Below are 144,179 nucleotides of genomic sequence, written 5' to 3'. Positions count from 1 at the left end.
TGTCACCCCTGCGCATAGCCTTATCATAAGTGAAAGGATCTCCTGCATCTGTAACCAAGATTGTCATATTCTCCTTCATGCGCATGTCCATAAGCTGCTTCAGCCAATACATCTAACTTGCTAGACTTTTCTTGTCATAGAGGTTCTTAATTTTATCCCAAAGCTGCCAAGCACTCTGTGCTTCCTCAACCACATTGTAATGCATCTGTTCAGTGAGAGACAAGATGAGGGTGGACTTCCATAACTCATCAAGCTCATCCCATTCGTCATCAATCATAGTTTTAGGCTACTGGCTATGCATCCTTAGTGGCTTTATCTGTGATTTCTGCACCAATACCTGCCAAACTTGGCTCTTCCAATAGGCATAATTCATACCATCAAGCTTAGTGATGTTGAAGATAGTAATGTCAGTGGAAGAAGAACCCATAATGCAGTCCAAAATAGTGCAGATAGTTCAAAAGTGCTTGTTGTTTTCTGCTATAAACAACCAAAAATACCACCAAAACCAAGGCAAAATTACCACGAACTGATAGCTAATGATGTTGCCCATCAAGTACCATCAAAAGTACATAAAATCAGGATGATTCAACATGAAAATTCCACATTATTCCATACATAATTGCTTGCTATAATAAATTATAGCCAAGTACAACGAGAGCAAACTGTATGCAAAATCAATGCATCAAATCAACCACTGATTGTCAAAGCATAACCAGTATCAAATGGGCATAAATCAGTATATGACAGTCATACGGATATCGAGCAAACACCCAAGCATGTAAAACGAATCCGTCAGTAAGCCAGCACACCCTCTGTGTAATAGGGCAAAGTGTACACAACACTGGCAATACCTAACACAAAGAGATGTATGCTCAGGGAGTGCGAAGCCCAAATCGGCCCAAGTATATGTATGCAGACCCAGGCATATCAACCATGCAACATCCAAGTGAAGAAGATCCCAGTCTCAGAAGACTTAAAGCTCAATAGCATAAACCACCTGCTCAATGTCTGTCAAACATCCAACGATGCTCCCACTAGCACAAAAGCCGTATGGATTAAGCCAAGAAGCTCAAGAAGGGCATATGAGAACACCAATGAGACGAAAGATCCAAGACTAGACATTAATAAGACATCATGAGCATATAGGCTCTATAGCCTCCAATTAGAGCATCCATAGACATCAACTATATCCCAAATACAACTCTGGAAAGCCAAGAAATATCCCAAGTAAGTTCCCAAAATCCAGATGCAAGCCAAGATAAGGCACTAGTAGCAATCGGCTCCAAACAATGTAAGTAGTATGTAGTAGTGGCATAGGCCAAGCATGTCAAGACCGATCAGACATAGGTAACATGCATGCCATATGTACATCCAAGACAGACCATCAAATGCTTTCCAAAATCAAGCTCAAGCTCAAATGAAGATCCAGAACCAAAGACAAGCTCGATGTCGTACCCCGAAGGTCAATACTTCATTGCATATCCCAAATACATAGCCCGAAACCAATAGGCATAACCAAATTGGAGGTAAAATAACCTATCAACCAAGATAGCATAAATCCCAACCAACAACGAAGTGTCTGCATCCAAATCAAGGCTCAATAGCTCTCAAATAGCATATCCGGGCATAAACCATGATGACCATGCATCAATACATCCAACAGGACACCCAAATGTCAACAAAGAGCATTATTCATAAGCCGTCCCTGATAAAACCTTACTGCCCAAACAATGTACAACAGTAAATCCTTACATAAATCGAGCTATGGAAGCTCAAACCAAGTCCCAAAGTATCTCAAAACATTGGGTAAACATCCCCAAAGTATCTGGGTATCAAATACCAAGCCTCGGGAGCATCACATAAACTAAGAGCATGACATTTTCTTGTTGTAAATCAACTCAGATCTATTGCAAAAGATGATGTGATTAGAATTTGGCAGATCTGACATCGCCATCGCGTCCAAAGCGTGCCAAAACTCCAAGTAAGACTCTTACCTTGCCTAAATCGGGTTCTGGATGCTTGAGATATGAGAAAAAATGGGATTTTTAAGCCAGATTTTGAAACAAGCGCAAAAAAAAAACGTGAGCTGACTGTGGGGCCTGCTGGTTATGCTGAGGATAAGGGGGGAAATGGGGGCATACAAGGTTCCCAATGAAGCCAAGGAACACCTGCAAAGAGCCTATGAGGGCCAGGGAGAGGCGGGAGATGAAATCTTACCTCGAGGGGAAGAAGCCATGGCTGGCATCGAAGCTCCAAGCTCTAGGTCTTCAATCCGGGCTGAAGTAATGCCAGGCCAAGGTCCATGATCAAGTTCTAATCCAAAGCTCTGATACGAGTTAAAAGGTGAGAAGGATCGAAGCATGGGCCTTCCTTTATTCAAACTATCACTAAAAGAATAAAGAATAAAGTGATGGTGACGAGCGCCTGCCACCTACAGCGTGTAGTGGCGAGTACTATCAGTGTAGCAATACACAAGCAGCTAGACAGAGGCGCCTTTACTCCCAACAGATTGTGGGCTATTTGGAGTGCTAGTAAGTTGCTTGCTTTTCATTCACGGCCCACTTTCTATATGCAATCAAGGAGTCAAGTTGTTGTAGTGATAATACTATTGTAGCCGTGGTGGCTATTTACTCCCATGTAGGCTCAACAACCACCCTAAGACCAACCATGGGTAGCATAGGGAAAAGCTAGGACTTATGATCATATACTCAAGAAATCAATTCAACTACCCCTAATTAGTCTAACCCTAGTTAGTCACCCATGGGAAAGTCTTAAGTAAGCAAGCTTACTCTCTATCATGCAATCATGGGCTCCAATAGTCTCCTATGGACAAGTCTAAGTGAGTAAAATGACTCGGTATCATGCACTTGTGGGTCCAACATCAACCTTATCAATTCTTAATCTCCACTAAAGCTCTCAAGAATATCAATCATGAAGCTCAACCCAATCTCATTAAGTTACCAAAGAATCTACAATGCACAACATTGCTCACACAAGATTGAAGGATTAATTTTTTAAAAGATTTTTCTAAGTTCTTTGCTCAACACTAATCTACTTTGATCCATTCTAATAGACTCTAATATAGCTTCAATAATGGTTTCTCACCAATTTGGTCTCCTAGCTAGCCTTTGTATGTTTTGTTGAAATGAGCAAGGTGCAAGAGTGGAAGAAAGATTTCTCACCATTCCATCCATCACAAGTATACAATGCCTCTTGTTTTACCACATGGTAAGAATATAAGTGCCTTAAGTGAATTGATTCCACCCTTGGTCCCAAAAATAGAACCAAAATGTTAGGCTCTATGAGAGCTCAACAATGGGACATTGAACGAAGGCACCTATTGTCTAAAAATAGATGTATTTATGACTCAACTACCTCTCACCTAGTTTTCTCATACTCTTGATCTAAACCATTTAAGCTCTCTCTCTTTCTCAATTCTCATGAGTTAAGAAAGCTAAAGATTCAAGGTCTAGTAGACTCACATACTTATCTTCACAATATTGTAGTCCAAATGCATGGAACACTTGTCAATAGTCTCATGATTCATGTGTTGCACTTCAAGCCACCACCTCTATTCTTCACATATGTATTGTGTGGCTCTAATGCTGACTAAGAAGACAAAGAAGAGGATGGAGAAGAGATTCTCTTGATTGGTCCCTCACTCGCTCACTCTCCCTCTCCCTCACACAATACCCCTCACTCAACCTCTTACCCTTTGAGCTATGGAATAAAGAAGGGAAGAAGAGATGGAAGAAATTAATGAAGATACAATTTGCATCGGAGTGCACCTGGATCTCACTTAACATTTACAAAATAAAACTATCTTTCACATGTGGTGACTGATGGGTTGGAAAATTCTATGTGAGCACCTTATGAATGAATGGTGCCTAAAGTAATACGTTGAGATCTTTAAACTTTTATATGATACAAAAAAATATTTTTTGGCACCCTTGATCAATCCTTTTTGCCTTGATTTGAGCTTCCAAGTTTTCTTCAACATATGTTCTCTTATGAAGGCTAACAACTTTGTTTTTGTTCCATTGCATGGCATATTTTATGAAGTCATTCCCTTCTATACTCACTCGTTGAATTCATCCATGGCTCCTAAGTTTGAAGTTTTGGTTTGTTTTGGTGCCATTGCATAGTGTGCATGATAAACTCATGCCCTTTTGCAAAGATTTGTTATATCCAATCATAGTGCTATGGCATAGGGATTTAGGGTGTATAATAGATGGGTAGATTGATGCCTAGATACGATAATACCATGCATGGATCAAAGATCTTGAAATCACAAAATTACTCAATTTTGGATGGGTTTTCTTTTACTACAAGCATATTGCTCAGAAACAAGCTATTGCAAGAAAGGATCATGCAAATAAATTCTCAATGTCTTTATGTGTTTCTTTGATTATCAAAACAATTGAGATATTGTAGGAACAAGGTTCGAGCAATAGTAATGCAAGGCATGAACATAATCTTTGACAAATGAAGTTATAGCTTCTTGAGGTGTTTTGAATAAGTGCCTTACATATGATCCAAGGACAATTGTTCTTTGGTGCCAACTTTAACAAGGAGCTCCAATGCATGTCATGTCACTTTTGTGTTATGAACATCCATCTAACTAGAACACCTCATACTTATCTTTATAACATGATAGGTTTGTAGAGTTTGTAAGTGAATTGAAATTTCAAGGTCTTCCAAGTTCATTTGTTTCGGTAAATATTTCTAAGAATATTCCACCCATGCATGGATGAAATAATTTTGGGAATTTATTAACAATCTTAGTCGTGTCCCCCATGTTTGGAGCAAGTCTCTTTGTGTATAAAGTGTGATGAAGTATCTCTATTTAGATGTAGATTTTAAGTCTTCTACTTGTTGTCTTGAACTTTGTAAGCATTGTGAGATTCAATCTGTACATGTGATGGGTGTTTTTGGAGTTTGGTTGGGGAGAATTGGGCACTATGTTTTGATGTGATGGAGATAGTGTAACATGAGACCTTTGATTGGTGTAGATAGTCTTTCTTTATGCTTTGTAAAACGCTAACCAAATGTGAAATCTGTGAACAAAATTGTCTCAATATTTTATGCCTAAGGGAGGGAGGGGGAGGAAGATATGTGGGTCAAGTTTGAAATTTCAAGTTTTTTGAGATTTTGCTATGTTTCATGCCTATGGGAGTGCATGTAGTCGAGTAGATTTATGTCTATGAGAAGTCAAGTAGATTTATGTTTATGGGAGTGCAGCGCAGACGCACACGTCCATGCACACATGGATGTGTACACACATTTGGGTCAGATCAAGGTGCAATTTTTGTGCATTGATTTCATCCACAATTTGTGTGCTTTTGGACCAGTGCTAACAATCTGTGTGCTTTTGGACCAATGCTAAGGGATTATGTATTGCCTCACCATGTACATTTATTCAACATATATTAATATTGAATATGCAAATCCCCAATTAAATAAACATGAGAGAGAGAGAGAGGGAGAGAGAGATGGTTCAAATCAAGGGGCATTGTTTTTGCATTAGTTTCACCCACAATCTTTGTGTGCTTCAACCAAAGCCAATGCTAAGGCCCTATGTGCTATCTCACTAGGTATTATTTATTTAAATATTTTGTTTATTAATAATATGTATGCAATAATGACTAATGGCATTCTCCTTGATTGTTAGGTGAAAGAGATATGGAAACAAGATGTGCCGGGAGCCCATATATTGCAAAAGAGTTTACCAATAATGGGACAACATCACCTATGGTTTAGGCTCATTGTAGTGCTTTTGAAGACGTACATGAGAAAAAGAAATTTGTCTTAGATGTACTAATAATTGGCTTTATGTCAAAGAACAACATTGACCTCTTCATTTTGACTTCAAATATTAGTGCTTGATGATATCACTTTAATAGGATAAACCAACCTTTATCTATTTATATCTATATGTATGTATATTAATAGTTTCACATTACCTCACAAATGCACATAAGTGTGTAGGATTTTCTAGTAAGTGTAATTTAGTAGTACATGGGCCAATAAAAGTAGAAGGATGCCTATGCATGGAACATGTATGCATGATATCGCTCTTACTACATGAAGCATGACTTAGTGTTGTTGGTTTTTGTAAGACGGTGCAAAAGCATGGCCTAGGTCCAAAGAGCCTAGTGCATGTTTAAGGAATCAAATTTTGCTCATAAAGATGTGCTCAAATACTAATATAGAGGAAACCAATTCTAAAAGAAATGTAAGATTCCATGGTATGATAAAAGATGCATTATAAACATGTAAAATTGATACGTGTAAGCACAGATCTTAAATAAGGTTCGTTGAACATATCATAACATTCAGAATCACTCATAAAGCGAATATATAAGGAGTAGTGAACATGAGCCATGGATGATCTAAGATCAAAGAGAGAGAGAGAGAGAGAGAGAGAGAGATTGAAAAGGAAAGGCTCGAGTACTTTGAAGTTAAAATGTGTATGTGAAGTGATTACATGGTTTGGAAGGACATGTAAGATTCCAAGGAGAGGATGGCAAAAATGGGTATATGGCATTATTTGAGTAAGGTATGCATATCAAAAATTGCAAGAGCAAGTGAGCATGACGTGCTAGGAAGGCTTTATTTGTGTGCATGCACGGTTTCAAGGGGAGGTGACAACTCGTATGCTAGAGAAGATTGTCCAACATTATTGATGATGATGTAAACATATATGCCTCTCTCTCTCTCTCTCTCTCTCTCTCTCTCTCTCTCTCTCTCTCTCTCTCTCTCTCTCTCTCTCTCTCTCTCTCTCTCTCTCTCTCTCTCTCTCTCTCTCTCTCTCTCTCTCTCTCTCTCTCTCTCTCTCTCTCTCTCTCTCATGGTGGACCTCTAAAACCATCAAGCCTGCAATGGATTATGTCTACTTGGTACTTATATGTAAACAATGTAAACATATGTGTGATTCTAAATACACACACACACACACACACACACACTCTCTCTCTCTCTCTCTCTCTCTCTCTCTCTCTCTCTCTCTCTCTCTCTCTCTCTCTCTCTCTCTCTCTCTCTCTCTCTCATGGTGGACCTCTAAAACCATCAAGCCTGCAATGGATTATGTCTACTTGGTACTTATATGTAAACAATGTAAACATATGTGTGATTCTAAATACACACACACACACACACACACACACTCTCTCTCTCTCTCTCTCTCTCTCTCTCTCTCTCTCTCTCTCTCTCTCTCTCTCTCTCTCTCTCTCTCTCTCTCTCTCTCTCTCTCTCTCTCTCTCTCTCTCTCTCTCTCTCTCTCTCTCTCTCTCTCTCTCTCTCTCTCTCTCTCATGGTGGACCTCTTCAACTGTCAAGCCTTCAATGGATCATGTCCAATTGGTATAAGGAGTAAAAGATTGTTCCTAGATTTGCTTAAGTCCAGTCTCCAACTTAGTGACATCTAAGGGCCCCCCCATTACATTTTGAAGAAAAGAGAAAAATAAAACTTTTGCATACTTCCCTCTCTTATATGTACTAGCCCCATGTTACCAAAAAAAAAAAGGCATGTTGCTTATTGCAGCATGCATAATTATTGGCTTTTGCATAAAATCGACATTGTTCATAATTTAAAGAGTGCAAAAAAATTATTGATTGAGATCATTTTAGTCAAAATCAAGAAACTAGTTGTTTTGGGGGTTTTATAGATGTTGGAAAAAGAAATTTGTTTTAATACTTGATATATGTTACACTAATTCGTATTCATTTCAACACAATTTCACAAATTAAAAGTGTGTGTGTGTGTATACATATAGTATATTTATGTATGTATGTATGATCATACTTTTCATAAGTGTTATTAAAGTAGCACGCACACACACACACACACACACACACACACACACACACACACACACACACACACACACACACACACACACACACACACACACACACACACACACACACACACACACACACACACACACACACACACACACACACACACACACACACACACACACACACACACACACACACACACACACACACACACACACACACACACACACACACACACACACACATTTATCATGTTATAATAGTTTGACACTTTATTGGCCCCTTAACCTATAGTATTTGCATAGTAAACCACATAGCACACACTAAGGGGTAGCTTTGTTAGACTCATGGCTAAGCATGAATGTGGTTTGCCTTTTACCATGAACTTCTCTTCACCCTAGACTTAGTGGAAAACTCCAATGTTCAAGTGTGGAGAGGCTTCATAGTGAACCACCATTTGTTTGTGGTTGGAGTAAACAAGTTGTATGATAGTGAACAACTTTTTGTGGTAGGTATTTTTGCTAAACCATGAAGCACCCAACTCAATCTCTATGCAAACTGGAGACCCATCTTTTCACTAGAAAGCTAGAACCACACAGATGATGGACACTCTTCTTCTAAGAAAACTACAAACTTCCAATGTTAATGTTAAGGATGCCAAGCCTTGTAATGATATGTCAATCACTTATGATGGATTCCTCACATACTTCTTGATTTAAATGAAACCTCATGACTAGGGATAAAACAGAGAACACTATACATGTATCTCTAAGAGATGGAATTACACATGCAAACACTTTTTATTAAGGTATGATGCATAGGTATATTTGCTTCTTCCCCTTTGCTTTTACAACATTTTTGTGTACCTCATGTTGACTAATCCTAATAGGAAAATGTTAGAATCTCTTTGGGCCTCTACTTTTCACTTAGGAGATGGGGTTCTACACATCATTATTTGAGAATATTTTCATGTGCTTTGTGTAAATCTACCTTTTTCTTTCAAATTAAGAGGGCTACCAATGTAAGGGTATCCAATGAGCTGAAGCATGTCCTCTTCAAAACCTCTCAATGCAATCACACAACACATAGTGGGTGTGCTAACAAGACATTGATGTTACAATGAAGTGAGACTTGGACACTATAAATGATTTACATGCTCTAATTCTCATTGGCATATTGATAATCTAAACTAAACTCCTTTGACTAGAGCTTTGTGGTGGTTGTGAGAATGTTTGATTTAGCTTCATTAACATGTACTTGGAGTGAAGTTTGCTTTCAACCTTGTTAAATTTTCTCAAGCCTTTATATAAGAAGGACCCAATATCTTTACTTTTTGCAACTAAAAGCACAATAAATTAACTGGCACTAATGGGAAGCAAGGTCATATAAGTTCAAACATCAAAAGTGCTTGCCATTCAACACCATCAGGTTGGATGCTACTATTTCCCGTTAACTTTGTTTCCTAAGGGCTTGGTTGAGAGTGGCATAAATATTGCTAATCCTATATTGAAGGGTGGCATTATCTTATTTTTTTTGCAAAATTATAAGTGTACTCACAATAGTTTTCTTCCCTCCTCGATGTTTGAGAGAAGCTTTTTTATTATGAATCATCCCTAGGATTAAGAGAACCCATCTAATGAACCTTGCTTAGAGCATATTCCCACGTGCATTCCAAACAAGCTTAGTGGTACCTATTGTTTTTACTAGTTATGAATAATTAGTCTCCTTTATACTCAACATCTATATTCCACCAAGGTAAGGGAGTGTGGAACATCTTATGCTATCCTCACTTTGCTGCTTATACATAAACAAAAAGTATCAACATGTAAAATAAATTTCCATACATTTACTTGCAAGTCAATCATGTTGTTTCCTCATTGTTTCAAACCTAATGGCCGAATGGTTAGAACTTGAGGCCATAATTGCAAGGTTGTGTGACCAAGTCCTATTGGGTACATCACTTGGTTGGACACCTATGTTCACACATTGTGTTTGTGAAAGTCTAAGTTTTTTGCCCACTCAAATACTCAGTTGGTCCTCCTCCTTGGTAGGGCCACCAAAAGTAGGACAATCCAAGGTAATCAAGCTCCATTATTCTTGTAAGCTATCCTATTTGCACTTAGGATCAATGCCAATGTGGTTGTAGCATGCTTTCTTGGCTATTATTTGGAGGGGAGGCACCCCACTCTAGTGGCATTCGATTAGTGTATTAGCTCAAAAAGACATTCATTTTGTCAATTTAAACAATATGTAACACATCTGGGTTATTAATAAGGCACTTCAACCTCATTGGGCTTATAAGCATCGAGTTTGTCATTAATGGTGAATGCCCCAAGTGAAGAGTGGATTATGAAATGCAGTTCTTATATGGGGTGCTACTATTTAGCAAGGGTACACAATTTTAAGTGTCAAGTGTCACTTGTAATGGCCTCAAAATGTTTCCATCAAATGACATCTACTTCAAAAGACAAGCTCTTGAAGGTGAGGTTTGGGTTCATAATGGTGAGGTTGTGGGTTCAAGTCTTGATAGGTGCATCACTTAGTTGTGCTCACTTGTTGTGTTTGTGAAAGTTTGGGGCTACTACCCACTCGAACACTTGGTTGGTCCTCCTACTTAGTAGTGTCATTGAGGAGGAGGATCCTAGTGGGATCAAGCTTTCCTATTCATCAGGTTGTGAGCTATCCTATTTATGCATAAGAGCCATTCCATTGTGCTTATCTTAGGAAAAGGTGGGGCTTGGGTAAGAGAGGTTTATGTAATATAATTGAGAGGGAAAAAGTGCAAACTTTTTAACCTTGGAACCCTTCCCATGAGTACCCATGAAGGGGTCCCCAAAATATATGAAGATAGACCATGATTTCCTTCAAGAAAACTTTTGCTAAATAGCCAAATTGCGCCTAATGATCATGCAAACAATCAAATTTGTTTGCTTGTTGGTAGTCACATTAGGTGTGCTTTCCTAGATTGAAATAAATAATGGACCTTATCTCTTTGGGCACCTCTCCTACACACATTACCAACCAAAATTTGCCTCATTGAATGGTTGCCATTATCACCTTTCGAAAGCATGTAGTTGATAGTAGAGTACAAAGGCCTACATCGAGATGGGAGCAATTGATTTCTTTTATTTGGGGGGGGGGGGGGGGGGGGAGTGTGATGATCTAGCTAGTTATGAAAGGAAGAAGCAATGGTTGGGGATGGGAAAGATGGAGTGTCCAAGTCCATGCTACCCAAGGTTTGGCTAGACTAGCAAGAGCATCCACAAAGCCAATCTAACACAAACTTCTATGTTCCAATTCACTACATCCATTGAAGTTTTCTCTCATTGAGCCTTCCTATATTTATGATATGTTGCATGCCCCATGTGCACTTGTTGCTCCACAAGCAATGGCAAAGAGAGGCAAAGGTTGATTATGAAGGCATGGGAGAGACTCCTCTAGCTTTTATTGGGCTCTCTACTCTCTAACAAAGTCACATGCACAAACACACACATATAGTCTCTCTTAGTTCCAAGATTCCTTAGGCCTATCTCCCCCCCCCCTCTCTCTCTCTTTTTAAAAATGTTAGTTCTCCCGCTGTTCTTAGGTCTTCCTATTTCGAGGCGTCTCGCCAAAAGCCTAGCCCTTTGTTTTCTCCATCGATTTCTCTCTCTCTCTCTCTCTCTCTCTCTCCGTGTCTCGCGTCAACCACAAATCGCGACGAGAGAGAGAGAGAGAGAGGTTCTCTGCAACCCCCAAAGGCTGTGTGTTCTTTTTCTAAATCGAGTTCCTTGTCATGCTAGCTCCATTGAAGTAACCGGTGTCTGTCATGTCTTCCATAATCGTACATGGACACCAGTTTCTTGTCTTCCAATTGATGAGTTTTTTTATGCTTCTTGGGTCTGTCTCGTTCTAGTAGCTCTATCGGTCGAATCTCCTTATCATTTAAGTAACAGTTCCTCAAGTGGGTTTCCTGTCTGATTGATTGTACCGAGTCCGTTTCTGTATGCAAGTGAATGAATGAATCAGGTTTGCTATCATTGTGTGCAAGCTTTCAATCTCTTTCCCCTGATTATGACTGGTTTTGAATCTATTCGGTCGCATTAAGCATTTGCCTTCTCCCAATAGTACACAATTCAATTCAATGAATCACGTTGCCATTATTCTTTTACCCCCTAGTTATGTCTGGTTTTGAATCTCTTCAGTCTTATTAGGCATTTACCTTCTTCCAACAGCAGGTAGAGAAATGCTTTGCAGCCTTTAGTGCTTCTTACCCAAAGATTCCCCTGTCTCTAGGATTCTCTCCACAGATTGATTCATTGACCCCTTGAAGCAGAGGAGCATTAATTTCTAGCTCCCCTCATAAGCATTTTTTTCCCCACCATAACATATCTCTTGTTCCCACATCTCACACGCTGCTTCCGGCATGATTGTGCCCTGTGCTTACTTAGCTTGCCCCGCGGGATCAGACTTCTTCTTCCAGGTGCAGTGCCTCCAAACCCCCTGTTTTGATCTTTACGATACAAATCGCTGGTGGTGGTGCATCCGCCGCACAATTTTCTACCACAGATCTTCGTTCGTGCTCTAGGAGGGCTTGGCTGAGTTATCCTGATCAGCCATCTATTACTGAAAATGCCTGACCACAACTGTAGCAACAGCCACTGTCTCCATGGCCTCACCAGTAACAGGGGTGACGACTATGGCACCTTGGATTATGTTGAAGTCGACCCAACTGGACGCTATGGGCGGGTATGCTCTCAAAATTATGCTCTCAGTTAGTTTCTATCAACAACAGTATTTGTTTAGCTTATGTGTATGATGCGTGCTTCGGAATTAAAAATAACATTTTAATGGCTCTTATGTATGTCCTTTGACTAATTCAGTATAAGGAGGTGCTGGGAAAAGGAGCATTCAAGACTGTGTATCCTGAAGTTGAAACTTGCCCCTATAATCATACTGTGTTTGTTACTTGAATCCCTTGTAAGCCTTTGCAATGCTTGACCTTGACCTGATACATAGGTATAGGGCATTTGATCAAGAGGAAGGGATAGAAGTTGCTTGGAATCAGGTCCAAGTTCAGGATGTTGTACAGACTGAGGAGGATGTTGACCGGTTGTACTCCGAGGTTCATCTGCTCAAAACTTTGAAACACAAAAACATAATGAAATTTTATCATTCTTGGGTTGACAGAGATGCGAATACTATTAACTTTATAACTGAAGTGTTCACATCGGGGACATTGCGACAGTAAGTAGCTGCCTTTTTTAACTTGTTGAGGCTCTAGTTTGTTAAAAAGGGTGGAATAGCTGATGGTCATTGCTGGTTGGAATCTTAGATACCGCAAGAGACATAGGCATGTTAACATTAAAGCTGTGAAAAATTGGTCCCGGCAGATATTGAGAGGCCTGCTGTATTTGCATAGTCATGATCCCCCCATAATTCATCGTGATCTAAAATGTGACAACATTCTGATCAATGGAAATCAAGGCGAAGTGAAGATTGGAGACCTTGGCCTTGCAACAATTTTGCAGCATGCACATGCAGCTCATAGTGTAATTGGTATGTGAAACCTTGCATATTTTATGCATTCAAGCACCCTTATGTGTTCAGCCTCAAGACTTTTGAACTGCCATGCCTGGTTTCAGGTACACCTGAGTACATGGCTCCAGAGCTGTATGAAGAGGAGTACACAGAATTAGTTGACATCTACTCATTTGGAATGTGCATACTGGAAATGGTCACCTCAGAGTATCCATACAGTGAATGTTCTAATGCAGCTCAAATCTACAAGAAAGTTATTTCGGTAATAACTAATCGAATGTTACACATGTGCAAAGCAGAACTTGAATTTTCAAAACCGATTTGCAAGTCATGTCTATGTTTGTGACATCCTAAACATGCACTATTGTATTCAGTTGTGAGATTTTTAATGTGCTCCCTACCTGAGCATGCTTGTTTTTCCACAGGGGAAAAAGCCAGAAGCTCTGAAGAAGGTGCAGGACCCTGAAACATACCAGTTCATTGAGAAGTGCTTAGCAACAGTATCAAGGCGTCTCCCTGCAAGGGAACTTCTCATGGACCCATTTCTTCAGTGTGATGGTGTTCAGGACCAACTACAGCCTTTCACACACATAGGCAGGATGTTATGGAAGGCAAATGACTTGGAGGAACTTCATGGAAAGTCTGCAACAGTGCATATAAGCTACAAACTAAAAGAGACACTTCCAAGTTTCCTAGAGGAAAGTAATGATTATTTTCTTTCTGCTCCAGACGAGTTTGAATCAGGGGAAGCTGCTGATAACAACTCCTGCAAGCCTCTGGCTCCCATTCTTTCCAGAGAAGAGCGTGCTAGAAGTGTGGATTTCAGGGTGAATGGTAAATTGAAGGAAGATGATGCAGTGTATCTGAGGCTTCGGATTGCAGATCCAGAAGGTATTATTTTCTACAAACCACAGTGTCTTCTAAGATGATACAAGGCAAATTTGGCAGTTGAACCACCTGGAATCAATCTCTAAAAAACCAAGAAACAACGCCCCCCCCTCCTTCTCCCCTGGCCAAAAAAAAAAAAAAGCTCCCCTGGGCACCTACCCTGCTGCTGTCTCTTTTCCCTGGTCCCTTTCACACAGATTCTACATCACAGTAACTTTTTCTAGTTAATACTAGTCTCTGATGTTTATTGCATTTTGTGCAGGTCAAGTCCGCAATGTGCATTTTCCATTTGATGTGGAGAGTGATACTGCATTGTGTGTTGCAAGTGAGATGGTAGCAGAGCTTGATCTTACAGATCAAGATGTCACTAAGATTGCTGAGATGATTGATGCTGCAATACTTGCCTTGGTACCTGAATGGAAGCCGGGGGTGGCAATTGATGAAGCTTGTGATGGTGAAGGCCTTGTAGATCCAGTGATTGGCAATGCATTTGACGATGATCACTTAGGAATTATCAGTAACTTTGATCCACTCTCCAGTCTTGTGTCTGACAGTCCATTTGAGGAGATGTCCCGATCGTTGGCAGTGGAAAATGCCCCTCAAAGAGTGGATGGCACTATGTACGGCCGCTTTGAAGAAGTGACTTACCATTGCCATAGAACTGATTTCCTTACCGGTGTATCAGATGAGCAGTGTACAGTTTCCAGTGATACATCAGACACTGTTAGAGAGCAAGCTGTTTGGGACTCAACAGATGGTTCTAGCTCACCTGATTCACAGGTAATGAAAAGGACCCTTCCTAGGGAGGATGCAATTGTGCCTGTGTTCCAGGAATGCTCAAACAGTGAGAAAGATGATTCAGTCTTTAGTGATGTAGTGGACTCTGCAAGAAGGGATGAGCAATCTACTTACATATACAAGACTTGGGAGGGTGTGGTCTGGCAAGCTCCCTGTGTGGATACTACATCATCACCCATGAGGCCACATAATTCATGCAGACAGGACATAACAATGGAATGCAGTCAAGATGATATATTGTATGATGATATGCAAGATGAATTAGCAGCTGATGAGCTGGTAAGGTTAGCTCTTAAGCAGGAAGAAGAGCTCCGGGAGCTGCAGCGCAAGCACGAGGAAGCAGTTGCTGAGTTGAAAAATCGTTTTCAACAACAGAAGTCCCTGAAATTGAGTGCAGCTGCAAGTGTGGACTCTCATAATATGCAGTCAACATAGAACAGGCACTTGAAAAAGGTTCAGTGGGCTATGTCTAGGGTGCCTGGAAAATACAAACAGGGTTGCTGGACACATCTGCAAGGCAGTTAGACATTTTAGTAGACATTCTTACCTGACTGGTAGGCTGTAGCATTCTTCTACACCTGTACTGATGGGACATCACATGCCTCAAGAAGCACACCTGCCTGTTTCACCTTCCAAAGATAGCCTTGGCAGTCCTAAGCACCATATCATTGGCTCGTTGGGAATCAAGTTTTGGTCGTAGTTTTGCATGATCAGCATTGCTCTTCTTGAAAGAGGTTATTCAAATTTTGCCAATAGCTAGCTCAACTGCAACTTTGTAATAAGTATGCTGTCTTAATGATTTGATGCTATTCTGCTGTGTATAGATGTGCTGGTTGTAGCTGTCACCTGGTTGCAAATATGATCTTGGTCTTACATACTGTTATCTTGTCATGCAGCCATCAGAATAGGCTGCTTCCATGAAGGACTAGGACTGAAAACAGTCGGACATAACATTCTTTATCCAATGCAAATATAACTTCATGTAAGATGCAAGTCTAAGTGGTCAAAACAAAGTCCTCAAATTCTACGTTCTTTTTTGTTTGTGTGATAAGGAAAATGCTCCCCAAAACCCTGCATGCACACACACGTCATGGTGATGTGCCGTAGAACACACGTGAGAGATATAAAACCCAACACCTTCCTGGCCACTGGACAAAAGAATAAGGTTATGGGAGTTACATGACATGTACAAAAAACACATCTATGGCTGTTGCAATATATCACCTAGGCCACCTATTAGAGCCCTCCAAACAACTTTACCTTAGTAGAGAATCTTCAATTTCTATTGCTCAATCAATCTATCACACATCTCTCATCCTCCATTTTGTGATAGGCCTCATTATAAGAAAGTCGTTTGGATTCACATAAGCCCAATCCAACCTTGGAGATGAGTCCTCTAATATTTGCCAATGGAGAATGTTGCCTAGTTCCTTTAATACCCACATGCATGTGCATTTTTGAACAGTCTCATAGACATTTGCTTGTGTGTGTGTGTCTCTCTCTCTCTTTCTCTCTCATATGTTTTGGTATCGAGTAGACTGTTTTCTGCTTTGCCAATTGTGGCAAATGAGTGGAGGAATGCATCCATTCAAACACTTAATTATGAACAAAATGAGCAACTATTGGATTGCATAGCGTCATTCGAAGCTCAAACACCACATCCTCAATTTGAAGTAGAACCATATAGTCCACATTAGGGCAAGGCTGTTTCTAGCACCTAGCAAAATTGTCAATAGAACTAGAGGGGTTGGTAAAGGTGTTCATTTCAGATTTTGTGAGAAACCTTGTTCTAGAATGTGTCAATAAAATTAGAGGGCATTGAGAAAGGTATTGTACACTCAAATTTTGTGAGAACTTGTGCTCTAATAATCAAACATGCAACCTTATGATTAATCTCATCTCCAAGTCACCTCTTTTGACACAATTGTTTAATATTCATGTGGAGAGTTTTTGGATGGAGAAAGAAATGTGTGTTTGTGTATGTGTTAATGTCTCCAAAAGGCTAATGTGGCTTGTGAGACAAAATCATAGTACATTTGTGTCTAGTGTCATCTCATCATGAAAAGTGAGAAAAATACATCCTATTATTGTTTGATATCCAAAATCTAAAGATCTCAATGTCTAAAATTGTATGTACATAATATCTAGCTATAATAGCTTCTTTATATATAGAGGTTAGCACATGATTGGAGCTATGATGTAATTTAGGGTTGCTTGTTAATGTGGAGGGGTGAGTCTCTTATGTCTTGCAATGATGGCTTTGATTTGATTATGGTGTGGATTGCTCAGTTGTTGACTAGGTGGCCAAGGTTGTCGTGCTCGAGAAAGTGCATGGCCTTATCTAGTGTGACTTTGCGATGTGGGGTAGGTTGAGGTTGGTGGGATGAATTTGTCTGATGATCTAGTAGTGCTTGTGATGTCTAGTCTATTTGGTTTGGAAGAAATCTGCCACCACTCTCTGCCTAGGTCCCTTTGGGCAGAGTGGTCTCTTGTCTCATATTAGTGTTGTGTGGCACCTTCGAAGCTCTAAGAGAAAAAGCCCTAGACATCTTTGGTCCTCATATTCCATGACATGGTGGAGGGCTCCAAAGCCCTTACGGAAGAGGTAATGATATCTTTCTCGTATGTCATAGTACAGTGTACATCTACATATACAATGTTCCTTTGTCATTGGCCCTCTATCACAAAATTGGCATATCCTATCTTTCACTAGAATATCTATCCATCTAAATGTCTCTATCCTTAAATGATGGGAGGAGGTGTGTATTTGTCCAATAGTAGCTCACATACCATGGGAAAGGTGTGTCTCCAGATATTGTAGTTAGACAATAAATCCATCCGTTGTGAGATGTAGAAAGTGGCTTTGATGATTGAAATTAGCTTAGATCAACTAAGGGGGAGTGTAGGCTAGTGTAAGCTATCGTCAAAGGGTGGGACTCAATTGATGTCCAATCCATGTAAGCCCATCTAATTTGCCATCTGTGAATACCAACTTTCCTCCTCACCCATCTCTAGTAGCTGTTTGAAGTAGGCTAGTGCTAACCTAGGGTATTTGTGGCATGGGAACTCCCATATCTTGTGCAAGAAAGTTACTGCTCTTTTAGAGTACCTCCACAACCATAGGTGATGCACCTAGCTCTACTCTAGTGATAGGGCATGTGGTGGCGGGCTTACTTCTAATCATTGATATCATCATTGTCAATGGCTTCTCTTTGCAATCTCAGCCATCATAATGATCTCTCTCTTGGCCAATCTAGTCAACAAGTGAGCTCAATCGTCCATGATATGGGTTGCAACCCCAAAGCCCAATTCCATACAGGAGAGTAGGTGTGACTAGAGTGTTAAACAACCATAGTTTGGTGTGAGGTTCTTGAAATTGTATGTGGGCACATTAGCTCTCAAGGACCCCTAGGGTTACATAGCCTTGTGCCAATCGAGCCTCAGATGCCCCCCTAGTGAAAATCTTGAGTAAGAGAAAGTGATTGCTAAGCATACATATTCTCTCACATGCTCCACTACATCTCCCCCAAAGTTAAACTAACACATAGATTGGGTTAGCCATGTTGCGAAAGTCTTGAATATCATGACTTTGGTTTTCCCAATATTCACAGTGAGATCTCAATCTTTGTAAAAGGTGTATAATGCATCCAAGTGATGTTGCAAGCCCTTTAGTGAGTTGGAAATGAGTACAATAGCATTGGCATATGTTAGTATTGGTATTAACACTCCACCTAGGCTAGCTCCAGGTCCACCTCCCTTGCTAATGTAGTGAGACACCTCATCTATGTATAGTCCAAATAGTTTGGGCAAAAGTGGGCATCCTTGTTTTACTCCTATGGTGTTGTCAATCCTCTCAGACATCCCTCTAGGCGTGCACATATGGCCTATCACTCTCTTATATAATGCATAAATACCTGATTGTCTACCCTTTGGCACTCCAAACTCTTGCAATATCTGCATGAAATGTGCTTGAGGTATTGGGTCAAATGCTTTATGGAAATCCACAAAGCAACAATAAATCCTCTTTGTTTTGGGTCCAGCCCTCTGCAATGATTGCCCTGATGAGTATATGTCCAATGTGGTGCATCCACGTCTAAAACTAGCATGCACTTGTGCTCTCTTGCTATGCATCTCAATGTAGAGAGAGAGAGAGAGAGAGAGAGAGAGAGAGAGAGAGAGAGAGAGAGAGAGAGAGAGAGAGAGAGAGAGAGAGAGAGAGAGAGAGAGAGAGAGAGAGGGGGAGGGAGACGTCCTTCACCTTCCATTCTAGAGTTATGAAGTATTCCAAGTTTTTAGTAGTTCTTCCAATCATTTGTTTACTCTTTCTGTTGCCTATCCCTTTGAGGATGGTAGATTGTACTAGGAGTGATTTTAGTGTGTATATAATATACTCCCCAAATGTGTATTGTAAAAGTTACTTTGTTCTACAGTTAGAATAAAAAATCAAGTGTTAAGTTAAGTTAGCATGCTAAGATAAAAAGAAATCATGGTTTAAGAAGAAAATCTCAAGGATAAAATTAACTTGTAGAGCTTTAAAAATGTATAAATTGAGATATTAGTCAAAGAACTCAAGGATCATAAAACTCAAGAAATAGCCAAAATTATTCCAAAATATAAGAACACTTCAAATTCTAAGTAAGCCAAATTCTTATAAAACAAAATGATGACCTTGTTGGGGATAAAGGCACATGTGCCTATTCCACCCAATATTTACTTCACGTACACTGTACATGGCAGGTGCCTATCACTATCAATTTATTCTTTATTCTTTTAATGACTGTTGAATAAGGGAAGGTCAGGTCACACATTGTGACTCTTAGAGTTCTCACATCTTGTGTCCATCTCTCTTACTCTCTTGCTCCATCCTCCATAGCTCACATCTCTCTTGCTTTGATTTCTCCTACTTGGGCTTCTCCTTTCAACTTGTATCAGAGCTTGGACCAAGGAGCTTCCTCAACTTAACCTTAGCTCTCAGTTTCTTGAAAGCTTGAGCACTTCATCTATTATAGCCATGGCTTCAGCTTGACAAGGTATGCTTTGTGGTTCCATTGCTTCCCGATCTTCTCAAGCTTGTTCCAGGGATTGAAAAGGCACCATTGCACCTTGGTTGAGGCCTATTGTGGTTGGCTCAACTTCAACACATCTCTATCTGTGTTGGTGTAGCTTGCATGGCCCTAGATTGATAGGCCACTTCTACTGCCTCTTGTGGCCTCTTGCACTTGGAAGTCAACCTTGGCAATCATCTTGAGTACTCAAGCACTTAGATCTTGTGCATGGTCCTAGATTGATAGGCCACTTCTACTGTCTCTTGTGGCCTCTTGCACTTGGAAGTCAACCTTGGCAATCATCTTGAGTACTCAAGCACTTAGATCTTGTGGCTGGGCACCTATTGGAGTGGCAATAACTCTACCATCTACTATATATAGTAGTAGACCTATTGTAACACAGGCTTGTGAAGGGTTTTCATCAGAGGTTTGAAGCTTGTCTATGCTTCTCTTCATGCCGTTGGTGCCGGGATCATTGGTAAATGCTTGGGAAATGTCTTGAGATGCTTCATGGCTTGTATTGAGCTCATTTAGCTTAGATTTCAGAGGTTACTTCACTGTTGTAATAAATAGGGCAACAAGCATTTGTTTAGGAAAAGGTTATGCCTAATGCTCTTTGATGCTAAACATGTACACTACTTGGATGCATTGAGCTTGCATTGCTCATTTAGCATTTGGATTTGCTTTAGTGGGAGCTATTTTGAGCTACTTGCTACTCGTATTTGAGCTTTGAGTTTTATGCAATTGACCTTGATCTCTTGAGATAGTGGAACTTTGGTTTATGTGCAGGCTCTCTTGATACTCACTAGATGTGGTTACCCTCCTAGTGTACTGATTTTGATTACATGCCTTGGACACCAAAACTTATTTCTGTTAGCATGATGTTAGAGATCTTTTTGGCGATGTATTGAGCTACATTACCTTTTACTCAATTGGTTGTGCTTTTGGTGGTTCTCTTGTGTTATCCCCCTGAGACCTCTTACATGCATGGTGTCTATGTCTACTAAATGTATGGTTTACTAATACATTGAGGTTGTGATAGATCTTAGTATCGGTTGTATGCCTATTCACTGTTGGTTTATATTTATATATCTTGGTTGGTCCCAAATATTCCTAGCAGTGAGAGCTTGGCTTTCCTTGATCAATTGCCCACAATTGATTCTTGCCATACTGTTGCATTTATTGCAATAGTGCTATAATTACAGTTTTCAACATTTTTTATGAGAGTAGATACTTGGATTTGATAGTGTATTACTTGCAATTAGTGGATATCTATCTATTTTGCTTATGCTCATTATTTTGCCCTTACTTTGGCTGAGTTTCGGGATTGTTCTGTAGTAATTTACAGCATCGTATGCTCTTGAGTTTTGCATTGGTATCTTGTCATTGTGATTGGTTATTCAAATGATAGTGCCATTTTCAGTATTGAAAAGCTTGATGGCACTAGTTCCACCTATTGAGAGACGCAAATTAAAAGAATTAGGTTCAGCCTTTGAAAACCAAAGGTGTAAAGCCCGAAGGCATTGATCAAGATACTTGGGATGAGCAATGTTGTCACTATCTAAATAGGTTTATTTCAATGTTGTAGCACCTAATGATAATGTTTAGTAGTTATGGGAAAAGATATGTAATATTTATAACAAGCAAAGTTTTGCTTCACAAACGTATTGGTTGAAACAACTCATGGATCTTCACATGAGGGAAAGAACTAGTGTATCCATGTGTTTGAAAGAGTTTCATTTGATTTTCGCAAGGCATTAAGTTTAAGGATAATCTCCCTCCCTTGTTCTTGCTGTTACTAACACTTCCTAAGTCATGGAACACTTCCATATTGCTATGTGTACTAATATGCCTAAGGATGGTTTAAAACTCTAGGATGTTGAGGGGGCCTTACTCACAAAGGAAGTAGTAGAAAGAATGTGGATGCAACCTATACGCCTCATGCATTGGCTATTAGGGGTGACATGATGATAAGAGTGGAAATGATTGTTGTGGCAGAGACTCACATAGGTCTTAGTCTCGCGTGTAGTCTCATAGTAAGTGTTGTGGTTGTAAGGCCTCTCTTACATGTCATTATTGTGAAAAGCAGGGTCATATCTAGCTGCAGTGCCATAAGATGGACGATGATAAGTGCAAATAGAAAGGCATGTGTAAAGTGTAGAAAAAGTTTGATGATCGCAATCTTGTCCCTAGTAAGTCTAGTGTAAAGATAGAAGAGATAAATGATGAGTATATCTTGGCAGCTTCTTCTCTTGATGCTAGTTAGTTGATTAATGCTTCATTCTCTTTTTCTCAATGTTTCTTTAGGGGGGTCATCCCATGAAGTGTAGCCGTGGGAGTTCTATTCATAATATAGATAGTAATATAAAGAGCTTCAAACTAAAGATATTTTGCATATTCTTTTTAGCCACATCAATGCTTGTGCAACCTCTGCAATATGTTAATTTTTCCTTTATACAACCCTCTTTTGTTGTGGAGTATACCTACAATAAACTATCTCTTCATCTATGGATCTCAAGAAGTCATTGAACTCATTAGAGAGGTACTTTCCCCCTCCATCTGACCTCAAGTACTTAACTTTCAAGCTTATTTCTGTTTCAACACCAACCTTGAAAGTTTTGAAGTGCTAAAATATGTCACTCTTTTCCTTCATGAAATATACCCATATATTTCTTGAACAATCATCAATAAACGTGACAAAATATTTGATGCCACCAAGCAATATGTTCTGTGTAGGCCCCCAAACATTTCCTTTATACAACCCTCTTTTGTTGTGGAGTATACCTGCAATAAACTATCTCTTTATCTATGGATCTCAAGAAGTCATTGAACTCATTAGAGAGGTACTTTCCCCCTCCATCCGACTTCAAGTACTTAACTTTCAAGCTTATTTTTGTTTCAACACCAACCTTGAAAGTTTTGAAGTGCTAAAATATGTCACTCTTTTCCTTCATGAAATATACCCACATATTTCTTGAACAATCATCAATAAACGTGACAAAATATTTGATGCCACCAAGCAATATATTCTCTATAGGCCCCCAAACATTTGTATGCACAACATCAACTATAGTTATGCTCACATCTCTATTATACAAAAAAGGTTTTCTTGCTTGCTTACTAAATTGACATGCTTCACACACTTTATGAAAATCTGCAACTCTAAAAACATGCAACCCTATAACTAACCCTTTGGATTGCATTAATTGTAGCCTTTGTACATTTGCATGGTCAATATATTTGTGGCATATTTCAATATCTACAACCACTCCTTTTCCTTTAGCATACATAGTAGCATTCATAGCAAGAATTCCAGCATCTAAAGTGAACATGTGGCCAACTCTACTTTCTTTTGTGACCAAATTACACTTATCATTAAAATCTTCCACAAACTAGCTTGCTTGATTTGAGGGCATGTTACCTTGCATAGGGATTGGTTTCACTCCTATCGCAGCATGACAAGTTTTATTAGACTAGGAAATAACTTGGGTATTGGATATCATTGGCACTAGGGATATACAGTTGTAGTTTGCTGCACGTAGCACTTTTGTTTAACATGATGTATATATATTGGATAATTGGATAATGCAAGCTATTATGTATCTTTTAGTGATTTTGTGTGGAAGATTGTACGTAAGATTTTTTACTTTACTCAAGGTGCCAAGGTTGGCAATATCTATCCCTTGCTTATATTTGGGTCTACAAACCATATTTTGGCAGTGGTCTACATACCACGTGTATCTTTATATCTTTATATGGAATAAAAATGCTTACTCGTTTGTAGTATCTTTTGCCTCTTGATTACAAGTGTTTTGATTCTTGTGACCATTATCTTTATGGCAAGAAGACATGCAATTCTAATAAGAAGTTTGGCATTACGCACATGGGTGAGCCTTTGGCTCTTGTTCTAATATATGTGGTCCCATGCCCTAGCAGTCTCACTAGAAGGTGGCACAAAGTATTTTGTGACTTTCAATAATAATTTATAAGGTTTAGGCATATTCTATTAAGCAAAAATTGAAAGTTTATCTACCTTTCAACATTGGCTTACTCTTGTTGAGAACCAATTTGGGTATAGGTTGAAATGCCTAAGATTAACGATGAGGGTGAATATCTATCTAAGGCATTCAAGCAGTTTTGTGATGAGAGGGGTATTAAGCATCATTGATTGCCCTTATAGCCCACCCCAGAATTGTGTTGCAAAGTGCACGAATATGACAATTCAAGAGAGAGTCTTTAGCTAGGAAAACCTACCATAGCATTTTTGGGCTAAGATAGTTTACTACTATCATACACTTAATAAACACATCCAGATGCACTACTATTGGTTGTCAAATTGCATAGGAGGTATGGTGTAGAAAACCTCCACCATATGCTCATATCCATGTCTTTGTATGCAAGGATTTTTGCCATGTTCCCAAGGACAAATGCAATAAGCTAGATCCTAAGTCAATGAAATGCATATTTCTTGGTTATGGGGATGTAGGTGAGATGTGCTATTGCCTATGGTATCTACAGGCTTGAAAGGTCATCCAACCACAACCATGATGTTATCTATCATGAGGAGAATATGTATAAGTAGCCTAAGCAAGTAGTTGAGCTTCGTAGGGTGATCTTTCAGGAGGAGCCCCCTATTGCTGTATAGCTAGCTAGACAGCCTGTAGTTGTTGATGCTCCAGTGGCCCATGATCATGATGTTAGATAGGATTTATGGGACCCACAACCTATTTTGTGATGGTCTACTAGAGATAGATGTCAATCGGATTGGTTTGCACTCTTCGTGGACTATGTTATGGCAACATATTTTGGTGAGTCTCTTACTTGTAAGGAGGCTATGTGCAGAGGCGATAGTCACTCTTGGGAGAGGGCCATCCAGTTAGAGTTTGATTCATAGCATAAAAACCATACATGGAATTTGGTTCCTTTTCCTAGTGGGCAATATGCATTGCCATGCAAGTGGGTGTACAAGTTGAAGAGTACTCTTGGATGACCCAAGCCAGCGTATAAGGCCAAATTGGTTGCTTAGGATTTTAAGCAGGAACATTGTGTTGACTTCGATGAAGTCTTCTCTCCTATAGTCAAGATGACTTTCTTACAATTGGTTTTGGCCTTGGTTATGTAGTTAGATCTAAACCTTTGTATAGATGGATGTGAAAATGACTTTTCTGCATGGGGACTTGCATGAGGATATGTATATGCACTAGCCTAAGGGCTTTATGGAAAAGGGTAGTGAAGGGGAACTGTACGCTCTACCCCCAGACCTACGGACCACTTATTGCTCAAGTGTTTCGAACCGAGTGGACATGGCTACCTCTCACATAGCCGACGCGCAATGCCTACCTTACGGGTGTAGTGAGCTTACCTTGATGCTCGATCGAGTACCCTCCTCTTTCTTGCACACTAGTAGCTCCACGATCCTTGAGGCAAGCTCAAGCAACCTCAATCCCTCTCCCATGAGCTTCATCCTCCATAGACATGCGCGAGACAAGAGAAGAGAATAGAGGAGGGGAAGGTGAAGAGAGAAGATGGAGAGCTTCTTCTCTAAGATCCCTCACTCTCACATAATCACTCCCTCACTCCCTCACACTCTCTCAATCCCTCTCTCAAGCACAAGCAAGAAGGCAAGAAACAAGAGAAGAAGAAGAAGAAGCTTTGGCCACACACAAGAATGAGCTTCTCATTCACTTTTCAACTTTATATACAAAACCCTAAATCCCTTTTGGGCGGTCATCCCCTTTTCCTCTTTTTTACATGGCCGGCCATAGCCTAGGCCCTTTTTCCCATTGTCCTTCTATCTTCCTAGATTCCTTTCCACCGCCCGTCTACATTTACAAATTGCATGGGTGAGAGCCCGGTGCTCTTTTACAAGATTTCAGGGTGCGCCTTTTTATTTTAAAATGTGTCTTTCCCCTTTTGCATTTGCCTTGGACTTTTAAGGTTGCCCTTGTGCTTTTGGCATTTTCTTCTATTCTTTCTTCAATCGGGCTACCTTTTTTCCGCCTTTGTGTCTTTTTTTTATTTCCTTTTGCTTTCTTCGTGTTGGGGTTAACATTACCCCCTCCTAGACGAGTGCCAGTCCCATGGCACTCACCGTCGTAGGTAGCAGGCTGTAACATGCACCGAAGACGTGGGTGACAAGGACGTAGTGGCTAGTTAGGTTGGCTGCGAGGTGGAACAGGTAGGTGGGTGACACTGCTTCCAATGTGGTTGGGTGAATGATAGGTGATGGGGTTTAAGGACGATGACCAGGAAAGATTCTGGCGTGCTTTAGGCTTCATGAAGATACTCGGTATCTTTCACATTGTTGTGGCGCCCCTTATGTAGCCGGTCGTCTTTTGAGTATCAGAAACGCTTGAAGCAATAAGCAATCCCTTAGGAGGGTGATATTGGAGGGATTTATTCTGGAGAAACCCCCCGAACGTTGTTTGCCTTGAAAATCCGTTGCTTTGATTGAAGATCCTTGTCATTGAGTTGAAAATCTTCAGTTTTGAGTTGAAGGTCTTCAGGCTTGTGGAATCAATAAGCGATCCGTAGATCTTGAGGCATTGGGCATGGATCATTGGACAATGAGGTTCCAAGATCTATGCCAATGGTAGTTCTACCTTGACTTGGTTCAATCATGGTAGCCATCAGCAGGCAGATGGCTAGCAACATGAAATCTGTTGAGCCATTTAAACCTTAGCAGCGAAGCTCCTGAAGTTGCAGTAATGGAGTCATGTCCGACTCATGGAAAAATTCCTTGTCATTGGAAGATGTAGTGGATGATCTTCTTCAGCCAAGCAGCCAGTTCTTGAAACACGAATATAACCTGCAAGAAAAGTTGTGCACTTCCTAGGGGGTGTGTCTGTCTCACTGTGTAGTGCATGGTGCCCGTGCCAATGGAACTGGGAGATGGGTCTAACCTTGGGCAAGCCCTTGGTAATGTCCCACACTTGAGGACCCAGTTCGTGCGTCGTTGGAGGTGCGGTGCGAAACTTAGGGTGACAAGTCTGAAAGTCCTACCCTTGATGTGCCCTAAGTGTGAAGTGGGGCTAGGGAGAACCCTAGATGCAATGAGTGTGATGCACAATAACAATGAAGGGAGACTGCAAGCACATGTGAAGTGTTCTCCTTGTTAACTTGCTTAGTAGTAGATTCATCTTTCAGCTTTGCTATTTTTTGCCCTTGTCTTTCTCTCTAGTCACCTTGTCTTTGTTCCCTTGTGGCTTTTTCTCTTTTTGCTTTTTTTTTTTTTTTTTTGAGAATGAGAGAGGGAGTACAATTGTCAAGGCATATCACACCCATTTAATCACGAGGCGGTCGCAGGCATTGAGATAAGAATGTGCGACTTTGTAGGTATTCTTTAATATCGGCCTTAGCTCTCAGAGGAGTGGTTGACAAGAAAGGGTGATTACACCTTGTGAAACGGGTGTCACTCATATTTTCTAAGAGCTCTAGACAGAAAGAAGGAAGGAGAGTAGCCTGCATCATTAACCTAGTCATAGCTCTACTATCTATTCCTAGGTTGATATCAAAGAAGAGTGGGGGAAGATGGGCTTCCTCTGCTGTGGGTTTTTGGAGTAGCAGGAATTTGATAAGTCGAAGGTAATTACAAGTGGTCAAAAATGTTGGATCTGGGCAGGAAGAGAAGTTTACAAGGAAACGATTTATAGAAGGAAGTATATCTTCTAACCTAAACACTAAGCATTCCTCAGGGCTCCTAGCATTTACATTATATATTTTTGGGAAGTCGTAATCCCCATGCAAGTCTCTATCATAGTCCACTCCATGCCTACAGGGGTAGGGCATGTGGATAGGATCATTGCGCTCTTCGGGGAGTGAACTGCAAAAGGCGGTCCATGCATCAAAATTTGTGTCCCAAATCCTCCTTCGCCATTTCGGTTGTGCCTCGTAGCCTTGGACGGTTTTGGGAACCAGATTGACCTTATCTTCCCAGTAATCCTGTGGCTCTTGTCGCCACCTAGTCATTATCATGCTCCTCTCTTCTATCCACCTGTTTGCAAGTTCATTAGCCAGATCCTTGATCTTGGCTAAGACTCCTAGAGGCAGAGCCCGGTCCAAAGAGCGTGGGAAAGCAAATGAAAGCTCAAACGGCTATTTATGGAACTCTCGCTGACGCCAGATGACCAACTCCTGGGGCCAGTCTACAGGATGTGCATCACCTCTCAGTGGCATGGGCTCTTCAGGAAGTTGTCTTGGAATTGTGCGTGCTCGGCGTTGGGCCTCCTCAACTAATTCTTGTCTTCTCCTCCTTGCTGCAACTATACGCTCAGGCAGAAGGGCATCTGTAGGTTCTTCCTGTGGGGGATTGGGTTGAGGCAGACTCGGCATTCTTTGTTGCTCTTCTTCATCACCTTGCTCGAAATCCTGACCCTCTTCGACATGTCGCTCCACCACAGATGGGATGACTGGTAGTGGTGGTGGTGGCTGTTCATGCTCCTCAAAACCTAGCTCCTTGAGCTCAGTAGTGGAAAGGCCCGTACAGCGTAAGTAGCGGAATTGTTGCTCGTTAGTGATCCCTGTACTCGTTGGGAGCTCTCGCTCTTGAAGACCATATCTTAGAGCTCGGGTGGTTAGCTCCAACTTTCTTTTCGCCTTTTCCACTGGATCATCGCCATCAGCTTGTGTGACACGGAGTACCATGTTGAGGAAGGCCTGCCGCTGTGTTTTAGTAGTTATTTCGATAGCTTCAACCCTGGCTTCTGCAAGTATTCTTTCGCATTCTACCACCACTGCCAAGCGTTCGGTCAAGTCCCTCACCCTATCAAAATTATTCCTTTCCCAATCAATAGCTCTTTCCTCCATCCTTTTTCTCTCTTCCTCCAGTTGGCTCGCCAGGGTGGTTACTACCTGTTGCTGCTCATTTGTTAAAAACCACAACTGGTTCCTTTCTCTTAACTTCTGAGCCAGCTGCTCTTCAGTAATCCCTTTGGCTTGATCTACAATGCTGAGCCTTTGGTGCACCTCGGCCAGTACTTCTAATTTTTCCTGCACCAGCTACTCTTGGCTTTGGATCTCAGCAAGGAATAGCCTTTTTTGATTGAAAGCCATGGCCATGAGGGCCTCTACATCTTCCTGGGAGGTCTCCAGCGCATCTTGTAATCTTTGCACTTCATCTTGTAGCCATTTTGCTTCTGCTGCTGAGACTCCTGGCCCTTCACTCTTCAGAAACTCGATTTCGCTTATTAATCTGTTTTGTTCTTCTAGCTCTTGCCACAAACGGAGCTCCATGGTATGTTCTTGTGGTATACTGGCTTCGCCTTCCTGAACCTCCTGTCTTAGCATTTCCACTCGAGCGACCTTTTGCTGTAGATCATTGTATTGCTGCACTAGTAGCTTTAGACTCCTTTGCTCTGCCACCAGGTTCTGCTCTTCGTCTTCCAGCCTTTGTCTAAGGCAGCTTTCATTCTCCTGGGCTTCCTTTGTTTTTGCTACTAGCTGGTCCTGCAGGGCCTTTATTTCTCTTCGTCGATCGGCTCCCTGCCTTGAAACTTCTAGCCTAAGAACAGCTGACGTTTCTTTTTCTTTTTCTAGCTCCATCAAGGCCACTTTCTTCTCTTCCTTCGCCTTGTCTAGTTGTGCTAGTAGCTCAGCCACATATGTGTCATAGTCAGTGTCGGGAGGCATGGGAGTATGGGGTGTGGTGGTTGATGCCTCCAGCCTTTGTCTTTTAGGGTCTTGTTGTGACTCTGCATTTGCGGCAGTGGGCCTTTTCAATCTAGTTTCTGGCACAATCTCAGCCACTTTGCTCACTAGCATTTGCACCATGTTCATTAGCTATGTCATGTCGACGAGAGGTGTGGGTTGTGTGGTGGTTGCAGTCGTGGTTTCAGTCGTTGCAGGCACAAAAGAGGAAGGAAGTGGATGTTGTAGGGACTTGCCCTTGCCTACAGCCACTGGAGTTGCTTCCACACTTGAACTAGCTTCGGCTTTATGGTGACGAGGGCTCACAGGTTCGAGCTCTCCACCCCCGTGGGTCTCTTCCACAGATCTTCGTGTAGCCTCTGCCAACTCGGCCAGCTCCTTCAGTCTCTGCTCTTCAGCTTCTTCTTCCGCCCTTCTTTTCATGTCCTCTTCTGCCTTCTTTGATTCTTCTCTTATCTTTGCAAGCTCTTCCTCCTCTTTCCTCCTTCTTTCTTCCTCAGCCCTCCTAGACTCTCTTTGAGCCCTCTTGATTTCAGCTCGTTCTTCTTTGCTTAATTCCTCTTTCCTTTCCTTCTGTCTCCTGTCCCTTTCTTTTGTCCTTCTGGTTTGCTTGCTTGTGTAGGCGGCACCTCCTGTTCTCCCTTGTCACTTATCGTTCTTTCACTTGATTCGTCTCCTTCGTGGTGAGGTGGGCTTTGATGCGGTGGGCTTTGATGTGCAGCTTGCTCTTCCCTGACTCCAACATCCTTCATTGCTTCATCTATGATGGCTATCAAAACACCACCATATCTAATTGTGGCTGCCTTTGAGGCAGGTTTCTTCCTTGTGGAGCGTGCGGTTGAGGCAGGGGATTCTCCTCCTGCTGGTTCTTCCGCTGGAGTGAGAAGGGTAGCTGAGCTTTGAATGGTTTTCTGCATGAACCCATTCCAGTCTACCTCCTCGGGGACTCCTGCTGTGATGCTTTCTAACAGCGGGACCCCGATCCTGTTCATCAATGAGTTGTACCTTTGGCCCGAGAAGAGCGTGTGGATCATCTTCTCTTGTATCTTCACTGCTGGATCCGGGATGTCAGCCAAGCTGATTCCATCCACGGTGTGCACCTCTTCTTTCTTTACCCCCAGCATGGCGTAAACATCCCTTCTCGGCTGCCTCTCTTTCTTGGGTACGAGCCCCAAGGCCTTCTCTATGATTGCCGCATTGAGGGGCACTTCAACTCTTCTTTCCTGCTCCCTTGTTCTCACTGTGACAGTGCCACAGTTCCTGCCCTTGTCAAAGTTCCTCAGAAATTCAACACACATGCCGTAATCCACAGCCTGCCCCACCTTTTCCACATACTTGTGGAGGTGGCATCTGTCCACCAATTCTTTGACTACAGGTTCCTCCAAGATGGCCTCATCCAGGTTCAGCGTGTGCTTGAAGGTGAATTGACTGAATCCTCGTGTCTTGACGTTGATGCCTTGGTCATCTCTTCTTCAAAAAATGGGAGTTTTCCCCCTTTGTCTTGTCCTACCATGGTGGTTACCTGTCAACACACCATGCCAACATTAATGCTTAAAAATCGGCTTATTTCTAACGAAACTCAATTCTGAGAGAAAAATGTATGTGCCAAAAATTGGTATACTTGCTTAGAGGCTTGAATTTTAGAGACAGGCTCACAGCAGCAATTGCTATTGTTTTCCCTTTGCAGTATCTTCCATTGAGACTTAATTAATCATAACATTTTGCTGCTAGATAGCATGACTCTCATTAAGCTCTGCTCTTGCTCACATTGCTCTCCCCCGTCTTGGATCTTTCAAGGAATCCTTCCTAGGATTAGCACAAGAAGTATGAGGCAAATGTTGTTTTTCGTGGATTGACTTACTTAGCCAATAACCAATCTTAGAAGCTTGGATTGTATTCAAGTTGGGCATGACAATTAAGAGCAGATGGTTGGATGGAGACTTGGGAGATATAGGTCAAGACATCGTGAAAGAGATCTCCAGTATTAAGGCAGCTTGCAACATGTAATTCCTCTTCCGAAAGGAATTGGTCAATGTAAGGGTGAGCGAGTACATGGTCGTCTAAATGCTGGTTGCGGGTGATGGCCAAAACCCTAAATGAGATAGGTGCCACATAAGTAGGGTCATATTCGATGGTTTTAATTGCCCTGCATTGCTCAGCATTGGTCATTATCCGGCAACCTTTTTTCTCCCATTGGATTCTCAGAGCAAACCACTGCTGCAAGAACATGGAAGGTGAGCTTGCCATCTGTGTGAGCTCTTGCAACTCGTGCTCAGGAACAGAACGAGGAGGCTTACGATATGAAGTGATTAGTCTTCTGAGGGCAGCTTGCTCCTTTGAGATTTCGTCGTTTGCTATCAGTTCAGCAGCAATTTTGGGGAACTTACAGGTCATAAGTTCGTATTCTTCCCAAGTGCATGGTAATGCACAAACATCCGAAGCAAGATTTTTGTCAAGAAGACCTAGGTCTAGCCTCTCATAACTTCTAGCGAATGTAGTGAAAGTTTTGTCCAACATCTTGATGCAGGTTACTAAGTCATCCCCAAAAGTCGCGGCGAGGTCTTTAGAAAAGGAAAGGAAAGGTCGTACCGCGTAGGAAGGTTTAAGACCTGCTAGTGGGAATGGTGCAAATGGACTGGATAGTGGTGACTCCATCATTGGTGTCACAGGTGTGGTTTTGCACTCTGAAGCACTTTGAGGTGTTGTAGGAAGCTCTGGGGGCATTGGAGTTGTGCTGGGTTCTGAGTGAGCAGTCATGGGGGTATTTAAGTTCTCTGGATTAGGTAAGTGTAAGGCTCGTGGCATTTGCTTTGGTCGATAGATGAGCTGGGGCTTACTAGCCACAGTGGGCAATGGTTTGCTGACTATGCCCTGGGTACCATGTGTGCAAGCCTCCCTTACTGGGGTGAGATTTCTTGTAGATGAGTTTTTAAACTTGCCATTTTTAGGCACCCAAATCCAGGGGTTGCCCTCGTAGTATCCTTGTGCTCGCAAGAGATCTTTGGGGATCCATCGCGGCGTGGTTGTCTGTCTACGTCGATAGCATCTAGACTACCTCTTAGGTCGTGATGTGGCTGATTATTTTGGCGTTTAGAATCACGTTTGGGTGGTCTACTCGGATGTGGTCTTTGCCGTTTTGGCACCCATATAAGCTTGGACTCCTTGGCCTTGTGAGCACTCTTGGTGGGTTTGGGCCTAGGGTCGAGAGCCTGGCATGAGGCCTTAGTTTTCTTCTGTTTAGACTTGGGCTAAAATGTGGTCGTAGGGGTTTCTACCGGTGGCTTCGTAATGGTGGAGGAGTCAGGACAACCCTTGCTGAAAGTCGTCACTATACGCACATTGCCTATAGCAAGATGAATACGGTTTAGGTTGTAATCCACATTACAGCTCGTTTGCTTCTTGAAAATACGACCTAATAGTGACATATTATTGGCTCCTTTAGTGTCAGGCAACACATGAAAGAAAGCTGGTAAACTTTCAGACTCGATAGAAACGACTACCTTGCACTTCCCTAGGAGTGAATAAGCATTATCCCCATACGGGGTGAGTTTGACATTAGTGGGCTGTAGTTTCGGTTGACCAATGTGTATCCAATGGTCATGCGTCAAGATGTTATAGTCGGCACCTTCATCAATCAAGGCATCGAAAGAATACGTCGCTCCTGCTGTGACTGTGATTCGTAGATACGCCAGTGCCAGTGCTTCTTCGTCCTGATTTGTAAAGTCGGTTATAGTAGCCATGCAGACGTTCATTGGGGGTTCTAGCATGGGTGGCTCATGTAATGGATGGGAAGGAGGATAGTGCTTCTGTATGCGGCTGTCATTAAAAAATCCTATTCCTTCGCCTTCAAGTGTCTCTAACTCAACATTCCCTGTTCTACCAATCATGCGTACTCTGAAAGGCCCTAGCGCCCGAAACTTCATCTTCTGTTTATGTCCTTTTACAAAGTATAGCAGAACAAGGTCCCCTTGTTCAAAGTCTCGCTGTTTGACATGCTTGTCAAACCACATCTTTCGTTGAGCCTTCTCACAAATCAGAGAGTGAGTGGCGAGGAGTCGGCGGGTCTCCATTAGGCGCTCTAACTCCACTAAGCGATTGGTCCAAGCCTCTCTTCCCTCCCAACGCTCCTGGACTGCTATCCTTAAGCTAGGGATGAAGAATTCTAAGGGTAAAATGGCTTCAGTTCCGTACGTCAGCCTAAAAGGCGTCTGTCCGACCGCCGTTTTATAAGCTGTGCGATAGGCCCACAAGGCCGCCATTAGCTTGTTGTCCCAATCACTTCTTGAAGTAGACACTACCTTTGTAAGCACGTTGACTAAGATTTTATTCGTGGATTCGGCTTGGCCATTAGCCTGAGGGTAATAGGGAGAGGACTTCCGATGAATTATTAGGAAGGTAGAGAGCAGGTGGAAAATCACCTCATTAATGAAGTGCGTGCCTTGGTCACTTACAAGTTCGATTGGATAGCCAAACCGTGAAATGACCTGCTCCCACAAGAACTTTGCAGTGGTTCTAGCATCATTCTTCCTCGTGGCTCATGCCTCTGCCCACTTCATTAGATAATCAGTTGCCACTATGATGTAGCGAGCTTGGGAATATTGTGACGCAGGACTGATAGGTCCAATAAAATTGATGCCCCATTTTTCAAAGGGTTGTCGGGCTATGACAGGAGTCAGCTCCATCTTGTCTTTCCACAGAGGCACTTTGGTCCTTTGGCACTCATCGCAGTGTTTCACGAATTTCGCTACATCGCGGAAAAGGGTAGGCCACCATAGTTGGGATTGTAGCATCTTTGGGGCTGTTGTGTCCCCGCTAAAGTGTCCTCCAACGATTCCGCCATGTGCTTCTTTCAATGCATCATGCATCTCGTGCTCACATACGCATCTGCGCAATAAACCGTCTTGTCCTAACCTGTAGAGTTGGCTAGCTATCAGTTGGTATGGTTGAATTTTCAGGATAAGTCTTCTCAGCCTGGCCTTCTCAATGGGTCTCTCAAGTAGTCTGCTCTCTAGCACTTGCATTATGTCATCGGCCCAATACGGCGTCAGATCAGCTTTAAACAATTCTCTTTCGCTAGACAGGTTAAAGAGATGAGCATCCGGTAAATCATCAGGTATGCCTTGTCCAACAGCTTCTCCTGTGGGTATGCGGGACATGTGGTCAGCCATGTAATGTTGCTTTCCTTTGTGTACAACCACAGAGAAGTCAAACTCCAGTAGAAGGAGTAACCATCTAGCTATGCGTCCCGTAGCGCAAGGCTTGTTCGCAAGATATAGCAAGGCTTGATGGTCAACAAAGAAAACAAAGGGAGTGGCCAACAGGCAATGCCTAAATTTCTTTACCGCAAATACCATGCCCAACCCCTCCCTTTCTGTCGTGGAATAGTTCATCTCGGTCTCTGTGAGCTGCCTCCTGGCAAAACTCATCGGGTAATCTAAGTTATGTTCACCAGGCTGGCATAGCACGGCTCCAATAGCGAACTTAGAGGCGTCTATGTGTACATGAAACGTTATGTTCCAGTCTGGGGCTCGTAAGATTGGTGCAGTAGTAAGAGCCTTTTTCAACTCCTCATATGCGCGTTGGCATTCCTCAGTCCACTCGAACACTATCAACAGCTTGTACAATGGTCTAGCAATTAGTGTGTAATTTAGTACAAAGCGTCGATAATATCCAGTGTATCCTAAGAAGCACTGAACTCCCTTGTAGTTATCGGGTGGCGGTAAGTCAACAATGACTCTGACTTTAGAAAAGTCAGTGGCAATGCCGTTCCTTGACACTACGTGCCCTAAGATGCATTCGTGTTTCACCTAGAACTGGCACTTTAAGGGGTTCAACGAGAGGTGGTACAACCTACACCTTTCAAAGACAGCTCTCAATTTCTCTAAGTGTTCGGCCCAACTAGAGTGTACGCATAAGTCGTCTACAAACACTTCCAATTCGCGCCTAAGCATGTCCTTAAAGATAGTGCACATTAGGCATTGAAAAGTCGCAGGTGCATTCATCAGCCCAAAAGGCATGACAATGTAGGCGAATACACCCCATTCCGCGGCAAAGGCAGTCTTGTGCCTGTCGTCGGGGTGCACTTGCACTTGATTACAGCCCGAGAAACCATCCAGAAAACTGTAGGCTTCTTTACCTGCTACCCTCTGAAGCATGTGCTCGGTGTATGGTAAAGGATAGTTATCCCTCTTTGTAGCGGCATTCACTTTCTTGTAGTTCACGCACACTCGGATTTTTCCATTTTTCTTCATGACAATCACGATAGGTGATACCCAGTCCGTGTGCTCGATCTCATATATGAATCCTGCCCTCATGAGTTTATCAATCTCCTCTTTTACTGCATGGGCGTGTTTGGGATTCATGGGGTAAGATCGTTGTTTCGTTGGCACTGCATCAGGGACCATTGGGATATTATGAGTGACAACCCTAGGGTCGACTCCCTTAAGTTCATCCAATGTCCAAGCAAATACGTCAATGTACTCTTGCAAGAGTGCAACAAGTTTGGTCCCCTCATCCTCCGTCAAGTCATCTGCAATGAATACAGGCCTTGGCTTTTCACCTTTCCCAGTTAAGTTAACTTCCTTGACTTTGGCGGGTCCCTCGATTGGTTCACTAGTTTGGCCTTGTCTTTTCGCACCTAGCAGAATCACCACTCTATCACCCTTTTTAAATTTTGTAAACCGTTTGGGTAGATCCTATGGTTTCTTTTGCCTTTCTGCTTCTGAGTCCTTTGCTTGCTTCCTGGCTTCCTCCTTTAGCCTCCTGCGCCTTAGGTGGACTGGCAAGTCTCCCTTGGTGCGTTTGACTTTAGAAGGTTGTGGTATCTCGGGATCACTCTCAGTACTGACTTCTGGCTCTGAGTTAAACTCGCATCCCTCACTTGAGGAAGGTGTTTCCCCAGGGGGTCGTAGTTCAGTAGGTGCATCCGTCTTGAGCACTGGGATTACCCATGGTCGTGCCACTCCGGCTCGCTCGTAATCCACGGCTCCCATGTGTTCTAGCCAGGATCTGTCACACTCCATTCGCATGACTCCTTTTTCATTCTGACTGGTCCTTCCTCTCCTAGGCCTCGAGTCTGCCCTGATTTGTTCTATCGCTTTTCCTTCCGTGTCGTACTCTATTGTATCTATCTCTTCTTTACTCTCCTCTCCCGTAGAGCGACAGTCCTCATACTCCTCGTCATCAGAGTCCTGTCCTTCTGACTGCTCATCATCACCTAAGCTTTCCTCTCCCGTCTCCTTGTCATCAGTAACTAAAGCCCAGTTATATAACAAATTCAGGTCGTGGACCTTGGTCCATTTCCATTCTGGCTTAGCTAATAGATCACGTAGAGGTTTTAAGTTAGCAGCCAAGTTGCCTTCCAGTTCATTGGTTAGATACTCTACGATTTCCTGAAGCTCTAGTTTGTTATTGGGGATATGGAACGAGGCTGGTTTGCCTGGTTGAGTGAGCTTCCTGCCATCATGCAGAGTGGCACAATTGGCTCCTCAATTGGCATGGTTGTGGCATTAGCAGCCTACCGATATAGTTCTTCCTTATTCGAGAATGGTAGGTCAATGGTTGCCAAAATGTGCATCCAATCCCTCTCATCCTCAGGGCAAGGAATATATTTAGTGAGTGATCCATAAGGTGGTCGTTTGAGTATCGCCTTTGAGCATAGCTGAGATGGCATCTAGGCCAACAGGGGTCATCTTCCAAGTGTCCATCTCTACCCTTACTGCACTAGTTTTGTTCCCTAGGAAAATCAAACCATTGCCCCAGTCCTCAATGACACGCGCATTCCTCGGCCTAATAGTATGTTGTAATCCACTCCCTTCATGACAATGAAGTTTACGGAAAACTGCACATCGGCAATCTTTACTGGCCAATTCTTTAAGACCCCGAATGGTCTTACCTTCATTCCATTTGCTAACATGACGTTAAACCTAGCAGTCTCTACAAGAGGTTTTTCCCATGCCTTTAAGACTGCATGGCTTAGTATACTAACATCTGCGCCTGTGTCTACAATTCCTTTTCGCATCATATCTCCTAAGGCTAGGACGGGTAAAACTGCATGCATTTTAGTGCCTTCCCAAAAAGCATTGATGTGCAAAGACTTAGGAATTGAGTGTAGAGTTAGACTTGGAATCTGTGTAACCGCATCATGATCTTGCGGATCAGCACCCGCAAGTCCTGTGTGTCCCTCCATCAAGTCTTTTAACTCCTGCCATAAGGAATGATTCTGCCTAAGTAGGTCTTCCAAGCTTAGAGTTACTGGAGTAGATAACAAGGTTGTGAGGAGGCTACTGGGCTCTTGTCTTCCCCTGAGGCTAGCATTTCTAGGCCCTGCGTTCTGTCTGTCCTGGCAAGTTTCCCCTTGGCCTTGCTGCTGAGTTGCCCCCAGTGGTGCATGTATGCTCGTAGCTTATGGTTTTGAAGGTGAGACTGGTGTGCTCACACTGGAGAAATCGTCAATAGGATCTTCTAATATGGGTTCAGCATCCTTGAGGTGCTTTTGGGCGTCCTTGACCCACTCCTTGACCTTAACTATAGCCTCGAGCTGCTGTTTGGGATGGGGATATTCCCCTACCTTGGCGCTCCCTGCTCGGCTATCTTAGGAGCTAAGGTCTCTGCCTCTGCGTCTATGACCCTCTTTCCCGTTACTAAACGTAGTCTCTTCCTAGGTTTTAAGAGTTATCTTTGCATCCGTTCTCTTTTCCCGTCTCCTCCGGCTTTGCTTTCCTATTGAGGTTGCGTTAAGGTTACTTGGACCTGGCAAAGAGATGCCTGCTTGTTTTGTTTGAGCTCGCATCATAACATGTAGTGGGATGGGTGTATCCTCACCATCAAATGTTTCCACTCCAAAAAGCCCAAAGGCACCGATGGCATGTTGGCAGAGCTGGTTGATGGCTTCCGCCTAGGACAGTCAGGAAATAGATGTGTGATTCCACACTCTGTGCATCGAAGATCCGCTTTGTCCTTGCTAGCTTGTTCTTGTTCTGGGCAGCGTGATGAAATGTGGCCTGGGTGGCCGCAAGTCCAGCATGTGACTGGATCTTGGCTTGGCCCTCCAAAGCCTCTGCCTCTTCCTCTTCCTAAAGCCATCACCGGCACCGGTCGATAGTCCATCAGGACTGGGTTGCCCTCCTGGTCATAGGATATGTACGGGTTGACATATGCTTCTTCCTCATTAGGCTCCTCCACAAAGTGAACAGGAGCATCGCTAGATGGGTGGGTTACAAAAGGCCTTGGTGGTCTAGGTATACCAGTTGGATTCATCTCCAGCCTAGGTACGGTAGGTCTTGAGTCAATCGGTGCTGGGAGAGCTAACTGGGCTCCCCTCCCAAAGAAATTGGGTGGCCTATTACCTAAGTATGGAGGGTTGTACTGCTGCGCGTATGGGAATCTCCTCGGCATTCTGCAATGCACTGCATCATGCCCGAATCTACCGCAATTTGAGCACGGCCGAGATCTAGGATCTTGGCACTCAACTGGGAGGTGATTGCCTCCGCAGTATATACATTGTACATGCGATCTCACAGGCTTCCTTACCAGCTCTTGCAACTGTGCAATCTCCATTCTCATTTCTGCCATCCCCTGGTCATGGTCTACACTCTTTCCCTTATCCTGCACACTAGCAATTGCTTTTTCCCTCGAAGTAGTTGATCTCTCAGGGTCCCTCTGGCTTGCACTCTCCCAGTTGGTAGTCCTATGCTTGATATGTTTGCTAACAATAGCCATATAACGAGAGAAAATGTGTTGTTACTCATGCCATGTCAATGGCTTTTCCAAGAGCTTCATATGATCTTAAGTCAAATTTCCAATGTCAATGATGTAAGTGCATGTTAGAGATGTTAGCATGTTGTCTAGCTCTACAAGGCACTCCATTTTTGGTTCACTAGTTTGTGGTGCTATGTCCTATGCCATCTCAATGAGATATTTATTGATGTGCCTAGGCTTTAAGTGCAATGGAGCTTTTGATCAAGAAAAGGATGACTTATGAGGCGTTAGGCTCATTGCGCTCTTGATCACAAAGTTATATCCCCTTATATTGTCAAAGCATTATGGATTATTTTTTGGCTAAAATAACAAGTTTAATCATAGCCAAAGGTTGTGACTATTGATGCTCCACTCTAATTTGGAAGGAGTAATGATTGACCACGAGCATAGTTTATATCCTCTTGTAGTATCAAAACATTAGAGGCTTGTTCTTTAGTTAGAATTATAGGTGCTATCATAGCCAAAGGCTATGATAGTTGGGGTTCCACCTCTAGTATGGAAGTAGTAATGGCTGACTCAATGAACTCGCTACTTTTGGTAGTCAAGGATGACTACTTCTTGGGATCCTTAGACTAATGGGTAGTAGTGCAAGTCTTGACTTATTAGGTGTAGCCTTGTTAGCACTCTTAGAGAGGGATTATTGATTTGTGGAGGTGCCCTTGGCTATCCCTTGTGGATCTATTTCCTTAGATTAGGCAGCTACACTAGGTTATTGTTACTAGATTTCTCAATTTTTCTTTGGTGAGGAAGATCTAGGAGACATTAGTTGGTGAACTAGCAACTACCTTGGACAATTGCCTATCTTTCTTGGATGGCACCACTTCCCCCTTCCTAGCTTGTGTAGCATAATGTGGATGTTTCTTTGACTTCTCCTTTGAATTTGATGGCTCTTGAAGCATTATTAGTCTCTCTTTGGAATTAATAACTACATTAAGCAATTGCACCTTATTCGTAGTGAGTTAAGGTTCTTTTGTTGGTAGGCAAGGTTTGGCCTTTAAGTTTCTATCTTAGCTAGTTTTCTCTCTTCAAATTTGGTATTTGATCTTGACCTATGTTTATTGGTAATTTTCTCATTTTTATTGTTTTGGGAAAGAATTGGAATGTGATCATTAGAAGTGATTATGCATGTGGTTTTGGCAACTAGATCCATCAATTTCTGCTTGTGTTCTGATTAGTTTATTTAGAACTTTTAGGGTATTTCTTCCTAGGTTTTTGCTTGTTTTGACTTAGAGGCAAGCTTCTTACCCTTTCTTTGAGAATTGGAAGGAGTGACTTTGCTAAAAATAGTGATCATCTTGATGCCACATAGTAGGGTCAAGTGTATCCCATGTGCTTCGTAGTCCACTTCACATTTGGTCAAGTGTGTCTAATTTGCTCCATAGTCCACTTTGCTTGTGGTTGCATGCCTAAAAGCTTTTTCAAGCATGACTTTCTCTCCCAAATCTTCGTGATTGATTTGGATGGAAAAACCAATGTGTATACTTTTAGTTTCTATAGTCATGAGAATTTCGCATTTGCTTAGGAGCAAATATGGATATCTCGATTGTCCAATCTTTGCCATGCACTGTAGATTAAGTTCTTAAAGTTTGCTTCTTCATTGATGAGAGCTTCAACTATCTACTCTCTTTTTGCAATCAATTTGATCCAAGATAGGCTAGTGAGATTAGATTTCCTCTTTGGAGTCACTATTTGTGGCTTTGAATCTTTTGATGTTAGATCTATAGACTTAGATAGAGCACTATTGGACACATTATGTTTTAGAGAATCTTGATACATGTGAGTGAAATTGCACTCCACACATTGAGGGTTGACCATGGTGAGAATGTTGGCACTCATCTAGTCTACTAGACTTGGCCTTGGACCTTGTTCTACTAGTTCTATCATCTTATTAGCTAATTGGATGGGAACAAGTTCCAATGCCTTTATGCTTAGACCCTTGTGGCACTCAACTTTTTCTTATAGACTCAAGCAATTCATCCTCTTGATTACTTGAGAAGCTAAAGTTGGCTAGTGCCACCTTGCTATCATTCAAGTGTATTTAGTACATATCCTTCGCAGCTAGTGCCACCTTGCTAGGATATGAATTATCCAAGAGCATAAAGTGTTTCTTGTTTTTCATTTTGATGGTGGCAAGCTCGCCTTTGTAGTTGACTAGACAATGCCATATGCTTTTGAGGTCAACCTTTAAGGTCACTTGCCAATTCTCTAGTTTTTTTTGCAGCATTTCCTCCATAATTTTTTTTTTCTTCCATGAATCTATATTTGGCTACAATCAAATCTAAGCTCAACGCTCCTCTTCCATTCTCCCATATATTTAACCATCTCACTGTTCCTTCCTCCACTAGTTTTGCAAAGGGTCTCAATTTGTTTGTGAGGGGGGTGATTTGTCTTCATATGTGAAGGGACAAGATCACATTCATCATAATAAACTCACATCACCTTTTCTATCTTCGTCTTCTCTGTTTTAGCTCCTTGATCATGCTTTTGTAGTTTTCTACTAGTTTCTTTATTATCTCATGACCCTTGATCTTTAGCTTAGCTCATATAGAAGCAACCATTTTATCTTTCCAATTCAACCATGATCACTTACCTCTTCGTAACACCACCTGATTGAGGATAGCTTTGCAAATAGTTTCCCATGGTTCACCGTAGTCTAGCCTCGGTAGGATTTTGAAAACAAGTCCTTTGGCCTCTTTAGAGGAAATAGTGAATGAAGAAGGTGAGAAGTCTAAAATGAAGTGCTCACTACAATGTTGCAAGGAGTAACACTATTGGCAATAAGGAGGAACATCAGCTACATGTTGAAACAAATCCTTAGTGGGTTGTTGGTATTTTAGTTGGTTGCATTCATGAGAACATGTAAGAAAGGGCTGAAGGGATCATCAAGTAAGTCATAGTTGATGCAAACAAAATTTTTGCTATTATCATGCACTTCAATGACATGGTTATATTGGTGGTTTTTACAAGGAAGCCACCAAAACCCATGGAAATTGCCACTTGGTTAAATGCTACTTAAAGGAGAAGGATTTGTGGACTAGATATACTATGGAAGCCAGTGGAGCTTAGTAGAGATGTCATTAAAAAGGAATGTCTTGTATGGGTCAAAATACTTAATCTACTAGCTTATCCACGGTGGAATCTATTGCCAAACATTGCCAAAGGCTTAGGCAAGGTGCTATATATTGTGAAAATATCAAAGAGGCAAGCATGGAATGTGTGCACAAGAGGGAGAAAAGAGCTCCAAGTACAAGAACAAAATCTTGTTTACTAAGTTGCTTACAAGTACAACTTGTGTACACTCTCTCACTCTTTGGTAGTGACCCATAGGCTATTTATATAGCCTCTTCCTGGCTAGGGTTAGGGCTTCCCTTGTCCTTCCGGCTATTCAAGCCCACCTGCCCTCATATACCCTTGCTTACGGTGGGTTATGCCTATCTTCTAACACCCCCCCTCAATGCTAGGGTGGCATTGGATTACAAAGCATATAAGATACCCCCCCCCCCAAAACAAATGGGATGCCTTTATAGATCAGGCTACAAGAGTGTTTATAGGTAGATGGTTTAGAGACTCAAAAAATTTGATCATCAGATGGATTGGAGACATAGTTGGCCACCAATTCTTTGGGTACTTTAGGAATGTTGGGGCATTTACTAGTGAGATGCTCTGTCTTCTTGCATTTGTTACATTTCATTTTTTTGGGATACTTCTTCCAACAGTTGTTTACAATATGCCCTTTTTTCTTACAAATAGTGAGAACTGTATGTACCAAAACTTGATCATGGGAAGTTGAAGATGCCTGACTGGTGCTGCCTTCTTTGTGGTTCCTCTTTTCTTCATCCAAATAGGATTGGATGGTACTTGCCAATGTAGGATTTGGAATGTTGGTAAGAGTGGTTACAAGGGTAGGAAACACCTTTTTCACAGCTTTTAGGAGAATAGCAATAGCATCCTCTTCATGGATTGGAGCTTGTACTGAGGCAAGCTATGCCATGAGACCCTTCATGTGAGAAATGAATTTTCCCAAGTCTTCTCCTAATTTATATTCCAAGCTAAAGAATTCAATTTTAAGGAAAATTTTAGTATTTTTACTAGTGGCTCCATAGAGCTTTTCAAGCTCATCCCATTTTTCTTTAGCAATATTTAGTTGATCAACGTGATGAATCAAGGACTCATCTAAGTGTAACGTGATGATTGCTTGGGCATGTTGGTCATCATCTACATCAACCAGATTTGCAAAGTTTACAGCTCTAGTGCCTTGAATGAGAGGCCAATACCCTCTCTCCATCATCTTGTACTTGATAAGTACTTGCCATGGGTGGAAATCTTTGCCATCAAATTTACGAATTTGAGGGCGGACATTAGCATATGTTGTGGCCATTGGGAAGGTCTTACCACTTGCTAAGACAAGGGAAGTGTCTAGTCTCTTACAAACTGCCAATGAATGCAGAAGCAAATCAAGGACACCATTACAAACAATTAATATTCAAAATCGCAATGAAGAGAAAGGCTGAAAATCATACATAGGTAGTACTTCAAAATATGACTTTGGTGGTCCTTTCTTATGTGCAATCTTCTTCCGAGGTTTAATGGTCTTTTTAGGCTTCAACGATGTGAACCTAGACTGGACTTCTGGCTCCTCCTTGTGGTATGGTTTAGTAGATAAACCTTGTGTTGGACAAGGATGGCGGTCTATGATTTCAACGCTTGTTGCTGATGACTCCAAGGAGAATACAATGTCACTCATCTCTTCGATTTCATTAACCAACATATTTGAAAGAAACCACATATGATATGCAGCAAGTAACACTAGTTTAGGATAGGATGGTCTTTGTGTTTATAGTTGTACACATAGCCTTACAAAGTGAAGTAGAGCACTTAATGGTTTTAATTTTCTGATGAAAAACTCAGATTGAGTAAATACCAGCAACAAAATGATTGAGCAATGTGCTTTAGTGCTTACAAGCACTCATCTCTAGTTTATGCTACTAGAGATGGTAGATGTCAGTCTTGATGAGCTTGGTTATGCCCTACCAAGTGAAAGAACATCTGAAATGGAGTTCCCATATTAGTAACTAACTCTAGAAGAGATAACTCAGTGATTAAAATCACTGTTAGTGACAGCAAAAGATGAAAAAAAACAAGAAGGTCAAGCTTTCAAGCTTGTGGCTATGGTTGCCATGAAACCCACAGTTAGGGTTTGACTCTGTGGGAGTAGTAGAAGAAGAGTTTTAAGAAACCCTCTTGGATGGAGATAGCCCACTGGGGGGGACTATCAAAGCCCCATGGTCGTCGCCATCATTGTGCCGCCATACGAACTGCTAGACTGTTCAGAATTGCACCAATCTGAGAAAACCCGCAATGTCGTGCTCTTGTTGCCCAATATCAAGCTCTGACTTGCCACACAGCTGTGCCCTGAGGTGGAGAGAAGGTTTCTAGAAGATAGAAGGAGCTGAAATGCCCCTCCTATGCATGCATCAAGTCCACCAAGGTTAGGGGGTCCAGAACAAGCTATGGAGGTGAAGAAGATAGAACAAACATGAGAAGATATTGGCAAATAGTCAGAGGGGAAGAAGCAAAAGCAATATGAAAAAAAAAGAAATTGCAAGTCCCTAAGAGTATGGTAGAGAAACCTCTACAAACTAGGAATTTCTTGAATACTCTCTCAATTCCTAAGGGGAGTTGAGGCAAAGCAAATGCCTTTGCTAACTACCTATGGAGTACCTAGATTGAGAGTATCCAAGGATCAATGCCAAAGTACAAGTCGCTATGAAGTAAAGCAAGCTTACAAGGGTCACTCATGAATATATGTGTGTATCTTGTGCATTCAAATCAAGATATTTTTAAGATACCAATTTTTATACATTTTTAATTGAAGGGTTCCATGTAAAGGGGTTATTTACAAATTGAATGGAAAAGGGTTGTGTTCACTATATATATATATATATATATATATATATATGTGTGTGTGTGTGTGTGTATAGTGAACCCCCTAAGAAAGCAAGTTCAAAATTATAGGACCAAGGTACCCAAATTGGTTTGTAGAACAAATAGGGGAAGAAGGAACAAGCCGTCATCAAAATGCAAGAGAAACAATGGTTTAAAGAACATGCAATGGATGTGAAGGGAGATAAAGGATTTGAGAGACATAAGACTAAAAATAATAACATTGCTAGTTGAGATGAGAGATAATCTAAAGGTTGCAACTTTCAATGCCAAAGGGCTCAATGGTGAGGTGAAAGGAGGATCCCTATGGAAATGGAGTAAGAAGGGAAACTTTGAAGAAATTTTGATTCAAAAACATAAAGTTTCAATGTGCCAAGGGAAGAGATTCTATAGGGGTTGCATGACCCTTGGTAGAGAAGTAAAGTCTCAAACTAGTAGTGTGTAAGATTACAAGGGATGTGGCTAAAGAGCAGGGAAAGGAAGGACCAGTGAAATGGGTTGAAGAAACTCTCAGCTCTCTATTAGATAAGGCAAAATGCACGAGACTGATACAAAGTGAGATAGAGCTAATGAACACAACACAAAGGATCATAGAGGAAGCATTATTGACAGAAATCAATAAAGTTAAGCTACTTTATCACAAGAGGCTAATTGGGGATCCACAATGCGTCTCAAAAGCTTTTGTGAGGAATAATAAAAGGACACTAAAAGAAAGTATGATTGTTGTGCCAAATGACAATTGCACATGGATGGAAGAATAAAAGGAAGTTTTGAAGGCATTCAAAGGTCTCTTCCATAAGTAGTACCCAAAAAAAGGTAAGGAATGTGCTAAGGCAATTGGAACCATACTAGAAATAGTGCATAAAGTCATCAGAAATAGTGCAACTAGGGGGCTAGAAAGAGAATTCACTACAAAAGAAATTAGAAAGGCCATGGAATTTCTATGAAGGAATAAATTCATCAAGATATGATGGAATCACAATAGAGATGGTTCTCAATTTCTGGACTTGCCTTAAATGGACTCAATTAATTAACAAGTACTAGCACGAGGGTCAACTCCCCAATGCTTGGTAATCTCTTGGAGGAAAGTACTAGAGAAGGTGAGGAAAGAGGATGGAAAAATGGAGTGGTGTAAAGGAGAGAACATCTATCTGTCCTAGGAATTAAGACCTCTCATTGTTGAGATGTTGGGAAGAAAGGCACATAAACTAGTAAAAAAGGGGATGTACCAAATGTAGGATTGGATAAATGTTGATGGGAAAATTGTAGTGCTTGATGTGGCCAAAGAGAGGTGAACATCACAAAAGTTTTTATGATGACATGGAAATACATTGTTGCAAGGATACAACACAAGGAAAAAAGGAATCAGTCTCTTGATACTATTGGGCAAATGTATAGCCAATATGATGTACACCAAGGTTATAAAAAAGGAGTTGTAAATGGTAACACTAATCACAATAACAATTAATAGGATTTGGGGAATCACAATTATAGAAGAATAACTAAAAAAAAGACTTGCAAATAATTGGATGGGTCATAGTGGGAACATTTGTAACAATGATTGTGGGAAGCAAGAGGAACATTGAATGGGAAATGCACATGTGGGGAACTAGAAACTTTGCAACATCTATTTTGGAATAGGTGTTTAGTAGAGGGAGTTTGGCTTCCAAATCTAGGCTATAGTAAAGAAGATGAAAGGATGATGCAAATACGTCTTTGGTGACTGTGGGGCCAGAAGTAGAGCCAAAAGGATGATGCACATGTGTGTCTTTGGTGAGTCCAAGGCCAGACGTAGAGCCAAAAGAAAGATGATGCAAATGTTTAGAGTATTTAATTTGTTGGAAATATGGGAGTCAGCTAGGAACAGAAAGTGAGTTGGGCCAAGATTAACAATAAAGTATGTAGGTATAACAAAAAGTGAGTTGGGCCAAGATTAGGAGTAAAGTATGTAGGTATATACAAGTCGCTATTATTTTAGGCAAAATAAGAGAGGGAGAAAAGGCTAGGCTAGAGCAACTTATAAAAAGACCTTGATTTTGTTGTAAAAATGATGTTTTTATCTAATAAAATTATATCTATTTATGTTGAAATGAAAAAGTGATAAGGTTAATAGAGATCATATGGAGGCAATAAAGTTGGGGTGGCAAAGAAGATGCATCCAAAAGTTGAACTTTCCTTACAAAATTAATGGTGGTTGTGAGGGCAAAAATTATATTTCAAGTGAATCTTTTGAACATAACAATAAATTGAGCAATACATGTCAAAAATATCTTTCCAATTACAAGTGGAAAATGAATTGAAAAATAATCCACAAAAGGAAAAACTTGTTAGTGGAACATTTTATACCCACCAAATTTCAATGTGCATATTGTGTTCTTTTCTAAGCTTGTGCTATGTACATACAAAAAGCACTTTCACAACCTCAAAAGGACATATGTGTACCTCTTCATATATATGAATTTTCCATAGGGGCTTAAGTTGTGATAGGTCGAGTGAATCATAACTTTTTTCTCATTTTGCTATATGCCTCAGTTAGGAAAGATTCCAACAATTAGAATTAGATATTTTTCCAGAAAACAACAAAAGTACCAACCTAGGGCTATTGGTAAGGAGGAGAGGAAGATATGTGGGATAGTGTGGCTTTTGAGTGAAGCTATTACGTAAGGTGATATTTCCACCATCATGAAGCTCATGGAGTAAGAGGCATATTGACATGGATCCAAAAGGCTAGATGATCTAGGTGTAGTATATCATCACCATCAAATGTTGCGATCATCATGTAGAATATATGATAGTATTGATGTGTAGAATCACATGTATTTCTCCTTCTCAATAGGGTCTTTCTCTCAAGCTTGTACAACTCCTACTATTGTTAATTTTAGGGTTTATACTCATCTTTTACTCTCCTTCTTTTTCAAAACCTTTAATAATGCAATTATAAGCTTCATCTTGCTCTTGATTACTACATGTGGCCTTGCTTTGCTATCTTGTCATCCCTCCAACAACTAGTACCAAAGCCATCATTCCACCCCCCTCTACGCTTCTCCTATATAAGTGCACATTTTGCAATATAAAAAATCACATTTTGGTTACATTTTGAGTGTTGTAAATTAATTTTTGCATTTTTGACAACGTTTAGAAAATGATCAATCATTCCCACAATAGGTCTCCATCAAAGCAAGTCCATGGATAGTGGGATAGTGCCCACACCTTGAACATGCATTGATAAGTTGTCACCAATGGTTATGTTGCCCCCCTCTATAATGAACATCTTGGATCCATTCTTGATGATAAGTCATATGAGAAGATATATTGCCGTCCACGAGCTAAAGCTTGTTTGATGAATAAGCTAAAAGTAGTGTCATCCACCTTATAAATATGGACAAAGTCAAATTCCATTGTTGTTATCAATGTAGCTTAACAGCCTTATAAATATGGACAAAGACAAATTCCATTGTTGCAATCAATGTAGCCTTAAAAGCCTTTGCACTAGCCTTTGCTCTAGGCCAAAGATTGGAGTGTTTCTTCCAATACTTTTCCTCTAGATGAGTAGTCTTCATACAACATGGACACTTGGGATGGCCCTTGGACTTGAAGTCCTTCACCTCATCCTACTATTTCTTCTATTTCTTGCCTTTCTTTTGCTTCTCATTTCCACCCCGTGATGATGTTCCAACAACAAAAGTTGGTACTGTTCTTTTTATGGCACATCTCTTGCTAACACCTCATTGCCATTGGTATAGTTGTTTTCATAACCTAAAAAACTTTTTTCCCAAGTAAGAATGAAAAAAGAAATTCATCCTTCTAGCCCAAAACTAGATTAACAAGTGCACTGCATGCATAGGTAGGCAAAATTGGATTCTGGATGAGCCTATGCCACTTGGAAAAAGTAATAAGAATAGAAGTAGATTGAGAAATCAAAACTTAGTAGCCCATGCCATTATGATGTGTTTTATTGCTTATTTACGTGACTACAATACATTACCATTCTATGATTAAATATAATTATACATGTCAATTTCTGTGGCTTGAAAAAACCACAAGATGTTGCCAACCATATCTAAGCAAACTGAAACATAATCACTTTTAAACTATGCTTACATGTATAATACTTACGAGTTTTTGGAGCCAATCAGATTTGGTTAAAAACTTGATGTATAGCTTGAGATATTGTTTTGATGAAGAGCACCTTACAAAACATAAAATGGAAAACTAGAAATTTGGTGGTTTTTATGTTTCACTTTAAAAAAAAAATTGGTTTGAGACTCAACTTATAAACTTTGTAAAAAGAAAAGTAGTAACCAAAAAGAACACATAAACATGTTGTACAAGTAGCATGCTGAAGAGATGGCACACATCTCTTCGTTGGTTTACAATTATGGGAGAAGGTGCTATTCCCTTGTCTTTCGAGAAGATGCGGACTTTTGTTTGCTTTTCTTTACTTTTCTTTACTATTGATGCTGAGAAGAAGGAAAAAGGTAGATTCTAACCTTTTGAAAGATTGTATGTGTGGAGATTTTAGTAGCCGTTGTTAAACTAGAGCATGCAATGATTAGACAGAACCAAATGAGCATGCTACATCAACTCCAAGTAAAACAATTATTAGTTTTATGATGGAAGATAATAACAATCAATTGTGCATTCTTTAATAATAACTAGCGTTTTGCACGCACTTTGCGTGCACAGAACGCTAGGCTGCTTCGCGGCAGCTTCGCTGCCTCGAAGCGGCAAGCATTCATAGCACGGCAACTTCGCTCAACAATCCATTTCTCATCTTTCTCTCTCCTCTTTTTCTTCTCCCTCTCTCTCCCCCCAAATTCCCTATGTCTAATTCTCTCTCTCTCTCTCTCTCTCTCTCTTTCTTTGCCTTCTATTTTAGTTTTTTTTTTCCCTCTCCTGGTTCTCTCTCTCTCCTTTTTTTCTCTTCCCGCTTTTCTTCTCTCTCTCTCTCTCTCTCTCTCCTTTCATTCTCCCCCCTCTCTCCTCTCTTTTCCTTCTCTCTCCCTCTCCTCTTTTTTCCTTTTTTTTGTTCTTCTTCTTTCTTTTTTATTCTCTCTTTTTTAAATTTTATCTTTTCTCTCTCTATAATTCTCTCTATATGTTCTGTCTCTCTCTTCGTCTTCTTCTTTCACTTTCTTCCCCCCTTTAGTCTCTCTTAAAGTATGTAAATTTTATCTTTTCCTTATATATACTTCTCTCTTTATGTTTATATTCTCTCTCTTCTCCTCTCTCTCTCTCTCCGTCCCCTTTTCTTCTTCTTCCATTTCTCCTAATTTTCCTTTTTTTCTTCTCTCCCTCTCTCTCTTTTAAATTCTCTTTTTCTTTTCTTCTTCTCTCTTTTAAATTTTATATTCTCTCTCTCTCTCTTCCCCCCTCTCTCCTTCTCTCTCCCTTCCTCTCTCTAAAAAAATATTTAAATTTTAAAAAGACTTTTCTCTTTTTTCTTTTTTCCCATCTCTCTTTCTCTTTTCCTCTCTCTTATTATTATTATTATTATTCTCTCTCTCTCTCTCCCCCTCTCCTCTCCTTTCCTTCTCTCTCCTCTTTTTTCTTTTCTTTTTCTTTTAAATTTTATCTTTCCTCTCTATAATTCTCTCTGTGTTCAAATTCTCTCTCTTCTTCTTCTTATTTTCTCTCTCTCATTTTCTTCTTTTTGTCTCTGTTCCCCCTCTCTCCTCTTTTTTCCTTTTTTATTTTCCTCTCTCTCTCTTAAATTTTATATTCTCTCTCTCTATAATTCTCTTTCTCTCTGTTCCCTCCCTCTCCTCTTCTTTCTTTTTTGCTCTTTGTATAAAAATATACAAAGAGCAAAAAAGAAAGAAGAGGAGAGGGAGGGAACTATACAAAGAGCAAAAAAGAAAGAAGAGGAGAGGGAGGGAACATGGGAACAGAGAACAAAGAGCAAAAAAGAAAGAAGAGGAGAGGGAGGGAACATAGAGAAAGAGAATTAGAGAGAGAGAGAGAGAGAGAGAGAACCTAGGCCCTACGCATAAGAGAGAGGGGGGAGGGGGAGAAGAAAAATGTTTAATTAAAAAAAGACTATTCTCTTTCCTCTTTCTCCCCCTTCTCTCTCCGTCTTTTTCTTTTTATCCTTCTTCTTCTTCTTCTTCTTCTCTTTCTCTCTTTTATTCTATCTCCTTCTCAAAGTGTGTGAAAAACTATATTTGAAAAATTTTAAATTAAAAAAGCTTTTAAAATGTTTACTTAAAAAAGTTTAATCTAACTGAGAGAGAGAGAGAGAGAGAGGGAGAGAGAGAATTTTGATTTAAAAAGAAGTTTGATTTAATTAAAGGAGAGAGAGAGAGAGAGAGAGAGAGAGAGAGAACCTAGGCCCTACACATGAGAGAGAGGGGGGGAGTGGTGCGCAGATCGGACGCAGGTAGCTCACGTAGTGAATTCCCAAAGGTCCCCAAGAACAAAGCACTCTACTTTTTAGCACAAAAACCAATGTAAAAACAAGCACGACATGAGACAAGAGACAAATTGGGTTGAATCTCCCCCATGCCTTGTGTGAGCGCTTCACAAAGCATGTATTTAATATATATTTCCAATCTTTTTGCTCAAAAATAGCCCAATTACAAAAATATGACAAGCTTTTAGCTTTTGAGTTTGCTTTCTACCAAAAATAGGAAAATAAAGCTAATGGACGGTGCCCAAAGAGTCTGGCACGCCCAATCTCAATGTCCAAATAAAAATAACATATCCAGGCGCATAAGCGCATACAAAATAATAATAAATAGTCGATGTCTCTATAGACATAATCAAAATATAGGCGTGGCGCCTATCAAAATATAGTCGAAAGGTCGAAAACCCGCTAGACTCCAATGCTTTCCTCCGCCACTGCTGCTATCTCTACACATCAACTGAAGCATTCACAATCGTTAGTAAAATAACACAATTAAACCGACAAAAGTGAATACCTAGCAGTCTTCAGCTACATAAATAAATCAACTGGTTAGAAATAAATCCTAACCTTAATTTATTACGAGTGCGCACTCTAAACTCATAAACGTTTATTAATTTAATATGCATTTTGCGGAATCACCCGCTATGGAATCACCCATGTACACACTAAATTAATGAAACGCCCGAAAAGGATAGGCGTCCCCATCAACTTCTCGCACAAAGAATCCTCTTTGTGTATGAGCCCCGGTCATCTAAGTTTACGGAATCCACCGTAAAACCTCACGGAATCCACCGTGGAATATGCCTCCTGGCATCATACCCCCGGGGTGGGATAGCAATTGACCTCAATTGCTATTAGCTCAATGTGGAGCTAACAGAGTGGGGAAAGCATTTAGGTCTCTAGCGTGCATCCATTGTGCTTCTTCTACAGGATGATTCTTAAATTTCACGAGATATCTAGAGTACCTTCGGCCAGTTCTAGTGGTCATGTAATCAGTGTCTATAATGGCTTCTGGTTCAAGGATTTCAGTCTCTTCTTCTAATAAAGGTGGGTTTTCATAGACAGGGTGGATAGGTAATTGTCCTCTAAATGGTCTCAATAAACTAATATGAAAGGTATTATGAATTTTCCAATGAGATGGCAATTCTAACTTGAATGCATTGTCATTAATCTTATGAATGATTCTAAATGGTCCGTAAAATCTAGGGGCTAATTTGACAACTGGATGTCTATCTACACTTTGCAGTCTACGCTTTTCTATTCTAAGCCAAACATAATCATCAACTTTGAAATTCATGGCTTGTCTTTTCTTGTTGGCTTGTTTGGTATATGATTGTTGGGCTTTAGCAATCATATCCTTTACCTCATCAAAAATAGTGTTATGCATAACAGCAATATCATCGGCACTTTGTATTCTATTAGACAAAGATGCAACAGGTGTAGATAATCTATGTCCATAAATAACTTCAAAATGTGCTTTCTTTGTAGATGTGTGAGGTGTATTATTATATGCAAATTGTAATAAATGTAAATGAGTATCCCATGTCTGAGGTTTAGAGATAGTGTATGCACGTAAAAGATCTAAAATAGTGCTATTTGTGGCTTCTGTTTGTCCATTTGTTTCTGGATAAAATGCAGATGAGAAATCAATCTTTGTGCCTAGATTTGCAAACAGTGTAATCCAGAAATTATTACAAAATCTAGAATCTCTATCTGAAATAATCACTTTCGGCAATCCATGGTTAGTAAAAACAGTTTTCAAAAATAATTGTGCTGCTTGTGATGCTGTTAAAGTTTTCTTACATGCAATGAAATATGCTTGCTTACTAAATCTATCTACAATTGTCCAAATCATGTCATGGTTAGATTTAGTATTTGGTAAGCCAGTAATGAAATCCATAGATATATGTTCCCAAGGTTTAGATGGAATGGATAAAGGCATTAATAACCCATACTGTTTACCATGATGTCTCTTTATTCTTTGACAAATCAGACATTCAGAAACAAAATTAGACACATCTGCATCCATATGCGGCCAATAAAAATCTTCAGTTAACATGCGTAATGTAGAAATGATACCTCTATGACCTTGATATGGGGGACAATGAATTTCATTTAAAACAAAAGATCGGAATGGAATAGTAACACACAGTCTCTTTTCAAAGAACATGAATCCATCATTATATGACAATGAATCAACAGGAATGAAATTATTTTGAACTAATTTTTGCCAATCAGAATGAAAAGTAATATCCTGGTGATATGTGTCTTTCATAGCAATCAAAGAATCAAAAGATATGATAGAAATGTTATGAATTGCAGGTCTTCTACTTAATGCATCGGCAACTACATTTTCTTTTCCAGGTTGGTATTGAATGATAGGATGGAAACTTTGAATGAATGAAGCCCATTTGATATGACGGTCAGAAATTTGGGGTTGGCTAAGTAGATGTCTAATGCTTTGCTGGTCGGTCTTTATCATGAATTCTGAACCCATTAAATAATGCTTCCATTGTTTCAATGCTTGAACAACTGCTAAGAGTTCCTTGTCATAAGTGGAATATTTAAGCTCAGAGGGTTTCAGCTTAGAACTAGAATATGCTATTGGATGGTTATCTTGCATTAACACGGCTCCTATTCCTGATCCGCTAGCATCAGTCACAACTAAAAAGAATGGTCTGTTAAAGTCAGGCAATTGTAGGACAGGGGCATTGGTCAATGCACATTTAAGTAAATCAAAGGATTTCTGCTGGTTTTCAGTCCATTGATAAACAATGCCTTTCTTAAGAAGTTTGGTCAGTGGTAAAGCAAGTAATGAGAAATTACGTACAAACTTCCTATAGAAACTAGCAAGACCAAGGAATGAGCGTAATTCATGTACATTTTTAGGAATAGGCCAATGCAATATTGCGTCAATTTTCTAAGGATCAACTTTTATTCCTTCTTCTGATACAATATGACCTAGATATTCTATTTCTGTCTTAAAGAATTCACTCTTGTCAGGATTTGCAAACAATTGATTTTCTTTCAGTAATTGAAAAACTATTGATAAATGCTCGTAATGCTCTTTTTCACTTTGACTGAACACTAAAATATCATCAAAGAAAACAATCACACAATACTGATATTTTAGAAAAATACGGTTCATCATTCTACTGAAAGTAGCAGGTGCATTAGTTAATCCGAATGGCATAACTAAGAATTCGTAATGGCCAAACTGTGTCCTGAATGCAGTCTTAAATATGTCAGATCTATCTAACCTCACCTGATGATATCCAGATTTAAGGTCAATTTTACTAAATATAGAAGATCCTTGCAGTTTGTCCATAAGGTCATCAACTCTAGGTATAGGATACCTATTCTTTACAGTGATCTTGTTTAATGCTCGGTAGTCAATACACATCCGATAAGTATTATTCTTTTTCTTGACTAAGAGCACAGGTGCACCGAATGGAGAACTGCTAGGTCGAATTAAACCTCTATTTAGTAATTCTTCTACTTGACTCTGGATTTCTTTTTGCTCTATTTGATTGTGCCTATATGGGGCTTTGCAAGGTGGTTGTGTGCCAGGTATTAGGTCAATCTTATGGTCTTCTGGTCGTGATGGAGGTAAACCTGGTGGTAGGTCTTCTGCAAAACAGTCCTTAAAATATCCAAGAAATTCCTTATGCCTAGGGTGCATATGAGTTTCTTTTGCGTGCAATTCATTCACCCAAATGAGATATGATTTAGTATTCTTGCGTAGTGCACGTTTTGCTTGAGTATGCGAAAGCAGTGGAAACATATGAGATGCATGCATACCAAATAATGTAATAGATTTTCCTTGAAAATTTATATTCATTGTGTGTGTGGAATAATCTATATTGGGATTATGTTGGTGTCTCCATGGCATTCCTAGAATAATGTCGCTAGATTGTAATGGGACAACTAAGAAGTTTCTTCTTTCAATATATGGACCAATTTGAATTTCTAAATCTTGAACTTCTTGTGTGCCATTGTACCTAGTACCTAAAAATGCAGCTTTTATGCGATAGTGCGTAGGTACAGTATGCAATTTCAATTCCTTTACCAATTTTGCTGAAATAAAGTCATGCGTACTACCGTCATCATGCAATATAATTCTTTCTTTTCCATGCACCATACATTTCATAGACAACAATGAATGTAAAGTAGGCATACCTGGTAAAGTGTCAGAAGTAGTAGTAGGATCATCTTCTTCTTCAGTGAAATCCGGCATATCCTCATGCTCGTCTTCGTCCATAGCTCCAAGGTAGTTGATATGTGCTGATGGCTTCTTTGAATGACAATTTGCTGCGAGATGGCCTGGCTGGTGACACTTGTAGCATACGATAGGCTTGGCTTTGGTCACATTATTTGCAATGGCTGGGAGTCTGGGTATATTTGGATTTGCTTGTTGGATAGGCTTAGGATTTGGATTGACAGTGGATGGTAATGCAGGTGGTTTAGGCCAATTCTTGCGGAAAGATGGTGATGAAAAACGACCTGGATTAAACCTTCTGAAATTTGAATTGAATTGTTTAGATCCATAATTACCGTTTGCTTGGAATGGCTGTGGTCGTCGATCTCTTCCACGTAACTTATCTTCAGTGTCGTGAGCTAAGGAGATGGCGTCTTCAAGGGTAGCAGGCTTGAACATATTCACCTCAGCGTAGTAATGTCCAAGAAGTCCAGACATGTACTTCCGCTTATGTGTCGTCTCTGGTACGTCTTCAAGCATGCGTAGCTGTAGGAGTGCATTCCAAAAACGCTCTGTATACTGTGGAATAGGCTCACGGTCGCGTTGTTGAAGTAAATCCCATTGCTTGATAGCCTTCTCATGAAATTGCGGTGGAAGGAAATTTTGCATGAACTTCTTCTTGAAATCTTCCCATGTAGCAGGACATTCTATACTCTTGCGGACTACAGTCCACCAAAGTGATGCTCTATCTATCAGATGATTAGTAACACACTTGATTTTATCTTTCTCAGGATAAGTTTCCTCATGGAAATAGTCATCAAACTGGCTAATGAATGATAAAACAGTCTTTCCTTCTCTTATGCCATTGAAAGTGCGAAACTTGAAACTTCGTTTACTTATCTTGGATTCCTTGCGAATGGTTTGTGCTTCAAGAGTGGCATCGATGGTACGGCGAATCAGATCTTCAGCTTGAGGTTCTTCTTTATCAGTGGACGCTCCTTGTAGCTTTGTCAATTGCGCTTGCAAGGCTTGCCTAGCTCTTCGCTCTTCTTCCAATTGCAGCATGATAAGATCCAGCTTTTGTTCCATGGTAGGCTCGGGTAGGTCGTCTTCAGCCATAGGATCATCCATATGTGGGGTAGTCATCCTGTAAAACTCAACAAACCTTTCTCACTCAAAATCAGTTAGCGGGATGAGCATAGCTCAAATTTGGGGTTACAAGGCTATGTATTTTGGGTATTTTCTTCTTCAATTTTCAGAAATTCTGAAATATTTCTGTCTCCGTTTGCTGAAAGTACTTCAACGAACTTGTAGATAGGTAAAACAGCTTGCTGCGAACAACTTTCCAGTTCTGAGTTTTTGCAAACGAACAAGTCTTCTATGAGTTTTAAGCACTAGTCAGTTCTGATTTAGTCTGACTTGCAGAGTTGGAGACTTAACAGACTTGCAGGGTTGTTGACTTGCTGGACTTAGCCGATTTGCAGAACTTGCAGGACTTGATTAGTGTTGACTTGCGAAACTTGACTTCTGAAGTGCGTGACCGAGAGTTTGCAGACTTGTCAGATCTGTGTGTCTTGTACAACTTGATGAGAGCTTAAGGATTTAAGCTTAATAGTTTAAGCTATGGAGGGGGGGATTAATTGAAGAAAAAAAAACGGCGCAGTTGATTAGGACGTGGGTAGACGTTTCAGGCCGTCGCGGAATTTTCGGGCCCCCTCATACACCTCGTGATGAATTTCTTAAGTGATTAAGCTTTCTTCTAAAGCTTAAGTCAAGCTTAAACTTGAGAGAGAAGAGAGAGATGAAATTTTCTCACTGTTTCTTCACGACTTGTTCATGGAGTTGAGGGAGTGGTCCTCCGCCGACAGAGAGTGGTCCTTCGCGATCTGAGAGTGGAAACAGGGGTTCTTGATCGCCAGAAGTCTGCCTATATCGACGGTTCGCGACGAGATTGACTGTAGAGGCCGTTTGTTCCTGGAGCTCCGCCTTCGCCCGAGATTGGTAGCGATTGGAAGCCCTTGATCTCTGCTCCGCTCTGATACCACTGGTGCGCAGATCAGACGCAGGTAGCTCACGTAGTGAATTCCCAAAGGTCCCCAAGAACAAAGCACTCTACTTTTTAGCACAAAAACCAATGTAAAAACAAGCACGACATGAGACAAGAGACAAATTGGGTTGAATCTCCCCCATGCCTTGTGTGAGCGCTTCACAAAGCATGTATTTAATATATATATTCCAATCTTTTTGCTCAAAAATAGCCCAATTACAAAAATATGACAAGCTTTTAGCTTTTGAGTTTGCTTTCTACCAAAAATAGGAAAATAAAGCTAATGGACGGTGCCCAAAGAGTCTGGCACGCCCAATCTCAATGTCCAAATAAAAATAACATATCCAGGCGCATAAGCGCATACAAAATAATAATAAATAGTCGATGTCTCTATAGACATAATCAAAATATAGGCGTGGCGCCTATCAAAATATAGTCGAAAGGTCGAAAACCCGCTAGACTCCAATGCTTTCCTCCGCCACTGCTGCTATCTCTACACATCAACTGAAGCATTCACAATCGTTAGTAAAATAACACAATTAAACCGACAAAAGTGAATACCTAGCAGTCTTCAGCTACATAAATAAATCAACTGGTTAGAAATAAATCCTAACCTTAATTTATTACGAGTGCGCACTCTAAACTCATAAACGTTTATTAATTTAATATGCATTTTGCGGAATCACCCGCTATGGAATCACCCATGTACACACTAAATTAATGAAACGCCCGAAAAGGATAGGCGTCCCCATCAACTTCTCGCACAAAGAATCCTCTTTGTGTATGAGCCCCGGTCATCTAAGTTTACGGAATCCACCGTAAAACCTCACGGAATCCACCGTGGAATATGCCTCCTGGCATCAGGGAGGGGGGAGGAATTTAATTAAAAAGGGAAGGGGGTTTTAATTAAAAAAAAGGGAGGTGAAGAAAGGAGGTTTTAATGAAAAAAGGGAAGCGGAAGAGAAAATGAGATATTACACGTGAGAAAGAGAGGAGGGGAGGGGGTTTTGATTAAAGAAAAGAGGTTTGGAAAAGGGGGTAGGTTCGGGAAGCCCTCTGGAGGTTCGAGGCTTTCCGAACTTATAGCTAAAATAATATTTTAAATTAAAAACTTTTAAAATATTTAATTAAAAAGTTTAATCTGATTGAGAGAGAGAGAGAGAGAGAGAGAGAGAGAGAGAGAGAGAGAGAGAGAGAGAGAGAGAGAGAGAGAGAGAGAACCTAGGCCCTACACATGAGAGAGAGAGAGAGGGGGAGGGGAGGGAGGAGGAATTTAATTAAAAAGGGAAGGGGGTTTTAATTTAAAAAAGGGAGGTGAGAAAAGGAGGTTTTAATGAAAAAAGGAAAGAGGAAGAGAAAATGAGATATTACACGGGAGAAAGAGAGGAGGGGAGGGGGTTTTGATTAAATAAAAGAGGTTTGGAAAAGGGGGTAGGTTCGGGAAGCCCTCTAGAGGTTCGAGGCTTTCCGAACCTATAGCTAAAATAACATTTTAAATTTAAAAAAACTTTTACAATATTTAATTAAAAAAAGTTTAATCTAACTGTGTATGAGAGAGAGAGAGAGAGAGAGAGAGAGAGAGAGAGAGAGAGAGAGAACCTAGGCCCTACACATGAGAGAGAGGGGGAGGGAGGGGGGAGGAATTTAATTAAAAAGGGAAGGGGGTTTTAATTTAAAAAAGGGAGGTGAGGAAAGGAGGTTTTAATGAAAAAAGGAAAGAGAAAGAGAAAATGAGATATTACATGTGAGAAAGAGAGGAGGGGAGGGGGTTTTGATTAAAGAAAAGAGGTTTGAAAAAGGGGGTAGGTTCGGGAAGCCCTCTCCAAGTTCGAGGCTTTCTAAACCTATAGTTAAAATAATATTTTAAATTAAAAAACTTTTAAAATATTTAATTAAAAAAATTTAAATTAAAAAGTTTAATCTAACTGAGAGAGAGAGAGAGAGAGAGAGAGAGAGAGAGAGAGAGAGAGAGAGAGAGAGAGAGAGAGAGACTTTTGATTTAAAAAGAAGTTTGATTTAATTAAAGGAGAGAGAGAGAGAGAGAGAGAGAGAGAGAGAGAAAGAGAGAGAGAGAGAGAGAGAAAGAGAGAGAACCTAGGCCCTACTCATGAGAGAGAGGGGGAAGAGGGGAGATGAATTTAATTAAAAAGGAAAGGGGGTTTTAATTTAAAAAAGGGAGGTGAGGAAAGGAAGTTTTAATGAAAAAAGGGATGAGGAAGAGAAAATGAGATATTACACGGGAGAAAGAGAGGAGGGGAGAGGGTTTTGATTAAAGAAAAGAGGTTTGAAAAATGAGGTAGGTTCGGGAAGCCCTTTGGAGGTTCGAGGCTTTCCGAACCTGTAGCTAAAATAATATAGTAGTAAGACTAGCTACTTATTTAAAACGAGCCTCTTAAGCCTAACACCTAACTATTCTACTTATAATCCAATTAGTTTAATTAAAACTAACCCTCAATAATTAATTAATTTAATTAAAACTATCTTCATTAAGGCTTAACCAATGTTCTTATTTAAACTAACCCCTAAGATGACTACATTACATATTTAATACTATTATATATAATTTTCAATTATACTAATTGAGTGATAACTGATAAATAATATTGAATTCAAACTTCTCTCTGAGACTCACTCACACTTCACACTTTCTCTATTTACGACACCATATATTTTCTTTCTAATCCTAATTTAGGATTCACTTGCGAATCACTCATTCATTTCCATCGCTCTAACCCTACTTCAGGTGCTAAAACTTAACCAACCAATCAACAACTCTGTGTTTTAGCAACAAATAATGTCTAAACAATAACTAGTAAATTCTAAGTATTATCTATTTAATCAACACGTAATTAGTTAATATGTGAATGTGGTGACTAAACACTAATTAATTGTATGTCGCGACGAATTATTCTAACACTAGCTTTGACTAGTTACTAATTAACCCCACACCTCAAAATCTAATACAGTTAGAATCCAATCAAACACCCCACACTTCAAAATCTAAAATAATTGAAATCTAATCTAACGCGACATGTGATCATAGTGGCTAACTAACACCAATTAGTTGTAGACCATGACTAGTTATTTAAAAACACCCATGAAAATCTATTCTAAGAATAACACTAATATCAAACATATTGCATATTAATCAAATAGAGCACACTAATACACACATTAGTCAACCTCAATGTTGAATGTCGAACAATGCAAATCGTTAAGGGAATGGAAATCTTTCGATGTTGAATCGAACAACATTGCGGGCAAGGCAAGGTTTGCAAAGGCAGCGTAGGGCGTGTGTGGCGAGAACAAACCATCGCTTCCCTGTTACGGGATCGAAGCGTGTCAGGCTGCCGGGTATGCCGTATAACTCCCTCTCTCTCTCTCTCTCTCTCTCTCTCTCTCTCTCTGTGTGTGTGCGTATGTGTCTCTGCGTCTGCACAATACTCTCTCGTCAGTTGACATCTGAGTGCTCTCTCTCTCTCTCTCTCTCTCTCTCTCTCTCTCTCTCTCTGTGTGTGTCTCTGCTTCTGCACAATACTCTCTGGTCAGTTGAAAGCTGAGAGCTCACACACACACACACACACACACAACCTTGGACGTGATTAATTTCTCAAACTGAAGTCTGGCCCTCTGAAATCAGGCCCTCACTCATAAATCTCACTCTGAACAGTCCCAGCGATCTGAAATTTCATTTTAGCCTTCTGAAATCAAATTCAAGCCCTCTGAAATCAGGTAGTCTTTCATAAATCAAAGGTTACAATCTAATTCTACATCATCTTGTGAAGGAACATCAAAGAGGCTTTTCCTATAGATGTGTCCTACGCCTGGTGACTGGTGGCAGCATGTCAGCAAATTGAAGAGGGCAGTTCACTTTTAGATGCAATCAGTGTGTTCATGAGTGGGATGGATGTCAAGATCGCATTAGGATGCGCATTTTGAGTGTGTGTGGCCATTGTGTTGCACCATCAGAGTTAGTCGAATAAGTTTGTTTTTGGGGTGGGATGTAAAAGCGATCAATTGATGCTTAATACCCCACTCATTGCAAGACTGTGCTTAAATGCTTTAGAGACATATTCATCCCCATTATCTGACCTTAGGCATTTAAGCCTATACCTAGACTGGTTCTCAACAAGAGCAAGCCAATGTTGAAAGATAGCCAATACATTCAATTTTTGCTTTATGGAATATGCCCCGTCCTTATGTGAAAAATCATCAATGAAAGTCACAAAGTACTTCGTGCCATCTAGTGATTAAGAGAGCATGGGACACATACATCGGAATGAATAAGAGCTAGAGGCTTACCCATATATGTAATGTCAGACTTTTTATGAGAATTGAACGTTTGCCTTCCATAAAGATAATGAAGACATGAATCAAAATATTTTTAGTGAAGGGATGGAAGATACTGCAAATGAGAAAGCAAGCATTTTCCTTCCTTTAAGGACATGGGTCCAAGGCGACGATGCCATAAAGATACATGTGGTATATCAGTTATAGCCAAAACATGGTCGACAGATCTAGATACAAGCAAGGGATAGAGGATGTCAGCCTTGGCACCTCGCGTAAAGACAAGATTCCCTTGGGTGAACTTTCATGTGGAATCACCAAAAGATACATAATAGTCTGCATCATTCAACTGTCCAGCAAAGAGTAGGCTTTTGGTCAAAGCTAAAACATGGCATCCATCATGCAAATCAAAAGTGTTGTTTGAAGCAAACTGTAGTCTAACATTATCAATGCCAATAATATTCAATTTCAACTCATTTTTTAGTCTCACTCAACCTATTATGTTGTGATAAGAATGAAACTAATTATTATGCGGGGTAACATGAAAAGAAGTCCCCGAATTAAGTAGCCAACACCGAGAAAAAGTGGATGAGGCATCAGCCAATTGACTAGCAACAAGAGAAGAAGCTGTCAAGATTTAATCATTATCAGACTCAAGCTCCAAGGCATTTATCTATTTAATTTTCATGTTAGACTTACTAGGAACAATGCTAGGATCATTAGACTTATCTTGCACTTTGCCCTTGCCTTTCTTCTCGCGCTTATCATCGCGTGTCTTATGGCATTGTGACCTAATATAATTATGCTTCTTACAATAATGACATGTAAGAGAGGTCTTATGACTATAGGACTTACTATGAGACTGCCCGTAAGATTGAGACCTTTGTGAGTCTCTACCATGACGGTTATTACCGCTCTTACCATCATGTCTACAGACTACCCCTAACAGTCAATGCATGAGAAGTACAGGCTGTATCCACATTCTTTCTATTTATCTTCTCTGCGAGTAAAGCACCCTTAACATCCTAGAGTTTCAAACCATTCTTAGATATATTAGCACATATGGTAGTACAGAAAGTGTCCCATGACTTAGGAAGTGTCACAAGGAAGAACAAGGAAGGAAAATTATCCTTAAATTCAATGCCTTGCGAAGTCAATTGGTTGAAAATGGAGTGAAACTCATTCAAATACGCAGATACACTAGTCCCTTCTTTCATGCGAAGGTCCATGAGTTGTTTCAACAAATATATCTATGAAGCAAGACTTTACTTATCGTAAAGATTACATATCTTCTCCCATAACTGCCAAGCAATATCCTTAGGTGTCACAACCTGTTTTGAGAGCGCCAGTATAAAAGTGGATTTACATAGCTCATCCAACTCATCCCAAGTTTTCTGATCAATGCCTTTGGGCTTTACACTCTTGGTTTTCAAGGGCCTAACCTACTTCTTTTGAACCAATACCTGCCATATTTGCATCTTCCAATGGGTGAAGTTTATGTCATCAAGCTTTTCAATAATAAAAATAGCACTACCATTCGAATAATCGGCCATAATGATAGTATACCAATGTAAAATCCAAGAGAATGGGCTGTTGTAAATGATTGCAAATTGGCTCCCAAAACTTAGCCAAAACAAATTCAAAACAGGAGGGAATACCAAAGTATTGAGCTATTGACCAACTACAAGCAATAGGCTGCCAAAGTACAATGTTTGCTTTTCAAAACAATGCTAAAAATTGTAATTACAGCAATACTGAAATAATGACAGTAGTATATATGAATCAAACTGTGGGTAAATAGCCAAGAAAGTAAGCTCCCATTGATAGGGATATTTGAGTAGCAACTAGGATACAAAGAATGCAACTAGCAGTGACTAAGGATAGACCACGGGCACCAAAGGTTGTTATGAACTCAAATTGTTAGTAAACCATATATATCCTATAAGCATATACATCATAGGCAAACTGTTGATTCAGAGGTAAGTGTTGGTGTCCAAAGCATACAAAATCAAATCAGCCCACAAGGAGAGATAACTGCATCCAATAGCATTTAAGATAGCATATACATGAACCAAGAGTCCCATTGTTTCAAAGAACTAAGCTTTGCCAAGTAAGTACAAGCATCTCCCATTGGAAGCAAATTCGGAATGCAAAGTGAGCAAGCAAAGCTCAAGATATACATCAAAGCATCCGAGAAGCCTAAGCATATCACAAATACATCCAGGAGCATAAGTCTCAAATGAAGCTTCAATACCAGTAAGTAAGCATAAAAGCTCAAAGCAACTAACCAAAGCCCAAGTACATCGAATGTAGCTTAAATCCAAGTATCAAAGCATGTCATAACCATATCCAGGCTCATACATCAATGCTAGACATCACCATAGACATGTAGCATACTTGAAATACCATGTAGACACAATATGCATTCAAAGCATAAAGCTTACTATTGTATGCTTGCTGTCCAAACTGTTATGGCAGCGATAAACTTGTGCAAAACTGAGCTAATCAGGCTCTAAATAATCCAAATAGCATCCCAAAAGCATAACTATACCATCGAGACACCAAAATGGCATCCTTGAAGCATCAAACATGTATTATGGAATTTATTGTTTGCTGTCCAAACCAGAACTGTTTTGTTTTGTGCAAAACTGAGAATATAAGACTGCACAAAATGAACTCTATGAGTGCCCAGATTTGTAGCTCTCGTCGGGCTCTTCGTTTCTAGCTATAGAATGCTTGAATCCGATACCGTATGTAAAAGTTATGGCCAAAATACGATAGTGCTATCAAGCTGCTATAATTGTCGACGACTTCTATAGCATGTTCTGTATCTACTCAAAATGGGTAGAATGGTTGCTTCTCAACTCAATAAGCGTTCAACAAGGCTTAGCTAAGCCATGGGAAACTCCTCAACAAGCCGGGAGCAAGCGGAGTTGAAGCTTTGAATTAGGGCTGAAGCAAAGAATGAAGACGCTTCTTGAATGGTTGGCTCTAATACAAGTTGAAAGGTAGAGCTGGAGTAGGCGCACAAGCAGAAGCAATAGCAATGCAAGAGCTATGGCAGATGGAGTAAGAGAGTAAGAAAGAGAGACATTATGTGGACACCCGAATAGTCAGAATGTGTGACATGCCTTTCCTTATTCAATAGTCACTAAAAGAATAAAGTGAGAGTGATGGGTGCCCGCCACCTATAGTGTACAAGTTTGCAGTCATGGTGTGTGAAGTAAATACAGGGCGGCATAGGCATAGGTGATTTTACCCCCAATACCCAACAGATTGCCCTTGCCCTGCTGTTGCCTTCAGTGTTTAGCTTTAATTTGGATAGATTTATCACTTTGATATGCATTTGCTTGCTATGCCCACAAGGGATTTGTTCAAGTACGGCACATTTAGATACCTTTGCCATGGTCCTAGAGACATGGAGGTTTGAGGTCCCATTGGTTTTCTTATTCATTCATATATTCATTAGTATGCATTATTCTTCAGCTTGTGTTCTACGTGTTGTCGTATACTTTGCATTTCCTTTTTTGCTATACTATTTCTTTATGCCAACAAAGTTGTGGGAAGGTTGCAACCTTTGGTGTTTTCAAAGAAATAGAGTTCCATGGATTTTGTGGCAAGCCTTCAAAGTACCAAGAATGCTGCCATCATGACTGTGGTGGTGGATAGAGTGGCGCTTGTTTCCATGCAAGTTAGATGTGGATACAATCATACATGGAGGTCATAGACTCTTTGTTCAAGACATCTTAAGTTGGAAGGGTGCTCAAGTCAATTGTGTTAAATTGGGACTCCAAGTTCTTTAGTGCTATTATCGTCTTAATGTAGTTCTTCTCCACAATTTTTCATCCTTAGATAGATGGTCAGACAGAGTTTGAACGATGGTGTAAGCATGCCTTTGTGCTTTCATTCAAGTCAGTAGGCTTATATTAGTAATTTTCCTTTACAAGAACACAGCCCTGTGTAGTAATAATGAATAACTTAGATATGCTAATTTTATTGCCAAGGGTGAGGGTTTAGAAGATGCTGAATACTAGTGAAAAACCAAGTTCAAAAGAAGAGAGAGGGTTGATTATAAGTACTGGTGGTGGTTCATAAAATTTCAAAACATCTACATGTCAAGGAGCAAGGCAAAATGGAAGTGTTAGATGACTATCTTGGGTTGACTATATCATGTTGTATTTTAGCTAATAAATAGCAGCAGTGGTTAATGTTTGATTGCATCCAAAACTGTGTGTTTGCATGAACAGTATTACTGATTATGTGCTGATGACTTGTATTTCTGGGTCTTGGTTTTGGCAGCATGCTGGTTCTTTCTCCTTCATCTTGATTCTTTCCCATAGTTTCCCTTCAGAGAAGAAGAAATTGAGCTGGAGCACCATAGGTGGTTTTTTCCAAGTTGTATATGATGGCATCCATTGTTTTGAAGAAGGTATGCAGCTTTTTGTTCTTTTTTGGCATGTTTGTAGCATTTTGTGCTACATCTAGCAAATTAGGTAAGCAGGTATGGAAACCAATTGCTGTAAAATTGTTAATGGACACTCAAACAAGGAGAGTACTGGTTTACAAACACCTTACTCACAGGGCTAGCAAAGCTGTGCGCATGCCATTGAATGCCTCTACCAAAATACAGATGGGTCTGATGTGCTACTGGCCAGTCACTTAGACTGCTTTTGCCTGGCTATCTATCTATATATATATATATATATATATATATTGGGGATGAATGACACGGATGTAGAGATCCTTACCAAACCTTCAGTTGCTGCTCTGTAAATTCCAAACTATTGTACATTTGCTTACTTGGGCTCTATTGGTATTGCAACTAGCAGACCCGTTCATAGGCTTGTTGATGGCCCTTGTTAGCAGTTTGGCTATTTCTTCAGCTTTGGTTATTTCTGTGGTTCCCTCGTTGACAGACAAGAAAATCTAGATTATATACTTGTTTTGAGATTTGGGGTTGGACCTGCTTTAGCATCTTTACCTTCAGGGATTCTTGTAAGGATTTCTCCATGGACCCATTTTGTAGTGCTGCAGTTGATGTTTTGCTTTTGACTTTTCTTTTGCTTCCCATTCTTGTGTGGATTTCCAGAACTATGATATTAACCATATGCAAAACTTGGAAAGCAGTAGTTTAGTTGTTAAGGTATTTGCATGAGTGTGTCTGTGAACCATAATCTAGCACATTTGATATTGCAATTGCCATATCTCAAAGACGGCATAAAGAAAAACGGAGACAGTTTTGACAAGCAGTTCAGGGATGCATTTTATGTGGGAACTTCACCTTTCAATATTTTGTATCAGAAAACCTAGTTGCTTATTGAAAACACTTGGGGGCCTTATCAAAGGGTAGCAAACCTTGATCAGACTCTACACTAGCTTACCAAACGAGTGACAAGAAATGGGTACAGCTCTCTGGACATGAGCCTCCATCTCCAAAGGAGTATGAAGGGTTGTAGTTCCACTCCTTAAACTGAGGCTGGTTCAAATTATTATTCTAGATTAATTCTAAGGTTTCTTGTCCGAGCATATATGAGCCTAAGCATTATGCTAGCCCAATTTGACTTGCATTGGACTAACCTAGCATGGTGCTAACCCAACTGTGCATTGGGGTACTCTTTTGTCTCAATTACATGTGAGCTTTGCTATGGAGGATCTATTTGTAGCTCAATCACACCTTGGCTTGGGTGTTTCAAGCTTTTGTGCTGCCGATTGATGTTACCTTCCTGCTTAACATGATTGTTTAACATAAATGTTTAAGTATTTATGTGTAATGGTTAACATAAATTTATGCCACCAATTGATAGTATGCTCTTACTTAAATGTTAATGCTCTGTTCAACCTGCATTGACATTACCAATTGAAACGTCCTAGTCAAACATGCATGCATTTCTGATCAATATTTCAACTCAATACATGGATTGATAATTCTCTTTACAAAAAGTGTTCGTGACAATACAATCCTTATGTTGCTGGCCTGCTATCTAAAAGTCCAAAAAGCACAATGATATGCTCTTCTAGCAAGTTTTTAATGCTGAGAGTGTTTTTCCACTTATAATTTCCAGATTGCATTTTTAGATGCTTTAACTACTTGTTGCAGAGTCACCATTTCTATCGAATTTCCCGGAAGGTGATACAAAATCTAGACTCGGAAAATACGATCTCTGGTTTTGTACGTAACAATGTGAAAATATCATTCTGTCAAAGTACTTCCTCGTTTCCAAGGTGACACTATCCTTCTTATATGTCCTTTCTTTTTGTATTAAAGCCCTTTGATGTGTTCAAGGAATTGCATTATTCATAATATTAACTTGTTTGTTTTGATGCATTTGTCACTATCCTGAGCCTGCTAAACTTAGGCTTAGAGATGCTCCCATGTCTGTTTGTTATTAATACTTAAACCTAGAGAAGGGGTTGGGGTATTGATATAAAAAGGCTTTCAAAATATTAATAATAATATACATATGACATGTGAATAACCATGTGGTAGATGAGAATTTGCTTGCTTGGCACGCTGTGGTTTCTTCTGCCCCCCTCTAGTCACTCTGCTTCCTTTGTACTTGGACTATTATGTCTCAGATTTTATGCATGATGACCTAGAGCCATCTTGTATGTTGTATCCATTTAATTTTGTACTTTTTTCGTGATTAATACAATTACCTTTTACGATTAAAAAAGAGAGAGAGAGAGAGCTTAGAGCCTAGATACATAGAAGTTACAACTTAGATTACAAGTTTCATACTCAAAATCAATGGTTTCTAATTTCCAAGTTTTGAGTGAGTTCTACAAAAGTCATATGCTCAAAGAAGCTTCTTGATGCATACAAGGATTTTGAAACATAATTAATATGCTAATTGCAAAGAAAGAACAATGGTAAATAAGTGCATAATCCTTGTATGTATTTTCCTCTTCGTCATCCATTTCATAGCTTCAGTTGCTCTTGGCAAATCCTCATCATCACCTGCATCTTGCACATACTAAGAATCATACTCACTTTTACGAAAGCCTACATATATGCCTTGAGAATACTCTGACTTCATTTTTGTCCATAAACATAGATTTGCAGGTGGTATGGCACAATTGTGCCAAAGCTGTGTGAGAAGTAGGCCAACCCTCCCATTCTGACTAGCCACCATCTGTTTCAATACTAATCTCATATTGCGTAAATGATGAAGCATTAAAAAGTTGTATGCAAATCTGGTCTTTGCATATTTCAACAACTCCTTTGTAAATTTTTTTGTAATGCCAATGAGAAACTGTGACGAGTGATGAATGTTACTATTTCCTTACCTATAGTGATAATGCTTTTTACCCATGGGAAAGTATCAATGTTCTTCAGCAAATTGTTGAGACAATGTGCCATGCATGGTTTCCATGTGATACTAGAATACTTGCTCTCCAAGAAGCCACTCGCTGCTCTGTTGATAGCCTCCTCATTTGATATAAATTGCACAACATTTTCTAGACCCACATACTCCACACCTTCACTCCACAGGTTGCGTAAGACAAGAGCTGTCTTTTGTCGTGGACCACACTCTGTGGTCTTGATGTAAAGTGCTTTGCCGCGACAAGCTGCAAGCAACCTCGCCAAAGAATGACACACGCATTTGTCTATCCATCACCTAGCAGCGATATTTCATTTGAGCTACACTTTGCTCTATTGGTTATATGGCCTCTTTCATACTCGAGATCTCATTCTCAAGGAGCGTTTCCTGCGTATAGATGGGTCCAAATTGAGCAACCTCTGTCACCATCTCCTTAAAAGAAAGGAGATCATGCAACATTGAAAGGAATACCGCAAGAATAAAAGAAACGAGCTATTGCTGCATCAACTCGTGCTTTATATTGGGAATGCCAAGAAGTCAATAAAGTATTTTGTTTACCTTGAGAGATTGATTGAGAAGATGTTACCACTCCATGTGTATTAAAAGTACTTTGAGCCGAGAAAGAAGATTGGGTCTCTTGATCTCCACGTGTTGTTGAGCTAAAGATTCATTACTCATTGATTAGCTCTTTAAAATAGCCCCACAACAGTAAATTACCAAAAGTTTCCTTAAATAAGGAGTGGTTCCAGAGAGTTTCTATGTCCCACATACAAAACCCTAATTTTGGAAGGATCTTGTTAGCTTGCCTATTTTAGGGTTTGTGAGTCTTTCACCTCTTGGTTGTGAGCTCCTGTTAGAGTTTGATAGAGACATCGGAGCTCTGATAGTTTTAGTGTGTATTTCTCAGTTTGTGCACATCTTAGTGTGTATTTCTTGTGTCTGCCAGTCAGATGTTAGTTAGTGCTACCCTGCCAATAGTCCCCCTTGCTCTAGGATGCTGTGATTTTGCCCATACAGCCACGACAACATTTGTCACTTTCTTTATTGCTGCTGACTGCATTTATTGCAGGTCGGACAGCCTCTGGGGCCACATGGATAGCAGTTGGCCAGATTTGGGTTTTTTCAGCTATTTATAGCCGTCCCTCTAGGCCGCTACACTTGGAAGATTCATTCTCTTTTGCAGGTTTTGGGAGCACACTTTGTATCCAACATTCCCTTCTGTATTTGGTGCTGTTGCTGTCATTCTCAATGTCATTTGGTGCCCTCACTGACACCTTGGGTTGCGTGCAAGGATTGATCGGTCCACACTATTGTATTCAGCATTCATCTTTGGTCAATGCAGATTTCTTTCTTTTCCTATTGTCTCTCTCTTCCTTTCTCTTTGTGTTCGTGTTCCTCTCTCATTGCATACTCACATGGTATCATTGCCAAAAGAGAGGACATAGAGCTGTATGGAGGTGAGGTGACCCTCCCAGATTGCAATTACAGCCAATCACCACAGCGTTTTGCTGATACACAGCTGTTATCTTGTAGGCAACAGACTTCATCAGCAAATGCAACTGTTTTTTGGTGCAGGCAATAGTCCAAATTAACCCGACGACAAGCTATATCAGCATTTTGTGCAAACGCAGCAGTTTTTAGTGTAGGCGACAGCTGATCTCCTCTAGGTGGACCATGTACATCGATTTCCTTGCGAACTTGTACTTGTTTCCCATTGTTCGAGAGGCTATCTATTGTAGTGCAGAATTTTTGGGTATTTTGCAAGTCACAGAATGTGAGTGCGGGGAAGAATGTGAGGATGACAATACTTTGAACTTAACCAACTTGATCAATTATCACCATGAAAATTAAAATAACCTTTAGCCCTGCTTATTACAATAGTAATAATGACAATAAAACTGAGCCAAATATGCGCTCAAATCAGTCCAAAAGCATTCCAATACATTGGCCAAACATTCCGCAAGTGTCCAACATAAGTCAAGAGCATCACATAAGTCAAGAGCATGACATTTCCAGATAAATAGCATTCTGCCCTGTTATGACAGCAGTGATATCTATGAGAAAACTGAGCTGAAAGAGTGCTCAAATCAGTTCAATAGCATCTCAAACCAATGACATATGATCCCCCAAGTATTCGGCAACAAAACATAGGTATACAAGCATCCCGAGAAGCATATATGAGCTCCAAACATTGAAGATATGCTGTCCCTGTTTTATGACAGCAGTTGCCTTGTTTGCACAGCTAACAACTGAAGCCCAATGACTCAAAATCAATGCTCAATGTTAAAGGTCAATGCTGAGAGGAGTGGTAAACAATGCCAAAGCCTTTGTCCAATGCTGGGGAGTGCTTGAGTAAGCACAAGTGTTTGAAAGTGGTCATAGTTGAAAAAACGTGTTTGTATTTCCAGCCCTGAATATTGAGCTGAATACTTCCTTAAATAAGCTCAATGTAGACTCAAGATTGCCTTGAGATAGCCCCAATAGATCCTGAGAAGTCCTAGAGCAATGAGAGCTCAATTTGAACCTCAAGAGTTTGAGCTATGGCTGCTAATGGTGAGACCTTGCTGTAGGTAACCCGAATGAGAACTAAAGCAATGCCGGATTGAGCTCAAGCTCACGGAGAATATGGCTCTAGTACAAGTTGAAGGGAGAAGGGCAAGTGAAAACATGAGCAAGCGGAAGCAAGAGAGGTGTGAGCTATGGTGGATGGAGCAAGAAAAGGAGAGAGAGAGAGAGAGGCAAGATGTGGGAACTCCAATAGTCACAATGTGTGATTGGCCTTCCTTTTATTCAAATGTCACTAGAAAAATAAATAATGAAGTGATAGTGATAGGTGCCCGTCGCCTGCAATGTGCATGTGCGGATATTGTTAGTGTAGTAATACACGGGCGGCTAGGCATAGACACATTTACCCTTGACATGTCCTGTTGTGTTTTTCACCTTTTGAGGTCATTTCGTGCTCCATTTTAGTTTCACAAGGTTGCGGTCAATAGTTTCAGGGTATATTGTAATTTTGGTTGATCTCATCAAAATCAACTCCATGTTCCTGCTTGTACCCCTTAGCAACCAATCTGGCTTTGTACTTTGGCGAGGAACCAGAAGTGACCTTCATCTTATAAACCCATTTGCATGGAAGCGTTTTCTGCCCTTTAGGCAACTGCACCAAGTCCCAAGTGCCGTTTTTCTCAAGAGATTCCATCTCTGACAGCATGGCTTTATACCATTTCTTGCTGTCCTGTCTGTCCATTGCTTCCTTGAAGCATGACGGCTCACCACAGTCAGTGATCATGACATAATCAGCCACATTATTTGCACTAGGAACGAATCTGTCGGGCTGTCTAGTAGCCCTAGACGATCTCCTAACCCAATGATCATTGTTTGCTGGCTGTTCAGCCTGCATATTATCATTTACAGCTTGCTGTCCTGGCATTTCAGCCTGCAAATCAACATTAACAGCTTGCTGTCCTGGCTGTTCCTGCACATTTAGTGGCTCATCATTATGGGCAATGGCTGGCTGATCATTTCCAGCATCATTTTCTGCATTCGCAGGTTCATTTACAGCAGGTATTTGCTGCTGTACAACGGGCACATTTTGCTGTCCAAAAGGTACTTCTTCCCGGAATACAACCCTACGAACCTCCTCAGTCTTTTCGGGCTGTTTATGCATGCAACCTTCCCGGAAGATAACATCATTGCTGCGCACTGTTTTCCTTTTCATGGGATCCCACAATCTATACCCCATTTCACCCTCGTCACCATATCCTAGGAATATGCATTTACAGGACTTTGGCTCAAGTTTGCTGCGGTCTTCCTTACGAATGTGCACAAAAGCCTCGCAGCCAAACACTCGTAAATGAGCATAAGAAGGTGGCTTGCCCGACCACGCTTCCTGAGGGACTCCCCCCCCCCCAAAGACCTGTTTGGTGACCGATTGATCAAGTGAACGGCTGTCATAACAGCCTCTGCCCAAAAACCATGGGGTAATGCAGCATGAGACAGCATAGTACGAACTTTATCCTGTATAGTCCTGTTCTGTCAGAAGTGGTGCAGCAATGGAAGCGTGAAGAATATGCTGAAATAAATGCTGAAACACAAGACAGAAGAAAGAATGAACACAGTAGACAGATGAGAACTCAGATGTATGCTCGGGAAATGGAATCCATATCGAACACGAGACAGCAGCATACAACGGTGAGTCACTGGCTGCGTGGGCTCCTCAGCACTGGCTCCTCTCTCCCAGAAGGATCTCCACTGATGGCTGAAGCACTAAAGACTGTGGAGGAGGAGCCCTATAAATAGCCACAAAAAGTGGGGAGCATAAAATGCAGTCGGCCAGCATTTAATGCTGGTCGGCCAGCAACAAATGCTAAATAATACATCATAAATGGCCACTAAAATGTGCCATAAAATACTGCATAAAATGCTACCTAAAATGCCCAGCCTCTGCACACAGACTCACACCATGAGCTGACTAATATCTGCTAACACCCTCTCTCAGATCATGTGTGATCGGATACAATGAAAGAGTACAATGATGGAGAATCATAAACTACACAACAAATAAACACCAGAAGGACCATGGATGTCCAAGCGGTGAGTGGCCAGCCCACCACCAAGAAGCCTCGGAGAGTATCTGATGTCGATGTCGATCATACCAACAACACCTGAAAATAGAGAAGACTCATAGCAACTCTCTGTGTAATGTCACCTATGTCACTCAGGACATACAAAGCCAATCTGCCAAACATGTCTTTGAACATGTGACCATGGAGTTCCCGCCTTTGGCCAAACCACCAAAGTGTCCCTTCATGTGAGCTCCAGACGAAAGCCTCTCGCTCTCTGTCAAGAAGAACAGCTCATCATGAACCCAGAAATCAACACCAGTCTCTAGGATTTCACTGCCAGATACCGTCGATGCGTCAGGGACATCCCTCTCTGGAACCTGTGCACCTGTATCAAAATATAGATGAGGCACTGCAGCCCCACCAACACCCGCTCACACTCCCTCTCTGGCACCGAGGAGTCGTGAGGGATGACCGCATCACCACCACTAGAAAGCAGCCGAGGAAGGGGCCACCAAGCCCTTCCCGCGATCCGAAGAAGAGGATCCCTTCCGCGCCTTGGACTTCTCCTTGGTCGGAGGATCGGAGTCGGAGTCTGATGAAGGAGAGGACTCATCGGTAGAGTCACCATCCCGCTTCGTCTTCTGCTCCTTCTTCCTGGAAGCCGCTAACTTCTTGCAGTCCTTCCGCAAGTGTCCCTTCTTGCCACAGTGGTAACACTGGGCCTTCGACTTCTTCTTCCCGTCACCCCTCTCTGAAGCTACATAAGCCTCACCTCCATAATGTGCCGGAAGCCGCCCCTGTAATCTCAAGGATGCCTCATGCTCAAGAACCATCGAGGTCATATGTGTAAAACTGACAGGAGACGATGATGTCTGCGCCCGCAAAGCATTGGCCACTCCATCAAACTCCGGGGGGAGCTTGTAGAGGACCGTCCCGACAAGATGCACCTCGGGAAGAGCAGATTGCATGTGCCGAAGCTAGTCCTGTACCTGCGTAACACGAAGAAGAAAAGACTGAATAGTATCTTTCGGCTCAAACTTCATCTGCTGGAGCTGGCCATAAAGTGTGACGGCCCGCATGGTGGAAGGTGCCTCGTACATCTGCTGCAACTTCTGCCATACTTCAGGAGATGTCCTACAGGAGGTAACCGCCGGTAAGACTGCTTTAGAAATACACCGAAGCAACGCCGAGTAAGCACGGGCATCGTCCGAGTCCCATGTGAGCACCGCTTCCTCATGGTTGTCCTCATCAAAGTCTTCAGGAAGAGGAAAAGGACGGAGAGGTCGAGCAAGAGCTCCACAGACGATGTACCATAGCCGCTTCTGCACAAACCAAGCTTTCGTGACAGCACTCCATGTGAGGTAATCAGGTCCATGTAACTTATCTTCACTTGAGGTGCACGGAGGGGCCATCTGGAGGAGGTAGAAAAGAGAAGTAGAAGAAAAGAAGGTCGTTTGGAGAGTGAGCACAGCCACAACGCAACCAAAAACACCAAAAATAGTGAGTTCACATGCAATATAACCCAAAGGCTGACCAAAATAAGCCAAAAGCTGCTGCATAAAGTGAAAAAATCAGTCAAAAACTGCCAAAAACAGCAAAAACGGCCTGAATAATCAGAAAAACAGGCAAAAATAATGCTGTAAACAGCAAAACGCAGGCTGCAAACTGAAGAAACAGGGTCTAAAGACTGTTGCCAGCAGGTTGATGAAGGAAACACGGGCAGCAAAGAGGGGAACAGCAGTAAACGCAAATCTGTCCAGAAAAACGCAAAACGCAAATGCTGAAACACCGTCGCCAGCAGCAAATCAGCAGTCGCCAGTAGAAAGGACAGCTGCCTGATCAGCAAGAAGGGTGTAAATCCTGAAATCAGCAAGAAAACACAGCACAAATAGGTTGCAGCTTGAAATCTGATACCATGTCAGAAGTGGTGCAGCAATGGAAGCGTGAAGAATATGCTGAAACACAAGACAGAAGAAAGAATGAACACAGTAGACAGATGAGAACTCAGATGTATGCTCGGGAAATGGAATCCATATCGAACACGAGACAGCAGCATACAACGGTGAGTCACTGGCTGCGTGGGCTCCTCAGCACTGGCTCCTCTCTCCCAGAAGGATCTCCACTGATGGCTGAAGCACTAAAGACTGTGGAGGAGGAGCCCTATAAATAGCCACAAAAAGTGGGGAGCATAAAATGCAGTCGGCCAGCAACAAATGCTAAATAATACATCATAAATGGCCACTAAAATGTGCCATAAAATACTGCATAAAATGCTACCTAAAATGCCCAGCCTCTGCACACAGACTCACACCATGAGCTGACTAATATCTGCTAACATGTTCATACGCTCTGCAACTCCATTCTGGGGTGGATTATGAGGGGCAGTGAGCTCCCTTTTTATCCCTTTGCTGTCACAAAATGCCTGAAAGGCCTTGGACACATATTCCCCACCATTGTCAGAGCGAAGACACTTAAGTGTCTTATCAGTCTGATTTTCAACCAATGCCAAGAAGTTTTTAAACTTGTCAAGTACTTCATCCTTGCTACGAATGGGGTAAACCCATACCTTCCGTGTAGCATCATCGACAAAGGTGACAAAGTACTTCTTCCCCCCCAAAGACAATCCTGGCATCTGACATACATCTGAATGTACTAACTCTAGAGGTGAAGATTTCAAAGAAAGAGATTTCTTATGAGATGTCTGCGCATGCTTACCATAGACACAATGATCACAATGCTCAAAATCAGCATAACGGAGACAAGGCAAGTAACCCAAACGAGAAAGAACTTTCATTCCTGTTTGACTCATGTGTCCTAACCGGCCATGCCACAAAGAAACACTTGGCTGCTCGGTTACTGCGACAACATGGTCACGCACACTAGATACATGAAGAGGATACAGAGTATCACTCTTTGAACCCCTGGCAATGACTCTAGATCCTGTACTGATCTTCCATTTTCCATCGCCAAATGTGGTATGATAACCATCATCATCTAGCTGCCCAGTACTGATTAAGCTCTTCTTGAGCTCAGGTACATGACGAACATTCTGAAGAGTAAAGACAGAACCATGCTGAAACTGAAGCTGCACACTGCCAATGCCTGCAATATCACATGCTGAGTTGTCCCCGAGATGGACAACACCATGTCGACCGCCTGTATAATCGGAAAACCAATCTCTGTAAGGGGTGACATGAAAGGAGGCACCCGAATCTAAAATCCAGGTATGCATGTCATCAGCCGAATCGGCAACCAATGCATGGGCATCAAAACATGAAGACACGAAGAGTACATCGTTCCCACTGTCACTGTCGTGAGTGACTACATTCACCTCTTCGATCTTGACGCTGCTCTTCTTGGGCTGGCTCTCTTTCTTCTCTTCCTTGCTGTCCTCTGTCTTCTTGCCTTTCCCTTTCTCTTTCTTCCACTTGTAACAGTCACGTTTGAAGTGACCCTTCTTGCCACAGTGGTGGCATTCCACATTCTTGCCGCGAGACATGCTGCGACCCTTGCCATCAGATTTTCCCTTCTGCTGTGATCTGCCCCTGGTATGCAAGGCACTAGACGACTTACTTGATGCATTATTTTGCCTATTCATCTCTTCCATAAGCAAAGAGCTTTCCACGTCAGAATACATAAGCATAGCATTCGAGTTACTCAAGGCAGTCCTGAATGTATCCCAACTCTCTGGTAGAGTGCAAAGCAGAAAGGTAGCTTTAAACTCGTCATCAATGACAAACTTCAAAGCAACCAGCTGGCTGAAAATTGAGTTGAATTCACTTAGATGATTTGACATAGCAGTTCCTTCTTTCATCCGCAAATCCATAAGCTTTTTTAGCCAATACACCTTACTAGCTGCACTCTTCTGAGCATACAATTCCTCCAGTCTAGTCCAAATGGCATAGGCAGTGTCCAAACCCTCTATGTTAAACAGCAGAGCATCAGAGATAGATAGCTCAATGGTCGAGCGTGCAAGCTCGTTCAACTCATCCCAGTCATCTTGTTCCACATCTGCGGGCTTTACCCCTTTGGCCTTGATCGGCTTAGCCTGCTTCTTCTGCAACAGGATATTGTAGCATTGCTTTTGCCACACTGCAAAATTATGTGCACCCTCAAGTTTCTTGATGTGCATAAGATGGCTGCTATCGCTGCTGCCAGCCATGATTTTCAGTCCAAAATATGACCACAAATTCAGCAAATGCAGGCCCAAACTGTCAAACAAGTGACCAAGGTACAAACAAGTACCAACCAGCAATAAGTACCAGTTAAAAGCAGAAATTTCAGATCTGCAAATCAATTTTCAGAAGCACCAAATGTTGTGCTACAGCACTCCACAACTGATGACAGCTGTTCCAAGGACAAATACATCACATTACATGAGAAGTCCCAAATTTTAGCTGCAATTTCTGCTGTACATGCACCCACGGGCATAAAATTTGACCCGCACGGTCAAAAGCCCCAAAGTTTTGTGCTCAAAACATCAACCATACATCTGCACTGTCTCTGACATGCATAGAGTAGACCAATTTTGCCAAAATGAAGCAATTTCAGCAAAACCCCCAAATTTTTCAAGTGTCGGGCGTCCAAATTGCATGAAATTAAACCCGCATGTACATAAAATGACCAATTTGCGCACAAATTTTGCTCAAACAGCAAAAGCCCCAAATTGCACGGGGTCCAATGTGCATCAATGTCAAGAAATTGGGTCAATTTTAGCCCAATTTTAACATGTACATGAAAAGCCCCAAATTTCGGAGGCAAAATGTCACAAATTCCTGCAATTTCTGAGACAGAATCTCACTGTGTGTCTTGCTCGTGTCAAATCCGGACAAATCCCCAAATTTGTGGCTCAAATCTGCCCAAAACACAGAACTGTGCTTACACGTGCGAACTCCCGTCAGTGGGCAAAGGGGGCAGCTTGCAGTAAACCTTTGAAAATTAAAAAATTTTGCAAGAGAAATTTGACGAAAACTGTCCCGTAACGTGACGATTGCTGCGGTTTGACCTGCCGCCAGCGTTTTGACCTGCCGCCAGCTGCACGTGGCCTGGAAAGTCACGAACTGACCTGGCGTGACCTGCGTGACCAGCGCCTGTGCAAAACACGTCACTTCTGATCTGCGCCTGACCTGCACGCTGCCTGGAACTGCACGCCTGACTGCACACTGTCCAAGAACAGTGACGAGCTGACCAGAAAATGACTGACTGACCTGCGCGCAACCTGGGAAATGTCGCCTGGCTGAAAAACGTGACCTGTGGACTGCGAGAAGCACGAACACCTTAACCGAAGCTCTGCACGGACTGCGAGAAGCGCGAACACCTTAGCCGAAGCTCTGATACCAGTTTGAAGTGAGTGATGCGCTGCGGAGATGCAATGTCCGGCGATGAAATGTCAGGTAAAGAGCAAAACACGTGAGCAACAGCAGCGAGTGAGAGCGAGAGATGCAAGATGTTCTTGGGTACAATTGGAGTGTGTACCACTTTAGGTTTTTAGATAGATATATATGAAAGTACAAGTGTGCTAAGGGTGCGTTCACACCCGTGCACATATAAAAGGCACGATGGCCCTTTATTCCCAACAGCTTCTTTATCAACAGATGCCCAGACTACTGGGTGCTCCTACTATGGCATCACCGGACACACCACCGATGCTTGCTGACTTCGACCTTTGCTCTCCACCCCCCTAGAGTATATGTGTCTTCCACTAGGCACTCCTTGTGCCACCTCTCCTTTTTGGGCCACAGAGATCATTCTGCATCGGCTATCAAAGTACTATGCTCAAGGCAATAAGACGCATCCGATGTACACTAAGTCCTTTTGAGCACATGGAGGATCAATTGGCGCTACGACCTCTTGGAGATCGTCGCAATGCCAACAACAATCTTCTCCCACCCATGTTCGGGTACAGTGGCTACCATGGCCCGCGGTTTTGCAGTTTGCTCCATTGAGAGACAGTGATTGTTTGATATCGTCTCCTCATCAGTTCGCTCCTTCGAGAGACAGTGGCTGCTCAACTCTATCCTCTTCTTTGGCTTTCTGGTCTGCTCCATTGAGAAACAATGGCTGTTGCCCACTCATTGCTTAGTTTGAACCCCACCTTTCACCCTCGTCTACTCACGTTTGAGAGGCCACCTTTGGAAGTTCTTTACCACCCCAGATACCTTCTTTAGTATGACCGGCGGCACTTCCTTCATCCTTGGACATTTTGGAGTCCGTGACCCATGAGTTTTTGGATTCCCTATCTACCTCAGAGGGGGATGATCTTTCTTTGCCCTCTAAGGTGGCATCTATATCAATTGTGACTTTAGAGGGGGCTTCTATTCCTCTAGTTTCATAGGGGGTCCCCATCCACCGCTCAGTCCTTCGCACACCTTGGCGGAGGCCTTTTACCTTCTTCTACCCTTGGATGGGGTGGCTTCCTTCCAGCAGTCATCTCACCTATTGATTCCTAAGATCTACCTAGATCGGGGCCTTGGAGGTTCAGCCATGACTTGGTGACGAGGCCTTTGTATTCTTTTCTGCATGGATGCACAGAGCTAGTGGCTTCTCTCCGGAGGTTGAGTTTCGGGTTCTCCAGTTCACTCTGTCTATTGTTCTTTATTGCAGGTTACCTTTCAGGTGGCAATCTTGGATCTTAGGGATCCTCTACATCTTCTTCCTCCTCTTCTTCTTGCCTTGGTCACTTGGTTAGCATGGAGCTAACTCTCGAGATCGAGTACGGGCACATCCTTATGGTTCTTAGCACCATACAAAGCCTGACATTCCTGCTATGCATTGCATGTTTTCATCATCTTTGTACCAGGGCACTTGGGCAAGTGAGCGGATTTCCCCACGAGGGACTCTGTCCAAGTGGCACCTGCTGCACGAGCATTCTTGAGCATGCAGCACTCCATCTCCACCTCACTCTTCTCTTGTTTCCCTTTTTGGCCTGAGAGGGGGTGTTGAGAAACCCTTCATCCGCAATTTTGCGTTCTGCGTTTTGCATTTGGGGTTTCATGTTTTGCGTTTAGGGTTTCACAGTGGACAGTCCCAAAAAGGGACTAGGAGGCCACAGTGTGGTGCCACCCTAGATAGTTGCCGCCCTTCCTCCGGGCGCCGCCCTAGACAGTCTCTTACCTATTTATAGGTTGCCTCTGTCACTCATTCTTCATGGTTGATTCATTCAGTTCGTCACCTCTTCTCTCCAGCCTCTCCATTGCCCTCACATCCCTTCAGGAGGACATTGTGGTTCGTGGTTTGTGGTTTGTGGCTATCTTTATCATCTTCCTTGTGCTACAATACCCTTGTTCCCTTGTAGCACATTCACTCCATGATTCAGAACTTCATCATTCCATTCATTAGAGTTTCTTCTCTCTTCTCTTCTCTTCTCAGTGTTTCCCGAGTTTATTCCGTGTTTCTCCCCGCAAACCCTATTGTCTTGTTGGTCGTCATCTTTTAACAATTGATGGTCTCATCTAGAAGCTTCTCCTTGATGAAGTGATATTGGATCTCTATGTGCTTTGTCCAGGCATGGAATACGGGATTTCGTGCCAAGGCAATGTAACTCTCATTGTCGCACTGCAAAATAGTAGGACGAGTCTGGGGGCAACCAAGCTCCTCCAACAATCTCTGAAGCCACACAGTTTGTTATTCTTGTTGTTTTTTTTCTTTCACTTTTGCTTGTTGGGAAGATTGATCGGTCAAAGCCTTCAATTTAGGAGTGTTCAGACCTTTGAGTTCCTCTTGGTCCAAGACCATAGCAACCAACTCCTTCCACTTAAGGGTTCCTGTCCTCCTTGAAGCAATCAAGGTGGAGTAGAATGCACTGAATTGGGGTGGTAACTGAAAAAGAAGAGTTATTGCCATGTCCTCTGAGGTAATTGCCTTTCTCACATTCTGGACGTGTATCTGCAATTGCTGAAGCTTATTGACATGCTCCCGCATAGAAGAAGATTTGTTAGGACTCAAAGTCCTCATTTGAACATCCAGAGACACTCGCTTCATCATGGTCATCCGCTTATACATTTGATCTAGCTCTAGCTATATCTCATGAGCCACGAGTAAGTGCTCGATGTGAGCAATGACGGTTGGAGTGCAAGAGAGAGGGAGAGGAAAGAATGGATATGGGCATTCAATTTGTCCCAATGTGCCTGTGCCTTCATCAACTTGACTTTCTCATCTGCAAAAAGCTTGGAGGCATCACGAGCTGTAGGACGGTCTATAGCCTCGGTTACGAGCTCTGCCAAATCATAAGACTCGAGTATGGCAAACATTGTTACATGCCAAATGCGGTAATTCTCCCCATCAAGCTTTTGATCTGAAGGAAGAGGTGGCAATATGGAGACCTTACGGTCCATAATAGTGTAAAACTCTGCGTTAATTTCGATCAACATTGTAAATGGAACGACTTGCAAGAAATCAAGGGCGGCCCCCTTTGACTCCATGCACAGTGCTGGTGTTGGTGCTTGCTAGGGCTTCCTTTGCTCATTCTCAAAGAGTTTAACCCTGTTGGGAATAAAGGCTCACTGTGCCTTTTATGGTGTTTAGGTATGCACACACCCTTACACTTGTACTTTATATATATATTATCAAAACCTAAAGTGGTACATCTCATCATTGTACCAAACACTTTGTGTGTCGTGCTCTCACTCTTTCTGCTCACACTTCCTCCTCTAAACTTTGCACTCAATCTGATCTGCACTCTGTCTTGATCCTCGCATATCTACCATTAAACTGGTATCAGAGCACAAGGAGTGTACGTTGCTTGAGGCAGGCAATTTGTTGCAGTGAGGCGAGAGAGATAGGCGACTATCAAGCGGATAGTTGGCGGAGTAGGTGACTGTTAAGTGGGTGCAGATCTAGCTGACGGGCTGGTTAGAGTGCATGCATCTCGGGTGATGTAAGCAATCAGGAGTAGGCGAGCAGGCAATGGCCTTGACAAGCGGGTGGCATGCGGTCATCGGCTGTTGGCAAGCGAGCCATAGACGCGACATGCTAGCGTAGGCAACTGCCTGACGGGTATGCGAGCAGGTGATAGGTCAATGCATCCAAAGTTCAGATTTGACAATTACTTTTTCGTCATTTAAAAAAAAAGATTATTTTCTACAATTTGTTTCCTTCCACTGATGGGCGTTCGCATGCCCATGCATAGTGTGCAATCTTAGCCTAAAAAATTGGGACTTTCCCAGATTCGAGGACTGTGATACAGAACAGGATAATCTGACTCAAAAGTTACAAAATTGGTGCATATTTGCTCTGGAAATTTAGGGCTTTTCATATTTTAGTGCAACCTATCTTCTCGAATAGAGAGGTAAATAACCTGATTAAGCATTAATTACAGCAAGCATAAAATTTACGTAAAGTGAAAATACATACTTTACCTATTTAATCTTGGACATTGGACACCTTGTTGGCCCCAAATCTGGCACCCCTTGCAATATTTCTTTATCTTATATTGCAAATGGAAAGAGTACAATTGAGATTCTCTAATCTCCTTTGCTAATCCAAGTGCCTCTTGTTGTCAAAACTAACCAGCTAGCCTTCAAACCAATTTTCCCCTTAGTTTGCTTGGGGATTAACCTTTACCTTGCTCCTTGAAAGACAAATTTAACCCCAAATCTGATATTGCCTGGCTGGCCTCTTGCATCTTCTTAAAATTCCTCAATTGCACTTGTTGGAATTCAAGTCCTAGGCCCCCAATTCTAAGCATGCATTCTGAGACTGTTGCCAAAACCCTAATTTTTGCTATAAATTAGGGTTTACAACAGAGACTGACTGAAATCTCTTCCTTTGATGGCTCAAATTGCTAAAAATGGATGAGATAACTTGAGAGTTGGTTGGGGGATGAGAGAGAATATTGTAAAGAGAGAAATTTAAGAGTTTCATCACGAGAAACACAGAAGCAGTACACTGAAAAACTGCTTCTGCCCTGCTGAAACAGCCATGGAAGCTGTCACCTATAGCTTAGGACCACGAGAAAGATTGTTGCCCCCTTCTATATGTTTTCATTTGCACTAGAAGGACCTTGGGCTGCTGTTACTTGCTCTCGGAGGACTCCAAATTGTTGTCACTTGTTGTAGAATTGGCCCACGGTAGCTGCAAATCACATCAGCAACATCTTCTTGCTCTCTAATAGTCTCTTCCTCTCTCACAATGGCTGGAATAGCCTTCCATTAGCCCCTAAAAACGTTTTTTCTAGTTGCATTGGCAAGTTTTGCCAAGTGGCAGCCTTCTAATCCCATTTTTCGACATTTGTAGTTTATTAAATTAATTATCAGAATATTAATTTAATAATTACTCTAGTGCTCAAAAAATTAATTTCACCAGTCAATAATTAAATTGACTAGGCCAATTTGTCTTTCAAGTATCACTAAGCAGCTATTGGCCCTTAGACTGGCATTAATTAATTAATTAATGCTTAGTCTCTAAAATCACCACCATTGATATAAGTGACCAATAAATTGGTCTAGGCCCAAATTTGACACTGGGTACCACCTCGTACCTGTCAAACATAACTTATTATAACTTTTGCTGTTGGCATTCATGACGTCCTAGGGATTGTTGGCTTGTTACCATGAAATAATTGCCATGTGTATCACATATGCTAACAATCTTGCACATTTGATTAATAACATAATCAAATGTAATCAAAGTGGGATCAATGATGGACTATGTTGCCCTATGGGATCGAAGCTAGATTCTTGCTTTTTATGAGCATACAGGATTGTGCCCTATTGCATGTTCGCAGATTGAAGACTGTGGTGGAGGTGGGAAAAAAGCCAGCATCTTTGTAGCATCAACAGACATTTTCATTGCATATCCCTTGAGAAGAAGCTTCGGATGCTCATTGTCGATGATTCTCCTTCCATGATGGACCACATCAACAAATTGGATGGCACGAGAGATGAGCTTGCATCTCTTGGACGGACTATATCTTTCGAGGATATGGCCATGATTCTTTTGAGTTAGCCGCCATCTTTGAAGTTCGATGTATTCTATACAAAATCTTGTGACTTTGAGGACCTGAGATACTCTTCTTTGGGAAGACTTTGCCTCGCTAGTCTTGGTGTCATGAGGACGTGAAAATTTGATGCTTTGCTTATGTTTAATTGACATTTGATTAAAGGCTTAATCAAATGTGTAATTAAAAGATGCACATGTGTTGCACATGTGAGGTGCAAGCTACTTTTTCACAGTTGAAGGCCCAAGGACCCTGTGCAAAAGATGGGTGTCAAAGGCAAAAGTTGTAACAAGTTATACTTGTTAGATTCTAGGTGAATTTTGGTGTCAGTTTGCCCCTAGGACCATTAATTGGCCATTAAGTGTCAGTGGTGACACTAGGAACTAGGTATTAATTAATGGATTAATGCTTGTCCAACGGTCAATTAATGCATGGGACCACTTTGGGCTGCAAATGGCCTAGCTAATTAATTTTTGGATGGGCAAGGCCAATTTTCCAGGCATGGATTAAGGGCTGAATTAATTTTCAGAATTAATTAATTCTGAAAATTAATTAAATGACTGGAAATGGTTGAAAATGGATTAAGAAAGTTGCCACTTGGCAAAACTTTCCCATGCAAGTGGGGGAAAGGCTAAATAGGGCTGAAGGGAGAGGGAAATCTCGTTTTCTCATTTTGGAGCTGTTGGGAAGAGGTGTTGGACTGTTGCTGCCAACTTTTGGGGCCATTTCCCAGCCATTGGAGACCATTTTGGTGATGGAGATTGCATATTCTTGACCTTGGGAAGTTGGCAATTGCTGCTAATGCACATTCTCTTGAAGATCACAGTCTCTGATGCTCCTATTGTTGTTGGTGCATCCGTTTGGGGCTGGTACAGTAGGGCAGCAGCTGATTTTGATAAGTTCTTCGCGACAAATCTCAAAATTTTCTCTCTCTACAGCATTCTCTCATCTCCTTTAGCCTATGCTCAGCCATTCTCAACAATTTTCAGCCATTTGGAGGAGATTTCAGCCATTTTTGGTGGGCTGATTTGTAATTTCTGTAGTAAACCCTAATTTACAGCAGAAATTAGGGTTTAGTAGCCACCTTGGGATCCGTGCTAGAGATTGAAGGCTCAAGGAACTGAAATCAGCAGCTGATAATTGAAGATTATCAAGGGAATTTAGGAGCCATCCCATCTGTAAAAGTCCGCATGAAAATAATTGATTGGGCTTTTTGAAATTTTTTTTATAAAAATTTTATTTTATTTCCCCCCCTTATCCCTCCAGCCGACTGACGAGCTGGAGGGGGAAGGGGAATAGAAGGAGTTTACGAAGCTCCTTGGTGGAGCTCTTGGTGGAGCTTGTGGAGGGAGGGAGGGCATGCGTGTTGATACGCAGAAGGAGAAGATCCCCCTCCCTCCACTATTTAAACGAGGGGAGGGGAGGGGCCGGAGGACAGAGAAGGCTGGGGGGGGAGACCGTGAGGAGAATCATACAACTGGGTTGGTTAATGGAAATGTTTGTGCTTGCTAGAGATTTTAGAGCTCTGTTTGATTTATGAATTACAAATTAAATAAGTATCTATACTTCAGGTTAAAAGCCTGAAGGGAGAGGCAGCTTCAGTTACCCCCGACTGCCTGCCTGACCCTAACCAAGGGGGTTGTTTTACCGTGCCGGGAACGTGGACCGAACCCGCCGCGAGAGGTCTCGCCGTTGAGTTCTACTTGGAGCAGGAGGACGCTTGGGTGCCGGGGGGGCTCTGGCCGTAAATCCCTCGCCTTCCGGGTCCTGCACAAGGGGCTAACGCGACTCGGATTGGATCCCGAAGCCCGTATACTAGTTGACGGGCGGAAGCTTGGAATAGTGATCCCTGGAGATTACTTGTTAGCCTCCGGGCAGATTATGGATAAGCCTACGGGCGGAACTTCTTGTAATTTAAAGATAGAATGATGAGATGTTGAAAGAACTTGCTTGATATTGTTTTTATATGTCACGTGATAAGATTACGTGAAGGAACCAGTGCTTAAACAAGATTAATTAAAGAAGCTGATTGTTATATGTCAAATTAATGTGTTAGATAATTACATAACTAAAACAAATCGAGGAAAGTGCGGAGGATGGACCATGGGTCCGTCCTACGGTTGGGTGGTCCCGGTTAGCCGGGAACTTTTCTCATAAATCTCGAAAGACAGCGGAATGATCATTATCATCAAAAAGAATAACGAGAACGATGACCTAGAGTTACGTCTTACCCGATTTACGTTGTTTTAGGGGAACGGAATGGGACTATGCCTTATGGCAGAGAGGTTGAGCTTTGCATCCCTCTCGTTTCCCATTCTCCTTGAACCAAGTGCAGCGTGAATCCGCTTCGGACCTGGCGTTTCTGCGTAAAGTAGTTCGCTCGGGTCTGACGCTAGTTGCTGTTAGCTAGTGACCCATTAGGAAAACCCTAATTCCGGTCGATCCTAAGTGGAAACGGCCAGGATACTTCCGCTACGTGGCAGACGCGGGAAGAACTAGATCGCAAAACCCGTAACATTCCATGGGAGTGTCGGGTGGAGCTTCTAGACATCCTTTCCGATGGACTGCTAAGACGTGTCCTGGATGATACTAGGGGACACGTTACAGTAAAAAAATTTCAAAAAGCCCAATCAATTATTTTCATGCGGACTTTTACATTCTCTCCCCCTTGGAGGAATCGAGATGTCCTCATCTCGAGATAAACTGGGGATATTGATGGTTGAGAGTGCCTTCATCTATCCAAGTGGCATCCTCTTGGGGATAATCTTTCCACTGGACAAGGCATTCTTTCAAGGTTCTAGATCTTAAATGTCTTTCCCTAACATCTAAGATCCTTTCTGGCTTTAGTTCAAGGACTCCTTGGCTAGGCATTACAATTTGTTGGTCATTAAGTACATGATTAGGATTGGGTATATATTTTTTTAATAGACTGATATGTAATACATTATGAACCTTTAGGTTCTCAGGGAGTTGCAATTTATAAGCATTGGGTCCTAGGCCACAAGCAAGAGATGACAAGGCATGACAAACATGACTGCTAACAGACCTTACGATCAGATAAGGGCAAATAATTTGTTTCTAATGAGTTTGCTCGTTTTTGTGCAGATCATGATATTCACCACGAGTTTGCCAATACAAATACCCCTCAGGAGAATGGCATCTTGGAGCGGAAGAATCGCAATGTGATCAAGATGGCCCATACATGATACCATGATGGAGCATCGAAACTTGGACTTAGCTTCTTGCATTCTCCTAGGGATAGAGAACTCTTTTTAGGGCGTACTCGAATGAAGACCATGTCTCCTTCTTTGAAGACTCTTTCTTGACGTTTCAAATCTGCATATGCCTTTTGTCTATCCTTGGCTGCTTGTATGTCTTGTCTTATTGACCTTATTTGATCATCCATGTCATCCAACATTTGTCTTGAAGCTTCAACTCTTAGGGTTGGATCAGAAAAGTTTAGGGGACTTCGACAATCATGACCATACAATGCCTGGAAAGGGGTCATTTGAATGCTCTGCTGGTAAGAAGCATTGTAGGCAAATTCAACTAACGGCAAGTATTGAATCCACCACTTCGGTTCTCGACAACAGTATGCCCTAAGCATATCCTCAATGATTTGATTCACTCGCTTTGTTTGTCCATCCGTTTGGGGATGGTAGGCGGTGCTAAAACAGAGTTGAGTCCCAATAGCTTCAAAGATAGCTCTCCAGAAGTGTGATGTGAAGAGAGAATCGCGATCGCTAATGATTCTTCTAGGTAACCCATGTAGTTTGAATATCTCCTTGATAAACAATCTTGCAATGTCGGAGGCTTTATAGTTTGTCTTTACTGGAATCAGGTGTGCAACCTTAGTAAGCATGTCAACTACAACCATAATGGAATTGTATCCTCCTTGGACTTGGGGTAAGCCCACAACAAAATCAGCCGACTGACGAGCTGGAGGGGGGAGGGGAATAGAAGGAGTTTACGAAGCTCCTTGGTGGAGCTTGTGGAGGGAGGGAGGGCATGCGTGTTGACACGCAGAAGGAGAAGATCCCCCTCCCTCCACTATTTAAACGAGGGGAGGGGAGGGGCCGGAGGACAGAGAAGGCTGGGGGGGGAGACCGTGAGGAGAATCGACACCTTGCTGAAGTTCGTATCGCTGTGAAGAAGGAGGGGACGGGACGCTGTTGATTGGCCGCCAGGGCAGCTGATACGAGCCGCCTCCAAATCCCCCCCCGGTCAGGTCGGACGACCATAACCACCCCCCCCCAAAGCTTCTGGAAGCTTGGAAGCTTCCAAAGGGGGGGGGCCTCTTTAAACCCCCTTCCTATACCTTACTACCCCCTTTGTTATTTTTTTTTTCCGGGGTTAAAATCCCTTAAGCCCCTTTCATTTTCCCTCCCCCGTGCTAAAACCCTTTCCCCTGGATTTCAAAAATTTTCACCCCCTCCTTGTACGTTATGAAGACCCTTTTAACCCCCATATCCAAAACCCTTTTCCATGGGTATTAGAACCCCCTCCGCCGGGATTTAAAAATCCCTTAAATCCCCTTTCACCCTCGTACTAAAGCCCTTTTCTTTCACTTGGAGTCACTTTTCCCCCCGAGCACAAAGGCCTTAAGGGTCTTATTACTTCTTTACCTGTGTATAATCCCTAAAAGACCTATCCCCTTGGCTTTGGAATCACTCTTCCTGTGGCCTCTTAAAACCACTTCTCCCGTGATTACCCCTTAAGCCTTTACCTTGGCATCAAAAACCTTTCACCCTCCCCCATGTGTAAGCCCCCATAAGCCCTTTTTCTCCAAGTTGACCTAAGGGCTCTTAGACCCTTACTTATAATCTTTACGGCTATTATTTTTCCTTAAAGCTCTCCTACACCTTGTGTCCTCTCCACACCTTGTTATTTCCGTTCGTGCGAGCCTACAAAGACCATTAAGCCTTCCCCATGGCTTCAATGGGTCTTAGTTGTAAAAGTTTCTAAAAATACCCTTTTCAATTCCCGAATTCAAGGAGGGAAACCTTCCAAAAACTACTTTGACGAACGGTGCAAGGAGCGACGGTGGAGTTCTAAGGAGAAGTTGTAAAGTTGCTTCCACGTTCGACGGACCACACTTGCGATGCCTCCTAAGAAAGTCCAAGGCGTAGCCGCGGGAGGGTCATCTCCCGGTATCCATGTGGATATCTCACCTCAAAGCCAGGTTGTCTTCTTGATGCTAATTCGGGTTTTAGTCAATCATGCAAAAAAAAATTATCAAGGAAATATATATATTTGTTCGAATTAATTCTAACGAAGGAGTTAGCTTATGAATGACAATGTATTCAAATTAGCTTCCCTCAAATTGCATCAAGCATTATAAAATAATAGGCAATACTATCCATTTACTATAGTATTATAGTCCTAAAATGAAGAAATTATATCTTGCTCCATTAGTCTTATTCTTTTCGCAACGGATCATGGCAAAATGGCTAAATTCATGAAAAGTTTCTTTCAATGCTCAAATTACTAGAGAGTTATCTTTGCTAGTTGCAAGGCAACTGTTGTTAATTGGCATGAGTTTATCTTAAAGAAAACGGAAGTTAAAAGTTAGAAATTAACAAGTATAAAAATTAGACATACGAAATCATTTGGAAAGAAAATGTAATGGGGAATTGCTGGATGATACTTTATTAACATTTTTTCCCCTGCAAATTGAGGACTTGGAACAAATAAAGTGTGTATTCACCAATTCCTTAGCTAGGTATTTAGGAGTATCGTCACTCTTTGTATCATCATGACATTATGCTATATGCCAAATTAAACTGTATTGATTGAGAAAGTAATCAAAGATAGTAAAACTATAACAAGACGAGTAAGATTACCTTCCTAAAGCTGACCAAACCAATCTTTCCAAAATATAACCGGACCAATCTAAACATAGAAACATTCATACCCTAAAACACTGGACTACTTACCTTACTGCAAGGATAATAAACTCATAAAGATAAGAAATTAGGGTCGTCCCTAAGGTTCTCAAATAAAGAAACCCTAGGCCTGACATACGTCAGATTAAGGAGTCTAAATAGATTATTCCATCATCTGACTTGCGCAACATATATGAAATCATTTTGTGATTGATTCACAAAAAGAAATGGAAAAACCCTTTTCAAAGACGACAGATCCTTACGCAAGTTATCTTGCAAAAAGACGTAGTTTTTGGATATCCTTCAAAATAAGAAAAGTTGTAAAATAGGAACTAGCATATCTAAGGTACCTTAGGGTAAACCAAACTAGGTATACCCTACATCCGAATATAAGGGATCTTGCCAAGTTACAAGACATCTTAAGAACGACTGCTGATACACTCAAAAAGGAAAGAACACTTCTTTAGCAGTTTGCCATACAACTGGGTTGGTTAATGGAAATGTTTGTGCTTGCTAGAGATTTTAGAGCTCTGTTTGATTTATGAATTACAAATTAAATAAGTATCTATACTTCAGGTTAAAAGCCTGAAGGGAGAGGCAGCTTCAGTTACCCCCGACTGCCTGCCTGACCCTAACCAAGGGGGTTGTTTTACCGTGCCGGGAACGTGGACCGAACCCGCCGCGAGAGGTCTCGCCGTTGAGTTCTACTTGGAGCAGGAGGACGCTTGGGTGCCGGGGGGGCTCTGGCCGTAAATCCCTCGCCTTCCGGGTCCTGCACAAGGGGCTAACGCGACTCGGATTGGATCCCGAAGCCCGTATACTAGTTGACGGGCGGAAGCTTGGAATAGTGATCCCTGGAGATTACTTGTTAGCCTCCGGGCAGATTATGGATAAGCCTACGGGCGGAACTTCTTGTAATTCAAAGATAGAATGATGAGATGTTGAAAGAACTTGCTTGATATTGTTTTTATATGTCACGTGATAAGATTACGTGAAGGAACCAGTGCTTAAACAAGATTAATTAAAGAAGCTGATTGTTATATGTCAAATTCATGTGTTAGATAATTACATAACTAAAACAAATTGAGGAAAGTGCGGAGGATGGACCATGGGTCCGTCCTACGGTTGGGTGGTCCCGGTTAGCCGGGAACTTTTCTCATAAATCTCGAAAGACAGCGGAATGATCATCATCATCAAAAAGAATAACGAGAACGATGACCTAGAGTTACGTCTTACCCGATTTACGTTGTTTTAGGGGAACGGAATGGGACTATGCCTTATGGCAGAGAGGTTGAGCTTTGCATCCCTCTCGTTTCCCATTCTCCTTGAACCAAGTGCAGCGTGAATCCGCTTCGGACCTGGCGTTTCTGCGTAAAGTAGTTCGCTCGGGTCTGACGCTAGTTGCTGTTAGCTAGTGACCCATTAGGAAAACCCTAATTCCGGTCGATCCTAAGTGGAAACGGCCAGGATACTTCCGCTACGTGGCAGACGCGGGAAGAACTAGATCGCAAAACCCGTAACATTCCATGGGAGTGTCGGGTGGAGCTTCTAGACATCCTTTCCGATGGACTGCTAAGACGTGTCCTGGATGATACTAGGGGACACGTTACACCATCCCAAGTTGATTTGGGGCAGCATTTGGCAAACCAAGGGTCAAATTGGAGAAGAAGTCCTGGGTGAATCAAGGGGCAAATGACCCAAAAGGCTTGCTAGTCATTTTTGACAGCAAGAGCAATTGGTTAGCAGGAGGAGATTGAAGAATCTCGAGTTGTACTCCTTCCAATTGAATGAAAGCTAAAGAAATACTGCTAGGGGTGCCAATTTTGGGGCCAACAGGGTGTCTATTGTCCAAGAATGTTATGGTAAAGTGTGTATTTCATTTTATGTGCATTTATTTATTGCTGTAATTAACTCTTAAATCAGGTTATCACCACCCATTCCAAGAAGGAAGGCTGGTTTCACTTGGAGCATGATGAGCAGCTCAGAGATATAGGTGCCAGTGGATTCGGCTCCACGAAGGCTTTTACAGTAGGTTCGGGGGGAGGGAAGAAGAAGAAGCCCAAGGCTATGAAATAGGAGGACAAGAAGGATGATTCAAAGGATTCCAAGAAGCAGCCTAAGTGCCCCATCGTGATAGGGGCACTCGTTTGGAGAAGTATTGGCAGAAGTACCTCCATTTGAAGCCAAAGGGGGAGGGGGGGGTTGAGGATTCAAAGGCTACACACACTACCACTGAGTGTGTCTTTGTATTCTTGTTTAAGATGGATGATATAGCTATTGCATCTTCTTGTGAGGAGAAGCCTTGACTTGTGGATAGTGAGGCCTCCTCCCACACGACTTATTGCCAAGATTAGCTTTAGGACATGAGATCTAGAGGGGGATTTGCCATTGGTGACAACTCTTCTATCCGTGTATGAGGAGCGAGGACCATTCTCCTATTGTTGGATTGGCATATTTCTTTGGCCAAAGTCCTTTCTGTACCAGATTTGGAATTTAATCTCTTGTCTATTTATAGTCTTACATAGTTAGACACAAGTCATTTTCACCCAGGATGCAGTCACTATGGAGCATGCATCTACCAAAGTTGCTCTTTGGACAAATACACAAGAGGGTGGACTTTACCTACTCATGGTCCTTGGTGCGTAGTTTTCATAGGAGCTTGGACTGCTTTGGCATGCTCGTTATAGGTATTTAAATGGACTTCTCAGAAGAAGATGGTGGAGTGACTTTCAGATTGCCCTCTTGTTCACACTCTATGTCCCGGTTGCTTGAGAGGTAGGTAACATAGGCAGTTTCATCCACTGGTTGCTACTCGGATGGCTTCAACATCCGCTTGAGTTTGGTTCACACCAACCTTTGTGGACCTATGGGCATGACCTCCCTTGGGAAGGCTAAGTATCCCATTCTAATTGTTGATGACTTTAGCTAATTGTGTGGCCCTACTTTTTGGAGTATAAGAGCAAGACATACTCCCACTTTTGCAAGTGGAAGGTGTTTGCGAAGACACAAATCACTTTCAAAGTTCACTGTGTATGAGTAGACCACGGCGGCCAGTTTGGTTCTAATATATTTTCTCAGTTTTGCAGGGATGAGTACTTCCATTTGAACACACCATTCAAGAATGGTTTGGTGGAGCATGCCAATCGGACCATGCTTGAAATGGCCTGATCGATGTTGGAGCATAGGAGTCTCCCCCATTCTCTTTGGGGTGAGGCTGTGGCTATCACGGTACACATCTGCTAGAGGTCCCCTACTTCGGTATTGAAGGATATGACTCCCTATGAGGCTTTCTTTGAGAAGAAGCATTCCATATCCCATTTTCGCATCTATGTGGACAAGAAGAAAGGAGGGAGCAAAGTTGAGACCCCAAGTTGAAGAAGTTTATCTTCGTGGGCTATAGCATGACCACAAAGGGCTATCGGCTCTACAACCAGAAGACTCAATCAAGGTGAGTAGGTATGTGATCTTTGATGAGGGTGTGGCCTCGAAAGCTATGATTGATGGTTCTTTTGTTGTAGGTGATTCTCAGTTATTGATTGACCCCAACCCCCAAAAAACAACTCCTGACGCCTATGGGCCATCAAAAGAAAAAAAAAACACACACACACACACACAACCCATCAGCCCCTCCCCTTCCTTCCCAATTACCCATTAGCACACGTTCTTCGTCTGCAATACCTTTTTCTCCTACCCCATCCCCTTGTCCTTCAACCCTTCGACCCTTGACAACTTCTTTATCTTCTACCTTGTCTTCATGTGTTTCTACCCCTTCCCCATCTCCTCAATTTTCTTTTGGGGGGATTGAGTTGTAAGAGGGGGAGCATTCTTCATCAGATGAGGAGGATTTACCTTCCCTTAATGAAGGGGAGTCCCTTCCACAGAGAGATACATTACAAGTATTGCAGGCCTCTTGGTCTCCTTTGCAATAGGTTGAGTCTATCACCATCCCTAGGTGGTACTAGCAGCTCAAACAAGAGTTAGGGATTACTCAGTTTCGTGAGACGTCTCTAGGACCATGCAGATTAGCCCAAATTTAGGCTTAGCAAGATAGTTTACTTTGCATGAACTATGCCCTTATGTGATAGATTTTTTAGGACTATGAGCCTATTGTAGTTGATGAGGCTCTTGCACAGGAGGTTTGGCGCAATGCTATGTAGGCTTAGCTCGATTCTATTGAGCGGAACTAGAATTGAAAACTGGTTTCTTGTCCAAAGAAGAGGAAGGCAATTGGTGTTAAATGGGTCGATAAGACCAGGTATCTTGCAAATGGATCCTTGGATAAGCGTAAGGCAATGCTTGTTGCCAAGGGATTTTCTTAGTAGGTTGGCTTGGATTACTTTTGAGACCTTTGCACCTACAGCTCGGATGTCCACTCTTTGAGCTATCTTGGCTCTAGTTGCTCATCATCATTGGCCGGTTTATCAAATGTACATGAAGGCGTCTTGGAGGAGGAGATTTATGTTCCATAGCCTTCTGGTTTTCTTGTGCAAGGGAAGAAGGACCATATTTATAGATTGCGAAAGGTCCTTTATGGCCTAAAGGAAGCTCCTTGAGCTTGATACTAGAGGATTGATCACTTCTTCTTATAGAGTGGCTTCCATCATTTGGATCATGAATCCAACCTTTATTACAAGGTTGAGGGTGTTAGGTGTGTTTGGTCCTTTTTTATGTTGATGACCTTATTATCACAGTGAGTGACTCTTAGAAGGTTGATCGAACTTGGGAGATTTTCTGACAAGAGTACAACATGACATCTTGGGACACTTCTTCCTTGGTTTGGAGATTTATCTGATGGCACAAGGCATCTTCATTTCCCAGCAAAGGTGTATCTTCGAGTTACTTTTGGAGTTTGGCATGGCTATGTGCCACTGGCCTATTTCTTGCCCCATGGACCCCAAGCCAAGTTATTGGCAGCCGGTGATCCCCTTCTAGATGTTAACTGATACAATTTCCTTGTTAGCTTATTAATTTGGCTTATTCATACTTGGCCGGATATTTCCTTTGTAATGGCATTGCTGTCTTCTTTCATGATTACTCCTACTCAACCTCACTGACAAGCTGCTTTGCACGTTTTGTGCTATTTACATGGGATCATGTACGGAGAGGGGGCCACTCTTTGATGGATGGAGTGACTTTGATTGGGTAGGCAATATGGATTTGAGAGAGGGGTCCACTATAGGTTTTGCTTTCTCCCTTGGATTAGGAGCTACCTTGTGGAGGAGTAAGGAGCGTACAGTGGCACTTTCTTCTACCGAGGTAAAGTACCATGCCCTTAGTTCAATTGCTATGGAGGTAGTGTGGCTTTGTTGTATGTTGGTGGAGATTGGCTTTTCCTAGAGTGGACCCACTCAACTATGCATGAACAACTAGAGTGCCCTAGCTTTGACTAAGAACCTTGTGTTTCATGTTCGCATGAAGCACATCGAGGTTCAATACCATTATGTTCGAGAGCAGATTGTGGATTCCGAGTGATTGGTAGGCTATTGTCCCATGGAGGACAAGATAGCAGATCTCTTCGCAAAGCCTTTACCCAAGGCTTCCATGCTTCATCACATAAGGTTGTTGGGTTCTCAAACACTCCCAGGATTTGAGAGGGCGTGTTAGTCCTGCCTATTTTAGGGTTTATTAGTCTGGTTGTGAGCTCCTGTTAGAGTCTGAGGGAGATAGTGGAGCTATGATAGTTTAGTGTGCATTCCCTGTGTGTTCCTCAGGTTTTTCAGTCATTTTGCTGCCCCTTGTCACACTACGACTGCCCAGACTGCTACATCAGCATTCGTACTGTCACATTAGCATCTGGATTGCCACGTCATCATTTCTGCAGTATTGTTGTGCAGTCGGACCGCATTTACTGCAGTCATCAGATTTTGTGGTGGCAGCTTGGCAGGTTGGCCCATTTTTGGCCCCAGATGCAGGTCGTCCAGTTTGGGGGGATTTTCAGCTATTTATATCCCCTGCCCACTTGGCAGATTCATTCATTCTTCTGCAGGATTTTGGAGCACACTTCGTCTCTGACATTCCCCTCTGTCTCCGGCGCTGCTGTGATTCTTAGCCTGATCTGGTGCCCTCACTGATACCTCAGGCTGTGTGCAGGGACTGATCAGTCCACACTATTGTATTCAGCATCCGTCTTCAGTCAGTGCAGATTTCTGTCTCTTCCTTTTCCTACTGTCTCTCTCTTCCTTTCTCCATGTGTTCATTTTGCGCACTCTCATAGGTCCTCCCAAATTAGGGTTTGGCTTATGGGACATTGACACTCTCTAGGACTATGCATTGCATATGAAACTTCAATTATTTGAGTTTTGGGTCTGTAATAAAGAGCTGATCAGTTTACAATTCATTTTTAACTCAACAACATGGCCATGATTGTGGGCACAATTGGAAAATGGGCAGCTTGGCAAACTACTATTGCATGTCTTTAACTGAGCTTAAGGAGATACCTCCAAGGGTGAATCTCCATGAGACATGAAGCAAAAGAATCTTTGGGATGACATGCATGATTGTGCTTAGATTGGGAGACATCAGGTGGAACTCAAGAATTGAGAGAAGATAGAATTTATGCAAAGAAGAGGGCATTTGAATGTAGAGATGATCCTGATTTCTCTCGCTATAGTACAATGAATTACAATTTTGGTGGGAATGTCATGAAAAAAAATCATAGTAGTCCCACCACTAACACCAATGACCTTAACGATAGATACGAGAAAACTTGTGGAGGATAAACTAGTGCAAATGGTCAATGACATAGAGTGACTAAATGATGTTGAAGCTATCAACTATAAAATAGGTTGTGCCACTGCAGGACTTACATTCCCTCTTCTCAAGACGACCACTACTTCTGAATTAGTCTTGTGCCACTTGCTTCATCAGACTTCTTATTATGATTTCTTTCAATCTTGTTTTCTATGAACGCCCCATAATAATTCCGAGTCTTGTCCCCCAGATTTGAATATCAAGTCATGAGACCCATTCTATTGCTATGCTCAGTTGATAATCTGATAGGCTTTGCATGTGTTTGCATTTTTATTTTTTGGAAGACTTTGAAATTTCTGTTTCTTGACCTTATGTTTTACTCATGAAGTCCAGTTAATAAAATGTAGAGTTGATACTTTATAGGAGTCTCTTTTCTGCATTGACTGAAAATTTTGTAGCCATTTTTGTTGATCATGTGGAGATTTCGAGTAGTTAATAGTGTGAACTTGCTCAAGCTGAACTTCTAAGTGTCTTGTAAACAGACAAATCTTCCCTTGCAATTTTAGCACCAGTACTGAAGGTCCCTCTGGAGAAATCAAAGAGACCACCTCTGAAAGGCGTCATATACTAAACAGGTGAGATGCTTCCACATTGAGCCTTTACCATATTGCAATATTTGAAGGGAAACAAGCTATTTACATTTTATAGAAGTGTGTGCATGTGCTGGCATACATGTACCAATCTGAGAAGCTTACATCAACAAGAATCCAATTGAACTTCTTATGATTATATAGTGTTCACTCTACAAGCTTTGCAAAGAGATGGAATTTGTTGCAGCTACAATAGGAAGCTGGATGAGAGACCAAGAAGTGTTGCATACATTAAAGTCTTTGTCAAAAAACCCTCTATTTTTTGCAAAAGTAATGTAGTTTAATTACACATCCTGATTGCGTGGGTAAGAATGTAAATTTCATCCGTGCCAAGCTCTATTGCAACTTGTTGTAATGATATCCTCTTTTTGCAGGTTGTTGTACAGGAGCAGACAGCGAGGGTACCTCGAACTTGATTTACTTCTAGGAAAATGGGCAGAGGAAAACATAGAAAAGCTTGATGAGAAGCAGCTGAGTTCATTGATTGAGATGCTTGATTTGGTGAGGCAAATATTAGATGCTTGGATCTCGATTCACTTGTTTCTTTCTTCAGATGTGAAATGATTTATATTAATAGATAAAAATTTCTAGTTACATTAGTTGGATAATGGCTGACTTAAAAGGGAGTCCAGTCTGGCCAAATCCTCTTTTTCTGTTCTGCTACCGTACTAGCAACCCACCAATAATTCCAAGCTATGGAATTAATTTTTCTCCAGCTCACCTCATTGCTTGTCCCTTGGAAATGGAGCATGTTTCTTGCTTCTCAAATTTCCTACAGGATAAGCATTCTGAGGAGATTAACCATTAAGAGTTTGAGTTTGCCTCTTGACCTACTCTCTCCAAGAATACATAGCAACATACTACATTCATCAAGATCCCTCAGTCTTAGATGAGGCAATATTACTTCGAGACTTTCAAGGCAAAAAATCCATTCCTAAACAGATGTTTTAAGATCTCTACTTCATGACAGCAACAGTTCCCAATGGTCACACCTCTTTTCTCCAATGTGTCTGCTGCTAAAAAGGAAATTATGATGACCTTCCAACCCAAGAGTATATCTTTTGATGGTAGCTTCGCGCTTTAAAGCCCTTAAGAATGCCATTAAGTTTTTCTTTAGTCGGTGCAATCTCCCAGCTCCTTCTCACTCTGTCTACAATTTGCTGCAATTTCTTAATTCTTTTTGTACAAAGCATCTTCCTTTTATTTTCCTTTCCTTGCCCAACTTGAGTGCAGGATATCCCTTGCACATTCCCAAAGCATTTTGACCTGCAGAAGCAAGTAGCCTGCCTGCAATAAAATCCCACGTGAGTCTACACACCTTTGTTAGATTGGAACCATGAGCTCCTACATGACTGGATGTAACATTGCCTTTTGGACTTACCCAGTGATTTAATTGGCAGACTCCCCTTTTGATGAGGGATGCTGCTCTTCTTCCACTTCTCCCAAGTGTTTCAGCCCAAGATGGTTTAAATTCCTATCCCATGCTCAGAAGACATTGTCATCTTCACAAAACTGATGCTTCCCTTTCTCCAGCTCCATCTTTGCGAGAATTCTCTTCCAATATGAGATGATGCTGCATATGATGCCATAAACTTTAACTTTGAAAATCACTTGGAATGTGAAAACATCTGTTTTATCTGAACACCAATTATTGCATAACTTCATGTTCTTCTTGCACATAGTTTCTTCCATTATAATTCCCGATAAGGTTTGTTGTTACCAAGCTCCTTTCAACAGGTTAGCTCTGAGCACCTCTCTCTCCTTTTCCACCTTTGTTGACCATGGCTTTAGACATGATATTTATCTTAGTCTTTGTATTACCCTTAGTCTCTTGACTTTAATCTATTTAGCCTTTGATGTAAATGGAATTAAAAGATCATGTGATTTATGGTTATAGGTAGTTCTTGATTAGGTGTGGCTTGAAAGGGCATTCTCATTGGCTTTGTTGCTGATCATGCTATGGATGATGATGGGATCTTGATAATGAAAGCATGTGTTGACAGTTTGCGCCATATTTTGGTCTCATCTCTGTGCTCTATTGCAGCAGTATTCTTTGTTCTTTGTCTTCATAATGGTGTCATAAAAGCCATGGTATTCTCTCATGGTTCTATGGTGTTATTTCTAAGTTTTTGCTTGTTTCCTGAAGCAGTAAGATTGCTTTCTGCAATGCTTGTTACGTTATGCTGTATTTCCTCATACAACAATGCAGTCTTGTTATTCATTCTACATAGACTTAGGGTTGTGACACTTTGGCGATCCTGCCATTCCTGCCCTGAACCTTTGGTTTAAAACTCAATTAAAAACGACTTTGTTTATGGGGAGAAATCTGAATTTTGCAGGATGATGCAGTTCAAAGGGTTAATTTTGCATTTCTGTTTGTATGCCGGAGAATTATCCCACTCTGTCAAATGTCATCTTGACAAGAAGTAAATCCAGAGAATTGTGAGAGTTGTGGTGGAATGAAGGAGAAGAAGCAAGAGAATCTTCATTCCTGGACAAGGACAATTTGCCCACAGAGAGTTTTCAAAATGCATTATCACCTCGAGATTTCAGAATGCATTATCCTCCTTACAGGAATGGTGGAGAAGAGGAAGGGGTATCTTTTGCCTATTTTATAGACAACTTGGTGCAATGAAAGGAATGCAATGTTGGATTGGTTTTATGGGTAGCCTAAAGAACAATGTTTGCTTTGAGAATTTTGGTTTTGTTGTTCGATAATTTTGAATGAGGAAGGTTCTTGGTTGTCTAGCCCTGTTAGCAGTTATTCCTGTAGTAGTAGTTCTTTGCTTTCCAAAGCTAGTGCATCCTTTTGTTATAAGAAGACAAAGAAATGGTGGCTCATGCCTATAGAAAATAACTTGGAGGAGCAGAGGTGGAAAATTGAAGATGGCGTCTTGCGACCATGAAGATGATGAAGATGTAGAAGGAAGATCTGAAAAGAAGAAAAGAAGGGTGCAGAGAAGTAATTTGCATCCATTATGTCTCATGATGCTATTATTGGCTATAAGAGTAATATTCCTTTTGGAGCTGATGGTGCTACCTCCCAATTGTTGATACCGTAGCTCACTACATGGTGGAAAGAACATATGCAATGCTAAGTGGGCAACTTGAAAAGGAGATAAGAATAAAGATCATAAGTACATCTACAGCTTTCGTTTCATTTGAGCATGTAACACACACTTCTCAATTCCCTCCCATCCCACCCTCTTCTACATCACGCCTTGATCACCTCTCATCATCTTTGCAAAACCTTGGATTACACTCCATATCTACATCACACACACCAGGGGTTAGATCTTCCATCTCCGCTCCTAGCACTTTCTCATTCTCTACTTCTTTGCACCTTGGTACTTCATTAGGGGGAATGTCACTCTTTAACACAATGCCTCTCACCTTTCCGCATATGAGCACACCCACAGCACTTGGGACGACTGTGATGGGCATCCCCCTCACTACCCCCAGATTCACATCTCACATGACTGCTTAGATACAAGGGTTTCCATCCTTAGCTACACAGGGATTTCCATCTTTTGCTCCACGTGTTCCCATCCCACCTTCTTGGGCTACTCATGCGGCTACCATGCCCATGCCTAGTCATCCTATCCCTACCTATGGATCCACCTTGCACACTCACTGTATGCTTGGTAGGCACTCTGAGGCCCATTCCCAAGTGTACTCTACTTCCTATTCTACCCACTTTATACTTTCTCCTATTTATCCATCACCTAGCACTACCGCTCGTGTTTCAATGGCAAAAAATGTCTTCACGGATAAGACTCGTTTTAACAGGTTGAATTTTATCACTTGGTCAAATTTCATGTAACAAGTGCTTGAGTCTCAGGGGTCTTTGGGGCCTCGTCGTTGGTCTAGAGCCTATGTTGGACCCTCGAGTAGCTCACCTTAACTGCATCCATCAATGGAGAGCCCGCAATGCTACAACCAACATTGAGTTGATGTAGGGATTGCTTCCTGAGTTTCACTCTCAGTTACAGCACTTCTCGCTCACGTCAGAGCGTTGGAGTTACCTTCTCGACCGCTATTCGGCTGTGAAGATTGTTTACTTGGTAAGATGCGGTGATTTTTCTCTTCTAAGGATTCTCATGTTCATTCTGTTGAGAAATAACAAAGGATGTATGATCCAGGAAGAGATGTCTTGAATCCCATATGCATAGTGAGGAGAGTGGAGAAGGTGAAAAGCTATAAAGACATGTACTTGGTTCACTTTTCAAGGCAATGCTATTTTGTACCTTGTACTTCATTCTGTGTCTTTGTCATGGTCAGCTCAAGTTTGTGTTTATGAGTCCAAGTCTACATCTTGGAACCTAATTCACTTGAGCAATAGTTTGTCCTCTTGTCTATGTCACTATGAGTCTTGTTATCAACTTCCGTTCTCCATAGTCAGTGCTATGCTCTAGATCCGTGTTTTGTAACATGGTATCAGAGCCCAGTTGGGCATGGCAGAGCTCATACTCTGACTCTTTAGTCTTCCTTTACCTCTGGTGATCTCTAACGAACTCACATTCAGCTCATGTCTCCAGTTTCTACTTCAAATCTCAGCTGGACCTTGTGGCAGCCATAGCCAGACTGCACCTACCCACCTTGGAGCTTCTAGATCTCTTTCCACAAGCCATATCTTCTAGTGATTCCTTTTGGAGATATCTTCCTCTGCTCAAGACGCTTCCTCTTGGCACCTCAATCGATGAGATTGTTGCTCTATAGCTCTAGCATTGTAGAAATTGGAACTCGCTGCCCTGTTCGCGCCTACGTGCTGTTGCATAGCTCCCGCCACTCATGCGTGCCACGATCCAGCTTGTAGCTATAGGGCATTTGAAGCCCATTGTATGAGCTATCTCATCACCATAGGGTTCTTCAAAAGATGCACTACAACTCTTGCTACAAGTGAAAAACCAGTCGGCCTGTTTAGCCCTAATAGCAGACATAGTATTTTGAGCTTCAAGCCCACAAACTCACTTCATTTTCTCTCTTTTGACACTCAAACCAACCTATTGCCACTTTGATTCACTGACTTACTCGGTGATAAACATCAAGGAGAAGACATTTGTGGAGTGTTTGGAAGACTTGGAATATTTAATCAAATATTATCATCAAGCTCCTCTTCCATCTCACTCTTCTCGCTCCATTGGAAGGTTTTGCCACTCTGATTTGAGCTCCCAACTTAGTTTCCAGCAAGGACTCAAGTTGAAGGAAAAGACAAGCATCGAATAATCACCATCAAAGAAGGAAGAAGAGTCAAGCTTAAAGACTAGACATAGTATCTCTCGGTACTACAGAGTGTGCATTCACATTACCTTGCACTAGTGTCTCTTGACACATCGAAATACAACTCTTTTGCTGAATAATTGAAGTTTATCAACATGGCAGAACTTGAGCAAATAGCAAAGTTTAATGGAGAAGGTTTCCATGTCTAGGAAGGAAAAGACCATGTACCACCTCATGAGGAAAGATCTCTAGGATCTCTTTGAAAAAGATGAAGGTGATACAGATGATAGGGAAGAAGATTTAGAAAGTGGGATCCTTGCAGTAACTTGATAAAAAACCAAAGAATGGAAGAGGATGAATAACAAGGCACTAGGTATCATTGCGTGGGGACTAAGTGATGATGTGTTACATCATATCTTTGGCATTAGAGATGTTAGGACCACTTGGAAGGAACTTAATAAGATGTTTGGTACCCAAACAAAGAACTCGAAGGTAAAATTACTTATGCAGTTTTATAAGTTGGATGTAAAAGACAGTTCATCTATGACTATACACATCAATAAGTTCAAGAGCCTTAAAACTCAGTTAGCAACTCTTAAAAAGAACATTGATGAGGATGAGGCAATAGCAGTGCTACTTGCCAGTGTTAATCATGAACTGTATGAGAATCTTGCCTCAACACTAAGTAATGTTCCCAATCTCTCTCTCAAAGACATTGAGCACTCATTGCTTGATGGAGAAAGCAAATTTAAAAGCAAAGATGTAAAAGAGACCAGCTCAAGGGAAAATCTCCTATACACCAAAGGAGCTACTGGACCCAAAAAAAGAGGTCGAGAATTCAACACCGACAACAAAAGTCCGATGACATGTCATTATTGTGGTAAAAGTGGCCATATTGCCAGTGAATGTTTTCACAAGAAAATACCATAGCAGATGCAGAATGACCACCATCAAAGTCAATTCATGAATGAAGAAGAAGAAGAAGAAGATGCTTCCACTACCATCAACAATTCGGACAGATTGTTCTAAGGAATTTGTTCCCATAGTGGATTTGCTTTGTAAAAACCCTTGCCAAAGATGTAAAGTCTCAAACTTTAACTTGACTAGGCTGCCTATGAGCTAGTCTCTCGGGCCATGTTATCATGTAGGGGGAGCAAAAGCCAGCAAGTGTAGGGACTCATCATTTGAGGGGGGGTGTTGAGAAATAACAAATGATGTATGCTCCAGGAAGAGATGTCCTGAATCCCATATGCACAGTGAGGAGAGTGGAGAAGGTGAAAAGCTATAAAGACATGTACTTAGTTTACTTTTCAAGACAATGCTATTTTATACTTTGTACTTCATTCTGTGTCTCTATCATGGTGAGCTCAAGATTGTGTTTATGAGTCCAAGCCTACATCTTGGAACCTAATTCACTTGAGCAATAGTTTGTCCTCTTGTCTATGTCACCATGAGTCTTGTTATGGACTTCCGTCCTTCATAGTCAGTGCTATGTTCTAGATCCGTGTTTTGTAACACATTCCCCATCTATTTTGAATCTCCTTGATAATGATATTTGTGGTCCTATACAGACCAAATCTCTCGGTGTATTCCTCTATTTTGTCACGTTTATTGATGACACATCCTAGGTATATGGTCTGAAGTCCAAGTCTAAAGTCTTTTCTTGCTTCAAGACTCTTATTGTTATGATGGAGAACCAAAGTGGCTTTCGTATTCGGACCCTTTGCACCGATAGGAGGGATGAATATTTTTCTTAACAGTTTTCAAAGTATCTTGCATCTTGAGCTATTCGCCATTAGTGCACCATCCGTTATTCTCCACAACAAAATGGAGTAGTGGAACAAAAGAATAGATCACTTATGGAAATGGCAAGATGCATGATGAAGAGTAAGAATTTACCAAATTCTTTTTGGTTTGATGCAATTCTATGTGCTTCTTATGTTTAGAACAGGTGTTCTGTAAAGCTCACTCCTAATGAGGTAAGTATGGCATGATTCATTTTGGTCGCCTTCAACATTGTATTCCGTCGTAGTCATTAATACACCACTTTTTACTTGTGATCGAGTATTGTTGTGCATCAATTAATTCTTTCATTCTCATTCATTCTTTATTAATCACACAATTTCTTTCACACTTGGGTCAACACAATCAATGGGTGGTAGTTGGAAGTATCAATAGTTGGGAGTTTGCGTAGATTGAAATCTAATAGTTACATCCATAGGAGTAGAGATGGGATGGAATATAGTCATCTCAAAGGCAGTCAAGAACTCTTGCACATACCACTATTAAGAGAGAAAGATCCCCCTTGTTTGCCATATCTCATGACCTAGAAAGAAATGTAGAAGACCATGTTGGTCATTTGAACCTTTTGGTTCAAGGCATCTTTGTCTAGTGCACTATCTATATGTCATCCCTCGTAATTGTGAGGCCATCCATACATAGCACAAGCATCACATGCATACCAGCCGATGTGTGGATGTACAAATTTGGATCGGGGATTGGACTTCGACCTCTGATATCCCAACCTTTCCAAAAGAAAGATGTCAATATTCTTGTTTCATGCTTGAGGCATCTACTTAAGGCCATAGCCTTCTTCAACCACCATTTGAGCTAGAGAATCGAGGAGGCTACTCCACATAGGTTTTCTCCTTTGAATCCCCATTCAAGAATACAAACTTGATATCCAAATTGTATATGAACCATCTCCTATGGTTGACAATGGCAAGCATTGTTTGAATCATGGCCATACATGCAGAAGGAAAAAAAGTAAAACAAAAGTATACACCTAGCTTTTGAACCAATCCTTGGCCACCAAGGGGGCCTTGTGTTTGCCCAAAATGCCATCATTGTGATATTTGGTCTTAAAGACCCACTACACTCAAATCACCTTAACGGGGCTAGGCACCGACTCCCATGTGCCATTCCATTTCTAGTCTCCAATTCCTATTCCATGGCCCTATGCCAGTGACCATGGTGTAATCTCCTCCAATGGATGTGGATTCCCTATCTACCATGGCAGGGGTCATCAACTCGTAATTGGTGCATAACAACTCTCTTGTGTGTACCTAATTATGATGAGAATGTTGTGGCCCTTCCTGTGACTCCTTTTGGGGGATGCCCTTGATGTGTGTATTATAGAGAGTCGGATGAACCTATTAGGAGAAGGTCAATACTTCCCTTGCTCATCAGTCTTTGACATGCAGCCATTAGTTGGGAACCTGTTAGTGTGACAATCTCCTTCTCAAAAGCTTCAGTCTTTGATGGCTCCACTTGTACTAGATGTGGCAACCACCTATTGCTTGGAACAAATTGAATGTCTTTGTTGGTCTAAACATATTGGGACTCCGAAGCATAAATATGATGCTCCCATTGATTGGGAATTATAGCCCACAAACACCATTCTAATGGACTTCAGATCCATCTTACATCATGTTCCCTCCTCACAATGCGGACATGTAGGGCCTTGAAATAAGATACATAACGTTTTGTACCAAAGTATACCTCAAATGGTGTTATACTTGGAACTACCACGGTGGGTGATTTGTTAAGGACATGGACAGCTGTGATTACAACCTCTACCTAAAGAACTTGAGGCACCTTTCGATGCTCCAACATGGTCCTCGCGAGCCATCTTGACTACGGTACTTGTTCTTTTGCTCCAAGGCATCATTATCCTATGGAGTATTGATGTTGCTGAACTCTTGATGAATCCCCTTGCTCAGCATTTTAAGCTTCTGCCCACATGGACTATCCTTGAAGATTAGACAATCTCAAAGTTTGAGAAGTCTTGTGACTCCAGTTGCAAGAAATATACCCAAATCATGCTGCTATAATCATCCACAATAAGTATGACATATTTGCTCCCCTTAAGGGACTTGTGACACATCGGTCCACAAAATTCGGTCAAACAAGCTCCAAGGGGCCCTTGGTCTATCGAGAAGCCTTGTTTAGGATTGCATCTCATTTTTGTTTGCCTTTGATGTAGGATACACAGGGGGGTATGGCTTATCCCAACATTTGGTAAGCCATGAACCATTTGCTATGAGCTACCTGCCGAAAGTACTTATGGTTAAGATGATTGAATCGAGCATGCCGAAGCTCGGTTTGTGACTTAGAAGAGAAAAGATAGAAGAGAAGGTTGTGTTCTTGAGCTTGTAAACACCATGTTCCTTCTTCCCATGGTACATCACCTTCCATGTATGGCCATCTAGAATATGTAAGGACTTCGCATTGAAATCCACAAGGAGGCCTAGTCCACATATCTTGCTCATCGAACACAAATGTAGCCAAGTATTGGGACATATAGGACCTCTGATATAAAGACATCAAATGCAAATGGTCAGTTCCTTCTTTGGATGACTGTCTTCTTGGTCCACAACCATGGGAAGTAGCTCTGCCCATTTAATGATGTTAACCAGCTCTAAAGTTATCAAAGAAGAATAGAAACCACTCCCTTGGGGTGCTAGTTGTGCTCGAAGAGTGACAACCATGGCCTCCAAGGAGATCACCTTCTCCGCATTCAGGGTTTCCATTTGCAGTTGTTGGAGTTTGTTTATGTGATCCCTCTTTGATGTAGACTTGTTTGGACCCAAGGTCGGCATTTGTACCTCCAGAAACACCCTCTTCATAGGCGTCATCCTGTTATATAGCTGCCCCAAGTGCAGCCATATTTGGTGAGCAGCTGTTGTATGCTTCATATGAGCAATGGCTACTGGTGTACATGAGATGAAAATGAATGAGCAAAATGTGAGCAAGCAGCTTGTCTCAATGTGCCTATGTCTGTTCCAATGTCACTTGCTTGAAATGAGAAAAGATTGCCTCCATCATCACCTTCCAGATGCTGAAGTTTTCACCATTGAGTTTCTGATCTTGGGGAAGAGCTGGCAGGACAGGGCCATTGCAGTCCATGATGGCCCGGAAATCCATGTCTGTTGTGATGGACATCCTTCTCTCCCCTCAATAGATTGCATATGCTGGATGGTCTCCTTCTGGCTCTGAAAACGCAGCTGGCTTTGCCCAAACCTTGAGGTTAATTGGAGTCCATAAAAACTCGAAATTTGCCTCAAAGGCTGAAAAGGCAGCCTTTTCAACACTGCTTTTGCTGTTTCTGCACATTAAAACAGCAAACAATCCTCCATTCACACACACCTCTGCTCACTCCAGCTGTAGGTTGACGTGCAGCCCTCCTGCTCGCGCTCGTACGCTGAAAATGCAACTATCATGCTGAAACCTCCTCTTCAGAATTGTCCAGGTCAGCCCTTCACTACATTGATACCATTCCAAAGTGCAACATTGTGGAAGTGGATGCACTGGCTGAACACAAAAGATGGACATGAGAGAGAGAGAGAGAGAGAGAGAGAGAGAGAGATGGCTGGGTGTTCGATTGCTGGCGCTCGTGCTCTGCTGGTCCTGTGGGCGTCAGAAGCTGCCTCGCGCGCTGTCTGAGCCTTTCCGTCTTTTCTGCGCAGGGTTAGTTTCAGCCTTCCGCGAGCCCTGCCCCTGCACTCCTGTAATCTGTTGTCCGTGAATACTCTTGCTCTACGACCTGTGGTTCGTGTGGCGCCCAGATCTGCCCCTGAGACACAGACGCTGCGTAGGGAGAAGGGACAGCTCTGCCCTGCCTCTGCATGGACAGCTTTCACGCACCTAGGCAGAAACAGACCTGCTGTCCAGGCAGTCTTCAGTGCATCCTCTGATCGCCCTTATACAGAGAGCAGACCTGCCCCTGTACACAGAGAGAGAGAGAGAGAGAGAGAGAGAGAGAGAGAGAGAGAGAGAGACTTTTGTGATCGGAATCTAGTTCTAATATGGCAAATCTGCAGGAATCTAATGGTATCGATATGGCCTTTCTCGATCAACAGTTTGGGCAAGGGAATGACAAAGACTTGGCCGACTTGGATGGTGATTTGTTGGCTGATGAACTCGGGCCGTTGCAGGATAGTGAAGAGATGGGAAAACGTCGTAGGATGTCGGTTGAAGAACCGGTCTTAGGCCTGAATTTGCCTCAGTTAGAGGTTCATGTTTCGTGCTCACAACCCAATGGATCTTTACAGCTCATGTTGACCTCTGCCAATCATCTTATGTCAGATTATGTACATTGTAATGAGGATAAAGCTAACGCATTACCGGATGGGGAACCGACTTGGTCTTACAACAGATAGTTGCTTTCCATGAGAGGGTAGTCATATTTTATTTTATTGGAGGACTCCTTTGATTACTAGAATTCGTGCTTGGCTGCAGTCCATGCTTGTCAGTTTTGAACAGTGCTTAGAAGATGTTTCAGGGCATATGCAGACTCCCCTGGTTGAAGAGATTTATGATGGTCCGAAGGGATTCTTTGAGGTTCTTTTTTGTTCTACGGAAGTACAGGCTCTTATTATGCAACACATTCCTTTGTTTATGGATGGGCAACTAGTTCATGTGGTCCGTCGGAGGCCCATGGCCGAGTTTTAGGAGGTGCTGAGACAGGCATACCCAATTTGGGTAGAGGTGGTGGATTTCCCTGCGCATCTCTGGAGACTCCTCCCTCTGGTTTTGAGAACCATTGGGGAGGTTTTGGTGGAACATCGGTTGGCTTCCCACAATCGGAATAGGGCATGTATGCTTTGGGACACAGGGATACCTTGCTTGACAAAGATTCTTTTTGAGGTTCCAGGGTTATAAACGTTGGTGTATGGTTAAAATGGGGTACTTTTGCAGGACACTGTTTCAGATGTGGCCAGTTGGGCCATTTCATTTCGGAATGCGACAAAAATATGGAGGTAGGGCAATGCCCTATGGATCCAGATATGGAAATGCAAGACCACCTCCCTCAATAGACGATTCAAAAGCCCGTACCTGATCTTGAGCAGCTTTCCCCACATGGTTGTAATGAAGGCAAGAAGGATGTTTCCCATGGTGGTGGGGAGCGTGCTTCGCTTTTCGGGTGGGCGGAATTTGTCTCTTTAGGAGGATTCCTGGGTCACTGTGGTTTGTCATAACGCTAGACACAATTCTCGCTCCACTCCTGTTCATCCTCCGCCGCCCCTAGTCACTCAAACCTTTCAACGCAGAGATAGGGGGTTTTATACAAAACCTCAATCTTCGCATGCTCTGACAGTAGAAGATAAAAGGCCTTTTGATTTTGCTTTGCGCTTCGATGTGCGTGGGAGGCTTGTGCCGCCTCAGGATGTTTTCCGCTCCCAGCAACAACAGTTCCCTTCCCGTGCTTCCATTGCGGGTTTGCTGAGGGCAGATCTTGTTGATGTTATTTGAGGTGAAATGGAGAGATTCCAGGTTGCCAAGGCTATTGATGTAAAAGGAAAAGGGAAAGCGGTGGTTCAGTAGTTTTTCTCATTTGTGATTGATCATGAAAATTGCACTGTGGAATGTAAAAGGTATTTCTTCGGGCAGCAAGCAGTATTGGTTATGGAAAGTGGTGCCAGTTGGAAAATGGGATGTTTTCTATGCTGTGGAGCATAAACAACACGCTTTGGCTGGATCTTCTTATGTATATAAGGATTGTGCAGTTTTTTTTAGTGGTCGACCTTCGCACAGATCGGGAGTTATGGTGGCGGTCAAATCCTCCCTACAACCATCGTTGGTCTCTTAGGGCCCTCGTGGCCGATTTTTGATTCTTGAAATAATTTATGAGGGAGAGGTTTTGTGGATTGTAGGCGTTTATGCTCCTTCTAATGCAAGGAAACGTCGTCAGCTTTGGGATGACCTGCACTGCCTTGCCATGGCTCGTCAAGGCTTTGTTATGGGTGATTTTAATGCCTATGTTTTTGTAGATCAGGTGACCTCTCCTCGTCAAGGCTTTATATGGGTGATTTTAATGCATGTGTTTCTGCAGATCAGGCAACCTCTCCGCATTCGGTTATGGATGGTCCTGAGCGACAGGCTTGGGATGCTCTTGCAGCGGCATCTTTGAAACGGGACATGTGGTCCTGGATGTATCCATCACAAGCCGGATATACTTATCGTTCTCTTCAGCATCCAAATACTTGGGCCAGACTGGATAGGATCTACATCTGTCAAAGTGACTCTTTTCTTCATGCAGTCATTGATATGCGGGTGGAAAGACAACATGTTTTGTCAGATCATTACCCTTTGGTCCTGGAAATGAGCCAAAGACCTGTTCATGCATTCAAGGCTCTCCTTGCCCATTTGCCTCTTCAGTTTAATTAATCTTTTTTGTAGCAAAATCAGTTTTTGGAAGGTGTTCAGCAACTAATAGCTTCTTTTAGCTCGAAGGTCCTATCTAGAGGGATGGAAGCATGGGTAGTTTTTAGGGATAATGCGCGAGCGTTATCCTGACAATATGGTATTCAGCATGCTTCCTCATTTCGAGCTGAATTGCAGCATGCTCAATCTTTATTAGCTCATTTCTTGTGTCTGTGTCAGACTGGGGATTCCAATGATGACTTCCTCACATGCATTGAATGGCTGAAAGGCAGGGTCCAATCTATTCAAGAAGAGGAATATGCAAAATACAAACTGTTGGCCAGAGCCAAGCCAGAGCCAAGCCAGAGCCGAAGCTTTACATGATAACAACTGTCAAACTCATCAATTTTTTGCTTGTCTGCATCAGCAATATGCACGAGAAAATATTGTGCGCTTAAAGGATGGGCAAGGTGATATGGTGACTGATCTTGCCTCCATTATTCAAATGACTATTGACTTTTATAGGGCCTTGTTGGGTTCGCAAGAGATTTTTTCCGATACTGTTCTCTTTGCTTGAACATATATTTGTGACCTGGTTAGTAATCAGGTCAAACCAGAATGGGTGAATTTAATGGAGGCTAATATTTCTGAAGATGAAGTGGAAGCAGTGCTGTCTCACTTGCCTCGAAGGAAAAGTCCAAGTTGGGATGGGCTTCCTAATGAGTTGTTTTCAACCCATGTGCAATTGCTTAAGGACCCATTAACTCGCTTGTGTTAGTAGGTGTGGAACTCTGGTATGATGCCTTCAGATTGGAAGATTGCTATCATCAGGTTGTTGCCCAAGGTTCCCTCTCCGACCTCTTTGAAACAATGGAGACCCATTTCAGTTATGGGATCGTTATATAAAATCTTCTCCAAAATTATTGCCAACATTTTGCAGAAAGTATTTCCGCACCTCATTCATCCACGTCAATACGGTTTCATTAAAGGTCGGAATATAATGCACAACATTTTGAATGTTCAGCTGGGAATTGATTATGCCAAAGCTTCTAACCAGCAGGTTGTTATGCTTCAGTTGGATATTGAGAAGGCATTCGATCATGTTAGTTGGTCATTTTTGCAGCAATTAATGTCTACTATGGGTTTTGGGCCCCGTATGATTTCTCTAGTTGATAACCATCAATCAGGGTGTTGTGGCTCGCATTGCTGTTAATGGAGGGATTACGGAGGAAATTGCCTTATCTCGGTCTCTTCGGCAAGGCTGTCCTCTCAGCCCTTTGCTGTTTGCTTTGGTAACTCACCCAATGCTCTCATTATTGGATAAGTTAGCATCTCAAGGTGAGATAGTTGGCTTAACTCTTCCCGGTGGTGACCAGCTTGTGGGTCTAACTTTGGCAAATGATTCTTTTATGTTCCTTAAGGCGGATCGTATTAATGTTAATTGGGCAATGGTGGCCCGGAATCTTTTTGCTTTGGCATCGGGTCTTCACATTACTACTCAGTAATCCACCCTTCTTTATTCTTTTAGGAGCATTCGTCAGTACTTTAGGGTGCCGCATGGATACAGGGATATTTGGTCGTCCATACAGGACAGTCTTCAGAGGTTCTCTCCTTTGCCTGCGTTATAGCCATTGGCTCCATGGCGTGATTGGATGTATGTGCTTCTTGATGATTTTGAGAAAGGTCAGCTAATCAGATATATTATCAGATGGTGGAAGCTAAGAGATGGGTCACGGGGAAAGTTAATAAGTTATGGCGTCTTAGGGAGAGCAAAAAGATGCGGCGGGAAAGATTTATCCTGCTTTGGAAGTCTAAGGTTCCGTATCAGGGTAAAGAGTTCATGTGAAGGCTGCTCATTGGGGGTCTTCCAACGGGAGAAGTGCTCCTTGCCCGAAAGATCTCTGCAGGTCGTTGGGTTTTGTGTACTACATGTGATGAGACATTGCTTCACTCTTTGTCTCTTGCCCTGTTGCGCGACAGATCTGGAATTTCATTTTCCGTGTGTGGTCCTCGGTGACTTGGCACCACATTCCAGTTCGTTCGTGGATTATGGGAAATATGTCCTCTATGCCCTTTTTGTGTTCAGATTGTTCCTACCTTTTCCATTTTCTTAGATGGACAGCCCTGCGGCATATATGGCGTACTCGCAATGCCTTTATTTTTGATTCATCATCAGGCATCCATGGGCAGGTGGCCCGTGTGTGTGGATTAGTGTTGTGGCAAATCTCTTCTATGATGTCAGCTGACCTGGTTCTTCCGGATATTGCTGCTCCTTGGCTGGCGATTGCTCGCTCTACTCCAGCTGTTCCTTCTGTGTGATTTATTAGTATTGTTCAAGTAATAGGTTGTTCTGGTTGTTCTGAGAGCCTTGTGATTTATTAGTACTGTTCATGTAATAGGTTGTTCTGGTTGTTCTGAGAGCCTGCAGGCCTCATGTAATATTAGACAGAGAGAGAGTGAGAGAGACAGAGTATGCTGACCTGATGGTCTGATGTATATTTACTACTTAATTCAATTATCTTCACGAAAAAGAAAGAGAGAGAGAGAGAGAGAGAGAGAATTTACGAAAAAAAAAAAAAGAGAGAGAGAGAGAACTCAGAAATGTAGAATGCTGAACACTAGAATGGGCAGAAAGATACAAAGGGCTGTTTTGTGTGTGTACACTCAGCCCGTCACACATCACACACTTGAGAACAACTGCTACCCATAAATAGGCTGACAGGAGGGGGAAATTAGGAGCAGGTTGGCCCGTAATTGCTGGTGGATTGCCCTGCTGGCATGACAACCTGACAGGCAAGTCTGCTGACCCGCCCAGGCTATTGCATTTGGTTGGGTATTAAGGAATAATACTTCTTGTCCAACAATGTGGGAGCGGCCCTTCATGCCAATACCTATTGACCAACCCTGTGATGCTTTTGTTTCTTTCTTTATCTGCCTAGTTAGTTTCTAAAAAAGTTGAGATTTGAGAGTTCAGACTTCATGTTGTGTCTTTGACAGGAGAACCCTGAGCTTTGGAAGTGGCTAACAGGACAGGAACCTGCTCCTGAATTTTTAGTGGCAAATCCTGTAAGTGGCCCTCTTAAATAACTTTCGAGTACTTTTTTAAATGGCTTAGTGTGATCTAATTGTTCTTATAATAGGTCTTTAAAGCAATACATGAGAAGATAATGGGGGCCTTGGACACACATGCTCCAGCTGAGACTAGAGCCAAGCTTGGACAACCATGGGTCCGTGGCTGGGATGATAACCGTAAGTTGGGAGGTCCACAAGTAGGCAATCAGTGAGGCTACTGCATTTATCAGACTTCTGGATTGGACCTGTTAAATACAGTGTAATATTATTCATGTGCGGTAGTAGAATTGATCCCTTTATCCCTATATCTTGGCTAGTCAGTTATTTAAACCCTATTATCAAGCTAATTGATCAATAAAAAGCTGAAGCTAGCTCTAATCATTACGAATGTGCTACTATTGCAGAGGATTAAGCCTCTTGAAGTGTTTGTTTCCATGTTTTTCCAAATTGAAACACAGTATGTGAGTGTTTTCATGTCAATGTTTGGTTGAGTAGGCAGTGCAGTGAATGGAAACTTCTCTTCAGAGGGTGGCACACACCTTAGTAGGTCACATGGATGGGTAGATGAGAAGCACATGTATGGCCATTTCAATGCATTGTACCAGAAGCATGGATTTATGTGAGTGAGCATCAATATACAGAACAAATATTTTACTTAGGTGTGGACAGTTTGGGCTGCAAGTGTACAGATCAGTAGCCATTTTCACTGTATACACAGATTCTTTGTGCATGCTTCAAATGTACCCTTTAATATTCTAGGAGCATGATTGACTGATTGTAATTGACGCACATGTTATCATCCACAAGGCCGCCGGTACTTGAAAGGGTACTTAAGGGAGGTAACATGAAGGGGCCTTTTCAGTGATGTTTGAGGGTTCTCCATTGAATCTCTTTTATTTAGGGGAATTATATGATTCTGTTTTACAAATCAATCTTAAACGTCATAAGGGTTCATAAAAGAGCGACAATAAGGAACAAATAGAGTGATATTAAAGGATGCATTGTTTTAAGGTTTTACAAAAACAAGACTTAAAACAACTATGTATAGCTTAATTACTTGACTCACACAACCTATATTCAAATATCTACACATTTGTGCCATAGCTTCAAGTAGTAAAAATGATGCATTATTTGTACAAAATTGTCACTAAATGGGGGTGGGTGCGACATGTTTTGCTTTTAGGGACGTCACTGTATTGGCCCATTTACCTTGTTTAAAGTTGGGGACAATTGAGATACCACTGGAGTTGACATTAAAATCTACTTGAGGTTCTTTATTGTTTTATAGCCTTGGTGATATGAAATTTAGGCTCAAGTTAGATGCTTTTGGAAATGTAGTTTGATGGATAAGGCTTAATCGTTAAGATTAAAATGTTCAATTGATAAAGAAGAATGTGAATATGGGGCAAAGTTTTGGTGGAGTGTCTGATATTAAATCAATGTATTCTCTTGTTTATTACTTTAGCTATGATTATCTTACCACTACTCCATGATGTTTGTAGGTCTTGGTTCAAGGGGTAAATTTATCCATGTTGCTCATTTGAACATAGAAGTTTTAGAAATGATTTTGAATTAGAAATGCTCCATTTTCAACCATCTTGAAGAAGTTAAGAAATGCTTTTGGGGATTTTTACAACTGCCTCATAACTTCTCAATTTAGATTTTGAGCATATAACTAGCTCTTATCCTTTTCTATATGGGTCACAAGTAGGTAGATGAATTTCTATATATCATGGTCCACTTGTCCATCAACGTGGTTCTTGTGGATTTAAACGCTTAATGATGCACTAAGCAAGTTGTAATAGCAAGCTAGATACCTAGAAGTCACTTGGAAATATGAGATACTTAAATCGAGATGCGAAAGTGGTTTGAAATTCATTAGGTGGAAATCCAATCAGCCAACACTTGCTTTCTTAATGAAGAAAACTAAAAATTTGTCAAGTTTATGTCAATGTAACAAGCAAAGAATTGTTTTCTTGAGAATTCAAATCTATCCAATAACTCAATTTTCATGTGAACTAGTCATGGCTAGCTATACCATCGATGTTAACGGGTATTTTATAAAACTTGAAGAGAGACTTCTTAAGAAGGAAAACATCACTTTTAGCCTAACATTATCATGTTGGAAATGAAGTGCTTGGCTAATTGTAAAAATTCAAAAGATTAATAATAGTAATAATCATGAAGTTTTACTATTCATAACACAACAAAACTTTATGTGACATCATGTGATCCTTATAAAGGTGGTCAGTGAAACAAAAAATAGAGGGTTGGTACATATATTATCTTATGTTGTCTAGTAATCTTTCATTAATGGCTCCTTTAAACCCTTGTAACCTTGATCTTATCTTTATAGTTGATCTACTCCTTCAATCCCAAGGACTAAGTAGTTCTATTGTTGGTTGTCTAATAGACATAGATGACTTGTGTAATTGGTGAAATATACATTGTTAAGGCATCAATTTTGTAAGTGTAATCAAGGAAACATATTATTTGGAGGTCTAGTAAGTTTGATATGAATAGTCTCTTAACATGTTAGCTCATTATGTGTAGAAGGGAAGACTTATGTGCTTGAATACAAAGTTTAGAGAAAAGGATGTCCCTCAATGAAAAAAGATTCAAAGCTCTTTGTGATTTTGGCAGTGGATTTCACGCATGTTTGTCTCGAGGTGTGCAATGTTTTACAAATAACAAGAAGATTATAGCTCAAGTTATGTGTAGAAGGGAAGACTTATGTGCTTGAATACAAAGTTTAGAGAAAAGGATGTCCCTCAATGAGAAAAGATTCAAACCTCTTTGTGATTTTGGTAGTGGATTTCACGTATGTTTGTCTCGAGGTGTGCAATGGGTTACAAATAACAAGAAGATTAGGTTTTTGTTTGGACTTGTAAAGGACAAAGGGATATGTTGGTATGCCAAAAATTATCATGCAAATCAATTTTCATGTTGGTAAGTTTAATAGTTTGAATGCCTTTTGGAGGATGATTTGTGAGTAGAACCTTGATAATATAGTTTTACTAGTGACACACTATTCTAGTGTTAGATACCTCACATTGTTTGGCAAACTATGAAAATTTTATTTTTTAGAGGGGTCTTGGAGTGTAGCTATAGGAAATGGCTACTTTCATGAAGTAGATTAAAGTGTTGCATTGGATTCTAGTCTTAGTGATGGTGGATTGGTCCCCTTTTAATAAGACTGATACCTTTTGGAGACGATTCATGACTAAAATCTCTCAATATAATTGTACTTGTTAATACACTATGTAAGTGCATGTTAGGCACACACTTCTTATAAGGAATGTGTTTGGCTTAGATATACAAATTCATTGATGGATTATGGTATTGAGAGGTCTTGTATTGTAGCTATACCAAAATGGCTACCTTTGAGAGAATGGTAGAATAGTCTAATATAGGTTATCGCTTGTACATTGTCAAGTGTTAGATAATTCTGTTGTTCAACTAAATTGTGGATGAATTGTTCGATGGAAGGGTCTTAGCATGCAACAATATAGATGGCTAAATTCACTAGCTAGATTGAAGTGGTGTGGAAGTCACTATTTTTTGTGATGATCAACCTCTTATAATAAGCCCAAGACCTTTTGGAGATGCTTCTTGAGTAGAATCCTTCAATATAGTTTTACTTGATGATACGTTGTACAAGTGCATGTTGGACATATGTCGCGTGTTGTCCTACTTGCATTCATCAAATTGTGGATGGATTTTTCTATTGAGTCGTCTTGGAGTGTTATATGACATGGTCACATTTATGAGTTAAATTGACATGACAAAGCAAGCTGCTATACATAGGGTAGGTAGCTCTAGTGAGCAAATGAAAAAACATTCAAGCGAGGATGCAATACATTTGTGAACCCAACTTGAAGTTCAACCCACACTTAATCCCCATATATGTAAGTGACCAAGGAGCAAATGATGAATGCTTTGCAATTCATGGCTACCCTTATAAAGGTATGCTAGAATGTATAATAAAATCTCAAAACTATGATTTGCCGAAACCCTCTTTGTATAAAGATATTAAAATGTGCATGTAATGTGCTTCGTACTGACATGCAAGAAATATAGATGGTTGACATATTCACATTTTATTATGTTTGAGGACAAATTGAGACAACTTTTGTAATTGTGCTTTAAAGCACTTATGTTCTTGTTATGCATTAGAGAAATGTTGATCTATTTGTGCTTCAAAACACACTTTTCATGGTACTTGTTCAAAAATAGCAGCTTTGGGTTTTAAAGCACACTTTCTTGTGGCACACAGTGCGTTCATATAATGCCAAGGAATCTAAAGACTGTCATAGAATTGGAAAGAATCCCCATCCTAGGACTACTCCAACAAGAAATCTTGAGAACGGGTCGCAGAAAGAAGGGTTGTAATCTTTAGCTTTGGTGAGGTATATGATGTACATAGTTTAATATTACTGGTAGTATTTAGTACCAATTGTGTATATGTTTGTAGTTCACAATTGTCAATTGATATGTTTCCTTAGTCAAGGTAGATATGTTGGCACTATGATGATCAATAGTTTAATATCCTAGCACTATGTTGCAATTATAGCATGTTAATAGATTATTTAATAACACTTTTTTAACACTTAAACAAATACATTAGTATTATGGTGAAATGCTTGCTAGTACTATGCTTGCAAATACATGTCAAAGGTCTCTAGAGCTGATATATAACAATAATCTTGGTTAGTTGGTTTGGGGTTTACTATTGCTAATGTTAGTACTAAGCTAACATAGTACTAGATTAGTATGTTATTAGTGAGGTGAAATGTATGTTAGTAGTATGCTAATACATTTATGCTTTGCTATTGCAACTTCACATATAAGAATGAATAATACTACATTGAATAAGTATTATCATTGAAGTGATCCAAGATAGAAATTATTTAGGTGCGAGTGTGATAGGGTGGCATACACATCAAAACCTTAATCTTGCAACTCCTAGCACTTTGGTGGTTTAGAGTTTAAGAAAAAAATGCATGATTCTGCAAAGTCTCTCATGGAGAAGTTAGCCCAAATAATGAGACACACACGAACATACAAGTGGAGATGTATGAATTAGTTTCATTGCAATCAAGTCAATTTGTTGAAAGGTTCTACATAATGATATTGAACTATAAAATTTTAACTAATTGCTAACAAATGTACGCCATTCCATTGAAGCAAGTCAATTTGTTAAAAGTTTCTATATATTGACATTGAAATATAAAATCCCAGTGATAGTATTTAAATTTTTACTAGAACAAAACTCTTGACATTCCATTGACATTATTGATGTAGAGTAGTAACCAAACTTTGCCTATAAATTTCTAAAAGAAATATATTTCACACATTATGATACAACTGTGTTGTGATAGAGAGTAGATACGAGAGACTAAATGACTCCAATAGAGGACAAGTGCCTTCCTTGATTTGTGTAACAACTATAGCACCTTAAATTTGATGTTAGTATATTAAGATATATACATTAGGAGACAACATCAATAATTTAATAACCTCTTAGTCAACTTTTCTTTCAACAAGAATATGCACTATGCAATGTCCTAAATGTGTGAAAACAAAGAGGAACTGGTATCATTTATGCCATGATCACCCACAATCACACCACCTCCTTGGCCACGATATATATATATATATATATATATATATATATATATATATATATGAAATATCGTGAAGATAGGAGAGCGAGAAGGAAGATTCTATGATAGGGGTAGTGGTAATTTCACCTTCAATATATCACACACTCATCTAAAAACATGCTTCATGTTTTATTATTCATGGAAAATAGTTTTTGATGCCTATGTAAAAACCTTCAACATTGATAATATGTAGATTTTTTCTTAGATTTCCAACTCTTTTTTGTCACAATTATAACTAAGTTGATCTTAGAACTCAAAGTTAAAGACCTTATCTAAAAATTTCAAGTTCTTTAAAATCAAATTTAATAATTCAGTTGACATAACTTTGATTTTTAGTAAACACTACTTTGCTCCTATATATAACACTTTGGACTAACAACCATTAAGAAGAGCTATTGAAATCTTTCTTGTAGAATGCCTCCAATAAGATCTATTTTGTAGAGGAAGAATAATCAATAATCATTTGTCTTAGCATACACTTGTGATCCACACATCATTGTTAGGAACGTCACAAGTCTTTCACCTTACTACCAATGAGACACTGCTTGGTTTTACAGATCACTCACCATCTTGTGGTACCAACTACACACCTATGTATGAAAGAAAGAAAAAGAAAAGAAAGTCATACTGATGTCTAAGGGCCCAAATGACATATGATACTAAAATGATAAGTGCAATTGATGCATGGTATGTCGCTTCATGGATAAATCAAAGAAAACAAGAACTAGCATAGAGACTAAGGTGATGCCATCAAAGTATATAAGTGCTCATGACTCTTTCAAGAGGCAATGGACTTTGTCTATCATAGTAGGCAAGGAATTTGCATTGTAATGCCTCTCTATCTCCACTTCTTGCATCTAACATCTCTTACATAGCTTGTCCTCCCCTACCTCTATAGAAATATATCCATGTATCAACTTGAAGTTGGTGTGAGAAGGTTTGATTCTAACCAATGGTACTTGTCATCCTGAAGGATATATACTTATGCATGTATCCTAGTTGGATATTAAAGCCCTTAGCAAAAATATTGAGAAGCTGGTTCTTGAAGAAGGCCATCTTCATACCAAGTGGTGTTGCTAGTGATATCGATGTCCTCTCAATCTTTATCTTGGTGATGTCCATCTAGATAAGTCAATTGAACTCAACATAACTAAAATGCATCACACGTGCATCTATCTTGTATTGTAATGGTGGCAATGCACATAATTGCAACCCATGGTAATTAGGGAAAACTTGGACTCACTTCTAGTTGGCCCTCTCAGAAATATCAAATGAGCCTAGTTAGGAAAAACTTGGACTCACTTTTGGGCCCTCTTAGAAATATCAACTTAGCCTAGAGAGAAGTAATTCTTGAAGTTTTGGAAAATGTAAAATTAATTTTTTGTTATTAGCTCTATTTTTGGAATCTCTAGGTATATCTAAGGAATTTCTTGGTTTTTCTTTGGGTCATATTTTCCATGGGATGTTTGGGGGATGTGTTTTTTGGCGAGCTTGCTTAGGTGAACATTTTAGTTATGGGAGCAAAATGGCAAGTTTTTTGGTCAAATGACTAAAGCAACGCCAAGTCATGGGTTTTTATATTGGTATGATTGGTTCTTGGAGTTATCCAAGGTCTATCTCACCCATGGTATGTTGGATTATGGAGGCCATAAATCAAAACCACTTGTAAATGCAAATTTGTAAATACAAACAAGAACAATTCATACTAGAGCGATAACACATTTTGGTTGCAGACTTTACATGATATGTGCTGTTGTGCAAACATGGTTTGTGCATTATTGTCATAGAAACAACATTATTCCCATACATGAAATGAGACTATGAATTGATTGCAATGACACTATAACAATATAGAATGGTAAAACGTGAAAAATACCATTACATGAGAGAGGGAAATATAGGTCAACAATGTAAGGATACATTACGTTGCTAGTAGAGGAGATGTTGGAATGAGCATGTTGTTGTTTGCACAACTAGTGCTAGCCGATAATAAGGGTTGAAGTTGAGATGGCAAGTGTACAATTTGTTGATGTAGTCAGTACATATCCTTTTTTTCTCTTGTGAAAGAGTCTGTAGACTTCAAACCTATGTAAAACTAATGAAGTTGGGATCAAATCCTAGGAAATGTATAAATGCACTTTTATCAAGAGTAATATAGATCTAGAGAAGGGATGAGAGTTGTTTGGTAATGGGTTAACAATGTTGGGGTAGAATAATAGAGATCCGATGTATGATTGGTTGATAGAGTTACTCCATGACAATGCAAGTGGAGGAGGGAGGCCTAGGTTGACCAGGTCGGCAAGGTGGTGTAGGAGCATGTTTGCAAATCAAACTATTCTTTATGTCAACACTCAAAATAGCCCCTACGATGGGAGAGAAAAGATTTTGCTCGTCATGAAAGGCATTTCAAAAAACTTACCTTTCATATTAAATATTGGACATCTAGTAAAATATATGCATTGCTTGTTTAATGGCTATTAGTAACACAACTTGAGTTATTAACACTTTGATACTTGATTCCGATTGTAACTTTCTTTTTCTTATTTAGAATATATGCATTGCTTGTTTAATGGCTATTAATAATGCAACTTGAGTTATTAACACTTTGATACTTGATTCCGATTGCAACTTTCTTTTACTAATTTAGAGTATCCCTATGGAGAATATGTACATGGATCTATTCTTGTTAAAATTTATTGTTGATTGAAGTTGTCGACATCTTTAAGTTAAGTATAATAACACATTTTGTAAAATATACAATGTTTATCTATTTTTGGCATTAAAAACTAGATACATAAATCTTTTTTATAATTTTTAAGCAAGAATTATTAATTTTATTTTTGTTATAATTGTTAAGTGAGAATTGCTATTCTTATTATCAAGTTATCGATATCTTTCCATTTTTAAAGTGCTATGCTACTTACACATTGTAAAATTGCTATTCTATATTGGAAACTATCTTTCTAGATAGGCAATCTAGTAAAGTTTGATTTTTCCTATATTAGACTCTTTCTAGCTATGTGGAAATCTAACTAGCAAATTCTCTCTTTTTTTTTTTGGCTATAATATAGTAAGTGGTTTAGAGTTTCTTTTGAGCTACTTGCAATAATTGCATTTCTTTTTGGTGAGTGACAGTCACCTCTAGGAGGTGGAAAGTACCCAGGTCATGTGGACATAGATGGGAGCATCCTTCAGCGAACATAGCATTTCGTTGTCTGGATCCACTGTTGGTAGCCATTGTGAAATATGCACTAGTGCCTCAGACACCAATCAACCTTCAGCCATGCTACCTTCTGGCCGAGCTCGTTGTCACACAAAGCCTTTCAGGGTTTTCATGAAGCGCTCCAAGAAGAACATCCATCGCATATGGACAGGTCCAGCAATCTCCACTTCATCTACAAGATGCACAAGAAGGTGGATTTGTATCGTGAGCATGCTGATGGGCAGGTATTTCTCAAAGAGACAGACCGTCTCCACTACTCCCCGCCTCGCGGATTCAATAGAGGACGTCTTAATCTCCTTTTGTGAGATCCATTGCACCAAAGTTGACAACCTGTAAATGGTTCCGTGTATTTCTGGAGTAAGACATCCTGCGATCGCGATCGGTAGTACAAACTGCCACAAATGAGAAAGCACTATGAATTATGGCTACACTCCAAATAGCAAAATGCGCACGCCAATTACAATCCATTCGTACTACAAACCTGATATATCTTATGCCAGTCATGGGATTTTAGCCCTGATAATTGGTCGTCTTTAGAAAATGCAGATATGAGAAAACGCATCATACCCGTCGGAGTGCAGATAGACTCGACTACTTGCTTCACAATGCACTCTTCTTTAGTGGACAAAACCCAAGGAGCGCAAGGTAGCTACACGCGACCATTAGCACTCGACTGCAGCCAAAGCGCCTCTATCTTACCTACCTCCTTCAAATCCATTCGTGCCCCTATAGTGTCTCTCTTTCCTGTGATGTGGTCCCATAGCAAGCTGCCCATATTCTTGAAAATATTCATGGGATCCAACAAGTGGTTGACATGTAAGTGGGTCCAATATGGCAACTCGTAGAAAACTGAGAACCATCGCATTCCATTTGGATGTGATTCTGCGTGGACCATTTTCATCTTGTACCAGCTTGCGGCGTTTATACGTGTTGGAGGTCGTCCAAGAAAACCTTCCCTAAGTTCATGATCCTCTGGCAAGAAAGCAGCGTGTCCTTGATATACCATCTTCTTCATGGTTCGTGACCTTCGGGAGTCTAACTGCGGCTCGCACAATGGACATGTATGATAACCTGAGGTAACTAGACCTGTTCCAACACCACGACCTAGTGAATACTTGCTTGAACGAGATAAAATATAGATATTACCAACGAGAATGGAGGCCTATTCACCTGAGCACTCTTCGAATCGCGGAAAGTCATGCATCGTCCACATGAGAATGGCTCGAATATTGGTTGACCGCCGACCATCGCGCCTGCTCATATCTTGCACGGTGACCCCCTCCCCCAACAAAATCTTAAGCTAATCGACTAATGGACGAAGATACACGTCCATATTTTTGACTTTGTAGCGGCCGGGGACGAGTAAGCTAAGGATGAGATGTCCTTTCTTCGTAGAGAGCCATTGGAGGGATATTGTAGTTGACAAGGACTATAGGCCACACACTGTAAGAAGTTGAGCATAGACCGAATGGGTTCACGCCATCCATTGCAAGACCGAGCAAAAGATTTGGCTCTCGGGCAAAGCCTGGGAAGGTAGAGTCAATGTGGCTCCATGCACGTGAATCTGCTGATATTCGTTGAACTCCATCCGTGGACCTATTTTGCGCATGCCACGTTGTCAAGCTCGCCATGTCGGACGTACGAAACATGTGGTTTATGCCGGGGATAAGCGGAAAGTGTTTGAGAACTTTTTGAGGGATGGTTTGCCCTTGCAAGTCCTGTCGATACCTATGAGCACCACACTTTGGACATGTCTTTATAGTCTCATATTCTCCTCGAAACAGTATGCAATCGTTGATACATGCATGGATGTTGTTGTAGTCCATGCCAAGCTTTCGTAAAACATGTCGTGCATCATCACGAGACTCAGGCATGGTATTTTTAGGTGGTAATATATGATATTTCAATAACCTGAAAAAAATCATAAACACCTTGAAAAAGCACAAATGTTTTTAATAATAGTGCCGAAAAAAAAATCAACGAAGTGTATGTACAAGGTACCTGAACAACTCGGTCACACTCGTATTGCTCCACCCGTATTTTGCTTGTACACCCATGGGAATCAATGCATCGATCATTGCCTCCATCTCAGGCTCCAAGATTGTAGGTAGGTCTGGAAGGTTGTGTGTCTCCTCTGGCATTGACGGTATAGATTGGCCTTGCAAATGGTGGATTGGCTCATGCACTCCATCCATCGCACGCCCACAAACTCTTCTAATTGGCCGCAAAGGGTGCACTCCTCCTTGGGACGAGACATCACCTCCCTGGATAGGAAATTTGCCAGCGAGACCCAATCTTATTGTATATGGTATTCAATTAGCTTGCAAGTACAATGCATGATTGATATTAACTTTTCTTACCGTTTGCTGAAAATCTGCAATCAGGATTAATGATCTCAGATTGAAACTCGCCAAATCGTCGTACGTGTTCTATAGACAATCGGCGTTTTCGTCTAATTGCCAGCTTGCATTGAGAGCAAGGACATGGGACATGCTAATTAAGATACGTTTCGCGATCTTGAACAACAGGACCTTCATCGTTTTCCATTTTGTCTACATTACAACAAACAATTTGTTTTTGTTATCATTCTTTTTTTTCCTTAAATTGTTATCCTCTCATTCCATCTCTTTTTCTACGACTACGACTACGACCACGACCACGACCACGACCACGACCACGACCACGACCACAACCATGACTATGACTACGACTATGACTACGACGATGACTACGACCATGACTACGATTATGACTACGACCATGGCCACGACCACAACCACGACCACAACTACGACTATGACTATGACGACCACAACCACGACTACGATGACCATGACCATGACTACGACCATGACCATGACCACGACCACGACCACCACGACCACGGCTACGAATACGACTACGACTACGACCACGACCATGACCACGACCACGACCACGACTATGACGACCACGACCATGACTATGACCACGACCACAACCACGACCATGGCTACGACTACGACTACGACCACCACCACCACCACCACAACCACAACCACCACCACCACCACCACTACAACTACGACGACGACTACGACCACAACTACAACTACGACTACGACCACGATAATGACCACAACCACGACTACGACTACGATGACCACAACCATGACCCACGACCACGACCACGACTACGACGATCACGACCACGACTACGATCATGACCATGACCACGACCACGACCACGACTACGAATACGACTATGACCATGACCACGACTACGACCATGACTACGACTACAACTACGACTACGACGACCACGACCACGACCACGACCACGACCACGACTACGACTACGACCACGACCACGGCCATGACCATGACGACGACCATGACTATGGGTAGGTTGCACTCACTAAGAATAGGATTGGCAATTCACCTCATCTTCTCTCCAGCATCAATAGAATTCTCCTTTACCATTTACAACTCACCCATCTTCTCTCCACACTATTGCACACTACAATCTCTATAAGGGCATGAGATTGGGATCTCCACAGATACCAAAGCATGATCTCTAGCTTAAGGAAGAAAGAGGGTTAATGATAAAAGAGTGTCCTTCCTTGTAAGTGATTTTATATTATATTTATTAATTAAAATTGATAGTTGAAGATGAGTTTCCTAAGAGATCTTGTGGTGATGCTGTTTTAGTTTTGCGAAGTATATATATGAATGATGCTGTTTTAGTTTTCTGTATTTTTCTTTTTAAGAAGAGATTGATTTTTATGGAATATCCAAAGTTATTTTTGGGATTATGTTATGAAAAATGAATGTTTTTCATACTGATAGGCTGATTGCCTTCGTTGTATATTTGCGTGGTGGAGGCTCGGACAAGCCCCATGTATGAGAGGTCTCTTTGCAAGAAGAACATTATGCTAGGAGGCACAAGTATGCTAAGGCTCTTTAGCCATATATTCCTTAGGTTTGTTGAGGATCGGCCTAATCACTATGAGCCTAGGATGAGCTTATTGTAAGGTCCTATTTACTTTTCTCTCTTTCTCTCCCTCTCTCATTTCCTCTCCCTCCCTCACCCTGACCCTCTCTTTCTCTCTTTCCCTATTAGGTTTAATGATTTTTCTCTCTTTTTCTCTCTCCTCTCTCTCTCTCTCATATTTCTTTTTCTCTCTCCTCTCCATCTCTCATTTTCCTTTCTCTCTTTCTCTCCCTCTCTCATTTCCTCTCCCTCCCTCACCCTCACCCTCTCTTTCTCTCTTTCTCTATTAGGTTTAATGATTTTTTTCTCTTTTTCTCTCTCCTCTCCCTCTCTCATTTCCCTTTCTCTCTTTCTCTCCCTCTCTCATTTCCTCTCCCTCCCTCACCTTGACCCTCTCTTTCTCTCTTTCCCTATTAGGTTTAATGATTTTTCTCTCTTTTTCTCTCTCCTCTCTCTCTCTCTCATTTTTTTCTCTCTCCTCTCCCTCTCACATTTACCTTTCTCTCTTCCTCTCCCTCTCTCATTTCCTCTCCCTCCCTCACCTTGTCCCTCTCTTTCTCTCTTTCTCTATTAGCTTTAATGATTTTTTTCTCTTTTTCTCTCTCCTCTCCCTCTCTCATTTCCCTTTCTCTCTCCTCTCCCTCTCTCATTTCCCTTTCTCTCTTTCTCTCCCTCTCTCATTTCCTCTCCCTCCCTCACCCTGACCCTCACTTTCTCTGTTTTTTCATTAGGTTTAATGATCTTTCTCTCTTTTTCTCTCTCTCCTCGCTCTCTCTCTCTCTCATTTCTTTTTCTCTCTTCTCTCCCTCTCTCATTTCCTTTTCTTTCTTCCTCTTCCTCTCTCATTTCCTCTCCCTCCCTTGCCCTCACCCTCACCCACACCCTCTCTTTCTCTCTTTTCCTATTATGTTTAACATCTTATCTATTTTTCTCTCTCCTCTCATTCTCTCTTTTGTTTCTCTCTCCTCTCCCTCTCTCATTTTCTTTTGCTCTCTTCCTCTACTTCTCTCATTTCTTCTCCCTCCCTCTCCCTCTCTCATTTCCCTATTATGTTTTCGTCTCCCTCTCCCTCTCCCTCTCCCTCTCTCATTTTCCTATTATGTTTAATGTCTCCCTCCCTCTCTCTCTCCCTCTCCCTCTCCCTCCCGCTTCCTTTCCCATTTCCTCCCCCTCTCTTTCTCTCTCCCTCCCTCTTCCTTTCCCATTTCCTCCCCCTCTCCCTCTCCCTCTCCCTCTTTCTCTCTCTCTTCCTCCCTCTCCCTCTCTCATTTCCTCCCCCTCCCTCTCCCATTTCCTCCCTCTCCCTCTCTTTAATTTTCATCTCTTTCTATCTCTCTCTCCCTCCCTCTCCCTCTCCCTCTCCTTCTCTCTCATTTCCTCTCCCTCTCTCATTATACAAAAATTATACAAAAATAAATAAAAAAGAGAGAGAATACACTCTCCCTCCCTCTCGTTCTCTCATTTCATTCCCCTCCCTCTTCCATTTCCTCCCTCTCCTTCTCCCTCTCCCTCTCTTTCTCTCTCTCTCTCCCTCCCTCCCCCTCCCTCTCCCATTTCCTCCCTCTCCCTCTCTTTCTCTCTCATTTCTTCTCCCTCTCTCAATATATATACACAAATTATATTAAAAAAAGTAAAAGAGAGAGAAAATGCACTCTCCCTCCCTCTCCCTCTCTCATTTCCTGCCCCTCCCTCTCCCTCTCCCTCTCCCTCTCTTTCTCTCTCATTTCCTCTCCCTCTCTCAATATACACAAATTAAACCCTAAACAAGTAAAAGAGAGAGAGAATGGACTCACCGTAAAGATTTGGCAAGGGTTTGGTGGCTCCTCTTCGCGACGGCGGCTCCTGCTCTCCTTCGCGAACAGCGGCGGCGGCGGCAAGCCTTCTTCCTCTCAAACGCGCTCGGGTTTCGACCCTCTTTTTTTTCCCTGTGGGGCGTCGCTATTTGCGTTGCAAATGCGACGCTAATAGCGACGCAAATAGCGACGTCGCTATTCCTGCATCGCTACCCGCCGTCGCTATACCTGTGTTTCCTTGTAGTGTAAAAAGTTAGGCTTATACTACATTAAAGGTTAGTGTTAGGGCTAGGCTCATAGTAAGATAGAGCTTAAGCTTAGGCTTAGCTTTAGATTGGATTAGTGATATAGGCAAGGTATATGCATAGGCTCCTCATATAGACAAACTGATAGAGGCTATAGAATGGCCAGACATAGGTATGTCTAAGATACACAAGGGGTAGGCATAGGGTACACATATGGCAAGTTAGGAAAATACTAGGCATACTATAAGCCAATCCTATGTGTATACATAGTCTGAGCATATTCTAGGAAGAGTTTAGACCTAAGGTAAGCATATGCTAGGAGACAAAACCTAACACAACCCTATCCTATTCTATGCTGACCTTGTGCCTAGAAAAATGCTTGATATAAGTTGTATTCTAATGCATAGCATAGAATGTTCTTACTTTATATCGAGCCAATGCCTAACCTAGCATGTGCTTATCCTATGCCTAATGTTCTTACTATATAGTAAGTGGTCTAGAGTTTGTTTTGTAGTACAAGTAGCTCACTGCTAGCGGCACGAACGTGGCCAGCCTCGTCTGCATGCATGGTGCTTGAAGTTCAAGGACGTCTCACGAAGCCAACTGGCATTAAGTCAGCAAAGATGGCCTCCAGGCCATTTTTCTTGATGATGATCAGTTGCTCATGATATGAGTGCCGTTGACGAATGTGGCTACATATTGCTTCACATGCATGCCCAAGGTCGACGCCCCATCTTAATGCTCAAAGTCTGTATCGTATGCCACCACTTCCTATCATCCGATATCTCAACGTACTCTCAACTTCTTCCTATAGCAAGCCCCTGATGTAAGCTTCTTCTTGGTTTTTCTGTTCTTCTACTTTACAACACAACATCACATGTGTGTAGGCCACTCTCTCACACTCTAAGGTGCTCCTACACAAGCCTGTGTCCTCTCGCCTTAGGGTTAACCACATGTGTGTGTGTGGGGAATAAGTGGGCCAACAACGTGCTCAAAAGTTAGGTAGGGCCGGTCCACTCGCTCTCTCTCTCTCTCTCGTGACATGATGGCTGTATTCTTCACCTTTTTCCTCTTTTACCCCATGATGGCAGCTATCTACAGATTAAGGTTGTGATGGTGGCATGTTTGAAGGAGCAGGGCAGCCTATTGGGCAGTGGAGGAAGAGCCCCGCACACTTATAGAGTTTGGAAAGTTACTTGAGGAGGGAAGAGAAGGATTTGATGTTTGATGTAGAAGAAGAGGTCATTGAGGAGGAGGAGCTCTTGGTCCATCGAGGGGCAGTTATGGCAAGCGGCTACTGGGGAGACTCGATAAGTAGGTCCTCAACAGGAGTGGCATACAACACTATGTGTATGTGGAGTATATTGTCAAGTGCAGCGTGGTGAGCAGCATCACATGCAATGATTCAAGAAAGCCACTACAGATACAGTGGTTGTACTCATCATGGAGCTAGCCATTAGTTGAAGCTTGAATTCTCTTATTGGTTAGAGTGGAGGATGGGTCTACTTTCAAAATGTATAACAAGATACAATCATACAAATAGTAAGAGGATAGGAACATTCTTAAATCTAGAAAAGCAAATCAACACCAAGAGATGATTAGAGAATAGCTCACTTAGCAAGATGTGCCCTCTTCTTTATGCCATCACATTGTAACTTTAGATATTGAAAACCCCTAAAGACTTTGTTACATTTCCAAATTCCTAATGGTGTTTTGAAGCCTCACTTGATCCCTCTATTTCTCAAGCATTGAGACAATCTCAATGTTTCTTACTTTTGCCCATATTGCTCCATGCCATTGCTTCAAATAGTTATTCTCTTTATCAAGAAAATTTATTTCTAGCTTGTATAAATTATTAACTCTATCTAGACCTAAGAGGCCCATCTCCAACAAAGTTCATTGAGAATATTACATCCTTAAATGGTCGTGTATATTTTTGTAGAGATCTGTCATTTATAATATCCCACTAGTCTATTGATCTATATCCCTCTTCCCTTGCCAATTTATAGTGGGATTATTTTCTTACTTAAGAGTGAATCTGCATTTAAGCTCAATTTGGAGGTGATATGCACCTCTTGGTCCTTCCAAAACATGAAAATGTGTCCAAAAATAGCTCACATCTTTGTCATTTTGGCCCAACATTTGCTAGAGAAGTGTCCAATTAATCAATATGAATTTAGATATGAACCATCCAATTTTGAGTATTCATTTTATTGAACAAATTAAATAAATATGAGTAAAAGTGATTGATAACTTAAAGAGCTTTGTGCTACTTTGTAAATTTTTTTCAGTTCTAGCTCATCAATATTCCAAGAGGGTTGATCATTCCCATTTTTGGGCTCAAAATGATTTTATAACTCCCCAAATGTGGGTGAAAGTTTTTAGCAAGATTGCTTGAGCGAGATTCTTTAGGATATCCTTATTCTAGGTGAGCTTTTACACCAATGTTTACATCAATGAGATCATGGTTTATTACACATCATCACATGATTATAACAAGTGGGTATCTCAAAAGGTATTGGGCACAGAAAAACTAAACCTAAACAAAGACATGACTTATACAAGAGTAGTTACATGAGAGAACATAAACATATCGGTTCATTAGAAATTTCCAGTACAAGTCTATAATGCAGAGCACCTTGAATCTATTATGAAGAGCCAAAAAATGTGGAGTGTTGAATAGAGCATCACATTGTGAAGAGCCAAGAGGAGTAGAGGATTAAATGGAGCATTGCATCATGAAGAGCCAAGTGAAGCTTTGCATCGATTGGGATCAATATGCATTCTATCCATCCCTATTTAAGAAACATCTCCCAACATTGACTCAACCATTGGCTAGTGATCTATATGCCTTCAGAGGTGAGCCATATAGAATAACACTTGGATCACATCATAGTCACTGTGCTCAAATAGTCATAGCCCACCATGACATGCTTTGCATGAAAATTTGCAAACACACACACACACAGAGTATACACATGATAATGGGTTACTATTTAAAAGATCGTGTGTATATTGTACTAGAGTAGCATATAGATCAAAATGCTATTAATGTAACACTTTGTTTTTTTGAGGAACAATAATTAAGGAGACACACATGTGGGCACAAGGCACTGGCACATGAAGGCACACACCCTTTGCCATGGCTTGAGTTTTTATCATAGGAAACTCCTCTACAAACATACATAAACTTGTTTAAACCCACATACCCTATGAAAAATAGACTAATACATGTTGTAAATAATAGCATAGCCTTCAACCTTTGACATGATATCTCTATTAATGTGATCATGCACATGAAGAAGTTGTGGATGACCAGCGAAACTATCACATACAATCTGTGTGTGTGTGTGTGTGTGTGTGCACCACCTTTGAATTGGCAAAACGTTAGCATCTTTGAATGGACAAATTATGGCAAGAGATTTAGATGTGTTGATTAAGTGACCAAGATAAGGGAAGTAGCACAGATTTATGTTGTCAAAGCAACAATTTGTGCTTGATATCATGAACTTTCGTCACTTTGAGAGATTCATGCATAAGTAGCTTAAGCATATTTTAAGTTGAGAGCAGTGGAGGTATAATGAATTATTAGATTAAAATAGACATAAAGCTTCAATTTTATATTGTAAAAGCAACAAAATTATACTCGATATCATTCGCTCTTGAACTCATTTAGATAGGTTATTGCATAAGTAGTTGGATGACATTTGTAGTTGAGTAGGGATCCATAGATGGACTATGACAATTGACATAAAATATTAAGCATAAACCTTCAAAACTTAGATCGTTATGGAGCAATTGTAGCATTGAAGAATTTTGAAATACATCTCTTGAGTTCAGTCACACCACATGTCCACCACCGCCCCGCCCCCAGCCTGTTTAGGAGGGAGAAGCCGAGGGGCTGCTTGCCCCACCATGTACATGGAGAGCCTAGCACAGAATTAGCCAATCTCTGCATCGCCATCATCATCTTCAAGCTTGCCATCAGAATATTTCTAGCACACTCTGTTGTAGGTGGTCAGTCCACCGTCCCCAAACCCACCTCCAACTTGCCATCAGAGCATCCTCAAAGTTGCTTGCCTCACTCGCCATCCTTACCCTCCTTGCCCCGCCGTCCATGTCCCCATTACACTAAATAAACCTCTCTTCCTCATCCACAATTGGAACTTTGCACTCGCCGCAAGCTCTTCAAAGTCACCAACACCACCACTTCCTCCATCATTGGCCTTCTTCGTCGAGTTTGCACAGCTCTGAGGAGAAATATCTACCCTTTATGAAGAAGAAGAAAATAGTGGCCAAGCCTATACATAGTCTTGTATATGGTCAATTGCCATGCCATCACCATGATCAGGATAAGCCAGGTTGTCATCACCAACATTACAGCCATTCCTACAAAAGGTACATCTAGGTTTGTTAGTCTAAATCTGCTAGCTCTGCAACAATCCAAAGGAAACACATGTAATATATGTACCATAAGTGTTTCCAAGTGCTGTGGTAGTTTTGAAACCCTATGATCATGATGTAAAGAATCATCAAAGTCCAATTAACTTCAGGGATCAATGGAGAAGATGGTTGAGACCATTGCTTGGCTTGCTATAATGGCAGCCACTAGCACTGCCACAACAAACATAAGTCGATGTAAGGGGGATGGTATGGACTTGCTAAAGTTCTAACCAACACCTTGTGGAAATTGCATCAAATATGCTACTTGGCCCATGCAAGTAGCAAGCATTGAAGAATGAACCAATGCTATGAATGCTACCTGCAAGAGATCAGGCAAGTTAGATTATTTCAACAATGATGACAATTTTGTGATTAATATCGTGTATGGATTCAAAATATTTTTGTCTATAGACTATTGACACCAATATGAATGCATATTTATAAAGGGCATTGTGAGGTGTGCCAGATCAACAAACATGGCCTCAGTGCCTGCAGTTTCAAACATTAACATTGAATTAGAAATACAACCTCTACTGAGTTAAATAATGTTCAACACATGTGATTGAAATATACCAAAAAATCCATTTGAGTCAATCAAAGCTCTATTATAAAACATACAAAAAGGGGCTCTAAGATCCAACTCAATGTCTATAATGTATTTGCATATTCATGGAGGATCACACTTTGGGAGACTAAATACACTCTAAATGCATTTCAAAGAGGATCATACTTTGTGAAGGTAGGGTCAGTAGTAAACTTATGGATGGAGAGAGAAGAGAGGGGGGGTGGTAAGGGAGGGAGGGAGAGGGAGAGGGAGAGGTAGAGAGATTTGGTGGTGCTCCTAAGACTTTACTAATATACCTTGGAAAACATAGCAACTACACTATTCTTGTACCATAGAGAAGAGATACACTTTGGTTTTCAACAGGCTGAGGTAACTTACAAAAGAGGAGAATGAGGGCTTCATTAAAGAGAATTGACTTGATCCACATGATATCTAAGAATTATCGGATGAGATATGTACATCAAGTTGAGGGTATAAAACTATTAATCAATTTCTACCAGCAAATAGGAAGGAAGCCAGGATGCATAGATCAATATCATCAGATCTAACATCATTCAGATCTAACATCATTTGAAAGAATGGGACATCGATTCAATGAATAATTTCTACAATTGTCAGCAAACCCATCTCATATTGGAAACCAATCTTCTACATCAATGAGAGGTATGATCTACTAAATAAAATTATATTTTTCACATCTTAGAAGCCTTGCAATTTGATTGTGTTTAGCTATTTGAACTTATATAAAAAAGAATATGATGGTGTCCTAAAATTTTTGCTAAATCTTGATGAATGTCAAATTGTAAAGGAGAGAAATGTAGAATGGATTACTACCACCTCAATGAATATGACACTTAATCCATCTATTAGGAAAAGAATCCAAAATATGATAGTGTTTGAACTAAAAATAATTTATTTTTATTGAGATGCTTTGAGATAAATTCTATTTATTATAAATTTTCATGTACAAAAGCTTTAAGTAGTATCAAAGCAGGAAAGTTACATGCTTATGGTATATGTGTTATGTAGGTTTCATCAATGAATTTTGACACCATATCACACATGCTAGATCACTGAGCAAATAAATGGAATCTTGGAGGTGGAACATTTTGGTCAATATAAAGTAAAGTATCATTTATTAGGCAATCTAAAGACTTTGAAATGTATATTCAATGTTTGAAAGGGTGTCCAATCTTACTTAACAAAATGTTAAGGCAAACACAATACCACAAAGAGCTTGTTTTGCATGACATGAATGTGAAGATTAAATAACATGAGAAAAGTTCCAAGGATGTTTGGGAGCTACCTATGAACCCTTTCATTAGAGATGTGAGATGTGAAAGAAATAAGGTTTTAAATCCCTCATCATCAAAGGATACAATCCGTGTAGAGTATTAAGTTCATAACATAGTAATCACATAGAAAATGGTAAAACGTGATGATGTTAGGCTAATTTGTGGGACTATTATCTCTAATGTTCAAGTAAACCGACTTGAAAATGTGGACTACGCAATGTCCATCAAGCCTTCCAAACATGACTCGATGATCTCAAAAGGTCAATGGTTACTACCTAGAGAAATCAACATAATCCATTATACAAAAGTTATCTAGTTCAACTTAACTAGTTTAATCATGGGTTTACAAATGATTCAATAATCAACATTTATTTTTTCATTGTAATCACATTACATAAAATCATATCCCTTTGTTTGCAAATGACAGTTTATCAATTTGGTTAATCTAAAGGATGGAGAAAACACAATTTCAAGCTCATTCTAATTATTTCAGCCATACAAGATAGAAGCTAACATCTAGAAGATTTACATCAATGGGCATATAGAAAGATTGTCCATACAGCCTACAGAAAAGGAGTGTCAAGAGCATTTAAAATTAACCAAGCAATGGAGCACTTAAAGAGACATAAAAGAATAGAATATTAGCACAAATCTAATGTAACCATTAAACATGCTCTATGGACACAAATGAAACAAAGACAAGGGAAGAATTGGATATGCAAAACCAATAATACTTTTTTGGAAATGAGTATAAAATATAAATAGTTACATCATAAATGTTGAAAGTATCATAAGAAAATGAAATGCTCATCAATTGATACATTCTTTGAAGATGACTTAATGTGTCTTTGTTGCACTCCATGAGTTCAATCATGGGATTATTGGACACACCCTTATTATTTCACATTTTGATACATGAAGCATGTGTCTATCTCTCACCTAGACTACTCGCACACTCACATGAATCTAAATGGCTAAACGCAATATAGTAAGCACACCTACCAATACTCACCATGTTGTAATCATTCGTATCGACAAGCTATGCTTTACAATCCATGTTGTCATCCATGCTCTTGAGAGGAATTGATGCCACAAACAAGTAGAGATGAAGAAGAGCTTCACATTGCATGCTCCTCACTTCTTAACAAACTCAACAACATGCACTCTAGCTCAAGCACTCAACTCATCAAGAAGAGACAAAGATGAAGAGGAAAGAAGAGAATGAAACTAGCTTCATTATCCACAAGTCCCTCACTCCACACATACTCCCTCTCACTCCTCCTTCACTCTCATGCACTAGGATAATAGAGTAGCAAGAGAGATAGAAAGCAAAGTTAGCACACACATAAATAGCTTGTTCTATTCTTTTTCATCCTTTATATATATGATTTTCTAGGTTAGGGTTTTCGCTTTCTCTTTAGGATTCCAACCACTTTTGTAGTCACATGACCAGTCATCCCTTATTGCATGTTTTTTTCTAAGTTGAAAGTAGAATAGAACTTCCTCATTTTTGCCTTGTGAATCTACTGCTAAGAATACAAACTGCATGGAATAAAACCCAAATCTTAGATCTACAAAAAAAAATAATGCAAGTAATACAACTACTTTGTGATTTACAAAATAATAGTTCCATGGCTTTTTGCACATTATGGATGATGATGTTTGGATTCTCGTAGCACAATGCAAAAAATATAATCCATTTCTTTTGTGTTTTTGTGTGATTTATCAATTGTTAATTTTATACCTTGCTTCTCATGGCTAATATTATCTCCTCTCAAACAAGTGTTAGTCCCATGGCACATCATCATTATTGGTAGCATGCTCTAGCTTGCATTGAAGATGTAGATGCTAGGATGTCCATGTGTTATCCTTGGAGCAGTTCTTTTGGTTGTTGATAGTTACTTCTTGGTACATGGTAAGTTGTGGTTGGAGTGATGGTAGATGACAAGGCTACTAAAGTTTATGAAATTGTTAGAATTTTATAGTGGGTCAAAGAATATAAATGCTTGTTCAAAGGTTGGAGAAACATTGAAAAAGAGCTGTTAGTGCATCGATTCTTGTAATATTGAATACCTATTATTGGAAAACCTTTCACCTCTTGTACAATATCTCCCTAGGGGAAAGTGCTAGTCTTCTTTTCATGCACATGACATATGTTTTAAGTTTGGGAGATAGATTGAAGCCTAGAGTGATGTCCCGCACTTGACGCAAAACCCTCTATAGGTTATTGTGCAAATATTATGTGAGTGCTTGTGCATACTTTAGGTCTTACTTAGATAGCTATTCTAGTTCTTTGTAGTTGTTTAGTCAATGAAGCTAGGTGGCTCAATAGGTGGGCAATTTGTCGATGCTAAGAAAAATTGCCTTGAATAAGATGATCAGAGATACCATTAGTATGTTGGATAAGGCATTGTATCGTAGCCTAATGACTTGAGGATTAAGGTCTCCAATTGTCATATCTACTTGTGGTAGTTGAAAGAGTGGTTCCCTATTCAAGTATCTTTTTTGCCTTGCTTTTATCGTAGATTGTGTTGGCATTAAAGTGAATGAGAAATAGAGAGAGAAAAGTGCAAGTGACTCAAAATAATAGGTGTAACCATAGGTGAGATAGACTACCTAGGTACTTCATGCCCTTGATGTGCCCCAAGCAAGTGTGGGGGAAGGGTTAGAAGGGATAATGGGTGAGGGATGGTGCTAGCAACCAAGGCTACCAAACATAGCTACCTTGGGGGCCCTTGGTGTCACCCTTTTCTAATCTCTTTTTCTATTATTTCTTTTTAAATCTCTTTTTGAATTTTTATTTTCTAATCCCTTTTTTTCTCTTTTTTAATAAAAATATAAGTGATATACAATGATGCTTTTAGCCTTATAAAAGAGACTAGAGAGGTTGAGATTTTGAAAGGTTGATCATGTAAAAATGGTTTGGTGTCACTTTGTTGATGAAGAATCGTAGTTTGAGAGATGATCAAAATCCCAAAGGTCCATTGCACTTCATGTCAAAGTGATAAAAGACTTGAGGTAGCAATCGAAGTGGGCTTTGCCCTATGTATCCTTATCTTCAAATTTCTTGTCTTTATGAGCTCTTTAGAGGTTTTGACTAGTTGCTCCCTTGATATTGGCTCTAAACTCAAGCACATCACTTGTCACATGTTTTATCTACATTCACTTGATAAAACTTGAGAGCACATGTGGTCAAGTTCAAGAAAAGTTAAAATTTGAAAGTTTAAAACTTTGAATTTAACTTGCATCAATTACTAGTTTTCACTTTGTTTGACAATCAATTGCTTCATCCTTGCATGAAAAATGTTACAATGTATCTAAGCATTGTGGAAGTATTACTATTGTGATCTACATGTTTTTATTTGGTATTTGAAAGTAATATAGTTGATTCTATTATGTATAGCAAATAATTGTTTATTTATACAAGGTAAAATCTATAGTACAATGTTACCCTAGGGATAAGCTATTTGTAGAAGTCACGATTGTATTGGTAGAAGTATCGAGGAGTTGTGAAGATTTTTCAAAGAACAATATATATGTAGTGATGTTGAGTATCACATTTCCTTGGCCCGGTAGGCTAGCAACGTGCAATTCCTCCTCTATGAGAAGCTTATTCATCTAGGACCAGTTCAGGTAGTTTAATGTTCTATATGCTTGCAAGTACTCACAAGGAGGATGAAGCTAAGTAAAGGGTGAAGCCCGAACGAAAGCATGAGCAAGAAAAAGAAAGAGAGATGTGAGTTATGGCAGATGGAGCAAGAGAGCAAGAGAGAGAGACACGAGATGTGGGAACTCCAATAGTCAGAATGTCTGACTGGTCTTCCATTATTCAATAGTCATTGGAAGAATAAAGAATAAAGTGATAGTGATGGGCACTCGCCATCTACAATGTACAGATGTGTGGTCATAGGGTGTGTAGTGAATATAAGGCAACATACGCACATGTTGCTTTACCCCCAACAGTCTCTCACTTAAAGGTGAATGTACCTAGAGTAAGGAGAGAACAAAAAAAAAGTGATAAAGTATAAATGTAGATAAAGTACAATAGAATAAGGAATACATACCTATCATGTTTCTAAGGAAGAAAAGCATTCCATGGAGAGGCTTTTAGTGAGCATATTTGTAGCATTCTTGTCACATCAGTTGAGATCTCAACAAGCTTAATAGACTTGTCCTCTACCATCTCCCTAATGAAGTGATAGCGCACCTCAATATGCTTTGTCTTCACATGGAAGACCGGATTCTTAGACAACTAAATAGCACTCATAGAATCTAAATGCAATGTAAAAGTAATAGCAATACCAAGGTGTGCCACTAGATGTCCTATCCATAGGGCCTCCTTACAAGCCTCAGTGGTGGTTGTAATATTCTTGACCTTAATAGTAGACAAGGCTATGTATTTCTATCCGCTAAACATCTAAGAAATAACACATTTAGCAAAGATGAAGACATATCTAGAGGTGAGCTTCCTAGTATGTGCATGTCCTGCATAATTGGAGTCAATGTAACCCATGATTATAGTATCCTAGCCACCATAGCAAATGCACCTATCTACACTTCCTTTTAAGTACCTCATCTTATCCTTCACGGCTTCCTAATGTCATCGGCTAGGTGTATCCATATAGTGTGCCACAAATCCTACTACAAATGCTATGTCAATGCAAGTGACTATCATAGCATACATCAAGCTGCCCATTGTAGATGCATAAGGGATCTTGGTCACCTCAGCCTTCTGCTCATTTGGCTCTAGGGACAAGCTAGGGACAATTGTCCTGATGAACTAATCTTCACATGGGAAGGTAAAAGATAACTAATAGGCTTAACATCTTGCGTACGGGATCGCCCAAGCACATTTTGTATGTAGGCTTGTTGTAAACAAGTAAAGGAGTCCCTTAGAGTGATCACATGTGACACACATACCAAGAATATGTGAGGCCTATCCCATGTCCTTCATCTCAAAGATCTTGTTGAGGTAAGTCTTCAAGGCATTGAACTCATCATGAGCTCTCCCAACAATCTACATATCATCGACATAAAGTAACAGCATAATAAGGCTACCATCATGGGCCTTCTTTGTGTATAGACATTTTATTTGACATTCCTATAGCAGTTTAGGTAGTTTAGTCATTATAGCAATCTTCGAATCCATATCAATGTGAGAATATCATGTGAATGCATGAAAGAATCAAACTTATGGTACCATTTCCTAGGTGTCTACTTAAGGCCATAAATGCTCTTTCTCAACTTGTACACTAGGTGTTCCCTATCCTTTTCCATAAAGCCCTTAGGTTGCTACATATAAAAGACATTTTCACATCCATCTAATAAATATCCATATCTATTTGCACAACCAAGGCCAAAACCAAGTGTAGGGTAGTCATCTTGACTATAAGAGAAAAGACTTCATCAAAGTCAACACCATGCCCTTGCTTAAAAACCTGAACAACCAATCTAGCCTTATATGCTAGCTTGGGGCATCCAAGGATACTCTTAAACTTTTATACCCAACTGCATGGCAATGCATATTTTCCATTGGCAAAGGAACCAAATCCCATGTATGGTTTTTCTACAATGAATTAAACCTAGATTGCATGGCCCTCTCTCAAGAGTAACTATCACCTTTGTGCATGGTCTCCTCATGAATAAGGAACTCGCTAATTTCTATAGATTGACAGGTTGAATGGCCTGATTAATAAGGTTGTGAATAGGGGTGCTTTCAATATTGATATATCTATTAGGACTAGGGTCTTTGCTTATATGGGAGTTGGAAGCTCATGTCCACTTTGTAAGCACATGCATCTATGTTGTGGTCTCAAGTCTTACGTTTTCTCTAATTATTGTAGATTCTTAGATTTTCTAACATTTTTATTTTTATTTTTGTTGTATTTCCACCCTCTTTCATTCCTTCAAGTTTGTTCCTTTTGGTTTTCAATTTTCTTAGCAAAAGCAAAGGCTTCTCAAACAATTTATCTTTTGTATGTTTGAGTGCACTATGTCAAAACATGCTTTCTAGGTGGTGTACATGGTTTGTATATGTAGTGGATGTGAGAGACTGGTGAGCCTAAGTGTAGTGGATGTGAGAGATTAGTGGGCCTATATGTGGGTGAATAACTGGTGTACAAGGGTTGGTGTGCAAGGGTTACGTGTGCAGCATCATGTACTAGGGTACATATGCAAGGGGTCATAAAACACTAGGATAATGCACTATGGTTGTGCACTAGTGTACTAGTATGCTAGTAAAAGCACATGTGCACTAGGATGTGATGACTTGGGCAATATGTCATGGTTAGATGCACAAGTGCACACCAAGAGTGCACTAGGGAATGTGTGCAAGAGGGCTACAAAATTGTTGTAGAATGATAAGGGTCTACTGCTCTATGCATGTGCCCATAATAGTGCACTTGTATGCCCTAAGGTGAGTGGTATGCACAGCGAGGTGAATTAGGGTGCTTATGTGCAGTGATATGTATCTAGGGTATGTAAGGATGAGTTCTCTAAGAAGGCTTAAGGTGGGGTGCACTAAGACACATGTGCACTAGGTGCCGTGCATTGTGCATGTGCAATGGCATGTGCACACTATTGTGTGCATTATGCATGAGTGTAGCATCCTAGTGCACTTCTTAGTGCACTAGGGTACAATGAAATGAGTGAGTGATCAAGGTCCCGTGTGGCTTATGTGGGTGCAAGGAATATGCAGGGTGCACTAGTGCTTATGTGCATTGTACATGATGGTGTAGGTGGGCTAGTGCATGTGTGCGCTAGGATAGTGTGAGGTGAGTGCACTAGTGTACATGTGCAATAGTAGGTGTATTGGTGCACTTATGTGCACTATGGGCGGGTAACATGTGCAAGGGTAGATTGATGTGATTTGCATGAATGGGATATGCAAATGTAGATGCACTAAAAGGGTTTAGAATGTAGTACACTAGTACTACACATACAGGGTCTCCTAAGAGTGATGAGTACCACTTTAGGTGCAAGGTGAGTGCATAAAAGGGTTTGTGCAAGGGTTGGCTCTAGTGAGCAGTGGTAGTGCATTGTGTGTGTGCATTAGTGCACGTTCATTGCACACAAGCCTAGTGCATTGGGGTTGGTTTGCAAAAATAGAGATAATGTGCTACTATGCTACAATGCAAGGAACAATGCATAGCACTAGGATGCTATTAGACAAGTGCACTAGTGGGGCATTATGGGTGGGTGTAGTAGTGCATGTGTGTTGTATGTGTACACAAGTGTATTGTGCCAGTGCATTATGTAGTGCACTAGCTTGAATGGATTGGTGGTATGGAATGGTATTTAGGTTATGTGCAAGGTAGCCAAGTTCCCTAGATGCAGTGCTCTAGATGCAATGCACTAGGGTAAAGCTAGTACACAGTGCATGTGCCCTACGGTGTACTAGTGTACTAGTCTAGTGTACAGTGCATGTGAGTATACAAGGGTGCAGTAAACTAGTGTAGAGTAGATGAACGTACATTGTGCACCAAAATGGTATACTAGTGTGGTATGCCTAATGTGTAAGGGTTCTACATGTGATGGATCTAGAATGGGTTAGGGGATAGTGCACAAGTGCACTACAAGATATTGCCTCGCTCTTTCTCCTTCCCCTTAACAACAAGGTGGGTATTAAGGTGAGAAAACGAGAAAAAAGACAACAATGAGTGCACAATTGTGTCTTGCTCTCTATGTGCAATACATGTCTGTGTATTGGGGTATGTTAGTGCATGGTCAATGCACTCACTAGTGCATATGCACTAGTGTATGGTGCATTATGGTGGAGTTGACCTAATAGTGAGTTCTCTATGCCTAGTGTGAAACTATGTGTAGGATAGCATGCAAGGAGTGTGTAGGTGTTTGTGCATAAGGTGTAAAGTTAAGTGTGAGGGTATAGTGCACTAGGATGGGGCCAATGCATAATGGTGTGCACTAGTGTAGTGCACAATGTACATAGATGTATTGCACTAGTGCAGTGCATAGTGTACATAGATGTATTGCACTAGGATTAGTGCACAAGGAGGGTGAACTAGTGTGTACAAGGCTAAAACGAGTGCATTAGGATGCAAGGAGAAATGCAAGGGATATTGCACTAGGTTGAGTTAGCGCATTCTTGTGTGCACTAGTGCACAGTGCATATACAATGGTGCATGCGCACAACG

The 144,179-nt window shown here is 41.0% G+C and overlaps 2 protein-coding genes across 2 annotated transcripts; both read left to right on the top strand.

Moving 5' to 3' along the window:
- The first annotated feature begins 11,440 nt into the window (after nucleotides 1-11,440).
- On the top strand, nucleotides 11,441-16,012 carry LOC148014307 (putative serine/threonine-protein kinase WNK9). Its single transcript, XM_087667363.1, has 7 exons — nucleotides 11,441-12,530; nucleotides 12,665-12,702; nucleotides 12,801-13,028; nucleotides 13,117-13,340; nucleotides 13,427-13,584; nucleotides 13,748-14,213; nucleotides 14,473-16,012. Exons 1-7 carry the CDS (start codon nucleotides 12,414-12,416, stop codon nucleotides 15,441-15,443), a joined length of 2,202 nt encoding a protein of 733 aa, XP_087523489.1. The 5' UTR covers nucleotides 11,441-12,413; the 3' UTR covers nucleotides 15,444-16,012.
- A 45,232-nt stretch (nucleotides 16,013-61,244) lies between these two features.
- On the top strand, nucleotides 61,245-115,207 carry SDHAF2 (succinate dehydrogenase assembly factor). The gene is made up of 7 exons (XM_087666342.1): nucleotides 61,245-61,405; nucleotides 66,638-66,767; nucleotides 68,436-68,560; nucleotides 98,279-98,371; nucleotides 98,761-98,887; nucleotides 114,749-114,817; nucleotides 114,892-115,207. The coding sequence occupies exons 2-7, from the start codon at nucleotides 66,741-66,743 to the stop codon at nucleotides 115,033-115,035; spliced, it is 585 nt and encodes a 194-aa protein (XP_087522468.1). The 5' UTR covers nucleotides 61,245-61,405; nucleotides 66,638-66,740; the 3' UTR covers nucleotides 115,036-115,207.
- The last annotated feature ends 28,972 nt before the right edge of the window (nucleotides 115,208-144,179 follow it).

The sequence above is a fragment of the Lygodium microphyllum genome, chromosome 25 (genome assembly GCF_053477565.2).
Source record: "Lygodium microphyllum isolate KBCC chromosome 25, Lygodium_microphyllum_v1.1.10, whole genome shotgun sequence".
Taxonomy (NCBI): domain Eukaryota; kingdom Viridiplantae; phylum Streptophyta; class Polypodiopsida; order Schizaeales; family Lygodiaceae; genus Lygodium; species Lygodium microphyllum.
Note: the sequence above shows the minus strand (reverse complement) of the source record. Positions and strands in the feature narration are given on the sequence as shown.

Coding starts and splice junctions, on each gene's coding strand:
- LOC148014307 (XM_087667363.1), top strand. CDS start 12,414: ATGCCTGACCACAACTGTAGCAACAGCCACTGTCTCCATGGCCTCACC. Junction 12,703..12,800: donor AAAGGAGCATTCAAGACTGT/GTATCCTGAAGT, acceptor CCTGATACATAG/GTATAGGGCATTTGATCAAG. Junction 13,029..13,116: donor ACATCGGGGACATTGCGACA/GTAAGTAGCTGC, acceptor TTGGAATCTTAG/ATACCGCAAGAGACATAGGC.
- SDHAF2 (XM_087666342.1), top strand. CDS start 66,741: ATGATGGCATCCATTGTTTTGAAGAAG. Junction 68,561..98,278: donor AGTACTTCCTCGTTTCCAAG/GTGACACTATCC, acceptor TCTTGTAAACAG/ACAAATCTTCCCTTGCAATT. Junction 98,888..114,748: donor TGATTGAGATGCTTGATTTG/GTGAGGCAAATA, acceptor TGTCTTTGACAG/GAGAACCCTGAGCTTTGGAA.